We start from the raw sequence: 140,545 nt of genomic DNA on the forward strand, positions 1-140,545 counted from the left end.
CAGAGTATTGTGTCAGGCATTGTTTAAATGCTTCATGTAGTGCTCACAACAACCCTAGGAGGTAGGAACAGCTATCATCCCTGTATTAACAAAGGACACCAGGAGTTGCCCAAGGTCACACCACAAGTGATAGAGCAGGGGTTGAACCCACCCAGGCAAGCTGATTTCCTGTTTCATCCTGTGTTGGATTACAGTGAAGAATAAGGATGGATCTAGGCCTTGGCGGCTGCTGAGCTCAAAAAACGAGCGGAGCACCCTGAGAAGTCACCTGCTTCATAGGTCCACACAATGCCTTGCACACAAATGTTCATAGAAGCTTTATTTGTCATAGCCCCAGACTAGAAACAACCCAAATGTCCATCGACAGATGAATGGATAAACTGATGTAGGTCAAATAATAGAATACTATCAGCAGTAAGAAGGAAAACTAGTGGGGATGCCTGGGTGGCTCAGTTGGTTAAGCGTCTGCCTTCAGCTCAGGTCATGATCTCAGGGTCCTGGGATCGAGCCCCACATCGGGCTTCCTGCTCAGCGGGGAGTCTGCTTCTCCCTCTCCCTCTGCTGCTCCCCCTGCTTGTACTCTCTCTCTCTCTCTCTCTGACAAATAAATAAATAAAATCTTAAAAAGAAAAAAAGGAAAACTACCAATGGTACAGCATGGATGAACCTCAAAATAATTATGCTGAGTGAAAGAAGCCAGACCTGGGCCCGGGGGGTGGTGAGGGTGCAGAGAGGAGGGAGGCAGGGGCAGTAAACAGAGCAGGGAGCAGCAGAGGAGGGATTACTAATAAGCACCAAGAAATTTGGGGGGTGGTGGATGGATCTATTATCTTGATAGTGGTGTTGGTTCCACGGCTGTGTATACATCTTTCAGAAATAATCAAATCGAGCACATAGACTATGTGCAGTTTATTATATATTAATTATAACTCAACAAACTTTTTTTTAAAAGGTAACTTGCTCCAACTTCTTTGCTCCAACAGGGGTGCAGAGCAGCTGGTAACTGTTCCTGGGTCCTCGGAACAGTGAACTGCAGTCCTGGCCACCTAAGGGCAGTTGAGCCCTGTGCCCTGCCTCAGGTGGCCTGTGGGCTCATGGAGGGTCCCCTCTCCCCCAGAAGGGACAGGGGTGGGGAATTAGCAGACACAAAAGGAACAAGCAGGGAGCCAAGCAGGGAAAGCAAAAGAGAGGGGAAAAAAAGAGATGATGCCAAGGAAGGAGGAAGGAAAGGGGCAGAACCCCCAGCCCCAAACGTGGTGGTCAGGAGGGGGCCTCCGAGGCAGTCCTAGCCAGGAACCCAGAGAAGCCACGTCCCCTTGCTTCAGATGCCACCCTGGTAAGCCCCTTCCCTCTGATTAAGTTGACAAGTAAGCCCCACCACCCTCATTATAGTAAGTTAGACATAAAATTGCTGTTTTATAGACAAAAGAGATAGAATATCAGCAATTTCAAATGATTCAATCTAATACACGTGACTTAGCAGTTGACGTGGTGTGCTGTCATGCATTCACCCTCCCTCCCTCCCCTTCTCATCTCTCCCTTTCTCCCCTCCTTCCTTCCTCCCTTCCTTCCTTTGCCCCTTGCTGGGGATACAAACTTGATAAAGAAACTCACTGTCCTTGAGGAACTCTCAGTAGAAAAAACAAACTTTAAACTCCTAGTTACACTACAGGGTAATAAATGCCGTAATAATAGTTATCACACAACACAAGAGCACTAAGGAAGAGGCAACAGAGTGTACCCAGGCCGTCGGGGAAGACGGAGGTCGATCACGGAGGCATTTGCTGGGTGCAGAAAGGCACCGCGAGTGGGGGCTTGTGAGTGGGGCCTGGGCCAGGAGGGGCTGCGTTGAGGGTGGGGCCCACTTGGCAGGGTGCGGGAAGGGTCTTGGGCCAGGTAAGCCGGGGACAAGGTGGGGGTTGGGGGGCATTGTCGGGGGGATCCTCACAACAATGCAAGAAGTCAGCAGCTCAAGAAGAGTGTCCAGTGGTCTCCCAGAACCCTGCTATAGCCAGAGATCAATAAAGAAGGGAGACCAGGAAAAAAAAAAAAAAAAAGAGTGTCCAGGCTCTTGTCTGGCCCCTAGTGTCACTATTTCTTGGCCAAGTGACTCTGGGTAATTCACTGAGTGTTTCCGAAGGTGTGTTTCCATCGCAGAATGGGATTCACAAGGACGCCTAGTTCACGGACGGTGCTGAAAGACTGAATGAGATGTCGCCGGCCGGGCACTTAGTGAACTGGGCTCCCTGAATACCAGATCTTACTGTTCTACAGATGAGGAAACCGACATTTCACTGGCCTTTCTGAAGTTCGACGGAGGCCGAGGTCTCCTCCTGGCTCCTGCCACTGACGTGGACAGTTGGGTGTCTATGGCTCTTTCCTTCTCTGGGGCTTGGTTTGCTTTCGCTGCATGGAAGAGTCACCTGGCCCCATCAGCTGTCAGCCCCACGGCAGGAATGACATGTTATTGGGATCAGATGCCAGAAAAATGGGGGTCAAGGTCAGCTCTGGGTTGGCGGTGCCTTCCACAGTGGTTTCTCCGGGAGCAGGGACTGGCCTCTCCATCCACGGGCTGTCCTGGGAGCAGGCAGGGCTGTGGGGGACGCGGTCTGATGCAGAGATTCCCTGGGCTGACAGTCACATTGCCCGGCTTTCCCTAAGAGGCCCAGGACGTCCCCTGAGCTCAGTGTCCTCCCAGCTTAAGGGTCTGGCTCTCTCACTAGCCAGCATTGGACAGAATCAAAGCAACAGCTTCTTACCAAGGGCTGGGTCTTTACATGGTCACCGTCACACCTTTCAACACCCTGGAGGCAGGAACTAGTCCCCCATTTTATGGAAGGAGGAGCAGAAGCTTAAGAGGATTGTGTGAACTGCCTGACATCACAGCATGGAGTAGGTGACTGGGATTCAGGTGTAAATGGGTCTGGCTTCCAAGTCTATGCTCTGAAACCCGTTGCAGAGAGTAGCCATATGTTTCCTTTAAGAATCACTCAGCCCCATCGAGAGCAGGGCCTACACATGCACCGAGACCAGAGCCAGGGAGCTCCTCCCTACTCTGAAGATAGTCTGGAACTGGGCCCACCCTCACTGGTTTTCCAGAGACCGTCCATCTGAGCTTCACACCTGCCAGATGGGAGGGCTCTTCTAGTCTCCACGGCCGGCATGAGGCTTTGTGCCCATTCCCTCCCACCAGCGGCACCCCCGCCCCTTTTGGCAGACCCCGCACCCAGCAGCTGGGCCCCAAGTCTGCAGGGAATCAACAAGGAGAAGATAGGGGTCCAGCAGACACTGCCTCTGGCCTGTGTCCCCTGGCGACAGAAGGTGGCCCCCCCCAGCCCCTCCGGGTACACCGTCTCTGTCTGACAGTCCCGCTGAGCAGAGGGGACTGTCTCTCCCCGCACACCGGCCTGCTCCCCTCTGCTCCCACCTCCGCCCTCCTCCTTCCACACTGTTCCTTTCAGGCTTTATGGGAGCAGCCTGGCAGCTAGGTGTGCGTAGGGCTGAGGTGAAGTCCAGCTTGTTACCCCCTAGAGGCAGAGCCCCTCCTCCCTGCCTTCCCTGCACCTGGACAGATGGCCAGTGTGGCTGCAGAACCCAGGCAGGTGACACGGGGCAGGGAGCCTCTGGAGGGAAGGGTCCGCGCTGCTCACCCTCGTCCTGCATTTATTAACAGTTACGGAGCCACTGGTCTGGGTTGACAAGCGCTCAGCTTTGGGGGGATAACTTCGAATAAAGTGGACGTGCTCCTGAGTTCGTGAAGCTAGCCTCTGGCTAGGGTAACAATAAACAAGCAGTTATGATCCCCACTGTACTGGGGGAGGGAGGGCGCCGTGTTTCTGGGTCAGGCTTCAGAGGGTTGTTCAGGGAAAGCTTTCTGCAGGAAGCCATAGCAAAGCTGAGAATTGAAAGATGACTAGGGAGGGATCCGTGGGCTGAGAGTTCTGGCGGCAGGAGAGGGGGAGACCAGGCCCTGTGTGAGGGCCAGGCCTGGGGGGGCGGGGGGGAGACGTGTAAGCAGAGGCAAGGGTTTGCATGACATTCTGAGGATTTGGGGGTGCCTTTAAGGCTTTTAAGCAAAGGAATAAGACAACAGGCTTCTCCTTTCAGAAAGATCAGAGACAGACTGGGGGGAAGAGAAGAGAGGAGGCCAGGAGGGCAGGCCAGAGGCTCTTGCAATAGAAGAAGCGTGAAACGGGGCTGCCTGGGTGGCTCCGTCGTTAAGCGTCTGCCTTCAGCTCAGGTCATGATCCCAGGGTCCTGGGATCGAGCCCCACATTGGGCTCCTTGCTCAGCGGGGAGCCTGCTTCTCCCTCTCCCTCCATCCCTTTCCCTCCACCCCCACCCCACTTGTGCTCTCTCTCTCAAATAAATAAATAAAGATGTTAAAGAAAAAAGAAGAGGCATGAAACGTTGATTGAACATATCAGGAAAGTCACTGTGGACACAAAGACAAGCTTGGGAACTGCTTAGGAGGATGAGTCTGTGGGGGCAAGGTGGGAGCCCAGGACAACACCCAGACTTCTGGTTTGAACAGCGGGTGGGTTTCCTTGAGACCAGCAACATCGGAGTAGCAGCCGTCTATGGGGAAAGGACAGCAAGGCTGAATTTGGACACGATGTGCTTTGGGCACTGGTAGGACATACGTGAGTTGTCATAGAGATGTGGAGTTCGCTCTAGCCATATGGAATTGGGAATTATCAACACAGACACAGCTGAGATGTGAGTGGCTGAGAGCGTCCAGAGATACTTCCCAAGTGGAAAGAGGGATCAAGGACACAGACCCCTGAGGAATCAGTCCCCCACTGGAGAGGTAGCTGGGCCAGGCGAGAGCTCACAGGGAACGGAGGGGTTGGAGCACTTGAAAGGTAGGAGGAAATTCGGGAGAACCAGGGGTGCAGGCATGTCAGGAAGGAGAGAGAGGTAAGTCGTTCCTAATGCTGCCTAGAAATCAAGGAAGGTAAGGACTTGGGGTCCGCTAGATTGGCAACAAGATCGTGGGAGATACTGGTGAATGATGGGCAGAAGGCAGGCTGCATGGGGATGAGAAATGGGAACTAAGAACGAAAATGTGGATGAGGAGACAACCCAGGGAAGAAGTTTGGTCTTCAGGAATGCACTAGACAGACAGACAGAGAGATAGACAGACCGACCTCATGTAGGTAGACAGGACGGCTGCAAGGACATGTTGTTAAGAGGGAAACACCTCAAACGTGACCTACAGACAGAGGGAGAGGGGGCGAGGGGGAGACAGGAGACTGGCTGGGGAAGAATCCGAGGAGGGGTCAGGAGGGAGGGAGGAGAGCAAGAGACAAAGGGGGCGAGTTCCTCGGTTTGGTAAGAGGAGCTGAGGGAGGGACCCTGTGGCCGAACAGCAAGCTGTTGAAGGGGGGCGTGGGGGAAGCCGCTGGTGCTGCGGCTTGAGGAGAGGACAGAGCCGGGGACCACAGCTCTGCAGCCAGTGGGCGTCTCCCTGCCCTCAGTCTGGGGCCGGCCGCCGAGCCAGCGGACCCCACCTGGGGCTTTGCCGGGGGGCTGTGGGGCGGCCCGGCGGTCACCGCGGCCACGGCCAGCGCCCGACAAGCTCGCCACGCCACCTCTCGGGGCCGCCACTGCCGCATCCTTAAAACCCTTTAACTGCTTAGAGAAGACCTGCTTCGCGAGGCTGGGATAAGAACGAGATGGACATGGTGTGGAAATGCTTTGTACACAGAATGTGCGACTGCCCCGGGCACAGGGGAGCGTGGGGCGCCGGCGGATGGGAGCCACTTGGTAAATCGTGGCCACGGGTACCCAGTACCGCTTGGTGCGGGTAAGAGGAGCCGCGGAAACTGTAGATCTTTGATATCCGAGGGTACAAACACTCGAGGGACCCGAGGCCTATGTCAGCAACGGGCTCTGGCCACAGAGACATGGTCATAGCTTTAAAGAAGGTTGGCCTTGGCGTGACCCGGGATGTGGGGCCGTGACTTGTAAGGCCACCGGTCCTTCCTGGGGCTACAGGGCCCCAGTGAGTGGAACTGGAGGCAGACTTCCAGGAGAATCCACATTCTCCACAATGGGCCCCTCTTGGCCGCATGCGGGATAACAATCCAGATGGCCCTTCGGTCCTCCCAGGCCCAGGCTCCCCAGCCCATGAGCAGGAAATGGAATGGGGAAGAGGGAAGAGTGAGGAGAAGAAGAGTAGGAAACGTTTCCAAAAAAGGAGACAAGCAGGGGCCAGGTGCCAATGTCATACGCCTGGAGCCTTTAACGTCCTGCTGGTGGGAGTGGCCTTCTGCCAGCCAGACGATGGCACGGACGGGCCGATTTGCAAGACGTTAGAGGCTCCATCCAACCGTGCTTCTTGCTGGTGAGGAGAGGGGCCTGTCAATCTACTTCTTTTTTTTTTTTATAAGATTTTATTTATTTATTTGACAGAGAGAGAGACAGCGAGAACAGGAACACAAGCAGGGGGAGTGGGAGAGGGAGAAGCAGGCCTCCCGCTGAGCAGGGAGCCTGATGCGGGGCTCGATCCCGGGACCCTGGGATCATGACCTGAGCCGAAGGCAGACGCTTAACGACTGAGCCAACCAGGCGCCCCATGTCAATCTACTTCTTCCCGACTTTTTGCAGTGGTTCTTGACTGCCCCTACTCAGCCCATCCATTGAGCTGGGGAGAGAGCGTGGGGCCACCATGGTGGGCTAACCCTTCTCTGCCCCAGCAACCCCTCCCTCGCCGTGGGGCTTGCTAGGTCTAAGCCCACGCTGCTGCTGGGCGGGCCTTCACAGCCTGGCAGGGATCAGGGTCTCCTGGGAGCCCTGATGCAGGTCCAGGCTGCCCAGCGAGGACCTGAGGCTCCAGCGTCCAAGGGCACTGGCCGGACCCTCTGGGAACCCTTGTCTTTTCAGTAGCTCTGTGGCTGCCACCTCCACTTCCTCTGGTGCCATCTGGCAGGCATCTGCCAGGGCCTGGCCGGTCGCCAGGACAAAGTCAGCATCAGCCGCCAAGGTGTCCAGGCCCCCTCGAACCAGAGCCTGCAGGGAGGACAGAGGCTGGGTGGGCTCTCCTGCGGAGCTGCCTCAGGGGTCTGCCTCTACCTGCCCACCCAGGCCAGCCCAGGGCCAGCCCTGAATGCCGCCCACGGCTCTGTCCCCACCCCCACCTCACCTCTTGAATCAGCTGGGCTGTCGCTGGAGTCTGGCACCGAGGACTGCTCTCCTTGGTCCTACGGCTGTGGGTTGCTTCCTCAGGCAGAGACCCTGGGGTGGGGCTCCTCCTCTCCTCAGGCAGGGGAGACTCAGCCCTGGCACGCTGTTCCAAATGCACAAAAGTGAAGACCCCAACAGGGATGCTGGAGCCCACTGGGATCCAGTGAAACTCCAGCTCTTCAGAGGGAGCCTCTGCCAAGACCCACAGAGAGGGGAGGACCCAGGAGTCCGGCCCTTTCTGTTATTAACGGGCAAATTACGGTGGCCCCCTTCCTCTGTATAGAGTTCCTTCCCAGGCTTCTGCCCCATTACCTGGCAGGGGGCAGGAAATGCCTGGGATCTGGGCATTTCTCTCTGGGTCAGCTGTCCTTTTAGCTTTTCCACACAGGATTTGCTGTGGAGTCCTGTGGGCAATACAGAGCAAGGGCAAGAGGGGCTGCTGAGTCCTGCCAGGGCCCCTGTGAGCTGAGAGCCTCAGGGCTGTGGAAGGCATCCTAGAGGGGGTGCACATGCTCACACCCAACCAAGTCCAGGCCAGGCAGGACCCTGTGTGTCCCCTTGCCCCTCTACTTGCCCTGGTCTCTGTCCCTGTGGCTCGGGCAGCGGGGTTGGCGGGGGAGGGATCAGGGCCAGAGTTTGACCAGATCTGGTCAAGCTCTTCTTCAGTGTGTCCATGTGTGCTTGCGTGCAGAAGTGTGCGTGCATGTATTGTGTGTGTGTTGTGTGTGTTATGTGCACGCGCATACTCTGGGGAGGGGGGCGAGTGCCCTCGAACTCGGGCATCCTCAGGACTCCTGCTGTCACACACAGCGGTCTAGGACCTGCTGGGAGATGGCCAGACCATCTGCTGAAGGGCCCCAGGGCCAAGGGGTCAGTGCGGCCAGGGGCTGTCCTTCGGAGGGGGGGTGCGCAGCAGGTGGGAGTTTCCTGGCACACCCCCTTCCCACCTCACTCAGTTACCTAGATGGCTCCCTTCTCCTCTGCCTGGATGAGGAGCTGGCCCTGACAACTCTTCCATCCCAGGCCCAGCTGACTCCCATTGTGACAGGCTCCCAAGCCAGATTCCCCAAGGGTAAGGGGAGAGCCAGGCTCCCCAGGCCGCTCTGGGAGGCTCAGCTTCTAGGGCGCACAGAGAAGACTGACCCAGGACCCTTCGGGGTTGGCCAAAGGCTTCTCCTCTGGCAGCAGGCGTCTCTGTCTCTCCAGGGAACTCCCTTTCGTAGTGGATGCTGAAACGGAAGCAAGGCTGGTGAGCCAGAGCATGCTGCTGGTCCTCCCGCCATCCTGCCCCTCTGTGGCCCCTCAGGGTCTGGCCCCATCATTGGTGTCGTCTTGACTCCAGGGCTGGTGCTCAGCCCGCTCTCTGCCCAGCCAGTCCTGGCCCTCTAAGAGAAAGAAGCCAAATTCGTCCCCTCCTCCTCTCCTTTGCCCAGTGGATGTCCTTCCCTCACCCTTTCCACATTCTGTTCATCTTCCGAGGCCCAGCCCCAGCCTCACACCCTCTAGGACACTGGTTTTCAACCTTGGCAGCACACTGGGTCACCTGGGGGGCTTTAAAAACTAGTAGTGGCCGTGTCCCATCCCCAGAATCTGCGGTGAGGCCCCGGGCACTGCAATTTTGGAAGCTCTCTAGATGCTTCTAATGCTCAGCGGAGGCTGAGAACCATTGCTTAGCTCCGTTCTAGGCCTTTCCAGCCCTTGGCAATCAGGACGCCTGCAGTCTCAGGGCACCTGCTCTTTGTGATTATTCGGTCACAGTCACGTCACAGGATACATGTCCCAAGATGACTACAGTCCTTTCAGGGCAGGGCCCAGGTCTGGCACTTCTGTGTCCCCACCATGGTGACCCAGGGCACAGGGACCCTTCTGGGCCTGGGGGTCTCTGAAAGGAAGGGGGTGTAGGCAGCCCTGGCCCCGGGGGAGTATCTGCTCATGGGGCATCTGCCCTGTCCTGCCCATTTCTGACGGTGTGTGACAGCCATTCCAGGTCCTCCTATCTAGAACGGAAGCTCTGCTGGGACCTCAGCCCACAGGTGCTGATTTCCGAGAAGCTCTCCCCCCATCCTGTTGTTTTTCATGATACTTATGCAACCGCAGATTATATTTAGTCTACAGCTCAGCATGGGAGAGAGAGGACCCACTCAGCAGTGAGATCTCCCTGGAACCCAAATCCAACAGTTAAACTTTAATTTCCCACAGTTTTTTGTAGTAACTCTTCTTGTAGTAACTCTCTCTTCCTAACCTACTACGTTCAATAGGTCCCAGCTCCTAGACCTGCTGCAGAGAGAGGAACCACAGAGCATTTGTGCCAATGCTGCCCTCTGCTGGCCAAAGGAGTCTCTGCAGTCCAGGCCCGCATCTTGCATTAAGGTGGAGGATGGATCCCAAAGGACACAAAGGCAAGCAAAAGGCAATCTATACATTTCAGAATGTCCCCCTCCCAAGAGCCTGGAACCCACTAACCATGTCTTCCCAGCCCTACCCCAGGGCCCCTACATCCAAAGCTGGCAGTTGCTGCCACTACCTGGAAAACACCTGCCTGTTGCTATGGTTGCTGTTGCCATAGGCGATGTTGGCGTTGGCATTGTTGGTATTGGCATGAGCAAGAGGGTTGGTGCTTGGATCTTGAGGGAAATCCTCCAAGAAGACAGGTGATTCCAGCTCTTCCATCTCTATCTCAGCAAACTGGAGGGGTCTCTGGTTGGCCATGACAGGGGGCAGGGAGTTGGCCCTTTCCAGGAAGTTGTCCACCTGGCCAAAGAGGCCTCCAGTCCTCTAGGGGCAAGGAGGAGAGAGTAAGGGCTGAGAGCAGTGACGGGGGGATGGGAACTGAGAGTGCCTGGGGACTGCCATCCTGGCATGACGTACTGGGAACAAGTGATATATTAGAAGACAAATCCTGTAAGGCCAGAGGAGAATGGACTGGGCTATAAGGTCAGAGAAGAGATCACGATCTCCCTCTTCAGAGAGTTCTCAATTGAATAGGGTAGACAGGACGCAACTAAGGAACTACATCGGAGACACAGACATCCAGATAGAGAAATACGTTGTCATGGAAAGAGCACCAGATCGGGAGTCTGGAGAACTGGTTCTAGTCCCACGTCTAAAACTAACTTGCTAAGTGATATTGGATCTCTCCTATCATCTCTTTGGGTCACCGTTTCCTCAGGGAAAACCCAAAGGCATTCACCACTAGGTGGTCATTAAGGACCCTTTAGTTTTACAGTGTCATAAAAAACACTAGACAGAGCTAAAGATTGAGGACCAGTTAACTGGAAGCAGGCGGGGCATTTGGTATTGAAGGGATTCCAGGAGATGAATGTCAACTAGGGCTTTGGGGGAGATGAGGACAGGAGTGAGGCTTGGTAGAGGAAGGGAAGAGAGTATGTGTCGTATTTGACAACTCCAGCAGCTTGGGTCCAGTAGGATTCTGAGTCCCAAGAGATGTGGGTTGTGGGTATCTTCAGTTTCCAAATTCCCCTCCTGTATGGCTGGGCTCCTGGCCCTTGTATCTATGGGATGTTGCTGCTCCCCGTGCCTAGAACACACGAGGTGGTCACAGTCTTCACTTACCCGGAATATCCCTTCCTCCATCGCAGCCTCCACCATGGCTCTCTCCAGCTCCTCTTCCGCTGTCAGGTCTCCTGAGATGGTGCGGCGGATCTCTGGGGCTGCCTCTTCCTCAATGGTCCGCAGTCCGGCCTGGGGACAGAAGCGCAGTGACCCCTCCAGTCTAGTGGGGGAGACCAGACTGCTTCCCATGGCCTCACTCATTTTTAGCCCCAGCTCCAGCCCCACTCTCTCCTGGACATTCAATGACCCAGGGCTCCATGAGGTCCTGCTCTGACCTCTGGGATGGTCCAAACCCTAATGGCTCCCAAGGAATCTTCTCTCAACCTCATGGGTCATCTCACACCCTCCCAGGCCTCCAGGTGGAAAAATCTTTTTACTCAGTACAGTCTTCTAGACAAATGATCTCTTTTGATTGAACATGTCATTCATATAATTTTTTGAGTTGATCAAAGCAATGGGACGACCGCATCATTTCTGTGGCATTCCTGTCCAAGATGTGTACCCTAAATCTATCATGAAGAAACAGCACATGAACTCAAACTGAAGGATATCCTGGCAATCTTCAAAAGTGTCAAGGTCATGTCAAGGAAAGACTGGGGAACTGTTCTGGATGGAAGAGTCAAAAGAGATATAGAAACTAACTATGTGTGATTCTGGATTGGATCCTTTTACTATAAAGGACATTATTGGGACAACTGGTGAAATTGACATGAAGCCTGAGGATCTGATGGTAATAAAGTCTCAATGTTTTTTTGTTTTTTAAAGATTTTATTTATTCATTTGACAGAGAGAGAGCACAAGTATGCAGAGTGGCAGGCAGAGGTAGAGGGAGAAGCAGGCTCTCCGCTGAGCAGGGAGCCGGACGTGGGGCTCAATCCCAGGACCCCAGGATCATGACTTGAGCCAAAGGCAGCCACTTAACCGACTAAGCCACCCAGGCACCCCTAGAAGTCTCAATGTTAATTTCCTGATTCTGGTGGTTGCATTGTGATTATGTAGGAGCATTATGGAGGAGAATGCCCTTGTTGCCTATGAAAATGTTCTGGGTTGATGGAACATTATGTTGGGAATTACTCTTAAATGGTTCAGAAAAAAAGGTGTTTGTATTATACATGCAACTTTTAAAATTGTGAGATTGTTTTAAAGTAAAAATTGCAATTGAAATAAGTTTTTGAGCACACAGCTCAAATGCATGTATATTTTTGAATTTGTAAATTGTGTGCATTATGATTAACACCAAAAAATAGAAATAAAAAACAGATGAGATGAAACAAAGTTTTAAATTTCTTTGTGTACCAGTGGATCATTTTAATCACTCAAATCTCTCTTTTGAACAAATCCCATTTCTTTTGGTCCTATCATCCAGAGATGGAGGAGCTCCTGGCTCTTCTCCTCACTCACCCTGGTTCCCTCCTTCCCTCTGTGCCTCCGTCACTGGCCTTCAAAGCCATGAAGAGGGAGCTGGAGCCTGGAGACCTGGCTCAGTGGAGTCCCTTGGAGTTCAGGTTGAGCTTACCTGGATCTGTATAGTGTCCTTCTTGGGCCGATACCCATAATACTCTTCCTGGCGCTTCATGAACTTCCGGAAGTGCTCCTGGATGAGAAACGTGGCGTAGAACTTCCCTACAGTCACCTCATCATCTGCAGAGGAGCCAACAAGGGATGTCCTGAAGGTGGGTAAAAATCTGAACTGGGTTCATAGTGGGAGCCAGGGGTAGCCAGGACCGGGCCATTCAGGACATTCCTCTCCTTGCTGACTTGGACAGTGGGCAGTTTCCATCCTAAGTCTAGTGCCTGCCCTGATGGCCACCATGGGGTCTATCCAAGGTATTTACAAAGGGTCTGGGCTATTCTCAGATTCTCATAGGGCTTCCTGGAGAAGTTCCTTGTCGCCTCTCCTCAGCTGCTTCTGGACTCTGGTCTCCCAAAGCAGCACCCACCTCCTATTGGAGGAATGACCTGGTCCAGGAGCTTCATGCTGGTTCTCTTCCAGATCTTCTTGATGATGGCCCTCAGCTCCTCATTGGCCTGCTCAAAGTTACCTGGGGGCAAGGGACAGGCAGAGGCGGTCTAAAGTCACCCAGCCCAAGTCAATGGCACTTGACAAAGCCACCTAGGATTCTCTGAACACCTCACTCAACAAATGTTGGCTGAGGTTTTGTTTGTTTGTTTGTTTTGTTGGTTGGTTTTGGCAGCTGCTGTGCTGAGCACTGACCATGGGGGGAGGGCATCACCATCTCCCTGGGGCAGCCCAACCTTTGGGTCATGTATTCACGTCCCACAAGCCTTGACGTGTTCAGAGTGGCTGGTTTTGAAGGCTGTCTGTCATCTCCTGCTCTTCTCCCTTTCCCCTCAAAAGCCCTCAAATCCCCATGCCCTATGGTCTTCCCAAGGACCCCCAGGCGGCCTTCCTGCTGCCCTAACTTGGTTTCTCGAATTCTTGACTCTTGGCCTTCCTCTCCTTGCCTTCCCAAGAAAACCTTCCCTGGGGCTGTCTCAGATGCTGGCAGAGGTCCTGATGGCCTTCGGGGATGGCTCTGGTAGAGCTGAGCCCTAAGTGAGGGCTCAGGAACAATACCAAGACCCCCACCGTAACTCCTTTCCCTGCTCCCACCATGTCTGCCTTCCTGGCAGGGGGGGACCTGCAGGGTTAGTGGAACTGAGTGTGGACTGCCTGCCCAGTGCAACCTGAGGAGCTTCTCTGCTCCCGCCCAGAGCCAGACCTCAGGTGGCCCTCCCCTCTGTGCTAACGCTGCCATTTCTCTGGCCCCATTCAGACATAGCTGTGTGGGAATAGATCCTTAGTGACCTTTGCCCTGTAGAGAATTTTCCAGCTCTCTCGAAGCCCTGAAAGGCATGAGAATGTTGTGGTGATGGTCTGGGGTCCTCCTTCTACTTTTCCCCATGGCTATTGGTTCCAACCTTTAGCTCTGAGAATCTGGTAGAATCTGTACCAGAAAACTCATCCTCTGAGAGAAGGGAGGGGGCTGCACACCAGAAAACCCTCACCTTCCGTCTTGATCTTGAGTGCCGTGCGGACCAGAGCGAAGAGTGTGGCATTGAAGGTGACCGTGCCATCGCTGTTCAAGGGCATGTTCATACCCACCAGCCGCTGTGAGGGGAGGGGCAGGGGCTGGCTGCTGAGTTGGGACCAGGCCAGGCTTGGCAGGTCATCCCAGCCTGGTCTGTGGACCGGGAGGGGATGGGACATGAAGGCTGGGGGTGTGGGTGATTCAGGACACCCTTCACGAGAGAATGGAAAGATGAGTTGGGGGGACACTGTTGAGACTTGAGGTCCTCAGGGAGGGCCTTGGGGACCCAAGAGATGACTGCTCTAAAATGACTCATCCAATCAGGCCCTCCCTCACCAGCTTCCCTGTCCCAAGGTACCTGAGCCTCTCCTTTCCCAAAAGCCTCTCCTCCCTGGCAGCACTGGTTACCTTACATGCCACACGGTGGGGGCAGAACTTCCCGAAGCCCAGAGGGGGCTGGATCCGTCTCAGCAGAGTCACCACATCCAAGTGTTTGATTCTGCCCCTGCAGGAGGACACATAGACTTGTATCCCTGCAACCCCACCCAGAACCACCCTCCCTGCTCAGAGAACAGGCCAAGGAGAAGAGAGCCAGGCCACGGGGGAACACTTCCTATTTTCCAAGGAGGTAAAAGCTGAGCTCACTCTTTAAAGAAGAAACAATGTTTGGGTTCACTATTGCCCACCACCAGGAATGGGCTGTTCTTTTTTGGGCAAATGTCCTTTTGAGAGCAGAATTCCCTCAGATGTGGGATCTCCAGGTCTAGAATCTGGACTTCATTTTCCCCATGGCAGAGCCTTCCTTGGGTTCTGTTTGAGCTGACTGGGGGGCTCTTGGGTTATATTAACAGAAGTAGAGGGTGTGGATCATTGGAGGTAGAAGCTCACTTCCAGGGACTGGTAGAGAGCTGGAGAGCTGCATCATAGATTGTTGTAAGGATTAAATGAGATAATGTATGCAGTGGCTAGCACAGTGCCTGACGCCTGGGCAACATTCATCAAATATGAGCTTATTACCTTTTTAGAAAGAATGTAAAGCAGTAGTGCTTCTCAAGGTTTAACATGCATACAAATGCCCTGAGGATGAGGCTAATAAGCAACGCAGTTTCTGATTCAGTCAGTCTGGGGTGGGGCGGGGGGCTCTGCATTTTAATCAAGCTAGCGCGCTGTTGGTCAGTGGACTACAACTCTGACTAGCCAGGGCCTGCTGAGGTACTGAGTTCCCTGCTCCTGGATGTGTCCAAGCAAAAGCTGGATGATCATTTCCCAATGAAGTCAAGGGGTTTTCTGCCCTGGGAGGCTGTGGGATCCCTCCAACCCTAAGAAACTCCAATTTTCTGATCTGGAACCTCAGATAATGGAGGGAGAAGAAGCCCACTCATTCTTATGAAACTGGAGAGTGACTACATATAGGACACCAGGATGGGGTCTGGGATGGAAGGGGGGACAGTTGAGGGACGGCCCCGCACAGAGCCTACAGACTGGACTCACTTCGCCTCTGGGTCATACTCTGCCCAAATGGCCTTGAACTCATCCAGGTGATGAGGGCCCAGGATGGACCAGTCCCGTGTGAGGTAGTCAAAGTTGTCCATGATGACAGCAACAAAGAGGTTGATGATCTATAAGAGGAGAACCGAGGGCTCCCAGCATGGAAAAGTGGGTGATAATGGGGATAGGGATGGGGCTGGGAGGTGTCCACTGGGTAAGGGGGCCAGAGCTCCTTCCTCCCTGGGCCCTTCCTTACAGCCCTTCTGAATGACCTACACCCCCCACACAAGTGACCTGTGTCACACCTTTCACTCCTGCATGGGCAGTATCCTCTGATGGGGATCTTAGGGCTCATCCCTGAAAACCCAGCTCAAGCTCTTCCAATCTCAGCCTCTTGCCCCCAGCCGAGAGTGATCGCCCTCAGTGTCCTCACGGGACCATGCCCCATCACTGCTCTTGCCTTGTCTGTGTATAGCGGGTGTCCCTTTGAACGGCAAGATTTGCTTACACATGGATTCCCCAGGTACCCAGTGAGCTCCTTCAGGGCCAGACTGGGTGTTGGCATGTTTCTGCCCTCTGCACTGGGCCCAGGGGCACACAGATGCTCACACAACAGTTTTGACCAAATATAGGAAAGAAGAAAGAGTGAAGGAGCGACAGTCCCATGGACACCGCTGGCTCTTTGCCTTCCACATGTAACAGACAGCAACCCCGGAGTCTGGGAACAATCTGCGCTCTGCTTCTAACCCCATTAGGGACCTCCTCTGGGACCCTGTTTCCAGAGCCTCATCCCCCTCATGGTGGGGCAACTTTCTCTTCAGAGGAATAGGAAGGGGCAAGTGGCTTTATTGGGAGCCCCTATCTATTTAGGACAGAGCCCCATTAAATTCTTCTGATTACTAATTGCAAATCAAAAAAGGTAAAACTTTTTAGCAACCCCTCCAGAGCATGATAAAGCCCTCAGAAAATCAAGTCACACCCAGGATATGCGGAACAAGGGGCCGTCTAACCAGAGTCTCCTGGGTCCTGGGTCCCCGAGGCCAACCCCTGAGGGACAGAAGCTGACTGGCGGGGCAGGCCCCTCTCCTGGCGCCTCACCAGGAAAGCACAGAGCATGTAGAAGCTGATGAAGTAGTAGTAGGCAAAGTTGGTGCCGCACGTGGACTCCTCACCCGGGGCGTAATCTGACTCAGGGTCACACAACTTGCCGTAGCTGCAGGCCAGCAGGATCTCCTGCCATGCCTCTCCTGTCGCACACCTGGAAGAGACAGGATCCTACTGGTGAGGCAAGGTCGCAGGCCACGGAGGCCCCACCGCTCCTGTGAAGGGACCTTTGGCCCCGTCTCCTGCTTCGGCGGGATGACAGCCGGGGGGCTGGGCCATACTCCACTCAGGACCAGCTACGTCATTTCTGGGGCCCAGCGCAAAATGAAGATGTGGGGCCACTTGTCCAAAACGGATTTAAAAAACGGCATGGGTTGTGCAGTGGGGAGCTTAGCTGACTTCTAAAAGCGATTAAACATTTCAAGACGGGGACAGCAGAGCCTCAGCGGGTCAGGGCGCAGGGCGCTCTGTAGCTATACGGGCCCCGGGGCCAGGAAGCCGGGGACTTGCCTCTGGGGCAGAGTAGAGCAAAGCAAAGGCCAAGGGCAGGGGGTGGGGATGGGGTGGGGGCAGCAGGAGCCTCGCACCTGAAAAGCAGCAGCACAGCTTGTGGAAAGGTCTGGAAGTTGTTGTTGCGGTTTATTTGGGTCCCGTCCACCATGGCGATCTTACCAAACATCTGCAAATCACAAAAGGCTCCCACCTTGCGACCTAGATCACAGCCTCCCCTCAGTCCAGGCCCCGCTATCCTCTCCCACCTCACCTACTCCCCTCTTTCACCCCTACCTCCTCCAAGTCCCCTTTACTGCAGGCCACAGCAGACCGGGAGTCAAATTAATCGGATTATTTTCAAGGTTGGGTGAAGTTCTTTCCATCAAGCCAAGGGGAAGCAGGAGGGCAGACGGCTTTTCCCAGCTCAAGCCAACTTAGGGACTCCATGTGGGGAACGGGGGGAGACGGCTCGCCGGAGGGTAGACTGAGGCCACCTGAGGCCCTTGTCATGTGGCCCCTGCTGTCCACCCGCATGCCAAGGCTCCCCTGGGTGGCTCCCAGCCCACCAGCCCTGCGGCCGCTGGGGATAAGGTGCCCAGCGTCCTTCCTCAGTCCTGTGTCTGACACCTTGGTGGCCAGGATGGAAGAGGCAGGGAGGGTGGATTGTCCAGCCTCCGTGATGATTAGGCCTCTCTTGAGGGCCCCCAGATGCCCCCTGTCACGTGGCCAAGATCCCTCCTTTGACCTGGCCCCCCTCTGTCTCTCACCTGCATGCCGATGACCGCGTAGATGAAGAAGAGCATGACGATGAGCAGAGCCACATAGGGCAGGGCCTGGCGGCGAGGAGGGAGGGTCAGTGCGCAGGGCTCGGCGCACCTGCTTGGCAGCCGGTCCCCTCCCTGAGCTCACTGTGCACCCCGTGGCCACCCCGGGGCTCTACCCTGGGCTAACCGGACGTCCCCGACAGCCTCTCTGGGTCCTCCGTGCCGACCTGGCCTGGACCCTGGTCAGGAGGGCTGGGCAGGCACACCTGGAAGGACTTGATGAAGGTCCATAGTAGAGTGCGCACTCCCTCCGCCCGGCTCAGCAGCTTGATCAGCCTCATGACCCGGAACAGGCGAAAGAAGGCGCTGGAGATGCGGGCACTCTCGTCTGGGTCCTGCGGGCCAGCAGCCCCAGAGGTCAGTCTGGAGGTGGCACCTCAGAGGGGTAAGGAGCAGGCGGGGTGGGAGGGACAATGTGTGTGTGCTGGTGAGATGTCCATGGTGGAGAGGAGCTCCAGCCCCACCTCATGGCCCCTGCTGGGCACTAAGTGCCCGATCCTCCTCAGGCTCAGGGCTCTGGGCTTGTTGGGCCAAAAGGAGGGACGTGGGCCAAGCAGTACTCTAAGCCCGTTCTCAGGACAGGCAGCAGGGACTGGGCCCCGGGCCCAGTGAGGCTGCAGCCAGGCCCAATGCCTGTCCTTCTGGGGCCTCCTGCCTCATCTCACCTCGTCCTCAAGCTGCCACTGAGTGGAGGACACTTTCAGTGCAGTTTCCCTAGAGCGTGGGTGCTCTGTCCCTGTCAATTCAACACGGCCACTCCACCACCCCACCCAGCACATGGCTGTCCTAAGCCAGGCAAGCCTAGCCTCAGACACCGGGATAACTCTGGAAGGGGAGAGCCCTGCCAGGCTTCCTGTGTCCCCAGAGACCTTGCGCCAGCGAGCTGTCACTAAGGTCCTGCACCAGCTAGCAGTCACAGTCCTCTCTGGATGCTCCCATCTGGACGGAGGGTGCCAGAGTGACCCCTCACCCCGTCTCCCAGGGCTCTGAGAAAGCCACTGCATCCATGCACGTTCTGCCGCAGGGCCCGCGCCCCCACCCTCACCCGAACCCTCCAGGGCGCCTGCTCTAGGGAAGGAAGCCCTCGGGCCGGATCCACCCCATGCAAAGCCATGGCCAGGCCTGAGCATGCAAGCTGCAGGGCGGAGAGCTGGCGGGCGTGCGGGGCAGGCTCATGCAGCCCGGAATTACAACGTTCCCGCAGCCTCCACCCAGGCAATACAGTCCTCCGCTGGAGGCCAGGAAAGTCTGTGGAGAGAAGAGACCAGGGGAGGGGCAGGGGAGGAGAGAGAGGAGGAGGGACACGGGGGGAGGGGGCAGGTGAGGAGAGGCGTCAGAAAGGACACACAGAAGAGTTAAAGAGAGAAAAAGAGCGGCAGGGGATGAAGACCCCAGGTGGCTGCCAATCAGGGGCAGGGGTGGGTGGGTGTGAGGACCAAGCTGTGGGGACAGTGAGGCAACAGGCTGGGGACAAGGGAGCAAGAAGGGGAGGGAAGACCAGACGGGGACAGGTCCCGTCCTGTCTCTGGGACGTGCCTACAGCTGACAAGGGGCCCAGGTTCTTCCTGTGTGTCTGGGTTATGAGATGCTGGGGACACATCCCTGAGGGGACACATTACAGTGCCGGCCCATCACTCTGAGTGGGCTCACACCTCTGCATCTCCCTGGGTCCAAGGAGGCTGCCAGCTCCCTTGTGGAAGGGCCGCCCAGGCCCTTATGGAAGTCCCATCCTGCAGGGGCAAAGGCCCTCCGCGGGAGTCTGAGCCGCCCACTGTGGACGTCTCTCTGCCCCTGGCCCGCGAGCACGACCAAGGCTTGCGTCCCAGTGGCCAGGTTCTTAAGAACAGGAGCTGCACGTGTGCGAGCAGCAACTCAGCTTCTCTCTTTCTCTCCTTTCAGGAGAAACCCTTGTCCTGGAGTCACGGGACAGGGGAAGTCATTGTTTTATCTTCCCATTATTTGTGGGTGAACTGGTTCCCAGTACACCGGTTTCCCCACCAAGCAACATTCTCTTTCCCCCGGGCCACTGGTTCTCAAGCCTGCCGGCATATCGGAATCCCACGGAGAACTTCAATAGATGCCTTTGCTGGGTTCCCCACCCAAGCCAATTTAGTCAGCTTCTAGGGGATGGGCCTGGCTTCAGACGTTTCAATGCATCCCAGGGCATTTTAATATGCAGCCAAGGATGACCACCAGTGTTCTAGACCTGCGCTGCCCGTATGGCAGCTTCCAGTCACATGTGGCTCTCTGAGTTACAGTGAAAATTAAATCAAATGAGAAATTCATTTGTTAATTTGCACTCGCCACATTTCAAGTGACCAAAAGACACGAGTGCCCCGCGGCTACTGTACCAGATGGAGCAGAAGATTTCCATCATTGTCGAAAGTTCTAACAGACAGTGTTGCCCTAGTCTGCTCCCTGGTTTGTATGTCAGGAATAGAAATCAAGATCTAAATTTAAAGCCTTAACATGACTTCAAGGAAACATTACTGGTATCTCCGCTCCTAAAAATCAAATAATGACCGACACCCTCTGGGTCCTCCATCCCCAAAGAATTGTTTTGATTTATCCAGGTTTCCTCTACACGGACCCCAAACCTCAAGAAGTAATTACCTTTAATTTGGGCTGTTTATTTTGGCTCTTTAGAGTTCTCCTAACTTTGCTTTCAAACCCTGGGGCCTTTGGGATGCTATTCCCTCCCCAGTGGAAACTGAACATAGATGGAAATATACAACACCCACACACCCACGCACACACATGTGCACCCTGGTTTTGCCCAGGACCCACCCTGCCCTTCATCTGCCCCACCCTCTCGGGATCTGAGCAGACCGAGTTCTGTCATTGTCTTTCTGTACATGGGGGTGAACAGGATTCGCAGGCCAAGCCCTCCCCGAGACGGTCTGTGAGGCAGCCAAGTCCCCAGAAGTTGCTGCTGCTGCCAGGGCTGAGCCTAAAGGAATCGCAGGCCGAGGGCTTCTTCCTCACGGGCTCCAGACTTTTCCTGAGCTGTCCACCCCCCACCCTGACCCCTCTCAGGTGCCTCTAATGCCAATCCTCTTCACCTCCCCACCCACCATAGGGTTCACCCCTGGGCTGGCAGAGTCTGAAGTGCTTATCATCGGGCCAGCAGGAAGTTCAGAAGGAAGCCCTCTACATGGGGGAGGCTCTGGCTCTGGGGCTAGTCCCCAGCCACCCCTGAACAGAAGCCCACCATGGCCATGGTTAGGGTGCCTCAGAAGGCTGAGTGCTCTTCTCCACGCCCTTCCCGGGATACAGCTCAGCAGGCACTCTGCCCAGAGGGCAGCCGTCTTTTGATTTCAGCCTCTGATTCTTGGATCTCTTCTTCCCTGCCCCCTGCTCCCCTCTTTCACCCTGCAGTGACCCCGCCCCCCACCCAAGCTTCAAATCTGCAGGGAAGCCAGCCTGGAGAGTCCGGCTTCGAAGATCTCAAACACAGACCTCTCTGGCTGAAACCTCCTGCCTGCCCCAGCGCTGTTTCTCACTCCACCCCCGGGGGCCTCATCCCCTCCACCCCACTTCTCTTGGTCCAGCTCCTGGGGCCATATGCCTCCCCGCTCAGCCTGGACCCTTGTCCTGCCATTTCGACAACGCCCTTGCTTGCACTAAGATGCTCCATGCAACGTGCCGCCCTCAAGACCACACCTGGTGTCTGGTCCCTTTCCCCAAGCTCCCGGGCCGCCGAGCATGACTCCAGGGTGAAACTGAGCTCACTAGGCCCACCCCAGCCCCATCATTCTTCCTGCAGATGGATTCATCACATCGGCTAGTCCTCAAGAGTCAGTTCCCACCCTCATGCCCACTGTCCTGTCCTCCCTTCCAGTGGAAGATTCTGCCTGCTGCCTCGGACACTCCCGTGGCTGCCCAGGGTGAACACCCTCTTCCCTCCTCCCCACACCCCTGCTCCCTTGCACCCTTCACACTTCTTACGACCTCTGCTCACGCTCTTCCTCTTCCAGTGGTCTGACTTGTGTCCTTTGCTGTCACCCCTGAAAATAATCCCTTCCTCAACAATCTGTTCTCACATTGTGGATTTCTCCTCTGCAGGGGCTCGCCTGTCGTCTCCCTTTCCCTGAATTAATCAACACCCCGCCACTTTGCAGCAACTCTCTCTATTGAACTCCTTGCAAAAGCTGTTTCCTGTGCGCTTGGCCATTTTTTCTCACTTTCTGGTCACTGACTGCTCCATCCTTATCATTGGCTTCGACGCCACAGTCTACCCTGCTCAATGGATGGCTTCCTCATCGAAGACCAAGTGGCTTTGCTGGCTTGAACTCCGCGGGAACCTCAACTCCGCAGCTGGCTGGTCCCAGCCGAGGCTTCGACCATCACTTCTGTGCATCAGACACCAGCCCCTGTGGTTGGAGCTGCTCCCCTGATGGATGCAGAGCGACACTCAGCCCCTCTCCTGCATTTCCAACCACTCGCTACCCATTTCCACTTGTGTATCCAGCACCCAAACCCACAGCACCGGAACAGAATCATGGTGAGTGCTCCCTCCAAGTCTTTCTTTTTGGGAGGTACTGAGTCACCCTGACTCCTTCCTTCCTGTGGCTCCAGGTCACCAAATCCTCTTGCCTCTGAGATTTTCTGTTCCTCGCCTGCCATCTGAGCCCCAACTCTCATTGCTTCATGCCCATTTGTTTTGCATCCCCTCTTGCTACCATGGATGAACTGTGGCTTTCTTAAATCCAGCTTCTCCCCTGGGACACTGGGTCTTAAACATTTTCATTTATTCAAAGGCTTTGCTCCTATAGTTACGTCCTCACAACCAGATATTTGCAGAGCCTGAGGATATGCTGTCATTTCTCCCATTTTCTTTTCTTTTCTTTTTTTTTTTAAGATTTTATTTATTTATTTGACAGAGAGAGAGATAGCGAGAGAGGGAACACAAGCAAGGGGGAGTGTGAGAGGGAGAAGCAGGCCTCCCGTCGAGCAGGGAGCCCGATGCGGGGCCCGATCCCAGGACCCTGAGATCATGACCTGAGCCAAAGGCAGACGCTTAACGACTGAGCCACCCAGGCACCCCTATTTCTCCCATTTTCAAGGAAACCCTCCTTGGCTCCACATTCTCCCCCAGCCTCTATCCTATTTCTCTCTGTAGAGAGAAACACCCTAAAGGAATTGCCCCTCTTTGCATTCTTTGCTCTCCCTCCCTGGTCCACTGCAACCAGGCATTCTTCCCCATAATTCCAATGAAACTGCTCTTGCCAAGGTCCCCCTTGATCTTCCCATTGCCAAAATCAAATCAATGCTCGGCTCTCATCTTCCTCGACTCTTCTGTTCTCCTTTATCTCAGGACACCACTCTCTTTTGGTTCGCCTGCCTCAGCAGCGGCCAGTGCTTCCTCAGTCTGTTCGCTGGTTCCTCCTCGTCTCTCCAATCACTAAACATGGGAGCATTCCAGGGCTCAGCCTTCGGACCCTTTCTCTCTAGATACCTTCTCCCTTCTCAGCAGATGTCGTCCTTCCCCCACGACTTTAAATACCATCTTCAAATTTAGACACCCCCAACCTGCCCTAACCTCTAAGCTCAACTCATAAATCCCAGCCTACTTGGTGTCTCTATCCAGATGCCTTGTAAGCAGCCTAAATTACCATGTCTAAAATAGAAATCTTGGTTTCTGCCCCACACCTGCTTTTCTAGCAGTTTCCATATCTCAGTAAACAGAAGCTCAATTCCTTGGACAAAAATCCTTGCAGTCACCTTCAGTTTGTTTTTTCTCTCTCACTCTAAATCAAGGCCATGTGCAAATTCTGTCAGCGCAACCTCCCAAACAGATTGCCACAATTCTTGCTACATCCACAGCTAGCTGCCAAGTCACCATCACCTCTCATGGACAATCACAACAGCCTCCTGACTGCCCTCCCTGGGCCAGCCCCGTGTCCCCAACAGCTTGCTCTCAACACAGCAGCCAGGGGATCCTTTTAGGACTAAAGTCAGACCAGGTTTAAGCCCTCCAAACGGCTCTCATCTCTCTCAGAATAAAATGCAAGATCGTAACCATGGCCTTCAAGGGACTAAGCCATCTGGCCCCTGGCCTTCTGTCTCTGAACTCATGTCCAGCATTCTCCACGCCAGCCACGAGGGTTTCCTGCAATCCCTCAAACTCAGGGCCTTTGCACTCACTCGTTTTTCTGTCCCAACTATCCCAACACCTACATGGCTCACTCCTTTGCTTTATTCACGTCGTCACTCAAATATCTTCCTGACACCAACGCTTCATTCCCTTCCCTTCTAAGCTTTTATCCTGCTTTATTTTTCTTTGGAATACACACTGGGCCTACCCGCCATGTTAGAGATTTTTAATTGTCTGCTTGCCCCCATGTTCTTGTTCATTGCTGTATCTCTAGCATGGGTAGGAGGTACTCGACAAATATTATGTAATAAGTAAATAAATGACCTACTCCCTAACTGGGCGCTCTCATTTTAGTCATTCTTACCTCTTGCCCCTTGCCTCTAGATTAATTTTTTAGAAGAATAGCTTTAATCCTTCTACTGCTCGGTTCAAACACCTCCTGTGACTTCCCATTGCCTGCTACATAAAATTCAAGGCCCCCTTGCCACCCCTTCCCTCTCTAGTCGTACCCCCTCTCCCTTCCTCCGCATGCTCACATGCTTCTGCTAAACAGGACCTCTCAGTGCCCTGAATCTTCCATCATTCATCTCCTACTCCGTGCCCCTCCTACAGCAGCCTGCCTGTGGTGCTTGCTCTTCCCTCCGCCTCCAATCACCAGCGCCCCTTCCTTCAGGACCCACTTCAGTTTGTGCCACCTCCATGAAGCCTTCTCTGACCACTCCATCCAGAGAAGACCTTTCCCTTCCACAACAGCTCTTGCCTTGGGCAGCCTGGCACATGGGTTATGTCCGCCTGGAATCTGAGTTATCTGTCCGTTCTGTAGGCTTGTGGCTCCTGGCATTTCCATCTTTGTAAGTCCCCAGGGTGCCATGCTGCACACACAGTGGGGGACTGAACACATTTCTGGGGACCGAACAAGTGCCTGCACCCCACCCCGGTGATGGCTCTGTTTGCCTGATACTCACGTCGATTTCACTGAGGATGACGTCGATGATGCTGCCGATGACAATCAAGAAGTCAAACACATTCCAGGGGTCTCCAAAATAGCCCTGGAAGGACAGTGATGGGAGAATCAGGGGGTGAGCTTTAGGGGGGAAGGAGTTTGGGTGGCCAGCAGGTGGTGGTGGCCCCCAGTGGAGGTAATGCAGAATGGCCAAGCCGGGCCAAGGTGGGGTGCACGTGGCTCTACTTTCTACCAGGGCTCCCTCATGCCCCCACACCCCGCTACCTCCTCTCCCTTGGGCTCTGTATTTCTCTCCCTCCAGAGCATGATGTGGTTGGAGGGGAGGGAGAGAATGGTTGAGAACTCAGGATTCGGGGTCCTGGTCCGGATGGGGAACTCTTTTTCATCCTCCCCAGCTCGAAGCCCTGTCTGGGGCTCGATGGTATGGACCTGCCAGGGGCTGGCCAGGTGGGCTGGGTGCAGTGGGAGTGGACTGGGGAACCAAAGACACAGCAAAATACTCCCCCAGCCCTGGGCCTCTTCTTCAGAAGCTGAAGGGGAGGCAGGGCACATAAGACACGCTCAACAGAGGGCGCAGGAAAGAGGCAGCCAACACCTGTTATCATCACCAGTTCTGGCAGCCTGAATATCTTGCGTGCCCTGTGTTTGGAGGTGGAAACGGGCCAAGGAGTAAGCAGAGTGGGAGCAGAAGTGCTGGACGAAGGAGCCCTTCAGTAGAACAAGACTGGGGTGGGGGTGCTCCATGAGAAGACCCCCATCCCACCAGGCTCCACCTGCTCATCTTGTCCTGTATCCCAGGGCTCACCCTGGCCTTGAACGCCATGAGCTTGAGGACCATCTCCAGGGTGAAGATGATGGTGAAGGCCACATTGAGGATGTCCGAGATGTGGTTCATCTCCTCTGACTGGTTGTAGTGCTGTGGAGAGGCACAGAGAGGGGGCTGCAAGGACCCGGCTTCCCCGCCCTGCGGGCTGCATCCCAGAGCTCCATGCTCTTCCCAGGCCGCCCCCGATCCTCTTCCTCGGGCTTCCTGCCCAATTTCTTTTAAATCTCAGAATACTAGGTGCCTGCTTTAGCCATCCCCTGAACTCCACCAAGTCTGATGGATCCCCTTCTCCCCCGAAGAGATGGTGCAAGGAGGAGGCGAGAGTCCTGGGAGGAGGCGAGAGTCCTGCTGAGCAGGCTGGTCCACACGTGGGCTACAAGGCCAGAGCTCACTTCCAGATCTGTTACGGGACGGCCAGGAGGAGAGGTCCCCCAGCAGGGCTCTGGGACAGGTTCCATCTAGTCATCCGAGCACAGGACCAGGAGAGAAGATCGCTGGTTCTAGAGCTGGTATTATCAGCAACTGCTGGAATACTGGTGGGTCGCTGAGCTCACCAGGCTGACTATCTGCACACTGCCCCCCGCCCCCTGCCCCCTGCCCCGTGACGGCGAGGCAGTCGAAGCAAGGACCTCAGCCCCCATGCCCCACCACTGTGATCCTCCTTCAATCTATTTCCTTATAACAGTTGCCAGAAACCTCTTACTCTTTTTGGAAAGTTGACAAAATCCCACTTTTCCCACAAAACCTTCCCAGGTAGTTCAGAAGGATCTGGTGGCTGCCCCCACCCTACCGTGTCTCGGCAGGACTGCCTAAGTCTGTGCCCGGTTCAGACCCAAACTTGAGCCACTGCTCACGATCCTCTGTAGGACCTGGGCCTGCTGGCTCCGTGATTCCTTTTCCATGTCCTCATCACAGGGCAATGCGGAGTCCTGCGGCCGGGTGTGTCTCAGGGAGCCTAGCTGCACAATTCTATTTATACAGGCCTGACGGGATCCGATGCTTAATTAAGGTTTGCTAACGATGCTGCTGATTATGATATTGTCTATAAAGTATGCTCAACTCCTAGGAGACACCTGTTCTGTGAATATTAAATCCATTTTTCTGGAGACCGGAGCCAAAATGCCAACCAACTCCATCGTCCACATTTGCAGCAGCAGAACATAGACCGAGAAGGCACTCTCTACTTCCTACGCTGCCTTGTCCTTCTGCTTAGCCATCTCCTGTTTACAGAACTGTGTAGCTATTTGTATGTGTGAATTCCTTCTTAATAAACTGGTGGGTGCCTGGCAACAAGGCCTGGGCCCAGGGCGCTTCTCTGTCCCCCACGGCACCTCGGAGGTGCCAGGAAAAGTATCTTGGGGGGCGGGGGGGGGCAAGAGAGAGGAACCCTGCCCTAGCCACCTGCCCTGCCCCGGTGCCGGTCCATCAGACCCTTGTCTGCCGGGGGCGGGGGGCCCTTACCTGCATGCCCAGGCAGATGGTGTTGAGCATGATGAGGGCAAACATCAGGTATTCGAAGTAGGAGGAGGTGACGACGTACCACACCTGGTACTGCCATGGGTTTTTGGGGATATAGCACCTCAGCGGGCGGGCCTTCAGGGCGTACTGCACACACTGCCGCTGAGACACAACACAGGGCGGGTCAGCACGGAGGGCCCCTCCTCGCTCTCACACTCACGTGCATGGGCTGGAGGGCCCCCTGCATTCTGGTCAGCCAGGAGCAGCTGTGGCCAGGAGCTCGTGGCTGATGGGCTCTGCTGGCCTGTTTAGGGGAAGAGTCCCAGTGGGCCCGTGGGCTCCCCCTGTGTTCCCCCAGCCTATTTCAAACATGGCCCTAGCCCCAGTCAGGGCTCTGAAGGGCCTCCTCGGGGCACGATGAGGGTTTCATGAGCGGACTCCCACACCACCAACTTGTGTTGCTTCATGTTGGGGATGGGTCAGAGATGGGGTAGTGTGTGGAGGCTGGGTCTGGGCATGAAATGGAAGTTCTGGGGTCATCCTTGGCCCCAGGACTTTCACAGTCCAGAGCCTAGGGCTCAGGCTGGCAGAAGGTCTGCTGGAGCTCTGCTCTCCACCTCAGCCCAGGCACCTGGTTCTTGTTCAGCTCACAGTTCTTGTACTCAGTCTCCCCCTGCTCCTGGAAGGTGACGATGACGAAGCCCACAAAGATGTTCATCATGAAGAAGGCAATGAGGATGATGTAGATGATGAAGAAGATGGCCATCTCCACCCGGTTGTTGTAGACGGGACCCATGTCCTCCTTGTATGAGTCTATGGCCTGGTAAAGTAGCCTTGGGATGGGCAGAGAAAAGTCTGGGCTGGACTGGGGTGATGAGGCAGAGTGTCAGGCCAGGAAGGTTGGGTTTTACCCCACTGGCCATGGGGAGCCAAGGGAGCTTTCTGAACCATCAAGCAAAAGGAGGGAAATTAGGACCATGCCAGAAAATGCTGGAAGAGGTCCTGGAAAGGGACCGCTTTTCAGTGGGATGCCCCATCTATCCTAATCAACGAGTAGGGCTCCCCATGCAGGCAGAGAGGCCTACACCTGTTGGGGGACGAGGGACATTTTGTCAGCACCGCCAGGTCAGGATGTCTTTGGGGTGGCCAGTCAACATATAGTCTTCCAAACCCTCCAAGCTGGTGGGTCTGTTGAGCGCTTACCACAGGCCTGGCATCACAGAGCAGAGAGGGCTGCAGAAGGGCAAGATGGCTCCCTGGCACTGCCCGCACCGTGCCCATGTGGGACCCAGGCCCCAGCCCTCACTCACTGAGGCCATCCCTCAAAGGTGGACACCGTGAAGAGTGACATCATGGCCGAAAGCACATTGTCAAAGTGGAAATCGCTGTGTATCCACTGGCGCGGACGCAGCTCCATCTGTGTGGGGTCCCCATCCTTGTACACGTAGTAGTAGCCCCTGAGGTAGGGAGGCTCAGTCACTCCACTGTGCAAGGCCGGGCCGCTTCCTCCCCTCCCACATCCTCTGGGCCTGGGCAGTGAGCACGCAGGAGAAATGAAGGCCAAGACCGGGGACCAGAGGAGACACTGCTGGGCACTCCCTCACCGCAGTTACCCAAGGAAAGACACTTTAGGACACCCCTGCTGGGCCTAGGGGCTCAGGTTCCCCAGGTCCCCCTCACACAAGGTCCCCCATCCGGTGGCCGTCCCACCATGTGCCCTCAGCCAGCAGCGCTCAGCCCACCTGCACTCCTTCTCCGTCATCTTGGATAAGTCATTGCAGCTGAAGAACTTCCCCTGTGTCCCAAGAAGGAGGGAGGGAGGGAGGGACACACATGGTCACAGAAACATCATTCCACGGGCTACAGGGGTGACTAGTGGAAGGGAGAGGGGAAGGCAGGGCATGTGGAAGGAGGAGCCTTTTTCTTTCAGAGGGGGCAGGGCCCCAGAATGGTCTTTCTCCTTCCCCATCATCCGTCATCCGTTCCCTCAGCTACCCTGTGGGCTTCCCCACCAGGCCTGAGGCTGCCAAGGCTGGGAAGCCAGTTCCTTAGCAGGAGCCTTGGCTGCGAGCCCCAGGCTGGGCCTGAGGGGAAGGGAATATGAATACAGCTTGGCCCTGATCCTCCCTCAGGCAGACCCCTGTCCCCCACTGTTTAGGACGCCCTCTTGGGGTCTCCCCATTACAGACCAAAAAGAAGGGTTGCCCCACCTCCCACCTTCCCTCTCCTGCCAGTGGGGTGGCCACAGGGCTGCTGTGGGAATGAGAGCTACAGGGATGGAGCCCATTGGGCTGTGATGGTGCAAAGTGGAACAGGGGTCCCAGCACGCCCCTGCCCGAGGGCCTGAACAGACCCCAGCGCTGTGCCCCCCTATACTGATTTCAGGCAGAGCGGTTTCTTTTTTTATCTACATCACAGGCTGGGCACCCACAGTGCCCAGTTTGTTTGAAGAAAACAAGTTGATTGCTAGGTCTTCATGTGGCTAAATGAAGTTTGAAATCCATGGAATCTGGTCGGGTTCCCTCAGAGGCCCCCCGAGGGAAGTGCTTCGGTCGAGGACATGGGACTAGTCGAAGTCACAGCTGTCCTACCCGCCGCAGGTGCCTACTCTTCCCACCCCCTTTCCAGTCGCCGGAGCAGAGGGGCCAGCACAGGGGAGGCAGGTGACACTGGGGGAGAAGCAGGGAGAGGACATACCTGCCACCGGGCAGGTTTGAGGGGACTTGAAACCAAACACTCAATTTCATATAGAAAGCAAACTCTTGATGTGATGGGGAATGCATGCGACAAGGGTCTGCGGGGGGAAACGGGAGGTAAAATGCCACTTGGAACTGATGTCTGACCATTACCGGAATGGGCAGTAGCTGGGGGTCTTTTGAGAAGAGACTAAAACACAGGGGGTGTTTGTGGGTTTGCAGGACAGCTGCTCTTGCTTGGAAGGGACACAGGAGCCAAAGGAAGGGGTTGCTTATTCATTCCTTAAGGGAGTGTATCCTGTGGGCTGTCTACAGGCCAGGCCCAGGCTGGGTGCCCGGGTCAGGGATGAGTCAGACAGACTCTGCCCTCAGGAGGACCCAGGGCCCCTGGCCTGGCAGTGGAGGGGGCAGGAGGGTGAGGGAAGGGGGCAGCCCTCTGCTGGAGCTAGGAGAAGGTCCCACGCAGGTCACAGTAGGCACTGTTTTGAGGCTCAGCTATCTCAATCTCGATGCGGTTTCCTGGGTGATGCCCCCTCCACCGCTCCAGGACAGTAACCCACAGGACCCATCTCCCTTCAGGTCATCTGGGAACCCCACCCTGACTGCTCTCCCCAAAGCCTGCTCCCTGCCCACAGGGAGAGACTTGTGGGGTTTGCTTCATGACCCCTGGCCCCTTCTCAGCCTTAGCAGAGGCCCTGGCCCAGAGAAAAGGCTCCGTAAATGTTGTTGAATGAGTGAATGATTGTAAGAGGATGACATTGCCTAAGTCTGACTGAGGTGACATCATCGTGATTATCACGCTCCGGGGGGCAGGAGGAGATCGGGGCAGGAGGAGATCGGGGCAGGAGGAGATCGGGGCAGGAGAAGATCGGGGCAGGAGGAGATCGGGGCAGGAGAAGATCGGGGCAGGAGGAGATCGGGGCAGGAGAAGATCGGGGCAGGAGAAGATCGCGTCGCGAGAGACAGTGGCAAGGGTGTTGGGAAATGTACTCAGATACCAATTTCTGTGGGAAAGTCGGAGGCATCCGGAAATCAGCTGGGTGGGAGGGGACACCCTTGCAGGGCTGATTCCTAGAGAGGAACTGCAGGGCTGTGTCCTCCCAGGAAGGTGAGAACAGAATGAGGCAGCTCCCAGACTAGAATGATGGCCTCCCTCCCTCAGAGGCTGCTGGTAGGTAGGAATGATGCCAGACACAGCAGCCGGGAGAATGGGGTGCAGAAGCCCAGCTGACTGAAGAAAGTGGAGGGGACGGGGCTGGAGTGAGGAGCATGTTTAGACAAGCTTGGCAGGATGGGAGGGGTGGCAGGGGTGCTCACAGGGCCCGGCAGGTAGGGGAGGGGCCTCCATCCTCAAGGAGAAGCCACGGAGAGCCAGGAAGACAGCAGGTGCAATGGCCATGGCGGCCAGCAGAGCCACGGGGGCCAGGGAGGGGTATCACCCGGGAAACCGCATCCAGACTCCAGATGGCTTAGCCTCACAACCCTGTGCACTCAAGGACATCTGTTTGCACAGTTTGGGGCTCCCTTTGCTTAGAGGCAGGGAACAGACCAGCTCTGGCCTTGGCCTGACAGCTGGCCCCAGAGCTGGGGAAGGGAGGCAGGCTTCCCCGCGCGGGCGGGGCTCACCTTGAAGAGCTGGACGCCAATGCAGGCGAACATGAACTGCAGGAGGGTGGTGACCAGGACGATGTTCCCGATGGTGCGGATGGCCACAAACACGCACTGCACCACGTGCTGCGGAGGGAGACCAGGTCGGCACCCTCCCACCCTTGCTATCCCTTGCTCCCTCTCAGCCAGGTGGAGGCAGAGAGACGTTCCTGGGGGACACAGGGCTGCCCAGCCTCATCCTCCTCCCCCCTACTCCCGTTTGGCAAAGGGGATGGAACACACGCTGGGCTGAGGTTTCTAGAGTCAGGCCCTTGCAGCCCCTCTTTCCTGCTCCTGGGGTCCTGCACACGCCCTCTCACCTTCAGGCCTTTGGCTCTGTTGATGGCCCGGAGGGGTCTGAGCACCCTCAGCACCCTCAGGATTTTCACCACGGAGATGGCGCTGGACCTGGGGGAGGGCAGCCGAGGGGTGGGGGCTGAGGGCAGCTAGCTCTGGCCTGGCATAGCCCCCCCTCATTGAAATCCATGGAATCTGGTCGGGTTCCCTCAGAGGCCCTCCCTCAGAGGGCCTCTCCACCTGAAAGCCCTCCCACCATTCCCCACCCTCCCGTAGGCTGCCCGTGTGCTCTGCCCCAGGGTAAAGCCGCCTCCTGCTAACAGTAAGGGACTCCTCCCCCGCTGGCTACAGGCTCTGTTTCTCCCAGCAGACTGGGGTCCCCCCAAAGGTAGGGGCTGTGCTCTCCGCAGTTGCTGGAGGACTGCCTTCTCCTCGCCGCATCCCCTCCTACTTTCCAGGACACTGCTCTGCCCGCTGAGCACGGTCCCTTCAGTCCAGTTGGTGACACCCCTGGGGGCCCTGGACCCCCATCCCCAGCCCTGAGAATCCCTCCCCTTGCAGCTTGGGGCCCACCAGCATGCAGTGGGTGGGGCTCCACTCCAAGGAGGGGACCCCCCTCCCCAGGCCGGCCCCTGCCCCTGGCTCACTCGAGTCCCATTGAGATGAGTGACACGGCCACCACCAGCAGGTCCAGGATGTTGAAGTAGTTGCGGCAGAAGGAGCCCTTGTGCAGGAAGGCGCCGTAGGTCGTCATCTGGGGGCAGAGGCAGCATCCTGGGTGGGTGGGGGGCTTGGGAACAGGCCTGTCCCCACAAAGAAGGGCTTCTCGAGGCAAGAGCCACCTGTCTGCTCACAAGGCACTCGCTGAGGCAAATAGCTGCCAGGGGTCTCTGTCCTTCACTCCACTCCTTGCTGCGTCCTCAGGGCTGTTTCTCCCATTCTCTGCTCCCAGTTCTGGAAACAGGACTTCTCACAGGCAGCTATGCCACGCTTGGCTCTCTGAGCTCATCTCTCTGCTCAGAGGCCATAGGGCGCCCCAGTCTCCTGTCCCCTGGGGCCACAGAATGGGGAAGCCCCGGCCCCTCTTTTCCCCTGCACAACATGATGAAATGCCTATTCCTCCTCCCCAGAAGGCTTCTTCAGAAGTCGCCTCTGCCCTGAGGATTGCTGAGTCGGGCTGAACAACCCGGCGAGGACCGGAAGACCTTCACCAGGTCCCTGACCCCTCCTGTCCCCGTTGTCCCACTTTCTCGCTGGTCTCTCAGCTTCTTTCCTGTGCTCTGTGATAATCTCCCAGGCCCTTTGCACCAACACATTTATATCCTTGAAGTCTGATGAGCTCAAAGCCTTTCTAGGCATTGAAGGCGATTTCATCTCAACTTGCCTTCCTGACTTCTGAAGCCAGGCCTCCCGTGTGTTCTGTGCTATGTCCCAGCCCAAAGGGACCACTTTCTCCTCTCTGAGCATATCCCAAACACCTTTTCACAATGCATGTGCTGTTGTTCTGTCCTCCCGGACTAGCCCTGCTATCTCTCCCTAATGAAGTCCTGTCCAACCTCAAGGTCTAACTCTAATGCCACCACCTCCAGGAAGCCCTCTGGGACCTCAGGGAAGGCACCATCCCTCTGCTCAACTCCTTTAGTATTCAAGGGCCCTGATGTAAGGAACTATTCTGAATTCATATTGCAGCTGCTCTGGGCTATTCTTCCTGCAAAGCCCCCCTCTCCCCTCTTCAGTCATGAAGGTGAAGGCTGGGGCTACTGGGTCTGTCACAGATGGGCCCTCCCTCTGCCTCCCACACCCTCTACGGTGGTGAGGGTAACGGTGTGAACTCCGTGTGTCCGCCTGAGAATGGGAGAGCAGTGATGTGCTATGGGTAAGGAAGGGGAGGGCCATGATAGGGCAGAGCTGCCAGAAACCCACCCAGGGTGGAGGTCACTTCTCTGGGGACTCCTGGAGAGGTCATGTGTCACAAAGGTCTAGGAACAAATCACAGCTCCCTGGGTCTATTCTTAGGCTAACTGTGCCTTCCCTCTGGGGGAAAAATGCCCAAGGCTTCATAGAGACGGGTTGTGCTCACTGAGAGGTGCTGAGAGGTGCACAGGCTGCAGGTTGGTTGTACTTCATGTCCCCACCTGGTCACCTGCTCACCTGCTTGCCCAGCTTACGAGCAACAACCCCATCTGCTCTCCTGGGTCTGGTGAGTCCTTCCCTGATGTTTTCCGCTTTCCTCTTGCTTTTCCCTGCAACCCGGCCTCTGAGTGAGGGCAGCGTGTGTAAGTTGGAGCCACGTCAGGTCTGTTTCCTGGCCTGTAGACACCGCTCACCCAGGCTATCCTACAGCCTTCACTCACCTTGAGGACAATCTCCACAGTGAAGACAGAGGTGAACGCGATGTCAAAATACCCAAGGATCTGGTGACAGCGTAGGGGGGACAGAAGTCAATGAGAGGAAGGGCCAAACAATGATATCATTATTATCTTCAACACCGTCACCACCACCACCACCATCATTGCCATTATCATCACCACCATTACCACAGTCATCATCACTATCACTATCACCACCACCACTACCACCATCACCATCACCACCACCATCACCATCATCATCACCACCACCATCATCATCACCACTACCATCATCATCGCTATCACCATCACCACCACCAACACTACCATCATTGCCATTACCATCACCACCATTACCACAGTCATCACCACTATCACCATCACCACCACCACCACCATCATCATCACCACCACCATCATCATCTCTGTCACCATCACCACCATCACCATCACCACCACCACCACTACCATCATTGCCATTACCATTACCACCATCATCATCAGCACTATCACCATCACCACCACCACCATCACCACCACCATCACCATCATCACCACCACCATCATCACCACCACCATCATCGCTGTCACCATCACCACCACCACTACTACCATCATTGCCATTACCATCACCACCATTACCACAGTCATCACCACTATCACCATCACCACCACCACCACCATCATCATCACCACGACCATCATCATCACTGTCACCACCACCACCATCACCACCATCATCATCGCTGTCACCATCATCATCGCTGTCACCATCACCATCATCATCACCACCACCACCATCACTACCATCATCACCATCACCATCACCACTACCACCACGACTACCACCATTACCACCATCACCATCATCATTAAAACTCGGCATCAAGAGCCTGTCTGTGCTGCATGCTGTGACAACACTGTTCAGAAGGAGTGGTTTGGGCAGTCTTGGCCCTCCAGGGACTTAAACTCTAAGAGACTCTGATGGCCTACGGCCGTGTAGAACATACATTGAACTCTGAGCACCAGAGTGAAGTGTGCAGGTGGCTGAGGCCTGGGGTGGGGAGGGGTGCCGTGCTGGCAGAAAGCAGGGGTCCACCATCACCTGATTCCTCACAGACTCGGCCCGGATGGGGTCCTCAGCGGCCAGTGCAGCACTGCTGAGCAGGATGAAGAGCAGGATGAAGTTGGTGAACCAGGTAGCATTGACAATACGATGACACAAGACACGGATCCTGTTGGGGGGACGGCGAGGGGATCAGGAGAGCTGTGAGCTCTCAGGCACTCAGGCCTCTCCAGCCTCTGTCTGGCAGAGAGACACTGGAACCCTCCGTCCCGGGTCAGTGGAGAAGGATGGCCTACATCTGAACAGTCCTCTGGCTGGACACGCGGGACCCCCGCCCCTCATTCGGTTCCTGCAGCCTCAGTCCCCTCTCCCAACCAAACCCCGTCCCCCACCCACCCCAGTACTCCTCCGCCACCCTGTGGTTTCCAGCCAAATGAATGGGGCAGGCGGATCTCCATCCATGAAGCAGACAGATGAAACTCTGTGACGACTATAGTCTATGCATATTTTAAAGGTGTAAAACTGTGAAGCCAATAAGAACTACAGCTTCACCTGGTTCTCATTCCCTTGTCCTGTCTAAATTTGCCCTCAGAAAGGAACCAAAATATACAAAATATACACCGCTTAGGTGTAAGTAACTGCTAAGGTTTCAAGCACTACTTCTCCCAGAGATACTAGCATTTTAAACAGGGCGCAAGATCTTAGTTAAGGGAGTCAGTTTCTCACGGTGTAATTGTAAGCCCAGAGAATCAGGAGAAAGGGGTCTTTTCAGAGCAGAAACCAGCCCTTTTTGAGAGCCCCATCAGTCACCCGACACAGCAGCCGTGGGGCCACCCACTTGTTGGTGGGGCTGAAGATGAAGAAGGAGCTGGCTTCTGGAATGGGTACTGCCTTCTCTTTCAGCTGCAGCTCAGCCAGGGGGCGTGGTCGGGGGCTCACGGGGATCTCAGGCTCATCTTCTTCATCATCACCTGTGGGGAGGGGAGAGAGAGAAATCAGGGGCATCTTTACATACTTTACTGCTCCCCAGGCTTCTGTGCTCTGAATGCAACCATGAACCCCCAGCAACCAGAAAGTGAGGGTGGTAGCAGGTCAATGCTGGCCACGAGGATGTCAGCAGAGTCCAGCCCAGGCATCTCCCTTTCCCCTCAGGGAATAGGTGTGAACTGTCAGGGAAAACTGTCGGTCCCAGAACCCTCCTGAAGTGGGGCCAGGAGCAAAGTCAAGGAGACTTGCTGTTTCATCTTCTGTCTCAGGGCTGGACTCACACCATCTCAAATGCTCGCAGCTGGGAAGTAGAGAGGGGACCCTGCTTCAGTTGAGACCTGAGGTGTGGTCCAGGCTCTGCCCCTAACTTGCTGAGCCAACTAGGCAAGTCACTGTCCTTCTTGGGCTTCAGCTTCCCAATTTGTGAAATTGATTAGGGGCAGGAGGCTTGTTGAAATAAATAGACTCTGAGTTCCTCTCCTGGGCTAGGATTCTAAAAATAATCATTTCAGAGAGGAACTGCCAGCATGAAAAAAAAAAATCAATATTCCTTGAGCTTCAGCCAGTCGCCAGTACGGAGGCAGATACCAGGGTGGGAGGGGTAGAGGAGGAAGAGATGGACCCTCTAGGTTTATTGGTAGGTCTCATGGCCTTATGAGACAGCTCCTCAGGGAGAAGGGGGAGGCGAGGATCCAGTGATCAAACTGCAGGGCGCTGTCAAAAGTCGGGGTGCCCCTCATTGTGCAGGTCTTGCCCAGTCTCTTGTTGCCCTCACCCCATAGTCACCTCATCTCTACCTCTACTGGCCCCCTGACAGAGCCCCTGGGGGAAGCCCAGAAAGAGCCACTATATTCTGCTCTCTGCACTCGATTCTGCTCTCCGCACAGGCTCTCAGCTTCACCACCCTTTCTCCTTCCTCACAACCAGTGTCCTCATGTGACCCTTCCCATCTTGCCCTGGCTGCCAAGGACCCCGAAACACATCTTATGCTTAATGGAAGAAACTGTTAATTCTTAGAGTTAGTATATTTGCTTTCTTTTTTCCCTTGTCTATGCCCGTTTTGTTAATTTCATTGTCCATATATTTTGTCCTAAGCTTAAGCCATTTCAAATGGTCTTTGGAAAGAAGCAGGATAAACATATTCAACCTCCTTGGTGAGAACTCTCTTCCAACTGCCCACCCCACATCCCCTCGACCCTCTACCCTCCCCCTTCTTTCTAACCCTTTTCCCTTTCCTTAACCTCCCATTTCCTGGGTCAGCCATTTTCCCCGGCACACCAGCCATGCTCATCTGCTAGGTCATGGTCCTTAGATGAAACAGCTTGAGATGAATTATTTTAAAACCCAAATATTCATTGCTAGCAGACATTTGAAGAAATATTATTAGTCCTGTCTCTATCAGCTCCATGCTCCCCACACATTCACTTTGCAAAATCCTTTCATGTGTTCATTCATTCTATTTATTGAGTGCCTATGCGGGTGCCATTTGGAGCACAAAAAGTCCCCCTGGAGCTTAAGAGTCACTGGGGCAAACAGATGCTAATCAGCCAATTTCACAAATAGCCGTGAAATTGCACCAGTGACCCTGTGCTCCGAGGACCCGTGAGTGAGCTAAGAGAGAACCTCAGAGCTCTGGGGCTTTCAGGCCTCTTCCACGTGGCTCTTTCACATGAACCCAGCCTGGTTCTGCTCTTCCCAAGGTGTTCTCTCCTTGGCACAGATGAATGGTTTTCTGTGGCAGCCACGGTTATCTGCATTTGGGAGATGTTCATCGTTCATCTGTGGCTGTGTATTACCCTCCTGCCCACCCTACCCTTGTCTCCTTCATTTTGATTTTCCCACAGTGCAAGTCAAGATTCTATTTATTCATGTGTCAGTCTAGCCCCCAGCACTGCCGGACACTTTGGGGGCGAGGAACCTGTCCATCTCCTACCCCATATAGACAGACATGTCCTCATCTGTGGTCTGCTCCGTGTGGCCAGAATGGAAAACTTGAAAATGGAGTCCTCAGCACTGAAGTACATAATGCGCACTCAACAAATACTAGCTGAATTAAATGAAAATAGAATGTGTGGGGTTTTCAATCGTGTGTATTGTAGAGAGAGGCAGGCTGGCAGATGGCTTACATGTGTGACTAGGTCAGAAGGGATGTCTCTGTGTCGTGATCCCCTCATGGAAGTGTCCAGGTAGGGGACACACAAGAGATTGCCCCTGGAGAGAAATCAGCCCCAGGATACACCCCCGACAGTCCCAGGATCCTCACCTGGGAAGTCAGCTGAAGGGTAGGGATCCTTCACTTCATTGACATTAGATTCAAATTCATCGATTTTCAGCTGTCGGAAGGAATACAATGAAGATGACGAAAGCAAACCTGCAGTTTCCGCTTACTGAGCATTTACTGGAGGGTCAGCGTGGGCGGTAGCTCAATCCTCCCTACAGCCTGGGGAGTAGGGAATATTAGGATCATTCCCTCTTTACAAATGAGAAGCCAGGCCCAGAATGGTCAGATGAGTTGCCAAGACCTCAGCCTGTCTGAGCCTGTGCATGGCACTCCCGGTTTAGTTCTCTGGGGCCCATCTCCCCAACCCTCTGACCTCTGCTTCCTCAGCTTCCAGAAGGGTTGAGTAGAGCGAGGCTGGAGCAAGCAGGAAGTGGTGGGAATCCTGTCTGGGTCTCACAATGGAACAGGGGGTGTCAAGTGGGGCAGGAGACACCCTGACTGGGGTGGGAAGCTGGGACTCTGAGGAATTCTGGTTCCCAGACTGGGGCATCTGTGCCTTTCAGTACAAAGGATTCCTTGTGGGAGTGTAGCCATTGACTTTCTCTCCAGTAGAGTGGAGACAGATGCCCTCACCTGGCTGATAACCAAGCAGATAGCCCCTCTCCACCTCCCTACCCACCCACCAGCACCCTAAGTCATGGGGGTGACCCAGAGGACTTGCAGAGTTCCTCCCCATCCTGCCTCTGAAAATACCCCACATGATATGCTCACCTTGGCAGTGGTAGGGATGCCCTCACCCTTGGGTTTCTGTTCCAGCTTCTTGGCCATCACTGATTTCTCCTCCTCTGACTTGTCTGGGAGACCCCTGAGTTAAAAAACCGAGGAAGCCCACAGTGGAAGCCCAACCAGACAGTTCTCGGGGATTTGCTTAGTCTGATGGCATCCTCAGGGGGATCCTGCACCAAGGGCTCAGGGGGCTCTGTGGAGGATGGAGCAGTGTAGGCTGCCAAAAGGGAAAGGTTACAGGCCTGGGCAAGTCTGTGATGAGAGGGCATGATGCCCAGCTTGGGCCCGTGGCTAAATATGGCTCACTGGTCAGCCACACTCAGTGTTCATTGATGGGTAAATGGGTGGAAAGTGGCTTTGCACCTTTTTCATAAAGAATTCAGTGTGGGAGCATGGTTTGGTCCAAGGTGGGGCTCAACCATTGCTGGTCTTTCTCTCTTTCTCTTCCCAGCCTGCCTCCCAGGAATGGGCATACCATTCCTGCAGGCATGGACACTGGAGGAAGCAGGCCTTTGTCTAGAACCACTCAGTATGGTTCTCCAGCCCGCAGCATCCACGCCACTTGGGAGCTTGTTAGAAATGCACACCATCAACCCCACCCCAGGCTTCCTGAATCAGAATCAGTATTTTAACAAGATCCCCAGGTGATTCATTTGCAATTAGAGTTTGAGAAACACTGTCTGGGAGACCTGTCTCCTCCTAGAGGAGAGTCTCAGGCTCCGGAGAGTTACACAACAAACTCACAGAGGGAGAGAATTGTAACAGACCCGAGAAGCCAACCACCACTTCACATTTGACACGCCCCTGGCTCAGCAGAGGGAAAGCAAGAAGCACGGTGACTCAGTGGCAGGGCCGGCTGAATTCCTAGAACTCCCCACCAGGGTCCCCTGGTCCAACCCACCTGGCTCTGCCGTCACATTTCCTGAGGCCACCTCCAATTCTGCGCCCAGGGACACCTCATAGGACATCAGCCATCCCTAGACGTGCTGGTTGCAGAAGGCTGCCCCCTGGGGCAGGGGTCACCAGGCACAACCCCTGTTCATCAGGCTCCAAGGAGCCGCCTGCACAGAGCTGGGAGACCACCACCAAGCACGCCACGTCCCTCCCTGCTGGGGATGTAGCACTCACTTGGACATCTTCCTGCGCTTTCTCTCCTCAGCCTTGGCCTTCTGGGCAGAAGTCAGGCTCTCAGCCTCAGCCAGGTTGTCCACAGCGATGGCCAGGAAGACATTGAGCAGGATATCTGAGGGCATCCCGCTAAGGAGTCTTGGGTTGTGGATGAAAGGGAAACCTCTGGGGCCAGGATCCCACCCTGCCCAGGGGTTGGCAGGACTTAACCCCACTCCCTTGGTGGGCTTGTCAGAGAACCTCTTGCCAGAATTACCACATGGGATGGCATGGGCATGAGGACATGGACGAGCATCCTCAGGGAAGCCTGGCTGCACAGGGGTGCCCATGATGAGCCTTGAGGGCCCCCCATTTCCCATCCAGGACTGATCCCCGCTCCCACACGGGGCTGTGTGGGGAGTCAATGAGGCATTGTCCGTGAGTGTCATGCTCAGCACACATGAGCTCAAGGAACACTGGTTCCCTCCCCACCCCCTCTACTCATAATACCAAATTCCATGTGCAGACGTCAGAACCCCCAGGGAACTGCTGGCTCTTTCTGCCCCATCCACCTCACCTCCCATCTGCTTGCCTCATTCTCGGTCTCCTCTTCGCTCATTCCTCCCTCCCTGCCTCCCAAACCTTTGGACCAGGCTGCCCACCATCTTCATGGCCCCACAGCCAAAACTTGTCCTTCCTCCTGCTTGCTCCAGGCTCACCAGCCTCTCTGGGATGAAATCCTCCCGCCTATAACCAGTCACCTCTGTAGTCCTTGAACTTTCCCAGTGGAAGGAATTATCCTGCACTTGCTATATGCTATGTCCTAGCCCCCTGCCCCGCACCATGAGTCTGGGGGCGCCCCTCCAGCCGGAGGGCCTGCTGCCTGGCATGTGCGTGCCCTTGACCCCCCGTTTTCAGACCATCTCTCCCACCCCCTCCCTCAGCTCTTTTCTGTGCCCTCTTCCTCCCAAGGGGATACAATTGCCACAGACGAAAAGGATGATGAAATAAACACACACTAGCACCCCCGGGTAGGACGGTCCACCATAGGCCATGATCCCGTTGTACATCATGGAGTTCCAGTCTTCACCTGTCAGGACCTAGGGGGAGAGGGAACACAGTGGGGGGTGGCGCAGAGGGACTCGAGGGTCTTCTCTCGGGACCACATGGCCCAAAAGGCCCCTAGACCTTTCCTCTCTTCATCCACGGCCAGGATGAAAGGTCCTGGCTCTCCTCCTGGAACCTCTTCCAATGGTCAGAAATATTACTGCTGCCTCTCCAGGGCCAAGGAGTTTGACTGTGGGGTCACCACCTCCCTGTCTCCGTTCCTAATGCCCAGGCTTAACTGTACTGAGCCCACCCAGGCCTCCTGGCCTCCCAGCCTCCAGAACTAGTGTGAAATGTCAAGTGCCTTGTCAGACGTGATGCCCAACCAGCCATGGGGTGAATGGAAGAGAGGGCGAGGTCATCTATAAGACCAGCTGATGGACACACACTGCCCTTCTCACTGGTGCCAACAAGCTGATGTTCCTCATGAGTGCCGGCTCCAACACAGGGGAGCGTTTCTCTGCCCTACACTGAGGAAGCTCCTCCAGGAGGCCCATGGCTCTGGAGGCCTCAGGTAAGTCACAGCCACGCTCCTTTGGTGGCTTCTAGAGAACATTAGCTGAGCCATGTCCTCGCAGTGAGAAACGGTTGGTATTTCTCTGGGGCTTTTTCAGTCTTGTTGGGGAATAGCTCACTGTCTGACTCTACGCTCAGAGAGAGGAGTAGTGCATGGGAGAGAAACAGGCCCCTGGACGCCATTCAGTCAGCATCAGTGACCCTGCTATGGGCCAGAACTCTGCTAGGTACCAGGGACAGAGACAAATAGGACAAATGGGCGCAGCTCCTAGGCTCCGGAGGGTGGAGGAGACAAATAGCAACTACTGCAATGGAGAGGAGCACAGGGGAAGATGGAGCCTGGATAGGGACCTTGAACTCAAACCAGCAGATCCGAGAAGGCTTCCTGGAGGAGGTGATGCCCACCCTGCTCCTGAAGGACAGAAGTGCAATTCAGCACCCGCAGCACCGCCTACCTGGAAGACACTGATGAGGGCCTGCGGGAAGTTGTCAAAGTTGCTGCGCCGCACCTCCATGTCCTCGAAGTCATACCTGCCCCCGAAGAGCTGCATGCCCAGCAGGGCAAAGATGATGATGAAGAGGAAGAGCAGCAGCAGTAAGGAGGCGATAGAGCGGATGGAGTTGAGGAGGGACGCCACCAGGTTGCTCAGAGACGTCCAATACCTGAAGGCAGAGGGTCACAGGTGGAGAGGAGCAGCGCCCCCCTCCAGTGTCCCCTCTGCGGACTGCCTGAGGTCTGGCCAGGCTAGGGCAAAGGCTCAGGCCTGAGGGGACGCAGAGGGAGAAGGGGCGTCACACCACCAGACTGCAGACCCCATGAGAGTAAGGACCACGTCTCTCCCATGCACCCCTGCACCCCCTGTGCCTAGCACAGTCCCCAGCTCAGGAGGGTGCCCAATAAACCCTGGGAAACCGATGAGCACGTCTCTGCTCCCTCACCACGCTCCCTCCCTCCTTATTCATTCCGCCTCCTCATTTCCATCGCCTTTCCCTATTTCTCCTTTCCTCTCATCTTCCTCTCCTTCCTCCCTCTTCCACGCTCTTCTTATCCTCTTTCCTCCCTCCTCTCCACGCCCCCCAGCATCCCTGCCCTGCCACAAGATGGTAAGAGGTAAGGAGGAAAAAATAAAGGAATGAGGTCAAAAGGGGAAAGTCATTTCTTTCAAGGAGGGAGGGAAGTCCTGGGCAAGAGGCCACATGTGAACTTGCCCAGACCCGAGACCACAGGGAATGAGCCCGTGAGGACCAGACCAGGCATGCTGTCCTCTTGGGTCCCCCCGGGAGCCGCGCCTGCCCGCCGCCCGGCGCTCACTTGGTGATCTTGAAGATCCTAAGGAGGCGGATGCAGCGCAGCACGGAGATGCCCAGGGGGCTCATGGCGCCCCATTCCACGAGCAGGATCTCCAGGATGCCGCTGCACACCACGAAGCAGTCGAAGCGGTTGAAGATGGACATGAAGTACTGGCGCAGTCCCAGCCCGTATATCTTCATCAGCATCTCGATGGTGAAGAGGGCCAGCAGCACCCGGTTGGCCGCGTCTGCAGGGTGGGCGACCCAGCCTCAGCGCCGCTCTCTCCCTCCCTCCCTCCCCGCCCTGCCTCCAGGCCTCTGCCCTGGCCGAGCCCTCCGCCCCAAGCACCCTCACCATGTTTCCAAAACATCATCCCTTTTCCACTCTCCAAATCCGTAAAACCTGGCGAATGTTTGCCCATTGAAGGAACGCTGATGTAAATTTCTCAAACGCTAAACCATACCACGTTTAACTCAAGTGAGTCTTATTACTTTTAATTTCACTTAAGTTAATTAAGCTCTGCCACTCTCTCATTACTGTACACGTCCTTCTCTCCTGCTGGAGGAGGGGGTCCTCCACCTATCCAAAGCCAACCTGTCCACCTATGCTTTGCCCACCCCCCAACCCCCACCTCACAAAATCCACTGTCAATGATCCCTTTTCTTTCCTGTGTGTTTAACTTCTTTCAACTGGATTCTCCCATCACCATTTTTAAATGCCCAAGTCCCCATTTTCCCTGTAGCTGCTGCCCTAGCTCTCTCCTCCCTATCACAGCCAAACTTCCAGAGAGTTATCTACTTGGATCCCTTCACTTCTGCCCACCCTGCCCTGCCCTATTTGCTCTCTAACTCATACCTAACTGGGTCCACCTGATTACACCACCAACAAACTCTCTCAGGCTTACCAATGACTTCCAGGTCACTAAATCCAATGGGCATTTTAACCCTCATTTTTTCCTGACCTCCCAGAAGCCCTGGGCACAGTTGACCAGCCTCGCTTTTTCAAATATTCTCTTTCCTTAGCTTCTGTGACCCCATATCCCTCTGGATTTCTTCTGCTTCTCCTGCTTTTCCCAAGCTTCCTCTGCAGATGCAATTCTTTACCTAATCTTTGGATGCTGACCTTGAGCTGTACATTTAGCATATGCTATCCTCTGCTGGTCTGGTGCTATCTTCTAAGACTGTAGCTTCAATGGCCATCCCTGCCAACGACTCCTGAATTTGAATTCTTCAACTCAGACCTCTCCATTGAGTTCCAGACCTGTTTTTCCATCTGCCTTCTTGACATTTCCATTGGGATATCTCAAAGGTACCTCAAACTCAACATGCCCAAGACTAAGTTGCTGAGTACTGCCCATCCTCCCCCACCCCCAAACACACCCACCCATTGATTGCCTTCCCCATCTCAGTAAGTGGCGCTACCACCCATTTATCTGCATAGGTCAGGAACCTCAAATCTCTGACTCCTTTTGGTGGACAGTATTCACATCTTGTCCACATTTGGGCATTGACAATGCATTGGCAATGCTTGGCAAAGTCAAGGGGATCTCGAGAAGATTGGTGGCAATGAATGCATGCATGCATGCATCTCATCTAGTGCATTTTTTCCTAGCTCCTTCCCATAGGAAAAGACAGTCTTCTTTTCTCGTTATATCCCTTCTTTTATCTTTTTCATCACTTTAAGCATAGTGTCTTTTGTACTTTAGGCTCCTGGGGTTGCTAACTCCTGTTGGTTGTGCTTGATAATTCTTCCTCAGGGTGGCCCTCTTCCTAATTTGGTTTGCGATTGTTTTGTTGTGAGCTCTTCTTTGGGAAACATTTTCCCTGCAGGAATTCTGTATGCCTTGGGTTGAGAAGCATCCCTAAGGGGTGGCTTGTGTTTGCTTCTGCTGGGTACCACAGGGGTTTCACTTGCCTGTGACTAGTTTTTTATGTTACTATCTTAGCTTAGGGTCCCTATACCATATGGAACAGTGCAAATTGGACCCCATACTTATACAGGGCACAGATTGGGTTTCAATTTTTCACCTGAGACATATTTCCTTATTCCCAGAGCCTCCAGCACGGATAAACTTCCACCTTCTTTCCCTGGCCCAATGAGGTGAAATTTTTGCTTCCCTCACATAGGGGCAGCCCTAGGCTCTGGCTCTATGCAGGGGGTCAGTTCTGTTCCTCACCTCACCCAGGCTGTGGGACCAGTCTCCTGTCCCTGCATGCGCATTAAGAATCTAACCGCCACCCTTTAGAGTTTAGCTCTAGGTCTAGAATGTTCCTGGAAATCAACTCATGAGCTCACTGCTCTGGCTTTCAGTGGTTTCTTCATTTCTGCCATCCAGAGACTTCCTTGCCTTTCTTTGAAATATTGTTATTATGACTTAGGCAGCATTGCTATGTGTCTACAGTGGGGAGCGCGCTTAGTTGGTCCACCATGTTGGGACTGGTCTCCCAGTTCTCTTAGTCTCTGCCTTTCGCAGTCCAGAGCTCCACATGCAGAGGCACATCTATCATGGGGATGAGGCTGACTTGGCTTCCACCAAAGCTGATCTTTCAGAAACTCCAGTCTGATCGTGTTCTATTCCTGCTGACAACTTTTCATTAGCTTCCCATCGCCTGAGGCTTAAAGTCCCCACATTTTACTCAAGTATTTAAGGGCCTCTATGAGCAAACACCCCTCCTGCTGCTCTCAGTCACATATGAAGTTCTTACAGCTCCCTGAATTCTCCATACTGTTCTATATCTGCACATCTTTGCACATGCTGTTCCTTCTGTGGGAATCCTCCCCTCCCTTTGACTGCTGGGGGGCTCATCTACTTATTCTTTAAGATCCTTGGAGCTCCAACATTCCTCCCCTGTAATCCTTCTCTTGCTACCTCATATTTGCCTCTATTGTTGCTGTCCCTATATGGACTTGACATTATTCGTGAGCATCTATCTTCTCCTCTGGCTAAGAACGCTCCTGGAAGGCAAAAGCAGTATATTAATTCTCTTCATGTCTGAGTTCTTTTTCTATGCCTTACATATAGTATGCATACAATAAATAGTTGGTGAAAGATTGCTGTTTTGGGAGTAGAATTTGAACTTGGATGCTTGGAGATCTAGATTGCTCATAATCCTTATGTTCGGTATCCGAAATTGTGATCCTCTACCCAGACGCCTGGGCTTCCCAAAGAGTTGCTCTTATTGCCCCCTGGTAACGCCACGAGGAAAGAAGTACTACCAGCCTGTAATTTCTAGAAAACAATGTCAATATCTGCCTGACGTCTTCTGCCAAACCTGAGCTGCTACGGGCTGGCTTTGGCCATTGGCCTCATCTGTCCTCTTCCCGGCTTCACTCTGTTGTGTCTCACCTTGCAAGTGGGTCAGCCACAGAGGCTGGTTGTGGTGCTCGGAGGCAATTGACAGGGTGTTGAGGGCAACGACCAGGATCACCAGCCAATAGAAGACCTTGGACTTGATCACGTCATGGCACTTCCAGCGAAAGATGCGGTTCCACTGCCTCCAGTGGCGACTGGGAGAGGAGACACGGGAGGCTGGAGGCAAAGAGCGGCCTCACTCCGTGCACCCGCCTTTCTGGGAGCGCCTCCAGATGGACTCCAGCCACACTTGGTCCAGTGGTCCCACACAGGAGACTCTGCGGGCAGGAGCCGCAGGGCCAGACCGATTTAAAGTCTTGCCTCTTACTAGTGAAGTTCTTCCTCTTGCAAAGGAGAACGATAGCGATGCCAGCCTCGGGGGGAGTTAGAGATAAGGCAAGCGCCATGCTTAGCACAGTGCCTGCCAAACAGCAGGGGCCCCACACACTTCCATTTTAATTAAAGCCCACGGGGGGGCGGGGGGGGCGTGTTGCTCATGATAAAAGCAATTCTGTAATGGATTAATCATATCTGGTGTTGGTGAGGGTGTGTGGAAAGGGCACTGTCATAGTCATTGCAGCCTTTTTGGAGAACAATTTGGCAGCGTTGACCAAGGTTTAAAATTATATACGCTCTGACCCAGCAATTCCATTTCTAGGAATCTGCCTGGTGGAAATGTTCATACTTATGCACGACTGTTCCTGAGGTGCTGTTGGGGTTGCCAAAACCTGCAACGATTAATATTTTATGGCACATTCATAGTGTGGAATACTTCACATCCGAGCATACACCAAACAAAGGTGTGTGAGCCATCCAGCCATGGAAAAGTCATGGGGGAAACTTAAAGGTCAGTCACTGAGTGAAAGAAGCCAGTCTGAAAAGGCTACATACTGTATGATTCCAAATATATGACATTCTGGAAAAGGCAAAACTATGGAAACGAGACCAAGATCAGTTGTTAGTTGCTGGGTGGGGGGAGGAGGGATGAGTAGGCGGAGCACAGAGGATTTTTAGGGCAGTGAAAATACTCTGAATGATGTTAGAATGATGAATTCATGTCATTATACATTTGTCATATGTATATAGAGAGCGTACGACACCAGGAGGGAGCCCCAAGGTAAACCACGGCTTTCTGGTGGGGGGTGTTGGTTAATGCGCTGCGCATGTGTGGTGGCTGGGGGACATGAGAAATCTCTGTACCTTCTGTTCAATTTTGCCGTGAACCTAAAACTGCTCTCAAAAAAAAGGCTTAAAAAAAAAAGACGCATGTGTATGTATAAAGTTGCCCCAAATAGATAATTTTAAGTTAAAAATAAGTTACTAGCTACTATGTATATCATATTCATTTATTCATCAAATACTTGGCAGTAGCTCCCGAATGCTGGGCACTGTTCTAGGCTCTGTAGTGACCATAGTTAACATAAAGAACCCTAGCATGTAGGGCGCCTGGGGGGCTCCGTCGTTAAGCGTCTGCCTTCGGCTCAGGTCATGATCCCAGGGTCCTGGGATCGAGTCCCACATCAGGCTCCCTCCTCAAGGGGAAGCCTGCTTCTCCTTCTCCCACTCCTGCTGCTTATGTTCCTGCTCCCGCTATCTCTGTCTCTGTCAAATAAATAAATAAAATCTTTAAAAAAAAAAAGAACCCTATCATGTAAAAAACCAAGCAAAACAAAAAACCTGGTGTGTGTGTGTGAGAGAGAGAGAGAGAGAGAAAAGCATAGCAAAGGTCTTGGAGGGATACACATCTGTTACCATGGTTACCCCTTTGAAGGGCAGTGGGGACCTTCATCCTTTCTTTGATGTATTTCTCTATTGTTTGATCTTTCAAAATCACAAGTATGTATGAATTTGTGAGAGGAAGCAGCCAACCAGACAAACACATCTTCCTCTTGAGACAAAGGCGCTTGAGCCTGGAGCCAGACTCCTGGCGGGGGTGGGGGGGGTGGGGGAGGAGGGGGGAGCCTCCTCCCTGCAAAGCTCCCCGTGCTACCTCTTCACAGCACACACCTTCCCTCTTCCCAAGCAGAGCTTTCCAGGACTAATTACCCTGCCAACGCCACTCTGATCAGAGGGTAGCGGCCAAATTCTCTCCTTGCCCTCTGGCAGGCTCCCACTTTCTTCCTGAGGTAGTATATAATTAGGTCATCTGCTGAGTGCCCTCTGGTTGCACTAAGGGACAGGAATGTGACTCTAAAGCCCAGTAAATGGGGAATAGTAAATGGGTTCTAACTCCACATCTCCAGGAGATCTGAGGCTGGGAAGACTCTGAGGAGAAGGGTGAATACTCACACGAACTGGATGATTTTGTTCAAGCCCTCGATTTCATACAGGCTCTCTGTGTCGGAGCCTCCTTCATCCAAAGACAGCTTCCCTGGGAACAAGAGAGAAAGAGTGGACCAGTCTTCTGGGCCCCTCTGGGCTGGACACACCTAGGCTGGGCACACTGGGGAAGGGACCATTGACTGGAGACACCTGTGACAATGGGCCCTAGGTGGGCCTGAATCCCCGTGCACTCCCGGCCCTAGAAAGAGCCCACACCTGCAGGGGGTTGGTTATGGATAGGTGGCATGGTTCTTTGTACTCCAGGAAGAAACCCGGGCACCGCTGGATGCTATCATTTCCAGGTGTAAGGCTTTAGGCAAGTCACTCACCCTCTAAGGGCCTGAGTTTTCTTACCCGCAAGATGGCAACGTTATTATACCTGCTCCGTGGGCCTCCCAGGCTTGCAGGAGGTTACCTGACGCAGTGCTCCCTGTGGGTCCTGACTGCGAGGGGGTGGGGAGGGCATGCTGACCATGCCTTTGGGCCCGAACCTTCTCTCAAGTCCTCAACGTCCATGACCTCGCCCTGCGTGATCCAGCTCATGTAGCCCCGGAGGTCCTCCTCCAGCTGCTGCTTCTCCCGGAGCTTTTGGAAGGTTCCCCTGGACTTGGCCTTCTCCCGCTCCTTAGTGAATTCCCTGAAATGGAACAGGGGAGACAGGGGAAGGAGGAGAAAAAAGAAAGGAGGTGAAGGAGGATTGAGCTTCCTAAAGACAGAGAGAGCACATTCTGTGGCTGGGTGTGTTTCTGCCTTCTGGTCCAGGGGGTCATCTGGGGTCCAGGTGCCCTTCCAGGTGATGGAGGGGCAGGCTCTCTCATGCCTCCTCACCATCCCCTCCCATGCAGCCTGCCTTTCTCATTGCTTTCTGCTCCTCCCATCTGATATTTCACCCTACCTTGTCTTGGGGTTACCTTGGATATTAGGGGTTAACGACATGACAGCCCATTGCTCTCACAGAATCAGCCACGGATCCTCATATTTTCCATGCTGCCCTGACCTTGAAGCTACCTTAGAAATGTAGTTGTGCTTACAGACCTAAGGCCTGGAGGGAAATCTCCTGAGTCTAGAAGAAACCAGGTGGCAGCACTAGAAGGAAGGGACCTGAGGGCCAGCGAGGGGTCTTCAGACTGGTAGAGGCAGCCCTCGACCACTAAGCAGGGTGGAGAGAGAGGGAGGCTGGAGCACAGTGATGGGCTTGTGACATGAGCACCTCGGCTCTCTGCACTGGCCCCCCGGGGGGCAGGCCCGGGCAGGGCCTCTGTACCTTTTCGTGCTGTGGATCGTTGGGTAGTCCCATGAAACCTATGGGTCCCTCCTCAGAATAATGTTGTAAAATACACAAAGTAAAACTATCTCATTACAAAGGAATCGATTATATTAAAATACAGTTATTGAAATATAAAGAAATTGTGATAAAGTACCACGTATGTTTCTTTATTAATTCATTAACTAGCAACATCTAGTTGCCGATCTAACAACTATTTTAGTTTCAAAGTAGTAATGAGTGTAGGCACTAGTTGCAACATTTGTAATGTGACGTGTGGTTTCTACTGGGACAAGTCACAGTCAGCGCTAAAACCACTACTGTGGCATGTTGTCTCCATGCCTGATGAAAGGCAACATTAAACTTCAAAGAGAGTTACTAAAAAAGAAAGACAAGTTTTTCTTATTCAAGTTCACAGAACCCCCTGAATTCTGCCTACACAATGCCTGGAGGGGAGCTTCTGGAGGGGGGTGATGGCAGTGGGGAAGGCGGCGGACGGTCACTTCTAGACTGTCCGCTGTGGGTGGGTGGAGCCGTCGTGGAGAGAACCTCTCTCATTATTAACGACCATTAGTACTTAGCCCTCATTATGTGTTGGACTCTGTTCTAAGTACTTCATATGTATTAACTCATTTAATCCTCCCAACAACGCTATGAGATTATTCCCATTTGATAGATGTGGACTCTGAGGCACAGAGAAGTTAGGTAATTAGGCCAAGGTCACACAGCCACCAAGCAGTAGTGTAAGGATTTAAGCTTGGACGGTCTAGCTCCAGAGTCAGGTGCCTCACCTGAAGGCTACACTGACTCCTAATGCCAAGCATCAGCTCAGGCACATCCAGGGGCAGGAGGCTGGGATCTTAGGGGCTTCACTCAGAGGGAGTGTGGGTGCAGAGGGACAGAGGAGGAAAGGATGGGAGAAGGCTTGAGGAGAAGGAAGAAAAATTAAAAATGAAGGAGCTCTTACCTTTATCTTCTATATCTCCCTTGCTAACCCAGGAGCGTGCTCTTGGCAGAAGGGATAAGCGGAGGTTCTAATCCACATCTCCCTGCCCTCCTCCTCCTCTTCTCGCTCCTCTTCCTTCTCTACCCACTACTCTCCTTCTCCCTCTGGCTCTTTTCCTTCTTCTCTCCCCTCCTCTCCACCCCCCCCATCCCAGCTGCCCCTTCTCCCTCCCACCCTCTATCCCTCTTCTCCTCTCCTCTTCTTCCCTCTCCTCCCAGCTCCCTGTGAGCTTCCTTACCCGCTCAGGACACCCAGCACCAGGTTGAGAATGAAGAAGGATCCCAGCAGAATGAGGGTGACAAAATAGATCCAGGGCCACTCGTTCCCGATGGCATCATTGACCTGGTCCAGAGAGAGGTGTGAGTCCCGTCCACTGACCCGAGGGCTTAGGTCCCCTTCCAGACTCAGGGCGCTCATGCTCCACCTGACCCTGGGGGAGAAGGAGAGAGGCCATCTGGGCCCAGTGAGGGGACTTTCCTCCCTCTCCAAAGACCTAGGACCTGGAGTTAGAAGGACTTCTCAAAAAGGAGCCTTGCTGACTGTCCACTTGGCCCAGACATGACTGACCCATATCTCCCTCCAGCCATGCACATCCCTGGCTGGAGTCTCTCATACACTCTCTCTCCAAGTGGTTTCTTTACAGCTAAGATTTTTCAAAGCAGAAGAAACACTAAAAAGTCTTGGCCTAAGCTTGGCCAACTTCTTCACGAACAAGCTCTGTGACCCTAGACAAGTCACCTAACATCTCTGAATATCATCCCATCTGTCCATGGGGATGGTGATATGCGCTTGCCCCCACAGACTTGTAGTAGAAGCGAAATAACACATGTGACAGGCCCTTGAAATGTTTGATAATTTGCTCCCATAATATGAGCTTACAAGAACTATTCGCACCAATCCTTTCTGTTTGCAAGCATCTGACAGTTGGATAACCTTCCCTCAAAAGACAGTGTCACGTTGTGTTTAAGAGTTCTGGGATCGGAGCCACATGGATGAGGGTTCAATTCTTGGATCTATTGCTCACTGGCTCCATAAGTGCGGGCAAGTTACTGAACCTCTCTGAGCCTCAGTTTACTCATCTATAAAGTGGGAACAATGGCTTCCATGGTTGGAGGATTAAATAAGAAATGCAACCTATCTCCGGATAACACCAAATAAATAATACACTCCAACAAGAAAACTAATATAGCACTGCATGTTGCTGGCACTGTTGTAATTCAATTAATCGGCCTAGTAACCATCGTAACTACCCTATGATGTAGGTAGTATTCTTATTTTATAGACAAGGAAACTGATATCTAATAATATTTATATCGGAAAGCAGTCTTGCCCTGGGGCAAAAAGAGACTCAGAGGGCCCTTCATCCCTCAGGAAATCTGAGATTCTAGGTCATTCAGGAAATCTGAGATTCTAGGTCATCAGGAATGAGTCACTCTTGGGCAGGCTTCGGAAAAAGTTAGAAGTTGAGACCAGAACCCATGGATTCCTTGTTTTCATTCCTCACCCACCTCTTAGGTCCTGCACAGACAGGCTGTACCATGGGGACTGCCCAGAGGATGCTGGGACACACACTGGGGACAAGAAGGGGGCCATGCACCCTGTGTAGGTTTCCCAAGGAGGGGTGAGAAGCAGCAACGGACCCTAGAGTCAGTGACCATCAGGCCCCACCTCCTCCCCCGCCAGGTGAGCCTGTGGATGAAAGGAGGGGGCTCTGCAGCCGCGGGGCCAGACCCACCCAGTAGAGGACGTCGGTCCAGCCCTCCATGGTGATGCACTGGTACACGGTGAGCATGGAGAAGCCAAAATTGTCGAAGTGGGTGATGCCGTGGTTGGGCCCCGGCCAGCCGCCCCGACACTCGCTGCCATTGATCGTGCATGGGCGCCCCGAGCCCGTCCTGGCGCAGGGTGAGGGCTTCTCGTTCTCCACTGTGGCCACGATATCTGGAGGCAGAAGGCAGCGTGAGTGTCAGATAAGAGGCGCAGGTGGACAAGAATGGGAGAAGAGTAGTCTGCAATCACTGAGGACTAGGTCTAGAACACACTCAGCTGGAAACACAAAGGAGTGCTCCCTGGGAGCATATGGTGCTAGAGAAGAGGACTGCTTGGGGCCACGGCCCAGCCATGGGCATCTACAGGCAGCAGTGATCATATCTCGGGCCCCAGGGCCTCATCGGAGGGTCGGCTTCATGCCCGCTATGTAGCAGGTGTAACCTGAATGTCATGTCTACCCACAGAGCTTTTAAAAATGAGGCACCTGTGTGGCTGGGGCGGAGGTGTGGGGTGGGGCCACCCGCGTTCTGACTTGAGTTCTTTCTGGGAGCTGACATTGAGATGTCCCAGCGGGACAGAGATGAGCTGCACGAGATGTGAAGCTTTAGGGGCGGGGGTCTGCTCTTAGCAGGCATTCCCAACAGGCTGCAGTCCCCTCCGTGTCCCTGGATGGTGCTCTTTGGATGACATCCTGGATCCCCTTTTATCTCAGGATGTTTTAGTCTCCTATTGTGTTCAGAGATTCGATTAGCTCATCAGAGCTGGCATGCCCTACCTTACCCATATTTACCATATTGGTTCAGTCTTCTGGCGATGGGAGAGGAGAACATCGATGAGTTCTGAGCTCTGAGTGGGTCCCTGACCCTTCAAGTCAGGTAACTCCCATCCCAGAAAGGTTCTTGAGCACTGCTGGCCGGCACTGGTCAAGAACGCATGAGAACACCAGAGGAGACCTCCAGATTTGGTTTGAAGGCTGTGATAGAAAGCCTCCTCCTCTCTGTCTGGATAATGCTAATTATAGGACATAGATTATTGCAGGAACATGAAGAGGCTGAGCTGGGAGGGGACTAGGAATGGAACCAGCAAAAGCTCTATCAGAGTTCACTGTCTTGACTTGGATTTGGACCTTGTGTTGCCTGTCCCCTTGTCAGTGGGCCTGGGGAGTGAGGAGTCTCCTGAGATACTGCAGATCTTGGCAGCCTTGTCCATCCTGGGTTATTCTGGTGAGTTAGATTCTGGGCTTTTGGTGGGAGGGATTGTCCTAATAGAAGTCACTTCTTTCTTGTGCCGTGTCCAATTCCCGTAGACCCTGGTAGAAGCTAGGCTCCGAATGAGACAGACTGACACAGCGGGCTGGCAGCACTGAATCTTGGAGTGGGGGACCCATACCCTTTCAGGGCACCCACCTGGTCCAAATTATTTTTTTTAATTTTTTAAAAAAGATTTTATGTATTTATTTAACAGAGAGAGAGAGAACACAAGCAGGGGGAGTGGCAGGCAGAGGGAGAGGGAGAGGCAGACTCCCTGCTGAGCAGACAGCCAGATGTGGGGCTCAATCCCAGGACCCTGGGATCATGACCTGAGACGAAGGCAGATGCTTCACCGACTGAGCCACCCAGGTGCCCCTGGTCAGAATTATTCTTATAAGAATGCCAAGACATTATTTCATCTCCCAATCTTTCAATGAATGCAGAGTGGAGTTTTCTAGAGCCTTCATGACATGTGATTTCACAACAGACTGAACACAGAAGTAGCTGTGAGAATCCAGCAGATTCTATTAAGCTAAGTCATTAAAGAGATTTAGATAAAATGTAAGACAGTACCATTCTCACTAAATGTTCTTGGTTTGGGAAAATATAGTTATTTTTAATAAGATATTTATGTTCCTAAGTAATGGGCTAATCACTGTTCTTTTAAAATGAATTAATAAATTAATATTATGACATTTTCCTCAGTTTTCCTATTTATGAATATCAATGAATATCAATAAGTAAAATCCATATCAACAAAAGCTCTTTTGTTGGGGTCCTTAAGAATTTTTAAGAGCGTGAAGAGTCATGGGGCAAACAGTTTGAGAACGGCTGGTTTGGAAGGCTTGGCTCAAGTTCATTTGGGCCTCAAGATATGTTATCTCTGATAACCCTACAAATGACACTTTGGCTCTTGGGTGCTTTCTTGAGATCCCCTTTAGACCCCGCTCTGTGGGCCCCTGCTCTGAGGGGTTGCTTAGATTAAAGCTAAAAGGATGGCTGCAAAGAAAAGTACAAATAGAAATTCAGGCTTGTCCTGAGCCTGCATCTCAATCCACAGCTGGCCCAGAAAGCCCAAAGATACCACACTGATCTAGGGTGGGAGTACTTCAAAGCAGGCTGTGGCCCAGCCCTCAGCCCTCTTCCCTTGATCACTGACCCTGGCAGACCCGTCCTTCCTCCAGTTTCCCATGACCAAGAGAGACCCATTCCTCAGGGTAACAGGTGTGGGAGGAAATGACCTAGTTCTGGGGGTTCTTCATGGCTGAGGTGGCTGTCCCTTTGAGTTGCCCTAGGGCCACTCCCACCTCCCCAGTCCCCTGGGAGCTCACCTGTCCCAATGAAATAGCAGGTCTTGTGCATCTTGCCCTTGAAGAGCTCCAGCCCGATGATGGCATAGATGATGACCATAAAGAGGACAAGCAGGGCGATGTGGAACAGGGGCAGCATAGCCTTGAAGATGGAGTTGAGGACCACCTGCAGGCCTGCAGAGGAGCAGGGAGGAGGAAAGGGAAGTCTTCTTCCCTCTTGGACTCCTGGCCCTCCCTCTCTCTATATCCTGGGAAGCCTTGGGACAGCAAAGTGGGAGGGGGACCCAGAGCCCGGCAAGGGAAAGGGTTGGGAGAGGAGGAAGGGCGTCTGCAGGGCCACTGGCACCCACTCGGCACCCCGGACACCAGCCGGAGGGGTCTGAGCACGCGGAAGGCTCTCAGGGCCTTGACGTCCAGACCAGCCCCTTTGCTGCTCATTGGGGCTGTGTTGCTTTGGATGACGTTAACCTGTTCCAGAATCACGGTGAAAACCCTAGAGTGGAGAAGAGGGAGAGAAGAGGGCCCCATGGTCAGATAAGCCCCTGTTCTGTGGCTCTGGGACCCCGTGTCCCATCTGTGCTCAGGGGACCTGTGGAAAGGCCTAGTGGAGAGGTGACAACTCTCATCAACGGCTAACTCGGATTTGGTGATGTCTGTCTGGAAAATTTTATTAGAAAAGATTCCGAGGCAAGTTCAGACTCAGGGAAAAGAGTACAGGATCCATCTGAGATGTCTACTCTGGGAGCTGAAGGGAGTTGAGGTCCATGTGCCACAGGCATTCACGGTCCCCAGCCTGCAAGTTGAGCGTACCCCACGGTGGGAGGTGCCCTCCGTGGGGACCCAGAGGAGAAAGCCCGGAGCTAGGTCTCCCCATGAGTGTTCCTCATGCTGCACTTCCCGACAATGCCCTTTTATTTTCTTCCCTGCTCATCTGCTCCTCCTCTCAATTTACTCAAAGTCCCATTATCCTTTGAAGTCCATCTCCAACCCTTCCTTATGAATCCTCCCTTTGACAACCGAACCCCTGGGACACTCTGCCGTGGCAATGATGCACTGGGTGGTACTGTTTTCCGATACTCCCGTTATTCTGTATACATTGGTCCTGGCCTCCCAGCAAGGCAGCTCATTAAGAGTGGAGGCTGATTCGCAGAATTCTGTTTTCCCCAGGGTGCCTAAAGCAGCACAGCATAATGAGTAAATAATCAACATCACGTTTATTGAACCGAAGGGCAGCGTCGTGGTTAAACAGCAGCCTCTGGAGCTAAGATCGCCTTTGTTTGAATCGTGGCACTGACGCTGGCTAGCTCTGTGACCGTGGGCCGGTTGCTTGACCTCTCTGAGCCTCAGCCTCCTTAAATGGGAAAACTGAGAGTGTTGAAGAACCTAAATGAGATGTTACATGTAAAACACATAGTCAGTGCTTAATAAATGCTCCTGTTACAATGGGGGTTATTATGTTATGGACTGAATTGTGTGCCCCTCAAATTCATATGTTGAAGCCCTAACCCTCAGTACCTCACAATGTGGCTGTATTTGGAGACAGGGCCTTTTGAAAGAGTTAAGTTAAATGAGGCCGTGAGGGTCGACCCCAATCCAGTCTGACTGGTGTCATCGGAAGAAGAGGAGATTTGGACACGCAAAGAGGCCTCCGGGGGAGCGTGGGCACAGAGGAAAGACCACGTGCTCACAGGGAGGAGGGAGCCACCCACAGTCCCAGGCCACAGGAGAAACCAAACCTGGTAACACCTTGATCTCGGACCTCCAGCCTCCAGAACGCTGAGAAAACAAAGTGCTATTGTTGGAGCCCCCCTGTCTGTGGGACTTTGTTATGGCAGCCCCAGCCAACACATACAGGTTCCTAAATGTCTATCTTTGTGAACCCAAATAACAGGTACTTAGTATAGGTCCATGGAAGAAATAATAGATGATAAAGGTTGAGAAATTTATAAACGTCCAGAAACTGCTGGCCACTGAAACCACGTATATCATTTCCAATTGTGTGTGATGGGAGAAGAATAAAGGAACACGGAGTGCCTAGCTGGGGAAGGGCTGTGTGAGCTGGCAATGCTGCGCTCTCCCCCAACCCTGGCCGCATCTCTGCAGGGGCTGGCCCTTCCAGAGGCTGCCCCCTGGCACAATGCTTGGGGTTCCATCCTGCCTCTGGGATGCTGGAGGGAGTGGTGGGCACAGTAGCCTCAGAGGGTCCCTCTGACCTCAAACCCCACCCCCCACACGGGGGCCTCACCCCAGGAAGACAATGATGAAGTCTAGCACATTCCAGCCACTGCGCAGGTAGGCATCCTGGTGGAAGAGGAAGCCGTAGGCAATGATCTTCATGGCGGCTTCAATCGAGAACACAATGAGGAAGAAATACTCCAGTTTCTCCTGTGGAAGCAAACACAGTCACACCACTCTTCTGTGCATCCTGAGTGCACCCTTGAGCCACCCTGACTTCCCCTCCAGGCATGCAGTTCCTCCGATGCGCCTGCTTCAGGACATTTGCACTGGCTGTTGCCTCTGCCTGGAATTCCTCTACCCCCATCCCCCACATCTCCACCACACATCCCCACGTTGCCAGCTCCCTCCCTTCCTACAGGTCTTTACTCAAGATTCATCCCTCACCCAGGCCTTCCCTGGCCCCACAAGTATAATTTGAGGGACCTCTGACATTTTCTGTTCCTCTTGTCTGTTTTAGTTTGTCTTCTTAGCACTTATTCCTAGCTAAAAATACCATATATATATATTTTTATCTCGTTCATTTCCTATCTCACCCCCTTGAAAACAAACTCCATAAAGTGTGCGGATTTTTGTTCATTTCTTTCATTATGCTTCTTCCTGGGCCTAGAATCGGATGAATAAACGAATGGTCTGGGCAGCCCTCAAAGGGAAGGTCCCCAGGTGGTTTCCGGTTTGGGCATCCTTCTTCTCTCACCATCCTGGGGACTGACGGTGGGCACGGCGGCGGAGACGGGGAGCGTTTCTCAGAACCCCAGATGGCCCTCTCCTGGCTGATCTTACCAGGGTCTGACCTTTAACTGAGTTTTCTGTAACCTCCCCTGCGTGTCCTACGGCCCCACACCAGCTGTCTGCAGACAGCCACACGCTATCACTCAGGGTGAGGGGAATCGCGGCTTGTGGGTGCGGAGGAGGCCCCGCAGGTAAGAGGCGGGGCTTCAGCTCAGCCCCGCCCTGCGGAAGGCCTCGCTACCCCTCCAGGTTCTGCCCCTGGAGCCCGATCTTCTGATCCTCTCAGTTACCCCATCCTGGGCCCAGTCACCCTTCCCCCTCCTCGGGGCCCAGGAGAGCTATTTGTAAACGAGAAGGCAGAGTCCCGTCTGCCAAGACTCCAGGCTGGAACTGCTCTCCTTGCAGCCGTCGGAACCCTGGCTTGGGGGCTTCCAAGAGCCCTGCGTCCCATCCCTCCAGGTCTCCCCAAACAAGCACAGTCTCCCGAGGGGGTGTCTGCCCAGCCTGCTGCTGGTGGGACCGGCAGCACTGCAGGACCCCGGGAGGCATGTAGAGAGAAGCTGGCTGGCCCTCCGGAGCTGACCAACAAGGCGGGCTGTGCTTCACCCCAAGCCCGCTCTTACCATTCGTCACCAACACCCACAGCCAGGAAAGCACTCCCCCCAACCAGAGCCTCTCTATCAGCACACTAGGGAGGCCTAACTCATACTATGAATTCATAGTTCCTTCATTCTGGACGGAGCCAGATCAGGAGACAGACCACCTTATTAATGATTTGGAAGAGAATTTATTTTTACTTCCAAGTGGTAAGTGTGGGAAGCAAGGGAAGAGGTCGCCAAATGGCCCATTGATATGGATATGGTCCTAGAAACCTCCCAACTTGTCATTCAGAGAAATTTCCTGACAGCCTAATTTCCCCTTCTCTATAGAAAACTGAGGCACAATGGACTGAGCCTACCTTCCTTAACCTCACCCCTAATTCCTCCCACCAGTTTGTAATACCAAAGCTTCCTTTCTCTTCCATTCTTTTTCTGGAATGCCATTCTACTAACGGGCCTGTTTCGCTTTGTTTGTTTGCTTTAAGATTTATTTATTTATTTGAGAGAGAGAAAGAGAAAGAGAGCATGAGCAGGAGGAGGGGCAGAGGGAGAGAATCCTCAAGCAGACTCCCCGCTGAGCGAGGAGCCTGCCACGGGGCTCCATCCCAAGACCCCAGGATCATGGCCTGAGCAGAAACCAAGAACTGGACACAACGACTGAGCCACCCAGGCGCCCCTAACGGGCCTGTTTATAGGAATTGTGCTTAACTGAACATGAGGTGGGAATCATGGGGCACCTCGCTCCAGGAAGAGCTGCAAAGGGCAGTCTGGGCAGCTCCCTGCTGAGGTGGAGTGGGGGGCAACCATGGAGGGTCCTCTTGGAATGGGCTGGGTCCTTCCGTTCCTGGGCAGGGCAGGCTTCCTGGGAGTCAGGCACACTAGTGAGGAAAACTCCTGGGAAGGGGCTGAAGTCAAGTCAGCATTTACATATTTAAGTGGCTGCAACCCCAGGGGCAAGACGGTTGAAGTGGGGTTGAGGGGAGGGAAAACAGAGCCCAAAATAGTCATGGTGCTCACAGGCTGGGCGGCCAGCCACGTCCACGGGAGAGCTGCCCGCACCTGCCAGTGGTTGTCCGGCGGCCGCCAGGCCCTGAGGACGCTTGTCGACCGCGGGCCACACCTGGGGTCGCTGGGCTTCCACAGCCTGTTAGCTCCGAGGCCCAGCTCTCCCTACAGCACTCCCCCGGCCCGATCCCGGAGCGCCTGGCACTCCCCCGGGTGTGCACGTAACATGGGCCCTCACCCGATATGCCCCTTGTTGAGTTTTGGGACAGCGTTGTCCATATCTCCCTGGGTTGCCCCGTGGCCCCGCCAGCCAGGGCTCAGTCTTCCACAGAGGGATGAGGCACATTCATGCCACAGATATTTATTAAATGCTGGACTGGAGACAGCAGGCAAGCCCCGGCTCTCTTTCCCTAAGATCAAAGTTATCGACCTTCCCTAAACCACCCCAGCTCCCTCCGGCGCCCCCTCGAGGCCGCCATCAGCAGGTGGGAGGCCGCAGGTATGCCGCTCGCGGTTTCTCATCAGCTCCGCGCCTTTGGACAAGCTCCTAACCTCTGAATCTCGCCTTCCTCAACTGAGATAAGCCCACTCCCCGCAAGAGTCCTTTTAAGGAATAAATGGCATCCAGCAAGGAAGTGCCTACTTGTGCCTGGCAGGTTCCAAAAGCTCAGTACATCACAGCTATTCTGATGAGAGACCTGGGCCCCTCGTGGAAGTCTGTTCCCTGCTTGCGCCCTGTTCTCTCGGTTTCTGCAGACCTGTTGTCTGAGGTCACGTCTGCGGGTGGCTCACCAGGTCTTGGCTCTGTCCTACCTTGAATTCAACATGCTTAAAACTGAACTCCTCTTGCCCCTGAACTTGCTCTCCCTGCTTTGTCCCTGTCTCAGTCAATGGCACCGAGGTGCCCATGCCAGGAACCCAGGGTCCTCCTGGGCGCTTGCCATCACTCTCCGCTGGGTCCCACCGCCCACCAAGTCCAGACCTTTTTATTCCGGCGGTTCCTGAATCCACCTCCTGCCCTGCTTCTGCACTGCCCTGGCCTTGCCCGCTCTCATGCTTACCCACCCTGCTGCCCTCACTGCCACCCTGGTGCCCTCTCTATAGAGATCTGACCATCCACTGGCCTGCATTCTCCAACGGCTCCATACTGCTTACCAGAAAAAATCCAATGCCTTCCCATGGCATGCAAGGCCCTCTCTGACCCGAACCCTGCCAACCCCCTGGCTTCCCCGTGGCCTGCTCCCTCCCCACCAGTCACGTGCAAGCACGTTCAGGTCCCCTAGCTCTCCCCAGCTTCTGTGCCTTCGCTCACGGCGGCCCCTCTGCCCAGAACCTACCTGCGGCCCGTCACCCAAGCAAGACCTGTCATCTAAGAAGGTCTTTCTAATCCCGCACAAGGAGAGTGAGTTCTGGATGTCCTCACTTTCCCCTGTAATACTATGCTGTTCTTCACCGCCTTTCACCAAGCTGCAGCCTTCTTGAGACCATGTGTATTCTCAATCGTGGATTCTCCATGGTTTTTCTGCCACGTGGACGGGAGAGATGTACCTTTCCCCCTCAGGAGTGGTATTTGGGTAGGGGGGGCAAGGGTCTCCCTGTACAGAAGGCTGCTCAGAGTCTCTGGTGGTGGTGGGTGGGGGAGGTTTTGTGGTTGGACCCCCACCCCCACCGATGATTCTGATTCCCTGCCCCTACAAGTGTGTGCTCTCCCCATGTGCAGCTGAAATGAGCTCAGGGCTTTTGCCCCTGCTCTTCCCTCTGCCTGGAATGTTCTTCCCAGATAACCTCTTGGCTCACTGTCTTCTTTCTTTTGGATCCATGTGAATGCCACCTTATCACTGAGACGCACCTGACGCCCCTCGCCCCCTCGCCCCCGTCTATCTCCTTACCCTGCTTTGTTTTCCTTTTTAGCAGTGATCACCACATAGTACACCATGTAATTCTTTTTTTCTTTTAACTCTTTCCCTTGGCCTGAATATAAGGTCCATGAGAGCAGAGCCTTGGCTTTCTCTACTGCTGTGTCACCTGCATCTAGAACAGTAGCCGCCACACCAATCTTTGTGATCAGAGGAATGAGCCGGTGTCCTTAGTGCCCTGCTTCTCCAGATCCAGGCTGGAGACCGGGGCTGTCCACAAACCATTGTTACCGCTCTGAGACAAGTGCAGCCATGGAGAACAAGCATCTGGAAATCGTTATAGCAATTCACCACAACTTCCCAGCACATGGGTGGACTACAGGCTCAGTTTGGGCCCAGTGAGTCTCACAGGGTGCGTGCTGTGAAGCGGTCCCACGGAGCAGGACCCCCTCCCAGTCCACAGTGGGCTGCAAATTGGAAGCAACAAATTGGTCTTTCCCCACAAATCATCTGAGAATCTCTGCTCTAGAGCATTCCATGCTGCCCGGCACAGAGCAAGTGCTCAAGAAATGTTTGTTGAATGAATGAAAAAAAAAAGTCAAAAATCATCATCTCTCCTGCAGCAAAATTTAAAGGGAGGTGCTGATATTGCATTTATAATGTGAAATACATATTTGGTCTTCATCCTTGTTAATGGCACAGAGTTCCTAAAACACTTGGAATTTTCTAAGTGATGAGAGTGACAAAAGTGTCTTTTGTTATGTTAATAGGGTAATGACTTGTGGAACTCACCTAAGGTTGGGGACTGGCCACCAGAGGAACCAACCATGTAATTAGAAGGTTGGAACTTTCAGTCCCACCCCCTTAACCTCCAGGGAGGGGAAAGGGGAGAAAGGTTGAATCCATCACCAATGGGCAATGATTTAATCCATCATGCCTATGTAACAAAGCCTCCATGAAAACCCAAAAGGACAGGGTTCAGAGAGTTTCTGGGTTGGTGAACAGTGGAGATGCAGGGAGAGTGGAACACTCAGAAAGCATGGAAGCTTTGTGCCCTTTTCCCCCATACCTTGAGGCCACGGTATACATCTCTTCCATCTGGCTGTTCCTGAGTTACATCCTTTTATAATGAGTCAGTGATCGAGTAGGTAAAATGTTTCTCTGAGTTCTGTGAGCCACTCTAGCGCATGAATCAAACCCAAGGGGAGGGTCATTGGAACCTCCCATCCATAGCCTGTCCGTCAGAAGCACACATAACAACTTTGACTTGCTATTGGCTTCTGAAGTTGGGGGTGGTGGTGTCCATCTTGTAGGACTGAGCCCTTAAGCTGTGAGATCTGGTGTTCCGTCCAGGTAGACAGTGTCAGAATTTATTCACATTGTCGGACACCCAGCTGGTGTGAGAGCGTTGCTTGGTGGGCAAACCCCCCATATACGCATTGGAATTGGGTGCAGAATCAATACAGGCTTAGCCGTGGGGTCTCTATTCCTAAGAAGGGACACTACACCCCAGGCTCTGAAACGAGGAGATAACTCTGATCCCCTGACCCTCCTGACCTCGTGGGAGGACCGTGAGCCCGTCTGACTTTGTGAGATGAGCTTTGCTATCAGCTTCCTTCAAGGGCCTTCATTGCCACATGTCCCTTTCAAGGAGTTCTGGTCTCTCCATGGACAGACCTCTAACCGGGGCTTTCGGGGGCCCCTCTTGGCCGGAGGTAGGCCTGGTGTATGGCCCTGACCCACAGGCCTTGCACCTGCTCCTGGGGCTGTTAGAGCTGGACGCTCCCGAAGTCCTGGGCGGGCTGAAAAAGGCAGGGCTCAGACGGCACTCCCCTCACCCTCCTACCGCCTCTATTTTCAGGCTGTCTTCCAGCCATAAGGATCAGCCAGTCCTGCCACGGGGACTGCTCCTCCCCCTGGCTTGTACTGGGCGCCGAGGGAAGGTGGCAGGAGCTGGCTCGTCCCTGTCTGAGACCACAGAGACAGCTGTTACCGCACCCTCTTCCTCCTCATCCCCACCCCAACTCTGTGGCCGGCAGGAAGACTGGACTGGACTCCAGGCCCCCAGGCCCCCAGCGGCCCCCTTGGAGGGCTCAGAGAGAGCCATAGCAGCCTAGAGCAGGGCTGACAGAGGAGTCAGAATGGCTCAGTCAAAGGGCTGCCTGGGAAGGAGGCCTGCCCCCACATGCCCTCCCCATCACCTGGGCCTGGGTCTCCTTCCTTAGGGTCAACCCCTTGTGATCTATTAGGATACAAATCCTCCTGGCGGGAGGGCGTTCTTTCATATTTGTTGTTAACTCTTTAAGGCACATTTGCTTCAAGGAGCTGAAGTGGGTTTGGCCGAGGGAGAGGGAACCCGGTGCTTGGAGAGGGCTCGGGCTGGGTGGGGCGGGGCTCCGGATGGGCGTCCGCACCCAGCCCTTCGTGCTTGCGGGCCTCCCAGCAAGTGTTCGAAGCAGGCTGGCTGGGTGCTGCTATTATAAGATACTTTCATGGGGCGCCTGGGTGGCTCAGTCGTTAAGCGTCTGCCTTCGGCTCAGGTCACGATCCCAGGGTCCTGGGATCGAGCCCCGCATTGGGCTCCCTGCTCGGCAGGAAGCCTACTTCTCCCTCTCCTGCTCCCCCTGCTTGTGTTCCCTCTCTCGCTGTGTCTCTCTCTGTCAAATAAATAAATAAAATCTTTAAAAAAAAAAAAAAAAAAAAAATAAGATACTTTCATAACATTAATGATCGTTTTCCTCCTGGATTCGTCCCCTTTCTTGCTCCCTTAAGCAGACAGCAATGGTGGGCCTCCTGCCTCAGGAGAGGTTTGTGCCAGGGCCCCAGGCCTTTGCCTTCTAAAGGCTGAACCCACCATGTGGAAAAGGGTTGAGGGGACAGAGCCATCTCACAGGGAAAACAGAGACTCCCCCTAGGGTTGAGAAGCCTCTAGGGTAGATTTGGTCTGCGGTCTGCTTCCTCATCATGCCCTAAAGATGTAGCAGGGTCTGGGAGGAGGCCCCAGGGCCCCCCAAGAAAGCGGGGTCTCACCTTGCCAAGGATTCCCGCCCCTTCAACTTTGCATGGAGACAGTGGGGGGCGGACCGGAGGGGACCAGGGGCCTGGAACAATATGGCCTCCTCTGGGGTGGACAGAGCACCTGTAACCTGGGACCCTTAGCACTGCCTGAGACGCAGAGCCTGGCCCAAGCCCAGGGCAGGCAGGCTAACAGAGAGCACCGAGAATAACTGAGGTTGAGGTTCTCCCCATCCAGAGGGATGCAGGCTCAGAATCAAGAGAACGTTGATTTCTAGGAAAAAGGATGACATTTCCTGAGCACCTCAATTGTAGAGGAAGGTTCAGCCCTGTTACACTGTTTTTCCTACTTCCCAGATGAGGAGAATGGGGCTTAGAGAGGGAAGCGGGCTGCCCGAGGCCAAGAGGGCTTGTCCCACCTGCCGTGACTGAGTCAACGACTTTTCTACTAAGCCAGCCTGGTGTCCGGTGGCCACGCTATTCACGGGGTGACCAGGGTCCTGGCGTCTATCTCCATGACCACCTCAGCCTCCAGGTTTGGAAAATGACCCGTTCAGGAGTGAGGAATGTGGCTATATTTAGCCTGATGGACTCTTACCCAAATAGATGTGATCTGAGTGGGTCTCTCCTGCCATCCTACTTCCCCTTCACTTCCCACGCGGGAGAACCAGACTCTCCAAGGTCCTGGTGGGTCAGACATGTCAGGGCTTTCTACCCAAGCAAGACCGTGGAGCCGAGAGTATCAGGAGGAGTCTGCATGCTTGCGGTGGTGGTGACAGGTGGGATGAGGGGAAAGCGGGGTGCCCAAGCTGGGAGGAGTTGGGAGACCAGTCCTGTCTTAGGTAATCATAATGATAGCTAAGATTTATTAAGCACCCACTTATGTACCAAGCTTTATGCTAGCCACATACATACATTTAATCCTCACAGAACCGTATAAGGGAGGTACTCCTACCCTCATTTTACAGATGAGGAAACTGAAGCCCAGAGGGGTTAAGTGATTTCTCCGGGATCACACAACTACTACGTGATAGAACCATAGTGTGAAGCTAGACAGTTTGATTCCAGGGTCAGTGGTCTCAGCCAGCAGGCCACGCTGGGGAGGGAGAGAAACAGCATGCCTGGGACACCTGGAGGGGTTTGTCAGGTCCTGCCCCCCCAACCCCGCCCAGGTCTGCCATGGCCCCATGCTTGTGGTCTGGGAGGGCTGGTCGGGCAAAGAAGGAAAAGAATGAAAACCGCACAACCCCTGTGTGCCACGTGGGACGTGGCGTCATGGCCCTCATCGATGTACGAGTTCTGCAAAGGTTACTATCATGGTCCCCTGTGAGGTGACTGGGGCACAGAGAGTTTAGGAAGCTGCCAGAAGTCCAGGTTGGAGGCAGGTTTGTCTGATGTGAAAGGCCTCTGTCCCCCCTAACTCCCCCAAAGTCTGCACAACTTGGACAGGGCGCCCAGGGTTTCTTCCAGGCTTCCATTGTTCACTACCTCCCCGTCCACAGCCCTGCTCTGTGCGAGGGGTGCAGATTAGGGTGGGGAATGCTAAGCCCCCAGAAGGGGAGCTGAGTCCCTGAAGTGGGAGAGGGCAGGCTCTGAGGTGAGGCCGAAAGGCAGGCTTTCATTTTACTTTGCCAGACCCTGTACGGTGACCCAGGCTTGATCACCTGGGCCCGGCAGGTTCGGATCTCCGAAGAGCAAGGCCAGAGCTGGGGTCCATCTGAGGCCAGAGCCTCCCCAGATAGTGAGGTGGAGTGGGCTGCCGGCCGCAGGAGTTGGCAGGCACATTCCAGACCCTATAAAAAGACAAGTGCCCTGGATGCCAGAGGCTTAGGCTGCAGCCTTGTGCAGAGAACTGCACAGGAACCTGAACCCCAGGAATGTACTGGGGCCTGGCCGAGAGTCTGCTGACACAGGAGGGCTGGCAGGGGTGGGCCCACTGCTCTCTGAGGGCCGGGGATGGGGAGGCCAGGGATGCGGAGGCCAAGGACAAGCTGAAAGGCTGAATCCCGCTAAGCCTGGCCCTGCCCCGGGCACCACCAAGGCCCACCTGACTGGTGCACCAAAAATCAGCCAGAACTTAGAAATTAGGCAAAGGGAGGTCGCCATGTCCTTGTAATGTCATGTTGGAGCATTTTATAACAGGCCTGGCCAAGGACTATTTCACGATCTAGGACAAAGTTTATCAGCCCCGGCCTTATTCACATTGCAAGCCGGAGAATTCTTTCTTGGTGGGAGGGGGCCATCCTGGACATGGTGGGATGTTCAGCAGCATCCCCGGCCTCTACCTGCTAGAGCCAGTAGTGTGGGCACGGTCCTCACCGGTTTCCCAACATTGCCTAATATCCTTCCCCTCGCCTGCCCTTGTAACCCACTGAGCTGAGGGAAGGTACCTGTTCAACTCTCACAGTTCGGTCCTGTAGAGATGCAAATGATTTCTGCCTGCCAGAAAAGATAACCCCAATGGGTTACTGCTTCACTGCCCTGTGGGACATCAGCCAGCTTGGTGTCTAACCTGGTAATCTTATTCCATCATTTCTTTCTCCAGTATCATATACTTCTGTTCCTCTAATTCTCTTTGAATCAGCTTTACCCTCCTGTTTGTTCTCTTCTACGTTGAATTGATCTTTGACATGTGTTCCTTCTTTATTTTAATCGGTCATGTTTGCATGGTTTGAAAAGCGTACTTGGACACAGGATTGCTTTGAGGATGAAGTAAGATAATGTAGCAAAAGCAATCGATTCCCAGTCTGTGCCCAATAATTAGTAACTCTGATCCTTGTTGCTTTTCCACATGGGTTCCCTCAGGCTGCTCAAGGCTGAAATGGTGACCCTTCCAAAGAGGACTTTAACTCAGTCAGGGGTACCCCCTAGGAGCAGCATTCCTTCAGACCTCAGGGAGCAAGTGGGGCTTCAAGGAGCAGAGCTGGCTTGGGAGGGTCTTGGTCTGGGTTGGGGGCTGGGGCCCTGAGCTCTGGTCTTGGCTTCCAACTGCCCTTGGACATCTCACTGCCCTTTTGCTGGCCCCCGTGGTGACTCAGTGTCTAGTCCATCCTCCTGCTTCCCTGACAAATGGTGTCCCTTTGTGACCTGCATCCCCAGCCTTCACTCTCCTGGGAGAATTCTGGGACAGGGCTGTGTTCGACACAGGCTTCCCAAGCCTAAGGCAGGCTTCTCTCTTGGGCAAGTGGAGTCCGGCCCAGGGAGAGGCTGAGGCTGGATGCTCTGAGCGTCCATTCTGGCCTGGGCAGGCAGCAGCTTCACAATCAGGAGAAAACAGGGTTACAGCGAGGGGCTGGGCTCTGCTCTCGTGGACTCCTTCCTGTGCCACTCGCCAGGGAAGCAGGGATGGTCATCTCTCCTGATACCAAGAAAGCCACATCAAGATGCCCAACACAGCCTGCCCACATAACCAGCTGGGCATGTGCGGTGCTTTAACCTCTCTGTGCCTCAGTTTACTCTTCTGTAAAGATGAGAAAAATAATACAACCTGCCTTGTGGGGCTGTTGTGGGCAATAAACGAGATCATGTATATAAAGCATTAGAATAGATCCTGCACATTTGTGAGTGCTCAACAAATACTGGGTGCTGTTGAGGAGGAGGAGGAGGAGGATAATTTGCTGGAGGAGGGGGTTGGGGTGGCCAGGAAAGCCATTCAGATAAGTTGGATGTTTCAAGGAGTGAAAATGAAAAATCTAAGAGAAATCCGGGACAGATAGCGGGTAGGATGAAGAGGAATTTTTTTATTTGGAATAATCCTTTGGTCATAGCCTTTGAATCTAGAACAACCCAAGGGTCTCTGTGACCAGGGCTTTGTGACTGGGGAACCTACTCTGAGGCACTGTGGTTCCTGCATAATAAAATTCCTTATGTTGAGAGAAAGGGCGCTCCAACACACGAGGTCTTGACTCATCCAGTAACTTCTCTCAAGTATATGATGTTACCCCCATGTTACAAATGAGGGGACTGAGGGCACAGAGAAGTTAAATACATGTCCAAGATCACGCAGCTAGTATATGAATGGTCCTGGATTCAAAAGTATACATTGGTAGCTCCAGAACCCACTCTGCTTCCCCAACCTGGCTGATTTCAGAGCCCCTTTCCCCCTCCGCCATGATGCTACACGGCTGGCCAGGACCTCAGCATCCCCGATCCTCTTCTTGCCGTCCTCTGACCCACCGTGTCTCTCCAGAACTCCCCTGCCCTCTCTGAGCCTCAGTGTCCTCTTCTGTTCAGGGAAGACCCAGGTTTCCCCACTGACACAGACCAGGCAGAGTTGGGGGGTAGCTCATCACCTGCAGCAAAAGCTGGGGGGAGGGGGAAGGAGATGGAGAGCAGGAGAAAGCTCCTGGAGGGGCACCCAGACCTTGCAGGGGAGTCTGCTCCACAGACAGGGGTTGGGGTTTCTTTCCCACAATGGAGGGTGCCAACTGCCTCCCGACTCTGTTCTGCACACAAGGCGCCTGTGGGAAGCCTTTCTCGCCCCCCTGACCAGCCCTGCCCCCTACCTCTCACCCCCATCAAATGCTCAGACCTGCAAAGCCAATTGCCCAGTGAACCCTGGCACCTGTATCTCAACACGATTGAAACCGAAAATCACTGTCTCCCTCCTCCCACCTCAGCCTGCTCCTCCCCCGGTGCTGCCTGTCTGGGTAAAGCGATACCGCCACCCACCCTGTCACCTACTCTGAAACCCAAGTGTCATCCTTGCCTCTTCTTCCCCTCCCCCACGCCTCCATCCCCACATCCATCAGGCACCAAGTCCCACCGAGCCATCTCCTCACTATCTCTCAACGTCATCCTCTTACCCGTCATGCCTCAGTTCCAGTCTCCCCCATTTCCTGCCTGGAGCACTTCACGGCCTCCTCCCTCCCCTCCCTGCTTCCTTTCTCATCCCACCCGAGTCCACCCTCTACATGGTGGCCCGAGAGATTTTTCTAAGTCCCAAACTCATCTCTCAACCTCTTGCCTCCAGCATTTTGCTCATGGGGCTCCCTGCTGAGGCTTCTACAGCCTTTCCCCTGGTGTCCCCAGCCCTCCTCCGGGACCAGCTACATAATCGATGGGCCCAGTATAAAATGAAAAATTGTTCAAAAAGTAGGAAATAAATGCCATGAAAGGTGTTAAAATATAAAGCCTTTTCCTTCCTTCCACAGTTTCCTTTTCCTTCCCACATGTTTTTTTACTGCCTATTTACTGTTGTGGGGGGCAAGTGCAGACCCTCACAGGCACTCCCCGACCTCCTTCATGACCCACTGCATGCTCAGTCCGCCACCATCCAGCAGCCAGACATCCTGTCCCTTGGCTAGAGGTGGGGAAGTGGAGGCAGGCATCTCCCTTCCCACAGCCTTGCTGCCTCCACCCAAGGTGGACAGCCAGCACACAAGGGTATGGTTACCTCTGCTCCAGGAGACACTAAGTATCTGGTTGGGGGATACCATAGGCTCCACCCAGCAGTCGTCCACTGAGTGGGCTATGATCCTGTCAGCCCAGGGTGGGGAGACACCCAGAGTCTTGAGACACCCAAGACCCACGTGTACCCAACCCTGAGCCCAGCTCAGGACACCAGTGGGGAGAGACTAAGCAGTGTCTGTCTGTTGAGGTGGGAAGCTGGTAGGAGGTGGCAGGCGGCGAACTGTGAGGGGGCCATGGCTCCAAGCTACTGGGGCACGTCCCATTGTCCCATTGGTCTTCACTCACAAAATAAGGATTCAAAGATGAAATCATTTAAATTTTCTGCACTGTAACCACAGATCATTAAACTCCAAGCATGGGGCCCTTCTGAGTGTGGGCCCCAGAGTGACTGTATAGGCCACATGCCCATGAAGTTGACCCCGTCCTCATCCTTCACATCTCAGGGTAAGCATCTCATCCTCTGGGAAGGACTAGGTCCTCCTCCAATATAATATCAGAGTGTCCCAAATCTTATACATTTCCCATCTCATTTTAACTACTTGTGTAATTGGTTTAATTATAATTATTTGTTTAATTGACTTAATTAATTAAGCCCTGTGAAGATTGGAACTATGTCTACTTGGTTCCCAATTATAGGCCCAGCATGTGCCAGGGATATAATAGGCACTAAATAAATATTTGTTAAATGAATGAGAAAGTTAATGAAGAACTGGTCCTTGGGCCTTCCTTCTTAAAAACTATGGGTTATTTTGGATGACCTAAAAGTCCCTAACTTTTCTCAGAAACCTACAAAGCAGCCAATAGGTTAAGAGAGAGATAAATGTCTGATTTCCCTTCCTTCTGGTCTAATTCCTCTCATTTCCCTCCTGCTGGATTGTACAGAGATGAACATATAATTGACATGTGGGAATAAAGAGGTCACAGCTAGAAACTGGCTCTGTGACTCTGAGTATCACCTACCCTCTCTGGGCTTCACCCCAAAGGGATCAGATTAGGATCCCTCACTGACTGTTAATAGTCTGTCCAACTTTGATATTTGAAGCGATATTCACTGCTTTGGAAAGGTTTCTGGTCAGGTTTTCCTCTTCCAGGAAACTCTCCTGTGCCTGTGAGCTCTAGACCTTACCCAAAGCTTTGTAACTCCAACCCACAAACAAAAGGAAAGCTCACAGGGCCAGGCAAAATTTTTAGGGCAGCCATTTTGTTTCAAGATGGAAGACGACAGTGTAATTTAACACCCCCCAGAGGGCAATTTCTTTTGAAAGTAGTCAACTTCTTAAGGAGTTGAAATGGAACGAAGGCCCAAAAATATGAAATCACGAAGAGTGGGTTGGACCCAGAGCCCTCCTGGATTCAGGGACATGGAATATGAGGCCTGTCTTGTGGAAGGCTCAGCTCCCCCTCCCGGCCCTGGTTGTATGGGCCCTGCCCACAGTTCATCTCACTCTCCTTCCACACTCAGGAGCTCAGAGTTTTTTCTGTTTATAGCCAAGCACACACTTAAAAATCCCAGCTTCTTACCAGCTCAAGATAGATTCCCATGGAAACCGGCAAAAAGGAGGAGAGGCAAAGATAAATACCTTTCTTTCAGGCCCCGGATGCATGTTAATGGGCCTCCTCCCTCCCACCCCTGTGGTACAAATGCAGGAAAAAGCCTGTTGAGATGGTGGGTCCATTGTCTTGTCTCCTCGGGGGCCTAGACAGTAAATGCCTGAGAGCCCTGTTTCTATGACGGCTTCCCCTAGAAGTTCTCATGCTGTCACCACGTGGGCAACACAGGGCTCATAAGACCAGGTCCTAAAGTCAGAGAGGCCTGAGTTCTGTGGCAGGACTTGCATGTGGGGTGACCCTGGGCAAGGTACCCAAACTCTCTGAGCCTCAGTTTCCTTGTCTTTTACATGGATTTAATGGTGTTGCCTCACGGGGCGTAGTTAAGAGAATTAAGAAAGACAATAATGTAAAATATTTAGCACAGAACCTGGCATCCAATAAGCACATCGTAAATGGTAACCATGTTTACTATTATCTAGCCGTTAGGTCAAGTCAGCCCTTTACCTCCACAGGGCTCGGTTTCCTCATCGGTAAACCAGTGAGGTGGGGAGGAGCGAGGACAATTCGATCCTGGAAAATCCCTTCCAGATCTGGCATTTTATGGTTCTGTGTCCATGTTATTGGTGAAGGAGCGAGGAGAACGTGGTATAGAGCTCTAAAACATGTGCTCTTTTGGAATTCCTAGATCCCACTCTCCCAGGAGACAAGTTCCTTCTGGATGAGATCCAGGAAAGGGAAAGTAGCACTAGGCCTCCATTGCTCAGTAGCTGACTTTACTAAGCCTCAGTTCTCATAACTGTCAGATGGCACCACTTTATAGGGTTGTTGTGAGGATTTTCGGAGCTTCCTCTCCTCAGGGGCTTAGCACAGTGCCTGGGCACAGTGAGTAGTCGCTCAGCGCTGGATGGTAACATTACGGAATCCAGAATTAGCAGGTTTACCCTGCAAAGCTGTTGAGTCACCCCGTCAGCCCCGCAGGTGGCTGGGAGGGTGGGGTCTGTATCCTCAGGAGACCATCCACCAGCTCCAGCACCATCCAGGAGCATGCAGTCCACCAAGGGGGCCTCCCCCAGCCTGGGGCTGCAGGCCCGCGGGAGCGGGGGAGGAGGACCTCTCTTACCAGGCCAAGGTTCAGAGTGTTGTTGTCATCTTCTGGCATGGGCAGGTACACGGCCAGGGCCACACAGTTGGCAAAGATGGTGAGCAAGATGATTGTCTCAAAGGGTCTGGTGTCAGGGTTAAGGAGAGCCCTTGAGTGAGGGATTGTGGGATTGGCCCCTTTAAGGGGAGTGGTACAATACAGGCTGATGGGCACCATATTGCTCCTTCCCTGCTCCCCTGCAGGTTATAGAAATGGCCAGGTTCTCCTCGGGAACAGGTAACTTCCACTTAGATGTGATGGGAGCTCGAGGCTCTGGCTTCTGGCTGAGGGCTACTCAGCTTCAAGGGCCAGGAAGACCTAAGGCTCCACAGCAAGCACCTGCCCATCCCCCAGCCCTACCTGCCTGGCTCCTGAGGAGCCATGACTTTCTGAGATTCTCGCCAGACAACTTGAGGGGCTCCCTCAGAGAACTGGCAAGGGACGCTGGGGGCTGAGTATCCGCAGGACAGGACGGGGAAAGGGGAAACTGCAGAGGTGGTACCTGAACACCCCCCTAACCGGAGGAAGGAATGGATAAGCCGACTGAGACAGCAGCCCACCCCGCCCCCTCCCCAGCCACGCTCACACGCCGGCGTGCGCATCCCACACCCACTCACGCCTCGCTCCCAGGCACACCCACCCCCTTCACAGGCATTTCCCAGGGGGCACCCCCAGGCCCATTCCTTTACGGGTGAGCAGCCCAACCCACCCCATAGGCTGAGCCACAGGAAAGCTGGTGGTAGAGGTGGGGCCAGGTTGGGGTGGGACGCCCACGATGCAGAAAGTCTGGACTGACTACCCCCTTCTCTTCCTGCCGGGGTTTGAGAAGAGGTGGGCCCCAGCAGCAGAGGCCTGCAGAGGAGAAGGCGCAGAGGTGCCGAGGATGGAGGAGAGAGAACCCCCCCCCACCGGGGAAACCCGATCCCCCAGGAGACAGGCCAGGAGGAAGAGGCACGGGGCACTCCCTGTCACCAGGTGCAGCTGTGGGCTGCAGGGCCGACTCTGACCCCAGCCATTCCAATTGGTCCCATGTTTTTCTTATCCTTCTGATTAGCCCTTAGTCCCCTTTTTTCTAGGGAACAGCTGGTGGGAGCCCAGTCTTCCAGAACCCTACAGAAATATTTCAAATATTCCTGACCTCTCTCTGAGAAGGCACTTGACAGCCGCTCCCCCCAATCTCCTTCCTCCTTCCCCAAATAACCCAGATATTTTCATCATTCTTCCCCTCAGAGCTAATGCAAACAGAGAGAGGGATTGCAAGTCCCTGTCCCCAGGGTGGTGTGTCTGAGCTAAAACTGCCAGGCATCTCGCCTGCCCCCAGAGCCCCTCACAGCAGCCCTTTGTTCAAGGCCATTTCTCCCTCGACTCCATCCTCAGCTGGACTCCCCTCACTCGGCAATCTCTTTGCCTTCACACCCTCCCACCAAGGGGGGGAGTTTTCTTGCAGAGGCCCCTGCTTTTTTCTCTCCCATCCTGTACCAAAATGAGACTGTCGCCTCAAACCCCTCAGTGAAGCCCCACGATAATGGGATTTGGGCACACCTGCAAACCGCCCCCGTGAGCCATCCGGGCCCCTTCCGCAGATGGTTGTCACCAGGCCTTGGGCCGAGCACTCAGGCCGCAGCGGCCCCGCCAGCTACTCTTTCCTCTCAGCTGAGGCCTTCCTTCCCAAAGGCTCCTTACACCCTCCTAGGGCAGTTCACCCCGTCTCCAAGTCCCCAGTCCCCTCGGGCCCCAAAGTCTGTGATCTGTGACCGCGCCCTGCCTCCCTCTCCCATATCACACGGGCTCTGCCTGACACGCTGGAGGTCCCAAAGGATACTTCCATTCCACGATGCTGATGCAGGCCTTCCTCAGAGGGTTCTGGAGGGTCAAGCAGAACAAGGCCCGGGGTGGCCTTGGCAGAATCTCAGGAACGGGCTTCTTGGGCTGTTTCTTCCTCAGGCCCTCATCCTGGGGTGAGGACGGCTCCATGGCTTTCCTGGTGGTCTCGCTGTCTCCTGCTCCCCCGCCCCGCCGCTCTCTCCTCCCTGCGTCCCCAGTGCCCCCCGCCTTGGGGACTGGACCGGCTGAGCCTGCTGGGCCAAGCGTGCCCTGCTGAGCCAGCCAGGGGGCGGGGGCAGGAGGATTACTCTCCCTGCTCCCAGCAAGTAAAATTAGCCTCCACTGGCTCCCTGCTTGCCTGGCCTGAGCTCCTGAGGCCAGGCAGCTGTCATTCCTTCCCAGCCCAGCCAGTGACATCCCAATATGTCCCTGAGGAGGTTGGTAGGGGGTGGCGGAAGGAACTTTCACACAGGCCTGGGATGGGCTCAGTGGGAGACAGGATGCAAGCCTTCGAGGCTGGGGCAACAGAGCGCTCAGGAAGGGGGTAACCTACGATATGGAGCCCCAAACTGCGGCCGGGCTCCCTTGTGCCAGGATGAGCTTCCCCCTGCTCCCAATCCCACGGCACCCTCCGTAAAGGTGCTGGGTGGCCTAGTCCGGCACATCTACACCACAGCCCCGTCCATCTCAGAACCTGTGGCTAGCTGTCAGGCCAGACCTCGCCACCGCGTGCACACCCCCGTCGGGGAAGGCTAACTCCTCCACACGGGGTGACAGGCTCCCTCAGAAGAACCTCGAACGCGCGCACTTCAGGCACCGCGTGTAGTCACTGTGCTTTGTACCCTCCTCCCTCCACCCCTCCAGCGCCTAACTGTACAAGGGTTGTGTCTCCTGCCTGGGACTCTGGCCCCTCCCTGACGCTGTCCCTGGGATACACTGAGCTCTCTGTAAATACAGTTAGTTGAATGCAGAGCTAACAGAACAGCCCCGACACGGCACCCAGTAAGTGTTCCGAGCTGCAGGTGCGAGTGACAAAGGGGCACCAGCGAAGTGAGGGAGACAACGATCTGCAATCACACAACTCAACAAATCTTTTATTTAGCTTCTTGGTACAAACACAGCGCCATATGGTCCCATTGCCCACAGAGGGATACAGTCTGAGGGGGGAAAACGCAGTCCTCAAGCAACCTGGGGGAAAAAGGATGAAAAGGCCACCCTGGGGGCCAGGGGTGGGGGTGGGTAATCGCCCTCCATGGAGGAAGCCGGAGTGCGCCACCAAGGCACGCACATGGCCTCTTCCCAAGTCTGATCTGGGCGGAGTGCAAGCCGCAGTCTGGCCTCCTTTCCTCCGGGGGGGGGTGGGGGTGGGGGTGGGGTGGGAGGCGGGGTGGGGTGGGGTGGGGGTGGGGTGGGGTGGGGTGGGGTGGGGTGGGAGGCGGGGTGGCAAGCAAGCTCCCAAAGTGGACGCTAGGATTTGAGGCCATCTCGTGGACAGCAAGGGCATGGCTCATCCCAACCAAAGCCCGGCCGGCCTCCTGGGGAGTCGCAGACACAGGGCTGCACCTGTGGCGACGGAGGTCGAGGTCGGAGAGGGCCACCACAGCGGGTGGTGCACAACCGGGAGCTGAGCTCCGACTTTCCGCAGCGCGGGGCTGAAGCCGAGCGGGAGGCCGACCCAAGGGAGGGCCGTGCTGGGTTACCCTCCTGCGGCCTGGAGCGGGCGCGGCGCGCACCCGAACTTCCCCAGGCCCTGCGCCCTCACTGCACCGACGAGGCTCCTCCGGTCTCTGCGGTGCCCCTCTCTCCCCCTCCCTGCACCTCTGCCCCAAGCTGGAAGGAATGAGGTCGGTGGTGGCGGTGGCGGAGGGACGGCGTCGCAGACACCCGAGGGCCGCGGACCCGCAAACGCCAGGGGCCTGAGCCGCACCGCGGGTGACCCGGCAGTCCCCGGGCTGCTGTCGGGAGTGGGACGGCCCTGGCGGGTCCCCCCCCTCCCACCACCACCACCACCACCAGCCCCGGTCCCGATCAGTGGCTGGATTCTTCCGACTCAAAGAACGGCGAGGAGGAGAAGCAGGAGGACTCGGACGAGTCGGGCACCAGGGAGGCGGGCGCCCGTGGCCCGCAGTCGCCGCGGCAGCCGGGCGGGGAGGCGGCGGGCGGCGCGCCGTCGGGGGCCGCGCTCAGCAGCTCCTGCAGGTGCTTGATGTAGCGGATGGCGGCGCGCAGGGTCTCCACCTTGCTGAGCCGCTTCTCGGCCAGCGCGCCCGGGAGGTGGCCGCGGAGGCGCGCGTAGCCCTCGTTGACGCACTTGACCCGCTGCCGCTCGCGCTCGTTGCGCTTCTGGATGAAGGCGGGCTCGAAGGGGTAGTCGTACACCCCGAAGGCACCGGCGAAGGGCACGTAGGGGAACACGCCCGCGTAGGCATCGTAGTACTGCGGCTCGGCCGGGCCCGGGTACAGCAGCAGGGGCACGTCGCGCAGGGGCTCGGCGGGGGGCAAGGGCGCCCGGCGCGGAGCGGGCACGACGCCCAGCTGCATGCAGCTGGGGGGCGCCAGGGGCCGCCGGTCCACCAGGGCCCGGCAGAAGTTATTGTTCATGGTGCCGCGTGGAGCTGCACCCAGAGGCAGACCCTCCCCGAATCGGCCCTGCCTGGGCTCTGCGCGGTCCCGACCACAGGGACGAGTCACATCGCCAGCAGCGGCCCCGGGGTACCAGGATGGGTTAGGGCTCCTCTTGGCCCTCTGGGGTGGCCTCCGAGATCTCCCTGACAGGAGTCATTGCTGTGGCCTTAGTGTGGCTCCTGGCAGAGGCTCAGCGGTTCCCTCTCCGATCCAGCCGTGGCGCCGCAGAACTCCGGGGACCCCTGCCTTCTTCCGTGGCGCCCATGGGCAGGGCAGCAGGCCTCGGCACCCCGGCTCCTCCTGAGCCCAGCATGGGCACCTCCCACGGGCACTAACCCTGGGACTTCATACTTGGGGCCACGGGTGCCCGGTTATTCTTCCTCACGGCCTTGGGGATCCCCCCGCCGCCCGGGGCCTCACAACGGCGGCTGCTGTGAGAAGTGTGCCCGCTCAGCTCAGGGAAATGTTTCTAAAGAAGAGGAGAGTGAACATATCAATTAGGAATTGTATTATGGGCTCTTCTGTGTCACCCCCACCCCCACCCTCCAGGGGGATCATAAGCATCCCCAGCCGAGGCAGTGTGGCTGCTGAGGAGGAGGAGGATAGGGGCAGAGCTGGGTTCAAACCTGTGTTCATCCTTTCATGGTTGGGGGCCTCTCTGCATCCTGGTTTCCACATATGGAGATAATTCAACATCCCTCACAGGAGATTAATAATAATATGTGAGAATCAAATGAGAAAAAATATGCCAAAAAACACCTCCTGGGCCTGGCTTATAAAAAGCGCCCAATGACCCTATGATTTAGCAATTGCACTACTAGCTATTTACCTAAATGACACAAAAATACGAATTCAAAGGGATTCATGCACCCCGATGTTTATAGCAGCATTCTCTACAGTAGCCAAATTATGGAAAGTGTCATTGATAGATGAATGGATTAAGAAGACATGATGTGTGTATATATATATACACACACACACATATATAATGGAGTATTACTCAGCCATAAAAAAGAATGAAGTCTTGCCATTTGCAACAACACAGATGGAGCTAGAGAGTATAACGCTAAGCAAACTAAGTCAGAGAAAGACAAATACCATATGATTTCACTCATGTAGAATTTAAGAAACAAAACAAATGAGCAAAGGGGAAAAAAGAGAGAGAGAGGCAAACCAAGAAAGAGACTCTTAACTACAGAGAACGAACTGCTGGTTACCAGAGGGAAGGGGGTGGGGCGATGGGGGAAACAGGTGATGGGGATTAAGGAGAGCACTTGTGATGAGCACCTTGCATTGTATGGAAGTGTCGAATTACTATATTGTACACCTGCAACTAGCATTAAACTGTATGTTAACTAACTGGAATTTAAATTAAAACTTTAAAAAAGGGGGGACCTGATGATGTCATTTCCTTTGAGAGTGGGGATCAGGTCTTGGGAGGGATACCTTCCAGGGCCTTCCATCTAAGGGCTCAAAGACTGCTTATTGAACTAGCACAGTGGCCACCACAAGTCCACCAAGGGGGGTAACTCTTTCCTGAAGGAAGTGAATCCGATTCCGAGAGACTTGGGTGTTGCTGGGACTTTCACAGCCCTCTGCCCAGTGGAGCGGCAACACCAAAGCCTTCTGTGCCCCGTGCCCGTGGATCCAGGCTGCACCCTCCCACCCCGTCCTGGGCTTCTCCTTGCGGCACTTAACGGAAGTGTCTATTCTCTCACCTCTGTGTGCCCAGAGCCCGGCCAGCTCCTGGCCTGTAGCAGACGCAGCACAAATGCTCGTTGAATAACCAGCCGGAGGGCTAGGCAGCAAGTTGGGCTTGTCAGGGTTGGGCTCGGTTACACTCAGCCTTTCCCAGGCTCTAGGAAGCTGCTACCTCAGAAATAAGTGGCCCGCGTCGAATTTACAACCCTCATCCCATGTGGTTAGGGGATTCAGCCTGAGTGTCATTTCCTCCAGGAATTCTCTCAGGCCCTGTTCTCCCCACTTGTGTGTGTCCCCAGTGTCCTACAAATGCCATCTTAGCCCCTGTCACACTACTCTATCATCGTCCTCCTCATGGAAGATGGAGTGACTGAGCGAGCTGCACCCACACGGGGAGAGATGGGGCAGCAGGAGGTCTTGGACCAGGCCTTTCCATGAGACAGAAAGGGGCTAGCTCTCTCCCTGACAGGGGGAGGTTGGTGACTCAGATTCCTGGGGGAGTCTCCTTCTGCACTTTCTCATCTTAGTCCTTAATTGGGTCCCAACTCTGTCGCCAGCTAGCTCTGCCCTTGCTGAATGAAAACTGGGAACAATGAACAGCGATTCTAAGCGTCATGGAGACTTGCATCTGCTCTCAAGAGTGGAAGCAAATGCGCCAGACATCAGGACAAATTCACACATCCCTCCCCTGCTCAGCATTTCAGGGCTCCCTGCTGCCTTCGAGGGAAGGTTCTAGAAAATCTCTTTCCAACAGTCTCTCAGCTCCATCAGGACCAGTCTCCTCCTGTCACTCTCTGCTCACTCCTGACCTCTCTCCTTGGCTTCTACTGACAGGCCTTGGGACCCTTTTCATAGCTTTCTTGATTTTCCCCATTCCTGCCAACCTTTGAGGGAGCTCCCGCCCATGCTGACTGCCTGAGCTCGGCAGCTCCCAGCAGGGACTCTCAGGGTTGTGCCTTCTGAGTCTTCAGCCAGACCGTAAGCCACCAGAGGGCAGGGGCTTGGCCCTTCATTCTTAGCTAATGCTCTCTGCCCCTTGCCCAGTGTTCGGTACATAACACTGCTGAAAATTATTTGCTAGCAGTGCCCTGTTTTGGTAAAAACATGAGATCCAGACTGTACCCTCCCACGTGACCCCTGTCTATTCAAATTTGATTTAATTATTCAAATTTAATTTGATAGAGGTCAGAAATTTATTTATATCTAGTGACAATTTTACAAATATAGCTTAATATCTATTTGTGTTGACTCAATATTCAATACTTATTTACGTTCCAGACATACTGTTTCCATTTTTTTCATAAAACCATTCAGACAAGTGACAAACAAGAAAGCTCCCAGCCTTACGGCCCCTGAGGCACTTCTCTCTACCGTCAGGAAAGAGCTCGTAACCTGGCCGGGAGCCCAGGTGAGGACACACCCGCCACTGCATTGTGTTCTTCTTCTTCTGCCATCGAACCCCCCACCCCAGACCAGAAGCCGAGGACACAGTGTGGTAGGTTATCCCCGAGAGGCAGGAGAACCGTTCACTCAGCACTTATTTACTGGGGCCCTTGTGTACACGAGGGGTCGCTCTGGGCGCTGGGATAGAGCGGTGAACAAAACACCGTAGTGAAATAACAGTAATGATAATTCTAGCTGTTATTTATTATTTGTGATGTGCGAGGCACTGTGTTACGTGCTTTCCATGGACCGTCCCATTTAACTCCTACACCATTCTTGTGAGGTCAGTGCTAAGATCACCCAGTTTTAAAGGTGAGGAACCTGAGGCTCATAAAGGTTAAGGTACTGGTCCAAGTTTCCACAGTTGGTAATTTCATAAACTAACAAATCTAAATGACCATACCCTTCTTCACCCCTCTCCCAGGATGTCTCCCCACGGCTTCACATTTGAACCAAAAGATCAGAGGAGCTTGTTTTGACCTAACACAAGTATCTTATTAAATTATGATTCCTGTTGGAGGGGATGTCCCCCTGCAGATCCGAGTAATCGTGCTGTGATTGAGCATCTGCTCTGGTGACAGAGGTTCCACAGGTCACCTTGGTCAACCTTGGGAAGGGAGCGCCCCCTTGAGGATATTCTCAGGAGGGTGGCCGTGGAGCTCTGCTGGTGGAAAGGCAGGTAACTGGGATGTAATCAGACTGAGTCAAGCCCCAGGAGCTGTACCCCAGGGAACCTGATAAAGAGCCCCCTTGCCTGAGCTCAGACACCCTGCATAGTGGGATGGTGCACACTCAATGATCTGCAGCCTGGTCAGGATCTGGTCAGCAGCCAAGAACTGCTAACCCTTCCGCTCAGGCCGCCGGACTGGGCAGAACCATTTGCTAACAGTGCCACCGTGTGGCGAAGACAAGCAATGGCAGTAGCTGATCGATGAAATTCCAGGTCAGGATCTCCTGACTGTGGAAGTTTTAACCAACTTCCTGTTATGACTCCCTTTGGGAACTGTGTTTCCAGATCTTTTGGAAATCTAGGGGGACAGGAAGACGCTCCCCAATGAAGAGTCACTCAGTCTTCTGTTAACATGCACGAATTCTCTTCCTGAGTTTGTGGATCAATTCGCATCCCTTAAACTTTCATTATATACAGATACATAAAGTACGTATAATCAAGCATATTTTGTGATTTGTTTTGAACAGAAATTAGCACATTGTGTTAGTATTAGGCAACTCACTAGAGAGAAGTGTGGTTCAGAAGTCAGTGTAGGAAATCCCCCCACCCCCACCCCCACCCCCTCACCTCCCCCACCACGCCCCCCATTCCCGCACAGCTTAGCAGTGGTGGTGACTATTGACTGGGTCAAGTTCAACCAACCCATAGCCTGCTTTAAGTAGCCACAAAATAGCACCCATGGGCAACACTGTCCGTGTTTCAAAGGGGCCCTGGCTCCTCTCTGGGACTGAGGGCATTCCTTGCCTGTGGCATTCCCCCCCCCCACAGTTCTGCCCCACTCCAGTTTAATTTCACCCTGGCATGGCAGAGCAGATGTGCTTGGCGAGAGGCCACCTGATATTCTTCCATGAAGCTCACTTCATGACGCAAGACACTGAGCTTCCCCTTTTAGGACCTCGATATGTTCACACCATACAGCTGCTTTGTTAAGGGCCGACTGTCATCAAGTTATTATACAAAGGACTCCATCACCCCCAATCCAACTTGTAACAGAGAGAGTCAGTTGCCAGAGGGGGTGTCCTGGGCTTCCTCCCCAAAGCCTTGCTCTTCCTAATTGTGCAGCATGTAGCATTAGCCCCACCAGTCTTAGCTACTTGTCACAACCCCCCGGGATGGCACATTATTATAACTCCTTGCTGATGGTGTCGTGAGCACTGCCTGCCGACCCCTGTCCCAGCCCTGCCCCAAGTGTCCAGTGGCTACTCAGCCCCATCTCCCCACTTTGCCTCCCGCTGTACTCTTGGTGGCCCACGGGCAGCCAGCGGGCGCTCTCCCCAGAGCACCTCCTGACACCGCTTCCCGACCAGGTTGTCAACTGGAAGCGAAAGAATGCCTGTCTTATACTTCTAAGACAATAGTATGTGCTCAATAAATGTTTGTTGATTGACACTGGGAATCCCTGGGGAGGGCTGAACCATCATTTATCAAACAAAGGGAGATGTGAACTTCCAAAAGGCTGGACCACTTAAGGAGCAGGTAACCTACTTTTCTACCTTTGTAGCTTCTCTCACTGTCTTCACTGGGACTGGAGCCAGAGTGGGGAGTCTGAGGTCAGAAACTGGCTGGACATGGAACGCATGGCTTCAGCAGTGGGTTTGGGGGAAGTGAGTTCATGGTCCTCTGCTTCTCCTAACACTCTGAGAGATTCCTGCAGTTGACAGATCCAAGATGGTGCTTTTCAACACCTGAATCGAGACTTCTTCCAGAGCCCTGCCACCCCCTGCTGCCAAAACCTGGGAGGATTTATAAGGAAAGCAAGCACTCAAAATGACAGAGTGGGGGGCCTGGCTGACTCAGTCGGTGGAGCATGCAACTCCTGATCTCAGGGTCGTGAGTTTGAGCCCCACACTGGGTGTAGAGATTAGTTAATTAAAAAAAATGTTTTTAAGGACAGAACTCATTGGCTTTGTGCTGTCGTCTTGCACATCCCCCGGCCTCTAGCAAGGTGGTCAATAAAACTTTTCCCCAAAAGCTCCATGGTCAAATACCTGGAGAAATGCAGCCCCCTTTATTCCCTTTCCAGGAGATTCACAGAGTCCATTAGCATCCCAGAGAAAGCCCTGCAGTAAAGAAAGCTGTTTTTGGTTAACTCAGAAATTCCCAAATGGACCTCAGAACACTTCTTTTTCCCTCAAGCCTGCTAACATCAAATAGAATACATTTCAGGGAATTGTACTTTAAATCTCCAGGATAAATATGTACTTTGTCTTTTTTAAGTAAGAAATGTCACAACCTTCCTTGGGAGTCTGTCTTATAGCCTCTAACTCTTTCTAGAAGGATAACCTCACCACTCCCACCATATTCATATGCAACACCCCCAAATATATGTATAACATACATAATCATTTCAGAATCTCAATGATATGACACTGGATCTGACCAAGGAGAAGGGGCAGCCAGGCCCAGTGACCACACGCCCACACTGTGCCTTTGGAAGGTTAGAAACTGCCTTGTCCTCTGGGCAGAAGCAGAGCTTGTGCAGGCTGATTTCAGCCCCTCTGCCCCCACCCCTGCACGGGACGAGGCAGCACTGCAGTGGCCTCAGCCCCAGAGCTGCCTAGCCTCCCACGGCCCGCCACGCCATCCTTCCTGCCTCAGGTTCTGGAAAGCTCTGGTTGCTCCTGAGCAACCTGTGTGCACCACTTCCAGCGAGAGAACAGCACTGCAGACCTTTGGCGTGGGCTGACGGAGACCTGTGCTCAAGCATGGTGTCACCCCGCTGAGCATCTCCAAGGAGAGGAAAGGAGTGGGGAAAGGAAGCCTGATGGGGATTAGGTGCCTTCTGATGTCGGATACTTTGCTTGCTGCTCTGCTCTCCCTGGCTTGTGTGACCCTCACCCGCTCACACTTCTACTTCCAGAAGAGGAAACGGAGGCTCAGAGAGGTGAAGAGAGCTGCTCAGTGTCACACAGCTTGGGTGCCATTTACCAGAGTTGGGTCAGGTTGCTACAGCATGTGTCCTACTGTCTGTCAATTCACCCACCGAACACCTCCTGAGCTCCTTCCAGGAAGCTGCTGTGGGATGGGGCCCAGCACAGGACAGCCGCAACTGCTGTCCCCAGTTTGGCAGAGGAAGGAAAGACTGCATGTTGGTAACAGTGCCCATCCATACCTAGCGCTCTCCTATGTGCCAGACACGGTTCTCAGTGTGCTCTCCTCACAGCCCCAGGAGGCCAGCACGGACAGTATCCTGTGTTACGGGCGAGGACGAGAAGGCTCAGAGAGGTTAAGCGTCTTGCCCAAGGTAACACAGCTGTACAGGACAGAGCTGAGATTCATATCCAGGTATTTGGGCTCCTGAGTAAGCACCACTCACCATAGTACTTATAGGGAGAAATCCCACCAGAGACGCAAAAGCAAACAGAGTTGAGAGGAGAAGGTAAAGACAGCCAGCACGACGTGAAGGAAAATCACTGTGCTACTCTCTCAGCTCAGCTCCTGACTTCCCAGAACTGGGACGTGGGGGCAGGAACGTATGCCTGATCTGTTTGGTGATCAAATGGGTAAGCTTGTAAAATCACTCTGTGAACTACAAAGTTCCAGACAAATGGAAAAGGATTTTAATTATTAATTATGTGATTGCCATTTTAAAAGAAGCGGCCACCAATCGGGTGCCATCTCTCTCTACATGTTGGAAGGGTGAGAGCTAAGGGGTCGGGAAGATTCTCAAATATCCTTTCAAGCCTGCGATGAACATTCTTGCATTTACCACCAAGGGACCCGCTAGATCTACCTTCAGAAACAGTGACCTGCTGGCTCAGGAGCCATTGAGAGCTTGGAATTCAGAGCACGGCTGGACAATAGCTAACTTATAAGATTTCCTCCATCTTGGCCACTATGGTAAATGACACAGATAGGTGTGCTTGCACACACACACACACACACACGCACGCACGCACGGCCAGTGATTTAATCCTCACTACAAGGTAGGTACTCTTATTATCCTTATGTTGCAGATAGGAAACTGAAGCACAGAGAGGTAAGGTAACTTTCCTAAGGTCACACAGCTGATAAATATTAAACTTGGCACTTAAGAGAAACTGGCATACACCTTGAGACTGGCTAGGCATCATCCTTTTGTCCGGGGGTGTCATTTTTAACAGCCTAAGAGAATGAGTAAAACGAAATTCAAAAGAAGAAAGACCATTCCAGTCATTGCTCTGTCTACCCACACTCCCACCCTTGTCCCCTGCTGTCAGTGACACCCAAAACGGGGAGGAAAGACGCTACAGTCTAGAAGCCAGGACATCTGGAGTCCTCTGGATCCAAAGCTACCAATAAGTACTAATGTGACTTGGTGGACAAATCTTACCATCAGACAAAACTGCTCCTTCCCTAGCCTTCAGAGAGGGTGTGAGTAGAAAGAGCTCAAAGGAGCCCAACAACCTCATGGTGGGGGTAGGGGTGGTGTTAGGGTTGCAGGAGGGCAGGTGCAGAATGAAAGGCAAAGGGAAGGGACCCTGGTCAAAATTTTGAGGGGAGCCCGGTGTTTAAGCTGATTCCCCTGGCTGAAGGAATACCAACTGCTTCCAAATGCAAGTTACTCTGATTCCTGCTCGGACCATTACCTAATTTCAAAGACAAAAACAAGGAAGGAAAATCATCCTATGGATGCCTTAAAGGCGTGGGGAGCATCAACCAGGCAATTCTGCAGGAAAGCTCGGACCGAGAAACTGGAGCTGGGCCTGAGCTTCCCCCAATGGGGAACAGTCGGTTGCAGGCTAGGCACACGGGCCGAGAGGGCACCATGGAAGATGCCCCCGAGGGTGCTGCTCTCCAGAACCACCCCCTCAGCCATGAGCGTGGCAGTGGCCTCCCTGGGCCTCCTGCCCTGGGCCCAGCACCCACCTCAGGCAGAGACCTGGGCTTTAGGGCCCATATCATTGCCGACTCAGGGAACAGAGGAAAAAGAGACTCTCACCCCCTCTGCCACAGAAGAAAGTTGCCCTCGTAGGCGATGGCTATTTCATGGGTAAAAAGTCCCTTTGGGTCCCCGAACAAAAGTCTGAGATTCCAACCTGAGGCCCCTCCCAGCCAACTGTGCCTTGGGATCCTGGCTTTGCCACTTCCCAGCTCGAGCAGCCCGAGCCACCCTGTTTTATTTTCTCTTCTGTAGGTGAGGGACAGTGGTGGCACTCACTCCCTAGGGTCACTGTGCAGGTCCCAGAGGCCCTGGGTGAGAGCATCGTTGGGTGCCGCCGGACTGGCCAGCTGCTGCCACTGTGGGTGGGAACTGCTCTCCAGGCTCTGGTCCCGCCCCTGCAAATCCTCCAGATGCACGGAACCAGTTTATCCCCTAAAACGTTACTTCGATTGTGTTGCCCCCCGCCTAGACAATTTATAACTCTTACAAGCGTACACCCTCTTGCCCGGCACTGAAGGTCCTCAGCGGTATGCCGTCCTCCTCATCCTCCGATCTTCTGTCTCAGCACATCACCAAATCAGCCCTCGCCTCCAGTATGACCCATTTTGCCACACCAGCTACCTTCTCCCCACGACGCCCAGGTCACTCCCCTCCTGAAGCTTCAGCCCCTGCCTTTCTACCCATCCAAACTCAACTCCTCCTCTGGAACCAGTTGGAGTCTGTCCTTGTCTGTGGAGACTTCTCTGCCCCTCCCATTCTGTTCTATTCTTTCTCTTTCTCCCCTGAATCCTAAAGCCCTTGCATGTTGGTCCCTCACTGGCCATCATAGGCTTGGGGACCTCTCTCTCTGCTTGCTGATGACCTTGCTGATGACCTTGCTACAGGTTTGCATCTTGGTCTCTCAAGGAGCAAGGCAGGATGGTGTCTCATGAACCTCAGCATCCTGCAGGGCCAGTGCTGCTCCTGACACCGGGAGATGCCCCAGAAGGAGCCTAAATGTGGAGGGGCGATTCAGCGGCCAAGCGCATGGTCATATGTGAGCGCCGCCCACGTGATCCACAGAGCATTGCGGGGACGCAGGCGCTCACGAGCCACATCTAGTGTGTCTCGCGGGGGGTGGAGCAGCTATACAGACCTTCCGCGCCTGAAAATACAGGACTTTTCAGTCCAAACTGCTTCCTCTGGCAGCAGGATAAAAAGCACAGGAACCGAAGGGAGGAAAGACAGTGTTTTAACGAGGACAGAATCTTGGCTCACTTCACAGGGAAGGGGTCTGCAATTTATTGGGCACCTACCATGTGCTAGCAACGTATTTAATCCCCTTGTGCTAACTTTTCTTCCCTGTGTTGCAGACGGGGAAACTGAGGCTCGGAGAGCTTCAGTGAGACCACGTTTCTAGGAAATAGCAGGATTAAAAAAAAAAAACTTATGTAGAACTTACTCTGTGCTAAGCACTGGTCTAAGCACTTCTCTCGTTTGATTCTCACAGCAGCGCTGTGAGGTAGATATTACTGACCCATTTCACAGGTGATGGGACAGAGACCCAGATAAGCAAATGGCCTGTGGTCACACAGCTACTAAGTGATGGAGCTGGGATTTGACCCAGACCGTCTGCTCCAGAGGCCGTGCCCCTAGCCACTGCCCTGTACCACCTCCAGCCTGCTCCCACGTTCAGGCACAGGCTCAAGCTCTCCCCTGTCCAGACCCTTCCCATTTTAGCTGCTTTCCAGGAGACATTACCCCCAGCTGATTTCCACCCAGAAAAGCCATGCTTTAGTCTCTGGACACTGGCAGGCATCAGGCATTGGGCTAAACCCAGTAGCAATGGACTCTCCCAAGATCAAGTCCACGGAAAAATTCCCAGTTGGTGGCAAAGCCCCTGGCAGCACAGCTAATCTCGCCTTGCTCCCCTCAGAGATGGGTGCTGTTACGCCAGCCAGCAGGTGGCTCAGCTCTGCTTTCCTTTCCTTTGGGGAGGAAAGCCATCGGGGGTGACTAAGCCCTGAGTAAACTGTTCCCAGCCTCACTCCCCCAGGCCGGGTGGGGCCGGCACTGTTTCGGCACAAAACTCAGCCCCATCCCTCAGCCCCGACCTTTGCACAGTTACCTCTCCGGGGAGCACTCCGTCAGCACGGCTGCTGTCGCTCCCAGGGATCTGTGGCTCGCGGGCCTTCAGGGGGACAGAGGGATCTCCGGGGCTGCCCCCCTGCCCTGCGGTGCCGTCGGCAGCCTCTGGGCCGGCTTCCCTGCCACAGCATCAGGAGCCAGGTACACTTTCCTGATTAAGCTTCAAACGGCGACACACCCAGAAGGGGAGGGAGGAGGGCGGTGGGGGTGGGGGGCCCCTCTGATCTGGGATCCACTCCCAAGGAGGAGAGAGGGCCACTCTTGGCCTCCTGTGATTGGCTGCACTGTGTCCAAGCAAGACAAATGCAGCTCCAGCTGGAGCCAAGGGCGAGTGGAGATGCTGTCGTCTCAGGGTCCTGCCCAGCTGAGGGCCAAGGGCGCGGGAGGGTGGGCGGGGGTGGGGGGGAACGGCACACCTGGCCCAGGCTGGCCAGGAGGCTCCAAGCCTCTAAAATGGAAATTGGTTTGGAATTAGAGCTTAGGAAATGCCTCCTGAGTGTGCAGGGCGCAAAGCCCAGGAAGGCGCAGAGAGTCTCTTCTCGTGGGGGCGGTCCTTATGCTTAGGGGAAGACAACCCTCTCTCTGGAGTGGCTTTATGACCCCAGTTTGGGTGTTGGGAGCTGTTGTGATCACTGGGCACTCCTGGGGGTGAATGGGGCACTCAGCGGGGTGCAGTGGCCCTCCAGGGACACGGTTCCAGGGCTGGGCTTACTTGCACTGCCGGGCTGGGGGCTGCCGTGTGCCACTGGGGACTACCGGGCCGCAGAAGGCTATTCCACAAAACTGCCTCGTGCCAGAGCTGGAGGGGCCCCTTGGAGGCCGCCCAGGCCACGGAAACTGGCACCCAGAGAGGCAGGGCTTGCCCTAGCACACAGCCAGCTAGTTTAGCCTTCTGCAAAGCAAGAGCCCAGCTCCGGCCAAGCTTACTGACTTAGACGAGGTAGAGGCGTGGAGACCTGTGTTCTAGCCTCTGCCTCGTCACCCTCACCTCTGCGGTGAATCCCATACTGTTTCCTTGCACGAAGTGCCTGGGGAGCCCACGGGAGCCCTCTCAGCAGCAGGGGAAGACACTCCTTTCCCTCAAGTGGTTACAAACTACACCACGGAGCACTTACTACTCGTCAGGCCCTGTTCCGCTCACACGTGCACACCGACCCCTTCCAATACCCCGCGAGATAAGCTAATATTCCCACTTCTCGGTCGAAGAAACGAAGACAGATTCATTTGCCCAAGTTCATAGGGCTTGGAAGAGGCAGCGCGGGGACTGGGCCCTGGGCGGCCTGGCTCCCGTGTCTATGCCCCTGACCACTGCGCTATAGTGTCCTTTGGTGGGTCCCAGGTCGAGGGTTTCGGGGCGTGGGTCCCCTTGGTGCCTGCTCTGAGCTCCCCTGGCCCTGCTACACCAGTAGAAGCTAGAGAAGACCCTCCTTCGCTACTGACTGGCACCCCCCTTCAACCAGGGGGAGACTGAAATCTAGGGAGATTGGGTGGCCTGCAGATGGCAGGTCTGAAGGTACTTGAGAGAGCGACCACTTCAGGGGTCCCAAACCAGCATCATCAGCACCCAGCCTCTTCCAAATTTCTGCCATTTGTACTGACTGTTTCACTAATATTTTCTTCATATGCACTCGCGTCCCCCCTTCTCACTTGTACCTAGCACCAGTTTCCTCGAAATCATGAAATTTATGTGCTGATTGCGTTTTTTTCCTAATACTCATTAAAATAATTACATAACTACTAGAATGAAAAGTACTCTTTGGGGAACCCCTACAATCACCACGCTCACATGAACTGCTCTTTGGGTAACAATGGGCTGGGTGTCCTCATTCTATCCGGAGACGCTCAGGCTCAGACAGGAGGCCTGCTGTTTGAGGTCACCCAGCAAGGAGCAGCAGAGCCAGGGCGGGACCAGAGCTCCTGACTCCCAGCCTGAAGCCCTGCCCTCCGTGTCCACCCCGATGCAGTAATCAGAGGAGCGGGGGCGCACAGGGTCGGCCTGCCTCTGGCCTTGACTCCGAGCTCAGCTCAAAGCCTAGGGAGCAGAGATGTCACTGGGCAAGAGAGCCACCAAATAATCACCCCCAGGGAGTTCTGAGCAGAACTTCAAGAGTGGGATTTAGCTGAGGAGGTCAGGGTTTCCTGGAGCCCTGGGGGCCCCCATCATGCCAAGTAGGAATTCCCTGTTGAATCTACAGAGCCTTGACTGGATGGGTAGGTTATGCTGTACTAGTAATGACAGTGAAGTGAGTAAGAAGAGCCAATACTCACCGGGTGCTTATTTATGTTCGAGGATTGTTCTAAGTGTTTTATACACATTAACGATTTATTCCTTACAACAACCCAAGGAAGGAGGTAATTACCCCCATTTCACAGTGAGCAAACAAAGGCACGTAAGGCTTTAAAATGTGCTCACAGTTGCCTGGCCAGTAGGTGGCAGAGTTAGCATCTGCACCCAGGCTACTGGCTCAGAGGTCATGCTTTTAACTGCCCCGCTCGCTTTACTAAATGGAGGACTGATCTTAGGGGGAGAGTTTGGGGCAGGCCCTCATAATGGCAGCCATCTCCTGAGGAGCGCTTGCCACGGGCCAGGCCCTGGGCCATGGTACTATTACAGAGGGCGGGGCTGGCTCAGAGGGTGAGGGGCCGGCCAAAGCAGCCAGGTCCTTTCCAGCTTCTAGGCCCACACTCTGACACCCCCACCTGCTGGCTCCCCGGAGCCCGGAGCAGTCCCCTGTGCCTGGAGAGCAAATGGTCAGGAAGAGGAAGCGAAGCAAAGGTCTAGGCACCCCCCCTTCTAGCCCTTCCATCGCTCCAAGCTCTGCTTGGCCTCAACCCCCCCCAGGGCGAGCTAGCGACGGTGGGAGCTCGTGAGAGGCTCGGGCAGCTTCTGCCAACGCCTCCCGCCCAAGACGCTGAGCCTCGCAGGGGGCTTAGGATGAGCTGTGTCCCTGGCAGCTGCAGCCCACATCCCCGAGGTGAGCCCATCTGTGGAGGACACATCAATTTCTCGCTACCAACGGCCCCACCGGGCAACTCCACCAGTTTGCTCTGGAGCTAAAGGCCTAGGTATGGGCAGATCATGGCCGCAAGCCTTAGGAAGTGGGGGAGCCCTTTATGGTTCTGAGGGAGGGAAGTGGCATGATCCTGAGAGAAATGATGAAGGTGTGAACTGGGGAGTGGTAGTAGGGGCAGAGGAAGGGGACAGATTCCTGAACTACAGTTGACTTTTGTGCAATGTGGGAGTTACGGGCGCCGACCCCCCCTCCCCCCGCGCAGTTGAAAATCCACATATAACTTTCGACTCCCCCAAAACTTAGCTACTAATAGCATGCTGTTGATTGGAAGCCTTACTGATAACATAAACAGTCGATTAACACATATTTGGTATATGTACTATGTACTATATTCTTAGAATAAAGTAAGCTAGAGAAAATATTAAGAAAATCATAAGGAAAATACATTTACAGTACTGTGCTGTAAAAAATCCACATATAGGTGGACCAAAGCAGTTCCTGTTGTTCAAGAGTCAGCTGTACTTGAAGGTCAAGTTGGTGGGATTTTGTGAATGACGGGGGCATAGGCATCGCAGAAAAAGGGAAGAATCAAGAATTGAATGACCTCCAGGTTTCTGGCTTGAACAAGTTGGTGGGTGGGGCTACAACCGATTCAGATAATGAATATAAAAGCCAATTAAAGATGAGCTTAATCTTGGACATGCGTATTTTGACAGGCTTGAGGCACCCAGTGGGAGGATCCAGCTGAGAGCCAGGTAGACGAGCCTGGAGCTCGAGGGTCGGGTCTGGGCTAGAGAGAGATTCTAGAGTCAATACCAGAAAATCACAAAGGAGAATAGACTTTCAGGGAGAGTACTTAGACATGAAATATTAGATTGAGTCATGTAAGCTGGGAATGGAAGCCTGAGAAATAGCCAATATTTAGGGAGAAGTGAAGGGATGGTCAGAAAGGGCAAGGAGGACCAAAGAGGCAAGGTCCCAGAAGCCAAGCGAACAATTTCATGAAGGAAGAAGGATCACAGTATCAAATGTAGTGGGGGGCGGGGGCAGAAAGAGAAGAACCAAGGACATCCTCTGGGTCTGGCAATTAGTCATCAATGACTCTTGCCTCTGGAGGGCTTGGGGTGAAGGACCGAAAGGGCAGGAGGTGGATGTGGAGCCCATGGAAATTTCTTTGTAGGGCAGAAGACCTGAACCTGTTAACAGGCTGAGAAGGACCAGGAAATAAGGTGAGGTTGAAGAGATGATAGAGGTCCCAGGAAGAAGGGGATGGGTGAGTTGGCTTTGAACAGGAGGGACATACTATTCCCAAGACCACAGCAAAGGAGGCCAAGATAAGTATGAAGAAAAACTTGCAGAGGGGAGTAAGGAAGTTGAGAGATCACACCCACTGGTCTTGATTTTCTTGAAGTAGCAAGGTAAGATCTTCTAGGGTAGGGAGAAGGGGAAATACAGGAAGGTTGCCTAGTGACCTCCAGAAAGAGTGAACCATGAGAAAGGATTCATACCAAAGGATTAATGCTCTCCCACCCCCGCCCCAAAGGTAGGGAGGAGGTGGGGGGTGGAAACTAGTCTCTCATAAGCAGAGCAGAGCTGCCCAGGGAGGAGCAGAGAAGTCAGGCTGGGTTGTGGATCCATGGTTGGGGTTTTGCTGGTGGATGAGTATGGTGGATACAAGAAAACAAAGAGTACAAGGGAGATGTAGTGGGTGGGTCTGAGTGAGGAATAGAGGAGAATCCACCAGGAAGCGTGCTGGCCTCTCCCTGTCCGTTCCCTGTGTGTCACTTCTCTTTGAACCACATGAGGATAAGTGCTAGCCTTAAACCATGGAGACCGATTCTAAGGCTCTAATCCCCGGGGCCAAACCCAATCAGTGTCTTCCAGGTAGGTCCAATCCATTACAGTATGTCTGGTGGGTTTGATGGGAAACACAGGATTTCTGAGCACGACACTAACATTCATGTCGCACCACATGAGATGGGATAGCGTGTCACTTCGGCTCTTTTCTGTCATCAATGGCAGGGATCCTAATCTCTGTTCCAGGTGACGAGCAAAGCAGTAAACTCTCCTGCTGGGCCCCCTGTTCTTTCATCATCCATAGAAAGATGAGCTACACTCTTCAGTAGTCATCTAAAAATCAATTTTTTGTGCGTGAGGTGAAGCATATTTAGGTATTTTGGCTACTAGGAATTCTTATGTAAAGTGAACAGTCATTCTAATTTTAAATTATTTCCAGATATTTGGCTTATTTATGGTGACAACTGCTTGCTTCATATCAAATCCTTAAAACCACCAAAACCTGGTTGGATCATCTGCAGGACTTAACCAAAACTCAGAGACACACAGGACTCAAGGTTTCCCCTAGGCGGTGTGGTTTAGTGGGGACCCAACAGCATTAGACACCCATTGCTGGATTGGTTATTCTCAACAAGTTAACACACCCATCTGCCCACTTTAGAAAAGACCCAATTTGGTCTGCCCCTTGAAGTGCACACAGCCCCACTGTGAAAGAATCACATTGCCCCCGCCCCACCGGGCTTCGAGAGCAGTGGGTGGCCCTAGTGGGTGCTGCGTCTCTACCAGGCAGACAAACACGGTAGAAACCAGGGCTGGCTCCTCTGCCTGGCCTCCCGTCCGGGGCACATGTAGCTCCTGTCAACCCCACCGTAAACCTTCACGCTGGCTTAGCATATCTGTGCAGGATCCCACAATCATTCTGGTCCCTTCTCAGCTGTGTCCCTCGCTTGCTTCCAAGGCCAACTCCCAAGTCTCTGCTCTTCCCGGAAGCCCCATCCGCATGTTCACCCCCTCCCATCCCTTTTAGTGCTTGTACTGGACTTTGAACTTGGGCAAATCTTGGCAAACTGAGATCCCCACCTCATGTTTATTCTCCTGGCCCCCACCTCTCACCAAGAACCAGCATGGGGCTCTGCACACAAAGCTTCTAAATACCTGTTTGTTCGCACAACCCAAGGGCAAAAACTTCAGTTAGACCCCCCTGGTCCCTCTAGGTGCACTGTTTCTGCGGGGTCTTGGACGCACCCCGCGCTGCACTTGCCAGGAGGGAATGGGGGGCCCCTGACGGTGCGCACACTTGCTGCTCCCAGGCAGTTCTGTTTTCCTGGCTGCCCCAGCCCCTCTGAATAGCTGTGGGTTTTCATCAGGGAAAACGTATGGATTTTGCAGCAAGCACTTTTTACTGTATCTGTAAGATACTGACAGCAGGCCCTGTTCAGAGTTTAAGGGGGAATCTCCCACAAAGATGAAACACAAATCAAATCTCAGGCTAATTCCCCAGGGCCAGTGGATAGAGCTTGTGAGGGGCCGGTCCCCACCCGTCAAGTGAGCAGGAATCCTGGCGAGCCCCGGGCCTCTGCCGGGACCCCCCGTGGGCCCTGCCACAGCCACCGGGACTGTCTAAGCTCTGCTTCTCTGCCCGGACCTAGTAAGGACCACGTTCTCTGTCCCCTCTCTGAGAAGCAGCGTTTATCAGATCACTTGTGAAACACGCCCAGCGCTCTAGACCTCTTGAAATCCAGAAAGTGAGAGAAATCAGACAATTTAATTGGCTTCCTTGGTCTACAGACAACGGAAGGACAAACGTCTCTCTCCATGCACTGGTACAATGAATGAGAGCCGAGCGACAATCCCAGGACAGGCGCCGTGGTATTCAGACCCGCTGCTCGGCCTCCTGGTCACGTGGTCCCACCAACTGTGTGGCTCAGCGACTGCAGACCTGGGGAGGCGGGGGGACGGCCTGGCCCCTGAGGTGGGAGTGAGGGGCCAGCGGCCACAGGGAGCGAGGGTGGGGGGGGGACAAGTGTCTGGGCGTGCCCTGAAGACAGGGCAGCTCAGTGGCATCAGCTGCCCCATCAGAGCCGTCCTGAGGGCTGGAAGCAGGCTGAGCTGGGGCTGAGGTATCAGGGTCGGGAGGAAGGTGGCCAGAAGAACCAGGCAGAGAAGGGGCACATGCTGACTGCTTCCCTCCCACACACTGAGCTCCTGACGACCCGGCTCCATCCTGCAAAGGGTAAGGACACTCCCACGCTTTGGAGCTGAAGGGGTGGCAGGGGTGAAGTAAGGAGGTACGGACTGTTCCAATCCTGAGGCCACCTGAAGCGTCTCCGCTCCGTTCTGGCCTGCCACCCCCTCCCCTCAAGCCCGAAGACTGGAGCAGGCAAACCCGAGATCAGGGACCCCACCACTCTTCCCAGATTCCATCGGCAGACGACACCTTTTCTAAAGAGAGGGAGGAGAAGGAAAAAGGCCATGGGCTTCTAAAGAGAAATCCTGGGACGGGTGGCACCGAGGGCTGGGGAAGGGGCCTCTGGCTCTGCCCAGCCCTGGAAGCTGGCAGCCGTGGCCTCTGGTCCTTGACCCAACCTCGCCGGCCCACCTAGCTGAGCATCTTGTGCCGATCGAAGACTGTCTTGCGCTGCTCCTGCACCTGCAGCTTCCACCGCTGCTGAGCGCCCTCCACGCGCTCCAGGACGGTGTTTGCTCGAGGGCCCCCCAGGGAGGCAGTGGTGGCAGCCACAGAGCGAGCATCCTGCAGGGTAAGAGACAGGAGAGAAGGTTCAGCACGGTGAGCCGGGGCGGGTCTCGGAAACCCGACACGGAAAAAATGCCCCTACAGCAGTCCCAAAGGCTGAGCCCCCCCCACCCGAGACTGGGAGGCTGGCCCTCCTCGACGGCTGGGGGCTGCTCGAGGGCCTCGCCCAGCGCACCAGGCCAGTGGCAGGCTCGGGGTTCGGAGAATGTGTAGGGCGCCCTGGGAAAGGGGGCGCTCTGGGAGGAGCATTATCTAGGGCCCCAGTTACCACACAGCTGTAGTTCAAATTGGGTCCCCAACTGCACCCCACTGGCCAATTTCTAACCCTCAGGAGGAATACTGAGTGTTGGCCTCAGGACCTCACGGGGTCAGCGCAGAAGCCCTGATGCCCTTTGTGGCTTGAGGAAACGCATCGGTGAGCGCCAGGGCGGGCACCAGGCTGCAGAACCCCCCCGCCCTGCCAGCCACCGCCCAGGGACAGCAGGACGACCCGGGCACTAGGGCCTGGCCTCCCGGGGCAGGGAGCACATGGGTACCAGTGGGGAAGATGGGCCCACTGAGGAGTGTGCACGGGCACTGCTCTGCCAGGGGCTGGGACACCCGGCTGACTGCCCCCGGCAAAGAAGGCGTGTCCCTCACTCAGGGAGTGTGGCATGGATGGAAATCCACCCCGGCACTCCCATTCCAGAGCCCGCCTGGCCCACTCTCCTCTGACAGGTTAGGATAGCTCAGCTCCTCCTCTGTGTGCCCGGCTGATCCCCTTCCCCTCTGCTCTCGGAACCGCTTCTGTTGTCAAAGGCAGCAGCTCCCCTAATTACCACCTCTCTGCCTCTGAAGCTCCGGAGCCCATGCATTTCCTGCAGGACCCCAACCTGATCTTTGGGGGGAATTAGAGCCGAGGGCCAGGCCCACACCCCCGTGGGGATTTCCTCCCTCGCTCTCCCTGCCTCTCATCTCCTGCCACACATCTCTTAAGGGATTAGCACACCTCTCTAAGCCCAGAGCCGCCCAGTAAATGCAACTTTGCTTCTAATGCCCTGCGCTGGCACGGCTTCTGTCACCTCGCAGCTGCCAGGCTGGGGAGAAGGGAGGGGTGGGTGAGGCGAGGGGAGGGGAGGCAGAGAGCTGGCAGTTGCAGAGAGGTGGCCGGCTAGGGCTGAGGCTGGCAGGCAGTTCACTGTCGCCGCAGAGCTGAGTCACTGTCTCGTGAGGGACAAGGCCTCCCTGGGGGGTCCGGGTCCAGGACCCTGAGGAAGGCTTCCTGGGCCCGCAGAGCTGCCGATCCCAGCAACACCGAGGACGCAGGTGCTGACAGCCTCAGGCAGGGGGCGCACTGAGCCCAGAGTCAGGACTCCTGGGTTCTAGACTGGGCTCCGAGGGGCCATCTTCTCCCTGTCTCAGGCCCCACGCCCCCCCGGCCCCCAAGGGGGCCCATCTCGGAGGCCTGCAGTGGGAGCTGGGACAGAGGGACAGCCTTAGCCACCTGGCAGCTTTGGGTCCCTGGACAAGTGACTATTTCTCCAAGCTTCAGTTTAATAAAGCCAGTCTTTGCAGACTTCTTTGACTGTCCTGTCAGCAGAAATAACAGGTACCTCACGACCCAGTGTGTGTGCACAAACATATGCATACGCAATAAACAAGTTTTACAAGACACTTAAGTATGAGGCATTCTGATATTCTTTGCTCTGCTCTCCTTCATTTTTTTAAAATGCTGGCTATGACTCACAACTGATTTCATGACCTAATGGCTTGTGACCCATACTCTGAAAAACAAGATTTAGGATGAGGAGATGGGTACGGCAAGGTTAAATAAAATCATATATATAAAGTTCTTAGTACTCTGGCCGTCACGGAGTAGGAGCTCAAGAAACGTTTCGTTTTCTCCTTCCCTGGCAGTTCAGCTCAGGGGTTGAGGACACCGTGGAATCAGACAAACCCGGCTCTGAATCTTGGCTCTGACACCTATCGGAATAGGACCCTGGGCAGGTCAGCTCATTCTTGGAACCTATGTCCCTATCCGTAAGACGGGGACGGCAAGAGATGCCTCTTCATGAGACCAGGAAAGCAAAGCCTTTGGTGGCGCCTGGCAGACAGCAAGCGCTCAATTCACAGCAGACACTAGCTCTGGGGTCTCCGAGGCGGGAGAAAGGGGGAGAGAGTTGGCAGACTGCTGCCAGAGGGAGCTGACTTTGAAAAAGGACCATGGCACCGCACCACTTTTCAATCCCGTCCCTTCCTGGTTCAGCTGCACCAGCCGGCTGCTACCGGGGGCCAAGGCCAAGCCTCCGGGTGGCCGGGTAGGGGCGATGGGCACTGAAGCCCCACCGGGACCTGGCTGCCCTGGCTTCGGGGGCCCAAGGGGCTTCTCTCCCTCCCCACCTCTCATCTTGTCCCTTCCGGGGCCCACGAGGAGTGCCGGGGTGTGAGCCCCGGAGGCAGGCTTGGAGGGATGGGCCAGCCTCAGCCCAGCTTCTCCTTGAGGGCTCTGCAGCTCAGAGAACGTCTTGAGGAGGGGAAGGCAGAGGAAGCCAAGAACAGAGCATTAAGGGAACATGCTGAAATTCACCGCATGACCACAGTATCGTTTGTTTGCCCTTCATGTAAAGTCTTAACAAACAGCTCCTAAGTGGGGGAAAGCTGCTGCTGAGAGGCTCCGTGTTTCCACTGCTAATAGTCTGATTAAAAGGTATTAAAGCTTCCATGTCTGTTCTAGAGATGGCCCAGAGTGGGGCCTCATCCTTGCCTGTTCTGGGGCAGAATGGCAGCTGGAGGCGGGAGAGAAATCACACCATTTCTAGCCCCTTCCCTCTGAGGCAACTCAGGGAGGCAGGAGGGCAGCTACGAGAGGAGGAAGGCGCCTGGGTCCCGACGGGGTGCCAGGGGGTGCCCGGTGCGACCAGACTAGCATGGCGATGACAAGTGTCACTGTGTGCCACGGGCTCTGTTAAGTACTTTACGTGGATTCTCCCCAGGCTTGGGGGTACTGGGTAACATTACTCCCATCTGCAGACAAGGAAACTGAGGCACAGGTCACACAGCCCTGTGGTGGCTGAGTGGGGGCTGGAACCCATGTCTGTGTTCTCCTACCCCAGCACTCTGCTGGCTGCTTCTTTGGCTGGTTGCTCCTAAGAGGGAGCCAATGTGGAAAAAAAAAAAAGCAAGCCGGTATCTTTCCACGAGATCAGAGTAAGGCACCAGGAATCAGGGACCTCAGGCCAGGCTCTCCTCGCCGGGCCTGGGAGGCCCCAAATCCTGGTGTGCACAGGCCAGAGCTGACGACCACCGTCAACGCGGCCCAGAGGAAAGCTGCCCGGCCCGCGGGCTGAGGACAAGAGGACAGAGGAAAAGAATCCCCACTTAGAGCTGCGCTCCCTCCACCCTTCCCCCAGTCCCGGGAGTGGGGGCAGGACAGGCAGTGCTGTCACTTACCCGGTCACGCAGCTCGGAATGGCCCGGGTACAAAGTCCTTCCGGAAGGGGACTACATGGCCGCCCTCAGTTTTCCAAGTTTAACCCAAAGCCTTCCCGCTGTAGCCAAACCCCGCCGCGTCTCTGCTGCAAAGCTCTCCCTGACTCCCACTCGCTGCCAGCCGTGGTCCTAGGACATCCCGTAATGCCATGCTCCCACGCAGACACGCTGCCTGCTGACTCGGCTACCCAGACAGAACGCATGTGGGCAGAGCATCAAGGCCTCTGGGCTGGCTGAGCGCACACTCCCCCACGCCCCCCAGCCCTGCAGCCACCCGGGTCCACGTGGCGGCCCCTCACCGCCCAGCCTTTGCCCGTGCCGCCCCAATAATCACCATGCCACTGATGTGCTCAGACTGCACAGAAAGGTCTCATTCTCAGGAGTGAACAAACACTTGTCAAAGTGGCGCACACATTATCACAGCGATGTTGAGGTTAGAACAATTACAGCCATTCCACATGGAGAAAAGTACACTAAGAGATTAGGCGTCATGGCTAGTAACTGGCAGAGTGGGACTCCGACCCAGAGCTATGGTTCCAAAGCCCGGCTCCTGACAACAGTGCTGGGAGCCTCCCACTGGACGCTCTAGAAATGGTTAGTGGCTGCATCCCACACTCTTCTGTCCGCCCCCAAAGGAGAACTGTCCCCATCAGTGTGTCTTCTTCAAGTTTCTCCGTCAGCCTCCCAGGGCCAGGGCCCTCAGCTGTGTGCTGCCCGACCATCCCTGCACAAGAAGGGCGGCCGTCCCGGGGACCCTGAACCTTCTCATCACTCCGGCTCCTTCACGACCCCAGATGCCCTCATCACCACCATTCTTCGGTTCCCCATACGTCCCTCGCACACCGGGGGCCTAGAACCGTACCCAGCCCCCGCAGGCTGAGATCTCTGAGGACCCCTCAGAGCCCAGGGTGCTCATGCCGCGAGGAGCAGAGACACCCAGAGCCGCATGGAAACCCTTATTTCTCGCTCTTCAAAGAGGGCCAAACCCGTACATCTAAAAAGCTCTGTTTGCCGTTTCTGCCCCAGCAAACATGCTTGCTTCCTCCTTTCAAAGGGTGTCTGAGCCTGGGGATTAGGCCTAATGCTGCCGGAATCCCAGGGGAGGCAGTGCTCAGCAATCAGGGCCCACTGAGGCCTGCCAGCACTTTCAAAGGGAACACGACAGGCTTTCATCTCCCTCCTCGGGGGTGCTGGGGCTGGGGCTGTGGTGGAGGCCTCCCTTCCTCTTCCAGACCTCTCGCCCCAGGGCAGGAGAGCTCCTGGCTACAGGAATTGGGGAAATGGAGCCAAGGGCCCCCAAACCTGGGAAGTGATCCAATCCCCAGATCTCATCTCTGATTGGATCCCAGACTTGGGGTAGGGGGTGGGGCAGGGGCACGGAGCCTGGACAGTTTCCTCCCCAAGGTCACTGAGTTATAGGGGCCTAGGCAAACTTCCAAAGAACCTGAGAGGTCCCGTTCCAACTTTCTTCCTTTTGGAGTGAAAGCTAGATCCCTTACCCCAGGGGAGACCCCATCCTTCTTGCTTCCTTCTTAAGGGAAACACTCTCCAGACCACTAATACCCCAGAGACACAGCTTCAGCCCTGGCTCTGCCGCTGTTTGGCCAGGTGGCCTTGGGACCTGCTCTCCTTGCCCCCCACCCCCCCTCCCTGCCCCATGTGAACTGAGAGAGGTGGGTCAGCAGAGTCCCCCCCACCATCCAAGGCTGGGACACTGGGTCTCTGGAGAGACGAGATCATTGGCGCTGACTCCAGTGTCCCTACAGCAGCTGAGCTGTCACTCTCCCACGCGTCTTCTGAGCTGGCTCGGATGACCCCCTCTGCCAGGAAGCCTTCCTTCCCGAACTAACAGGAAGAGGAGAAGTCCCCAGCCCCTGTCTAATAAAGAGCTTGCCAAAGCACCTAGCTTTCTCCCTGACTGCCATCTCCTAACACCTGATCTCACCCACTGCTTTATGGCTCATTCACTTGGCTTGAGCTCTGTCTTGGGGCTTCAACCCCTGAGGGCAGACATGAGCTCTGTAAATCTACACAGTGCGGCCCGCAGGAGTTGAGAGGCCAGAGGGAAGAAGAGAAGCCCGGTGCATGGGAAAAAAATGGAGCTGCTGAACCCCCAGGAGGGATGACCTGGGAACACCTAAGTTGGGGGCACCACACAGAATCATGAGGGGAGGGGATGGGGAGCCGGGCCAAGTGCCGAGACTAAGGGGCAGTGCGTGCTATGGGTGCTGAGCGCGTGAGCAGACCCCACTCACAGCTGCCCCGAGGTGCTCCCCTAACCACCCTCCAGGTACCGGGGAGCTGCACTCTGTGCACAGATGGCTGTACCTCAGGTCAGGGCATCAGACTGACCACCTTTTATTTCCTTCTAGAACGTCGGGGTAGCAGGTGAGGGGTGTCATCCCTCCCACCGCTCTCTCCCAGGGCAGGAAATCTCCCCTAGAGTGTGTAGCATGGGCTTGCCAGCTTCAGCTTCAGAGCTGCCTAAGGCACCCCACTGCCCCCGCAGGCCCCCAGGGTACGTGGCCAGATAGCACTTCCTCGTAGGGCACTCCTCCTCACTCGGCCAAAATCCGCACCCAGGGAATATACACCCTTGGATCTGGGATCTGCTCTCAGGAACTCGTTGGCCACATCTAACCCCCCTCTCCCCTTAAAGCCCCCCCACACAAAGAGAGGCAGCTCTGACTTACGCCTCAGAGTGGGTAGCGCCCGGGTCTCCTGGGGGAGAGGGGCCTGGGCCTAGACCCAGAGATGGCAAGCTGCCCTCCCCTCTGGCACCACATCCAGGACGGCAGGAGACACAACAAGGCCATGCCCAAGAGCCATGCATTCCAGAGAAATCGCAGCACGGGCTGTGTAATCACGGGGCTGCATCTCTCAATTACTCCCCCAGCCAGGACTGCAATTACCACATTACCCCTAATCACCGACTGTTTATTAGCGATGCCCCTCCCCGTCAGAGCTATTACTGTACACTAATAACCAGGTAGGCACGCAAGGTTTCCTCTTGAACACAGACCACCCAACTGCCAGGGCCGCCACCTCCCAGGCCCCAGCTCCAAGGGGCGAGGCTCATCCTCTCTGCTCCCCCTTTGGCCAAACTCATGTCAGTGGGAGACTAGGGGCAGACTGGGATCGGTCCAGCCACATACCCAGGAGAAGCAAGAGGGCCCGTGGGATGGCCAGGCCTCCCTCTTTCCCCGGCCTCGTCCCTGTGCTTGTGCTGGCCCAGACCCATGACGCCCCATGGCTGCACACGGCGATCTGAGCCCCGGACCCTCTTGGCGGGGGGGGGTGGGGAGGGACCGCCCTTTCCCATCTCCAACCCGGTGCTTGACATGTTCTAAATTGTGACAGCTTGGTGGCAGTTTAGCCAATGCCTAGTGATTTCCAGTGACCCCAAACACACTCGCTTACGAGGGAGCCCACCCAACCCATTATCAACTGTGTCATCTGCAAGAAGACTTCTTAGATCGTGTTAAATCTCCCTCTCCTAACTCCCAACTATGGGTCCTTGTACCCCTGGCTTTACCGGGGGTGAGACTAAGCTCTCTCCCACCAACACTGGAAGGCTGCTATCATGTATCTCCTTGAGTTTGGTTTGGTTTTTTTTTTTCAAGCTCAACACCTCCCAGTTTCTTCAACTTATTCTCCCAGGACATGGCTGAGATGCTTCACCCTACAAGCCCCTTTGTATGTGTGCTCGTTCCCGCACTCCATCCCTCAGTCTGGAGATACGCAGCACTAAGGTCCGAGCTGACAGACTGGTCTGTGCTTTCCACAACTGCCCAGAGCCCACCCCTCAGGGCAGCGCGGCGGCAAGGCCTGCCCTGCCTTCGCATACCACCGCTCTGAGGCTGCCCTGGTGGCTGTGTGGTCCCACAGAGGGCGAGCTCCGGGCATAAGGATGAGGAGCCTCCCTGGGAGAGCACGCTGGCTCACCGCAGCCCTGCTGGGCCAGCCGCACACGCGCACCACCTCTCGCTCCCACCAAGAGCTTCTCACTGCAGCCCACCTCTCTCCCACCCAGGGCTTCCTCTGCAGGGCGCCCGTAACCCCTCAGCATGGGGACAGATGGAGGAGGGTGACAGCGGCTGCTAGCCATGCCAGGCCTGGCCTGAGCCCCGCCAACCCTGACCTGAGGGGTTCGCGGGCTGCCTGGGGTCAGTGGTTCCCTTCGTTATCTAATGGCGTTGAAACTCCTTAGCCTGACATTTGAGGCCAGTGATAATCTGGTCTAAACTTACTGGCCAGCTCTATTTACCACAATTCCTACATGCCTACCTTATCCTTGAAATGCTCCAAATTCCTCAAGCACCTCAGCACCACTATCTACCTTACTACTCATTGGCCCTTAAAATCCTACTTTTCCCTTAAGGGGCCCACGTTGTGCTTTGCGTCGAGCAGGCACTCGGCAGATGTCTACAGAATCACTAAAGAATAAACGTGCTATCTCCAAGTCTACCACCCACTTGACACCTGCTCAGTGTCTGAGCAACCAGGATATGACGTGCGTCTACACGTGACTGGCCCTGGTTGGTCCATTTCCCCTCAGCCCGGAAAGGCAGGACAACGCAACATATGCCCCTGCCCCCACCCCCCCGACTCATGCATCCAGGCCGATGCCAGGCATCAGGAACACTGCAGGGCCACCTCCTGCTTCATGTGTAAGTGCAACGGGCGGTTCCCTGCCGAGGAAAACTCTGGAGTCTGGGTGACGTGTAGGACACTGAACAGGAGAAGAGCAAGTCGGAGCATGGGGGGGGGGAGGGACATGGAGCCCCACCTAGGCCTCCGCGATGCTACTCTGGTTCTGCGCTGGGGACTCACAGGCTCGGAGCCCAGGGCCCTGGCACCCAAAGCCCCAGTTACCTCATTCTCCTCCTCATTGTGCAGATGTTCGGTGTACGCATCCGGCTTTCGAATGAGAGGGTCCACCAGCATCAGGAAGGCCATGTAGAGCAAGAGGGCCCCCACCACTGACAGGTAGATGACAATGATGACCTGAGGGAGAGAGCCGGCCGGCCCCGTGAACCAACACTCTGGTCCAGGACGGCCATGCGCGTGCGGCGGCGACAGGGGCTGCCTCGAGCGCCACACTGGGGGAGGGCCCAGAGGCTGTGGGCTTGCAGGCAAAGACAGAAGGGACAGGGGGGCCCTATTCCACATATTTGCCAGCTCTGCCCTAAACTGAGGGGATCCCACAAGAATAGCGGACATAAAGACAACAGATTATGAAGGAAAGCACCTGGATCCTGACACCCCAAGATGCTCCCAGGGGTGCGGAAGCGGGGCCTACCTGGCTCTCCCCAAGAAAGGGTGGAAAGCAACAGGACACACAGTAAGAGCAGGGAAGAACCGGCTGGTGGAGAGGCCTGAGGCTGAGCCCCAGGGCACGAGGGCTCCCTCCCCACTGCCAAGTGCGGGCGGACAGGTGGGAAGGTCCAGTCCCAAGAGGGCACGCCAACGGGCGGAGGGAGACAGGCTGGCGAGAAGGTGTGCCCTGAAGGCTGGAGGCCACATCTTCCCCTCCCGTCAGTCACCCTGCATGGAGGTGACAGCCAGTGACAGAATGACAAATCTCTTCCGTACACGGAGAGGCTCACAAGCTGCAGTAACTTCCGTTTTACAGAAAAGACAGATTCAGTGAGGCTAACTCAGTGCCTCCCAGTGTGGTGCTCTGGACTCTCCACGCCCCCCAGTAGCCACGGCGGCGTCACTAATACACCTCTGTTACCGGGACGACAGAAGCACCTTCACTGGTGTCCAAATGCCTGCTGGGCAGCCAGCACTCACCTGACTGAGAACCATGAACCGAGGTCCCAAGGTTAGCAAATGGTAGAGGTTTTTAACCTGAACACAGATTTACTGACTCCGGCTCACATGCTTTTTCTTCTTCCACAACGCCTGGCCATCACTGGCTTCTGATCCCAGCCTTGGCCCCAAATGGACTGTGATGAGTGATAAAAGAGAGAAACCTTGGGACGTTCAGGTCAAAGCCCAGCTCAGTCAAAGGTCAAGTTCAACTGGACTAACTTCCTCCCTGACTGGGGCACCAGCGTTCATGCCTCCTTAAACAGGGCCAATGGTCAGACCTCTTGCCTGTACCCCGGGAAGGGCAAGGGGAATGCAGATTGAGTCTCTAGTAGGCTGAAGCTGGGGGGGTGGGGGGAGCCTCCTAGGGAGGAGGACTGGAGGGAAACTTGAGGGATTAGGAAGTGTGTCTGATGAGCGCCCCGTGTCGGGAAGTCCCTTTCTGCCAAATAGGGAGAGGCGACACCTGGCTCAGCACTGGGTCTCAGCCATCTGGTCCCCAGAGGGTGGGGGCCCTGGAGCATGTTCAGAGCAGGAGAAAGACGCTCCAGGAGGGGCTGGCTCAGGCGGGAGGATAAAAGGAGTTGAGTCTGCACAGCCTGATGGGGCGAGGACTGAGAGGTGGGGGACAGACAGCTGCTTCCCATCAGAAAGGTGAGAACACGGGAGGACAGCAGGACTGGGAAGGAGCTGCCAGCTCCCTGGTCTGGGCAAGACAGCAGGGAACATCACCTCCCTTCCTGAGCCTCAGGAGAAACGGGATGGACTAGGCAGTGCCGTTAAACTCCTCAATTCCTTTCTCGATGCTATTTCTAGACTCTCCAGAGGACCAGAAGTAAGCTGAAAATCTAGCCAGGAAGAGCTTAAGTCAGAAATTGGGACGCGGGGCCTGGCTCAGGAGTCAGAACCCGGACTAGGAGACCCCAGGGGAGGCTCCGGGTAGATGAGCCTCTGCTAGTGTGAGCCGTGGTCCTGTGGAGCCCGCCTAGTGATACAGGAAAGGCCAAGGCCCCTGCCTTCACTTGCTCCGGTGGTGGCCGTGTCTCCTGCTTCTCTCCCGAACTCACCCAACAGTCTTTGAGAACGAGGTTCGGGACCAAAGCCCCTCCTGCCCAGGTGCCACCACGCAGACACCCAGCCCTGATGCACAGCTCTCAGGGGGCCTTTCAGGAGTCTGAGGCCACTCTGGAAGCTCAGTCAGACTGGGTATTCTGGGAGGGCGGCCTTACTGTCCTATTAGCAGCACCCTGCGTGTTATCCAGCACATAAAAGGCACCTGAAAGAGGCTTACTGAACGAATGGAAGAAAGAAGAAGGGGGAAATCGGAAAGAACAGGAGGAAAAAAGTGACATGAAGCACCTCGCCCAGGTTCCCTGCCCCCCATGTAATGGGAGCCACTGGACAGATGTCAGAAGACAGAGCTGGCTCCAAGAAGGTGTGGGAAGCAGGCCCCTGTGTCTGTGACCAGGCCAGCCCAGAAGCCAGTCCCACAGCCACTTGGAATGTTCCAGAATACAGCAAAAGATCATGGGTGCCGGGCAGCCAGGGAGCAGGGTGGGCCCGAGCCCCGAGCCCCAGGCTACCTTGATGGTGGTGGTGCTGCGCTCCTCGTACTTGCACTCACACAGCAGGCAGTAGGCCTCCACGTCGTGGCCGGGTACCGGCATGGGCTCCACCACGTGCAGGCAGTTGCTGGAAAGAGACAGACGGGGCTGTGGGAGCAGGGCCCCCGGCAGCAGGCAGCCCGGGAGGGGAGGGCGGGGCAGAGGAGAAGGGGCTCCCAGGGAGTGGGGAGAACAGCCTTCCCAGCCCACCAGCACCTGTCCCCGGCCCACCCGAACCAGCTCTCTAAAGTGCACCTATGGTGCTGGCACCAAAAATGCCAACATTTCCCAAACTGCTGCCCTCAGCTGCCTTCTTATCTCATGCCGTGCACCCCTCCCCGCCGCCCCGACTCCCATGGGCTCGTTCAATCCAAAGATTTCCCAGTCAGAGCTGGGGAGGCCCAGATTGGAGTCTTAGACTAGAATCCCTAGTCAGGACCGCCCCCCGGCACCCTTCCATCAGGCTGCCCGCTAGTCACCACAGGAGCAGCCCACAGGGACGCTCCACGGCCACCCTCCCGTGTCCCTCTGCCCCAGCTCCCTGGGCTGTGTCCCCAACGGCACAGAGCACCCCTACCGTCCCCTCTGCTGACCAGGTCCAAACCTGGCAATCACCTTTGACGCTACCTTTTCCTCTCACCTATGAATCCATCAAATGCCAGTGATTTTTACCTCCTTAAAAATTTCTAAGACCGGGCGCCTGGGTGGCTCAGATGGTTAAGCATCTGCCTTCGGCTCAGGTCATGATCTCAGGGTCCTGGGATCGAGTCCCGCATCAGGCTCCCTGCTCCTTGGGAGCCTGCTTCTCCCTCTGCCTCTCTCTCTCTCTCTCTCTGTCTCTCATGAATAAATAAATAAAATCTTTAAAAAAAAAAAAATTTCTAAGACCCACCTTCTCCATTGGCTCCCACTGCCCTGTCTCAGCTCAAGGTCTCATCACTGTGTCCTCGGACCAGTGCCCCGGGCTCCCATTGCCCTCGCGCCTCTCATCTAGCCCTGTGCCTCTACTACCTTCTCCACCCGGGAGCTCAGTGGTGTTAGCAAAATCAAACTCCTGTCACGTCACCTCCCCCCGCTGAAAGCCTAAAGCTGGTCAAGGCCTCCCACAGGGCCTCTAGGGTGAGGCCAAATGAGCTGCTCCCCCTGGGGTACCCACGGCTCCACCTCACTCCAGGCTGCCTCCCTGTCCAGTCCCATTCCCCTGCCACGCCTCACCCCACTCCCCATCCTCCAGCTCTGCTGATCTTCTAGACTCTTCTCTGAATGAGCCGTGCTCCCCTCCTTGACACATCTCCTGCCTTCTGCCAGGAATACATGGTTTTGCCACCTCCCCTTCCCACGCTTGGAATCCTACACATCCTTCAAGATCCAGCCCAAAGATCTGACCTCTCCCCACGGCAGCCAGCTCCCCACACTCATCTCTATCACAGCACTGACCACACTGTGCTGCATTCCCACTTTTACTTGTACTGTCTCCCCCTGGGGACGCTAAGTTCGTCGAGGACAGAGGCCACCTCCAGCTTCCCAGCACCCAGCGCAGGGCTGGCAGTGCAGGGCTCGGGGAACAAGCTCAGGGAACATTGCTGCCAAATGAGTCCCGTTCTCATGGCGTGCCCACTTAGCCCGCCTTTACCTAACAGTGCTCTCGACCCAGGAGAGCTAAAGATCACAGGCCCCACATTTAAAAAGACGGAAGTGAGCTCAGGAAGGCAAAGTGGCATCGCCACCACAATGAGGTCAGGACCCAAATCCCGATCCTCGGCTCGTCTTCCCATGTGACACTCTGTCTCAGTGGGGCCTGTGCCCGTGCTCAGCTCTTTGCTTGGGCCTCTTGATCGGGCTCAGCCTTCTTCAGATCAGCAGGTTTCAACAGGTTCAGTTCACAGACCACATTAAGCAAGTGCCCTCGAGAATGCACCTTGATCATTACCACTGGGGAAAGTCAACCACTCTCGGAGGTTCGCAGAGGTAAACCAGGCATCCCACTGCAACGGACGGCCAGGTCCGGGGCCCTGGGCCTATGTCCTCCTCTCTGGGATACAGAAGTTGTACCACTTGACAGCCCTCACAGGAATCCTGCAAGAGCCAATGGGGAGAACTTGGAGACAGTTCCATTAAGGGTAGTAGGTGGAAACTGAGGCTGGGCAGGATTCTAGACCCAGTGGCAGCATGGGCGACACCCCGGTAGCGGTGGGGGTGGGGGCTAGACCTGCGGTCAGCAGGTCAAATGTACAGCACGGTGACTACAGTTAACAACACCGTATTATAGGGCTTTCAGGTCTCTGAAAAAACAAGCCTGTTCTGAGCTATCCCAGGGTCCTTCTAGACTCAGGCTGGGCTTCTGGCTGAGGTATCAAAGACGTGGGATATGAAGATCAGGTGTGGAAATAAATATGAGATGTCCTCTAAAAGCCTCTGTTCCCCTTAAAAATCCAGTATGTAGCCTACGTGATTTTCCCTAAACCCCGATGATTCCAGTTTCACCTCTGGGTAACAGCTTCAACACATCACTCCTTGCTGCGTGAGTGGGTCTTCTACGTAACTAACTGCACCATTACCAGACCCTGCACGCTGCCACCTCTGGGAGGAGCCGATGGACAAGGTCAGGTTCATGCACAGTACTGGTCATCACTGCTGGGACCGTCTCTTCTCCAGAAGTCCCTACAAGCCTTCTGAGGACCAGATGCCTCCCTTTCTGAGCCACACGGGGTCCCGGTTTGGAAGGCCACGCCAATGCTGCAGTGCGATGTGTGCACTCCCCGCCAAGGGCAAGCAAGGTGGGGGGACAGGGGCAGCGGGAGGAGCGAACCCAGGTTCTCCAAACTGGAATCCTGTTATGGGAATAGGCTGTAAAGGGGTTAGGGGAACAGTAAATGGAAAGCTGTAATCTTTCTGTTGTCTCTGGCCTCTTGAGAGTCGGTAAAACCCTAAACATGATCTTGCTCTCTAAGGATTTCATTTACCTTCCTGGGGATCGGTGGTATCGAAAGACTCCAAGGACTGGTGAGAGGACATTAAGGGACAGGTTGACGGAGAAAGATAAGCTGGGTTTAATTCTCTGCTCCGCCACATATTCTGTGATTGTAGTAATTTATTTATCCCCTCTGGGTCCCCATTTCCTCAATTATAAATGGAGGCTGAACTCATCAGTGTCTTTCAGGCTTTGTTCTCTTAGGTACCCCAGGAACCACTGGGCAAGAAGGTGGTGGAGGGAGGGGCTGAGAGACGGGTCCCTCTCCGCACCAGGTCTGATTTTGTTTCACATGTTGTGTTTCCAACACAGATTCTGTCTCTAGAAAGGTTCAATTTCTAGAAGTCGGAAAGACACTGAACTAACCTACTTGGTTCCTTCCCACCCTGGGACTGCCTCTGCAACGTATCTCCTCGGCAGACCCACCAACAGAGCATCATTGTTAGGGTTTCTGCCCTCCGACAGGCGTGTGGTTATGAACTCCCACCACTAGATGGCAGAACACCAGCAGCGCAGGAACAGAAATGCGGTGACCTGTGAGGCCCGCAGCTGAGACCATTCTGGCTTTGCTCTGCACAACAAAGGGTGCAAGTATTCCCCCAGCCGTGGACCCAGGGGACAGCAGAGCGGCGACAGTGGCAGAGACCTGAAGATGTAACTGGTCTCCTCTGACCCTCGCCAGAGGGCTGGAAGACCACAGGTCAAGCCCCCCCCCAGTCCCCACCCCTACCGGGGGGTTGCCAATATTGTCGCTGGGTCCTAGAATCCTGCCCAGCCTCAGTTTCCACCTACTACCCTTAATGGAACTGTCTCCAAGTTCTCAACTTAAGATTGTTCATTGCATAATCCCCTAATTCTGACTTCTAAGGAGAAGAAAATAAACTATAGCCTGAGCAGGACTCCTTTCTCTGCGGGCATCCAAGCTTGGGTTTGCAGGCCATCTTATCACCCCAGGCCAGAGACAGGACTACTAAAATCTGCTGTTGCCTGTGGGACGTAGCCTTACTATCTGCTGTGGGGCTCAGTCTATCAATTTATTTACTGATGTTATCTGAGCTATAACCGCAAGATACAGGGAGGTCACAGGGGCTCCTCCCAGGACTTCACGTCTTAGGGCTTTGTGAATCCATCAGGACAGGCGAAACCAGAGGGAAACATTCTGCTGTGTTGTGTGAACCAGAGGAGCTCGTTTTCTGGGGCTGTGCTCTAAGTCTTTCGATGATTACCTATGTGGCCTCTAACAAGGCATGATAATATACATTAATATTAGCTAACATTTATACAGCACTTACTACATGCCAGGCATTGTCCTAAGGGCTCTGACATGGGCATGTACAAGCACGCACACGCACACGCACACACACACACTCAATATTCAATATACTGCCATCCATCTTACAGATGAGGAAACGGAAGTACTCTGGACACGAAGTCACCTGTCACATGATGAACAAGGAGCCAACCTGGATTTGAAGCCAGGCCGGCCAGATCCCGAGTCTGCACATCTAGCGAGCCTGCCTCTCGGAAAATCACTCCGACTATCTCAGAACTGGAGAAGTTCCAAATTCCCAAAGGCCGCTCGTAATCACCTAAGGAACTTTAAGAGAACGTTACTCCTGCTCCCCCTGCTCCCCGATATTTCCTGAATCCGAATCATAGGGGGAGGAGATCGAATGTACAGGAGGCAGACTACAGTTAACAACACCGTATTATATGCTTGAAAGTTGTAAAGAGAGTAGATCTTAAATGTTCTTACCACACACACACAAACGGTAATTATGTGAGGTGACGGAGGTATTCATTAACCTTACTGTGGTAACATTTCACAATATGTATGTGCATCGAACCATCAGGTTGTACACCTTAAACTTACACAAAGTGCTATGTCTAAAGGACCTCAATAAAGCTGGGAAGAAAGAAAACAACAAAACCCCAAATCTTAGGGGTAGGTGGTGCTGGGAATCTATTTTCTCAAAGCCCACCTGATGATACTAACCTACAACCAAGGAGGGGCCCTGACCTGGACACCCCCTCCTTGTGATGCGAATCCCTTCCACAGTGCCCTTAGCAAAGAATCACCCCATCTGTGCTCAGATCCCTCCAAGGATGGGGCTTCCCAGCTCTTAAAATAGCCTGGATTAAAAATGCTTCCTTCGCTCACACTTACATCTGTTTCCCTGAAGCCACCCTTAAAGCTGTTTCTACTGACTCCAATTCTACACCAAAAAACCACATTGAACATAACTGATACCCACTCCCATGTGCCCCACCTCCCAGAGCATGCCTGCCCTGCTCTTGGTCTTTGTCAGCCACCAGATGTCCCCGAGCCCTCTCCTCGTCGAGCCTCCCTTCTAGGAAGCCACTCCTTCTAGGATATGGTGTTGAAACTTCCCTTCACCAAGCTGGTCTCCTTTCTCTGAATGAATCTGTGCTTCTTTTTCTCCTTTTTAAAGGGAAGCATCCAGAAATGAATTCAGGACTCCAGGAGTATAACTGAAATTTCCTCTTTGGGTTTTAGTCTCTGCAATTATAAAAAGGGAACACTACCTATCCCATCTACCTTACAAGGCGTTAATGAGACTGGTACAGAATAACACACGTAACAGAGCTTTGCAAAAGTACACAAAAGGTCCCATCGTATGTGGGCATACTATCTACCTCGCCCAATCTCTCTACTACCATTTTGCATTACTAATAAACACCCAAATCAAAGCAAAATATCAAAATCCACTTCTCTGACCAGAAACCCCTCAGCTAGAATTCAAGACACCTGGGTCCTGTTCCCAACTGGCTGTGTGACCATGGGCAAAACAGTCCTTTGTAGGCTCTAGTGGGAAAGCAGGAGCAAGCTCATCCTCCAGGAATCCAAGAACCCCAGTAAACACTTGTAATTTCAACTAGTTGTAGCAGCCACGAGCCAGGTTGTACAGCGCCTTACCAGTCCTTCTGTGACACATTCTGGTTGTAAATGTGCCCACTGATGTTTCTATATGGTGGACAGATGCATTTGCAACGAATATCTTCAGAGCTCTGGAAGAGAAAGTACACGGTAGGCAGGTAGGCAGGGCCCCTGGCTTCACGTTCCAGCAAGACTTGTTCATATATGAATGCTCTTGACCTTGCGCATCCCCAAGTTCAGTAAGGAATGACTTCTGCAAAAAGGATGCTAATATCACAGGATTCTCAAGACAGAAACTGTCCAGGTGGCAAATGAGACTTACAGAAAACTGCCTAGGGCTGCCATTCCCCAGAAGGATGCCTGGGAGTGGGGGTGTGTGTGGCAAAGTGACAGCCCTCTACTTTGGGCCCCACACTTGCTGTGTGCACCTCTGCCCAGCAACCTTGATGGTGAGCCCCTTCCCGCCCCCAACCCAACTCCAACTTCCTAGGTTAGGAATGGGGGGAGGTAAAGGGCAGGGGTACACAAAAAGTGGATCATTTCCATGGGAATACCGAAGCAATCCCTTAGAAAGTTCCTCCTCCCTGAAATGAGTAAGAGACAAAACCACAAATAATTTTCATTCCAATCAGGAGTTCCCCAGAGGGGCTGGAACCAAACCCTCAGACTCAATCTCACTTCAAGCCTTGATGACCTTCAGAATTTTAAATTCCACAGAGCTACCCAAGCCCAGTTCTGGGTCATTTACCCCTAAAGAATGGAAATTTCTCAGGAGTCCCAGCGCTTAGGTTGGTCACCCTCCGTGTAACAGAAACTTCCAGCTGTGCAAGACTTCACACTTAAGGAGCATTTCCACAAACTATATTACTTGATTCTCCTTAAGTAGAGTAGTAGACATTATAAGCACCCCGATTTTACCCAGGAGCAAAGGAAGGTATGGGGAACTTGGATAACTCCTCCAAACACAAACTCCCCCGCTGGAATCTCACCTAGGTTTCCACTCGGATCCAGAACGTGTGCTCTGTGCTCCACCCCTCTCCCTCACTCCACCCTTACGGAGGAGGCCTGCAGTCTGGCGCCCGCGAGAACACTCCCCAAAACTACGGTCCATTGATGAGTGAGGGGCAGGGCTGGAGCAGCAGCTACCTCGGGGGAGGGGGGGGCGGGGAGCCCTGTCCGCAGGCAGGGTGGTCGCGCACGAGGTGCTGCTGGATCACCTCCCTCACCTTGTTGGCTTGAGCTGGGGGCAACAGCAAGCACCCGACCACGGCCACCAAACATAGGAGCTTCATGCTGATCGGGCTTGGGAGGCCAGCCAGACCGGACACCTGCATAAGAGACAGAAGTAGGGAAGGGGAAGGGGGCCACACCATACCCCGCACTCTCGGCCCTTTAGCCCTCCCGCCAGGACGTAGGAATGAGGTAAGGAGCTGGGTTCAGCATTCCAGGGCCTCCTAAAACCCTGTGGCCAAATACGGCCTTCCCTCTCCAAGTCTCCGGCTCTCCATCGCCCACCTGGAGCGCCCGGGAAGAGGGGGCCTCCCGGGGACTCCGCGGCCGGGGACCTCGAGTTCCTAGGACCAGGCCCCGCTCTGACCCTCGCGGCGCGTTCCACCGCCCTCCGCCATCTCCGCCTCCGCCCGCCCGCCCGGCAGCTCCTCCCCACTCAAGGCCAGATGAAAACTTTCGGTGTACAGGCTGGGAGCCCTGATCCGACCGCCAAGGCCAGTGCCCACCTAATCAGGGGTCTCGGGCCGGCCTCGGACCCCCGGGTGCCCCCAAAGACCCCCGTACCCCTCCCCCAACGCCCGGTCCGCTAACCTGCGAGGCCCGCCACCGTCGCAAAAGACCCAGCTGGTCCCGCCCCCTCCCGGCCTCTATTGGCTGCTGGAGCAGCCTCTCAGCCCAACCTCGTTATCGCCAAGGTAACAAGGCCCACCTTCGCCTGGGCTTAGAGGCTCCCGCGCAAGGGAGAGGAAAGCATTTCTCAGACTCGACCAAACAAGAAAAGGGAGCGTCAACTTTCCAGACAGAAACAGGGAAGGGTCTTGCCTTTGTGTGGCCTGTAAAACTCCCACAGCAGTGCTTCGCCCCTCCTCGTATTACACAACTCGGGGGTCCGGAGAGGGGCTAAGTTTGTTTCATCTTGTAGTTTTATAAAGAGAAAGCACTTTATACACAACAAGCTAGTAACAACAACAATAGCCTTAAAAACCCAGTAAGGGGCTTTGAGCTCACTCCCAGTCTGGAAATGTTAGTTAGGGATGCACATCTTGGCTGCACAGGACTTTACCAGGCCCCACCTCTGCTCTCCCCCGACCCAGCACCCTGAGGAGAAGGAAACCGGCGGGGGCAATGAGGTGGTGGGCTGCGCCTGGGAGGAGAGTGCACAGCCACTCACCCCGTCTCCCTGCCCCCAGCCCTGTCTGGACCTGGCAGACTGGGGCAAGGTGTGCAAGGCCAGCGTGGGGAGTGGGAAGCCGGTGGGGAGGGAGGGAAGTCTGAGGTGCTGAGGGGCAGATGTGAACGTCTTGCAGCTGTGAAGGAAAGAGGAGCCTTTTGAGTCCAGGGTACCAGACGCAGAGTGAGGACACCTAGGCTTTGGCCCTGGCTTTGACACTAAGCAGTTATGTTACCCTGGAAAAGCCACCTCCCCTTTCTGGGCCTCAGTTTCCTTATCTGTAAAATTGGTTGGTTGGATACTAAGGTCCCTTTCAGCTTTGAAATTTTGGGATTCCTGGGAGTGGCCCACACTCGCTGTTGGTGGCTGGAACCAACATATGGGCTGGGTGCAGGCAGAATTAAACGCCTCTCGGGCACTGTGGACTGCGTCAGGCTCCTTTCCTGGAGGTAGTGGGGTTTGTATTTGTTTCTCCTACACGTCTTATGCCTCTTTAATTTCTCACCACCTGGCAGACCACCCTACCCTTGGTGGGTGCTCAGGAAACATGTGCTAAATGGAACTGGGTAGAATTAAATTAAACCTCATTGGACAGCAGGCAGGAGGCACAATGGTGTGACAAAGTCATAGCTCAGTGAGCTCAATGACTAGGGCACAAATCCTGGTCCCCCCCTCCTTCCTAGTTGTGAGGATGTGGGTTGTTGGCTACTCCTCTAGGGGAGCTTCAGTTTCCACATCCATAAAATGGGGCTAATATTACCTACCTTTCAGGGTTGTTATGAGGGTATAATGACTTGGAACAGTGGCTAGTACAAGGTGGGGGAGGGATCTATAAATGGAAATGTTAGCTCATTCTGGGGGTCAGAATGTCTGCTTTGGTGAATAGGCTGGGGCAGAGACAAGATGCCTGCCACATGGGAGCAGAAGGGACAGTTCAGGCCCTAGGAAAAATACCCTCCTTCTCCCAATTCATCTGCTATATGGAGATGAGGATCTTCACGGGGACAAAAGCAATGGGGCTGAGTCTCAGTCACCTCCAAGGCATGCCCTTCTGATACCCCACACGAAAGTTGCCCAGTGCTGAGTTCACCGTCTTGCTCATCTAATGGAAGCCAGGCCTCCATCATCCTGCTTTTCTCAGGCCCCAGATTGTGGTGTCAAATCATCTTTGACTCCACTACGTCCTGTCTCCACATCTGGTCTGTCTAGGTGTCCCTGTGGGACAGCTATCATCCCCCTGCCTATATCCTGCTGCACTTTGCTCCCTGAAATATACTCCCTGTCCTCCTGTTTCCATCCCGTCTTCCTCCAACCCTGTTTTCAGCATAACGCTCATTGCTCAGTAATCCCCGATAGCACCCTGTCGCATCAAATCCAGACCGCTCCACCTGGCATCCAAGCCCTGGCCGCCATTTCTGCCCTCCCCTACTCCATCTCATCTCTGGTTACTACTGCCCCCCAGCTGTCCTTCCCATATTTGACTTGGCTCACACCTCACACCTTCCAACCGCTGCCCCAAGGGCTTCTCTTCCAGAAACTTTTCCTAGGGAGTTCGAGTTGACCCAGGGCGCCTCATCCCCACACATTCCTCCCTGTGCCCTTTGTTTAAGAACCAGACCACTGAGATGAGTCTGAACCTATTTATTCAATTCAATTCCACAAACATGCCCTGAGCACTGTCAGGATGCTCCAGGGGGTACAACAGACAAGCCCCATGTGAACCCTGCTTTCAAGAAGTGTATAGTCTCACAGAGGAGAAATCATATGGCCAGGATGTAACTTAAAATAGAAAGTGAGGTGTCATAGAAGTTTTCCCCCTCAAAATATTGTTGAGCACTGTGTGCCAGGCAGTGTGCTAGTTGCCAGGGTTATGTCAGGAAACAAGACCAACCCTGTCCCTGCTCTCATGGACCTTGAAGCTTATTGCAGGAAAATGACCAATCGACACGTAATTACAATTCCAGGTGATAAGAGCTATGGTGGGGAAGATCTTCAGAAGCTGGTGGGAAACCTAGACCAAGGGCCAGAGGAGCCCAGAATGGTAGAGAGGAGTCTTTGAAGGTAGTGGGGGCTACTTGAGCTGGGCCGGAGTGGAAGGCAGAAGAGTGGCCTTGCCCAAAATGTCCACATCCGAATCCCTAGAACCCATGACTAGGTTACCTCCCATGGGAAGAGGGATTTTGCAGATGTAGTTAAATGAAGGTCGTTGGGCTGGGGAGAGTAGCCTGGATTATCCAGATGAGCCATATCTGGTCAGATGAGTCCTTAAAAGAGGGAAACCTTTTCTGGTTGTGGTCAGAGAAAGAGATGAGACAGTAGAAGCAGAGTTGGAGAAATCGAAGATGGAAGGGGCCGTGAGCCAAGGAATGAGGGTGACATTTAAAAGCTGGTAAGGGCAAGGATCAGATTCCCACCCCCCTCGAGCCTCCAGAAGGAATTTCATTTTAATTCAGGGATATCTGTGTGGACTTCTGACCTACAGAACTGTAAGATAATAAATTTGTGTTGTTTGAATCCACTAAATCCATGGTAATTCCTTACAGCAGCAAGAGAAAACTAATACGGCCAGGAGGATGGGCAAGATTTGGAACAGAATTCAAGAGCATGGTGATGGTGGGAAAGGACATTCTGAGTAGAGGGGGTGTAGGAAGAGCAAAGAGATGGCACTGGGAACACACAGGAGGGGAAGAGCAAATGGCTGTTTGGCTCAAACTCAGGGCAAATGAATGGGAAGGGAGGGCAGAAAGATAAACCAGGACCAGAACCTCATGACAGCGGAGGGTTGATGTGAGCCACAGAATGAGCCCAGGCCCCTGGCTCAGGGGTCTCGGACAGGGCTAGGACCAGGCAACCTCAGGAATGTGCTCCCTCCAGCAGAATGAAGCTGAATGAAGCTCCGAGATTCCTGCTGCTTCCTCCTGGGTCTATTGGTCTCCATCCTGCACCTGGCTCCCTACTCCCAGATTTGGAGCTCTGGGACTTAGACCACAGCCCAGACCCTTGGTTTCCCTCTCTCGTACCTGCCTTTACCCCAACAACCCTAATATCAGTTGGCCTGAAAAGGCTAGGTCTTGGCATCTGTGCCAGAGCTGAAGTTCTGGGGTCCTCCTCACTCCCTGTCCCCACTCTTGGTTCTCCTGGGGAGGGACTGTCATCAACCCCAAACTGTGCCTACTCTCCCTGGCATCAGCTATATGGCCCCGCTCTTCCTCTACTCCCCAGCAAAGCTTATCTATCCAGTGCCTTACAGCCTCCAGCTCCTGTAAGTGGATTAACTTCCCAATTGGTGTACCGGCACCCATGCTTTAGTCCCCCCAGGGAATAGCTACACTAAAGCGTCATCCAACCTAAGCAGAGAATAAAGCTCAAGGGCTAGAATTCAGACACTTGTAACAGGCTTCAAGGGGTGGTGATTGGTGATTTGGAGTACAGAGAAGCCCTACCTAGATCCACCTCTAATGGGAAGTCATCACTCCGCCCCTAGATGGCAGGTCAGGGGCCCAGGGATATCCTTGAGATGGGGTGGGCACCATCCCCAGATACCCTGAGTAGGTCTGCTCTCTGACCACAGCAGGATTCCTCAGGCATCAGGGAGCACAGAGCTGAGGGCAGAGGGTGCCCTGCTGCGTAACACACTCTCCCAGCTCGGCATCGGCCTGAACATGTGTTCTCTCTTTGTCTGGGCCCCCAGAGTTGCCTTTTCACAGACAGGCTGCTCTCCCAAAACCAACCGACTAAGACGACACCAGTCAAAGAAGAATTATATTTAATTGAATAAAACTCTGAATGAAAACATTATTCTATCTAAAGTATAATACATGACATTAACTTTGCCCAGATACACACACACACACACACACACACACACACACGCATATGTATGTAGTACACACACATTAAATTCTGGACCCACTTTATTTTTATTTTATTTTATTTATTTATTTGACAGAGAGATACATAGCGAGAGGAGAACACAAGCAGGGGGAGTGGGAGAGGGAGAAGCAGACTCCCCGTTGAGCAGGGAGCCCGATGTGGGGCTCGATCCCAGGACCCTGGGATCATGACCTGAGCCGAAGGCAGACGCTTAACGACTGAGCCACCCAGGCGCCCCTGGACCCACTTTATGGCAGGCATTCTCCCAGCAATTATTAATAAGGCACCATTCTGTGTGGGATCTTGCACTAAGTGGTCCCTCTCCCTCTGTTGTATCTTTCTTGGCTCAGCATCTGCCACCATGTGTCCTCTTCTGGATTCAGGCTTGACAGCACCGCAGAAGTATAGAACAATAGTTCACTTTGGGTTTCAATTTTCTTTTTTTTCTCAAATATTTAATTTATTTATTTGAGAGAGAGAGAAAGAATGAGAGATAGAGGGGAGAGGGTCAGAGGGAGAAGCAGACTCCCCGCTGAGCAGGGACCCCGATGTGGGACTCAATCCTGGGACTCCAGGATCATGACCTGAGCTGAAGGCAGTCACTTAACCAACTGAGCCACCCAGGCGCCCCAGGTTCCAATTTTCCTAACCACATCAAGTATCTTGGATTCTGTTTGATCAGCTCCCAAAAGGACATGAAGCAGGGTAGGGTTTAGGTAAGTCCCTTGGACCAGAAATCACAAGATCCGGGGTCTAGTTTGAACTCATTCCTGTCCAGGCACTGGCCCGGTGGGGCCTCCAGTTTCTCCCTAAAGGGATTTGTTTGGAACAGCAGCTTTAAATCTTTTTGATCTCATGTCCTGTGAAATAATAAGAAATATATATATTGGTCTCTGCCATGGTTCCTAACACAAAATTCCTCAAATCTTTTAATTTTCTGAATGACAGCAACATCTGGCATATACTCCCAAACCCTTGGGAATTCCTGGCTGATAGGAACATCTTTTGTTCTAATGAAGTGACTCTTGGTGGGCTCCTGGATGAGGGCTGATCACTAGGAAGACCAAGCCAGGATTAGAAGCTTGGAACTTTCGGCCTCCTCTGCAGAGGGAAGAGGGGCTGGAAAAAGTTAGTAATTAAACATGCCTGCATGATGAAGCCTCCATAAAAATCTTGAAGTATAAGGTTCTGAGAGCTTCCGAGTTCCTGAACACATAGAGGTACTGTGAGAGAGGTGTGCCTGAAAAGACCAGAACACTCTGCACGCACATCTCCACACCTTACCCTCTGCATCTCTTCCACCTGGCTGTTCTTCAGTTGTGTCCTTTTATAATAAACTGGCACTCTAATAATGACAGTGCTTTCCTGAGTTCTGGGAGCAAATTATTGAACCTGAGGAGTGGGTCATGGGAACCCCAATTTATAGCTGGCCAGTCAGAAGCACAGGTGACAGCAGGTGACTTGCAACTGGCATCTGAAGTAGGGGAAAAAGGGGCAGTCTTGTGGGACCGAGTCCTCAACCTGTGGGGTCTGCACTAATACCGATTAGTGTCAGAATTGAATGGAATTGTAGGATATCTAGCTGATTTCGGAGAATTGCTGGACATGGGCAAACCCCACACATCTGGTGTCAAAAGTGTTGATGTGTGAGTGTGAGCAGAGAAGGGGAAACAGACTTCCCCTATTTTCATGTCCCCTTTACACTTAATATTATCGAGGACCCCGAAGAGCTTTATGTGATCATATCCATCAATATTTAGTATTAAAATTAAAACAGAGAAAATTTAAAAATAATTTATTTGTTTTAAAATAACAATAATAAACTCATTGGGTACATAAACATCTTTTGATGAAAAAACCCTATATTTTCCAAAAGAAAAAACAGTGAGAAGAGTGGTATTGTTAAAAAAAAAAAGAGAGAGAGAGAGAGAGAGGTATTGTTTTACATTTTTTGCTAAATTTCCTTACTGTCTGGTTTCATAGAAGACAGCTGGATTCTCACATCTGCTTCTGCACTTAGTCAGTTGGGAATTACGAGTCCGCACAAGTCATCTGCCTCCCCCCCCCGCCCCCCACCCCCCACCCCACCCCCGCCATACGCCTGGAAGAAAATTAGAGTGGAAGAGGTGATTAGGAAAATTGTTTGACCTTGTGATTGCTCTGAGTCTTGGGGGCCCACACGGTCCTCAGACTGCATTTTGAAAACTGCTGACCTAGAGACCCTAACATGTCCACCAGATCTGACATTTTGTGGTCTTTCTAAGACGGCTCTGTGGTAGTGTTTTTCAGAATACATTTCAGGGATCCCACTCCCAGGAATAATTTCATGGGATGTTAACTGTCCGTGGGGAACTGTGGTTTCTACGAGTAAATTAGTTTGAGAAGCCTTAGTTTAAAGTAAATTATGTCATGGATTTTACTGCAGGACTTTTTAGATGCTTCGATATGATAATACATGTTATGAATCTCTTTCAAAAATACAACTGTGTATAGGGTTTCCCCATGGTTTCAGCCAGAAATGCTTTTTTTTGAGAAGCATCTTAAAAGACTAGTGTAACAGGGAACATAGTTTGGGAAATGCCGCTCCAGTGACTCCTGGGTATTTGTTCTGAGTATTAACAGATCAGATTCTATCATTTGGAATCCATTTTTCTCAAAGTAAAATTCTGTGTGCACACTTTTTGATTCTTTTAATGCAGAGACTTTATGGTAGTCATGTCGAGGGCTAAGAGAACCTCAAGTTGCTAAAAATTTGGCCTCTAGATAAATTGCTGAAAATTAAATAGGAAGAATATTACCAATTATATTAATAGTAATATATATATATGTTGAGCAAATGAATAAGTAATATTTCTTGAACATCTACTACATGCCAGCAACCTTTTTAAAAGCACAGTAATCAAGACTGTGTGGTATCAGTGGAGGGACAGACACATAGATCAATGGAACAGAATAGAGAACCCAGGAATAGACCCACATAAATATGCTCAACTGATTTTTGACAGAAGTTGGAAAGTAATTCAGTGGAAGAAAGATAGCCTTTTCAACAAACGATGCTGAAACAATTAGACAACCACAAAGCAAAACAATGAATCTTGACTGAAGTCTCACATCTTATTAAAAAATTACTCAGAATGGATCTTGGACTGTGGTGCCTGGTTGGTTCAGTTGATAGAGCATCTGACTCTTGATCTTGGGGTCATGAGTTCGTGCCCCACCATGGGGTGTAGAGATTACTTTAAAAAGGTGGATCATGGACTTAAATGTAAAACCTAAAACTATAACATTTTTAGGAAAAAAAGTTGTAAGGGAGAATTATGAAAATCTAGGGCTAGCAAAAGCATTCTTATACTTGGTCAGAAAGCACAGTTTATAAAAGGAAAAAAATGATAAGTCGGACTTTGTAAAAATTAAAAACATTTGCTCTGCTAAAGACTCTGTTAAGGGGTGCCTGGGTGGCTCAGTTGGTTAAGCGACTGCCTTCGGCTCAGGTCATGATCCTGGGGTCCCAGGATCGAGTCCCGCATCGGGCTCCCTGCTCAGCAGGGAGTCTGCTTCTCCCTCTCCCGCTCCCCCCTCTTGTGCTCTTTCTCTCTCTCTCTCTCTCAAATAAATAAATAAAATCTTTAAAAAAAAAAAAAAGACTCTGTTAAGAGGATGAAGAGAAAATATTTGCAAATCACATATCTGACAAAGGATTAGGATCTAGACTATACAAAAACTTTCAAAACTCAGTAGTAAAAAATAAAATTAGAAAATGGGCAAAAGACATGGAGAGATATTTCATTGAAGAGAACATACAAAGGGCAAATAAAAACATAAAAAGATATTCAGCATCACTAGCCATTTGGGAAATGTAAATTAAAACCACAATACATATCTCTATATACCTATAAGAATGGCTAAATTTAAAAAAATAGTGACACCACCAAATGCTAGTGAGAATGTACAGAAATTGGGTCACTCATACATTGCTGGTGGGAATGTAAAATGATACAGCTCTTTGGAAAAGAGTCTGGCAGTTTCTTTTAAAATTAAATCCAGAGCTCCCATGCGACTCTAGACAATTGTACTCCTGGACATTTAACCTAGAGAAATGAAGGCTTACGTTCACAAAAACCTATGTGTAAATGTTTATAGCATTTTTATTAAAAATAGCCCCACACCGGGAGCAGCCCAGATGTTTCTCAGTGGGTGAATGGTTAACCAACTATCGTACATCCATACCATGGAATACCACCCAGCAGTAAAAAGGAGTGAACTATTGATACATGCAACAACCTGGATGAGTCGCAGGGAATTACATTGAATTAAAAAAGCCAATTCCAAAAGGTTACATATTTTATGATTCCATTTATACGACATTCTTAAAATGGCAAAATTATAAAAATGGGGGAAAGAATTAGTGGTTCCAGGTATTAAGGAGAGGATGTTGGTGGGAGGCACTTGAATGACTCCAAAAGGACAACATGAGGGATTTTTGTGGTGATGGAAACGTTCTGTGTCTTGACTCTATCAATGTTAATATCCTGGCTGTATATTGCACTATTATTTTGTAAGAAGCTACCAATAGGGGGAACTGGGTAATAAGTATAGTGTATTATTTCTTTAATTACCTTTGAATCTATAATTATCTCTAAATAGAAAGTTTAATTTTTAAAAATTACCTGAATTGGTCAAGACACTAACTCAAATTTGCTTAAATTATAGTCTAACCCATGTCATAGGGCTAACCCATGTCACATTGCTAATATTGGACTGGTTTTGACTTAGAAAAATGACAATTTCATATCAGTCAACCTAATACAACAGGAATATATTAGCTCATGTAAGCATTCAAAAAGAAAACCCCATCCTGCCAAATATTTTGCTTTTTCTTTAACTTTCTTTTAATGGAGATATAACAAATCTATAGTAAAGTACATAAAATGTACAGCTCGATCAATTTTTACTATGTCAGACTCAGGCCTGGGGGTCAGGAGTCCTGGTCCTGTCCCCAGCTCTGCTGTTAAATCTCTGCATGATTGAAGGGGGCATGTCCCTTCCTCTGAATTCCAGTTGCCCAACTGTAAGGCAATACTATTAAACTAGATAGGTGTTTCACAAAGTGTGGTGTGTATATGCAAGATGATTTGAAGTATACATGGAAGAATAGTTTTTATGCTTTGATAGGTATGCAGTTTCTTTTTTAAACTTCCATATGGAGTTATACCTCACATACAATAAAATGCACAAATTTTTATTGAATAGTTCAGTTAATTTTTACCTAGGTATACAACAAATAATGCATATAAACCATTTCCAGCTCCTCAGAAAGCTCTTTGTGCCCTACCCCAGTCAGCATGCATCCCCTGGCTCCCCAGGTAACCAGCAGACTGAGATCTATCAATATTAACTGGTTTTTGCCTGTTCTTGAACATCATGTAATTAAATCACATAGTATCTACTCTTCATCTCTGTCTAGCTGTTTTGGTCACCACTATGTCTGTGAAAACCACCCACACTGTTGCATGTAGTGGTAGTTCATTCCTTTGCATTGCCAAACAGTATCCCGTTGGATGAATATACCACAACTTATTTAACCCGTTGCAGCTGGGCATTTGGATTATTTAGTTTGGGGCTATTGTGAACAAAGCTGCTATTATTGTAGATGTCTTTTGGTGGATATATGTACTCATCTCTCTTGGGTATGTTCCTAGGAGTGAAATTGCTGAGTAACAGGGTACTCAGATATTCAACTTTTGTTTTCCGAACTGGATGTACCAATGTCCACTCCATCAGTGTATGAGAGTTTTAGGTGACTGGCATTGTTGCCAACACTCAGTGTTATTACATAATATCTTGTATGAATATAAGGAGGTGCACTGGAGGTGGGAGGAGGTGCACTGGTGGTGGGAGGGAATAGAGACGATCTCAAACATTTTAAGATTTTTGTAGGGATTTTCTGACTCAAAGGGGGTTTTTTAGTGTCCTGGTATACACACTCCTAGAGGGAGGAACTTAGAGGGGACACATTTGGGTAAAGACCTTGGATGAAGAAAGAGCACATGCTTAGCAAATTACAGAGACTCCAAAGCTGTGTGTATGTGTAGAGGTGGAGTGGGGAAGAGGGTCCAAGAAAAGGCAATATTTTGGAGGAGAGAGTCAGGGCCCAAAAGATCTTGTAACACTGTAACGAAGGCTGGATCTGTTTCCCGCTTACACAAATACAGGATGGGAGAGATATGTAATGTAACCAAGGACATGTTAGTGCTTTACACTAAGGCAGTATAAAGTGACTGACTAACTCATTTGACGCAGGCTGAATTCGCGGAAGACCTAAGAAGTCCTTTTGATTAGAACAGAGCATTTTATCTTTGTTCTGCTCTCTTACCAGAAGCCCACTTCCAGGGTGTTCTGTTCCACTGCAGAGCTATATGCTTATGAGGAGCACAGACAGGATGCATTCAGAGCACAGTGGCCGGCACGCTGGAGACCTCGAAACCCTGCCACGCAAGGAACAGCTGTAGGAAATGGGACATTGTTCTGGGAAAGAGAAACCTCAGTGGTATGATAGCTGTCTTTCGCCATCTGAAGGAATGTCATGTGGAAGAGGAATAGAATTCATAATGCATGACTGTAAAAGGTCAACACTAACAGAGAAAGCTTTCAGTTTGGTATCAGGAAGGATGTTTACCAAGGTTGGCTAAAGAAGGAATATATTGCCTGCAGAGACTGTTCTGTTATCACCAAGGATGTTCACATACCTTTTGGTCAGCTACTTGCTGAAGTTACCTCAGAGGGAATTTAAGCATCTGATGAGAAGCTTGACATATGACTCTAGGTTCCCTTTTAGCTCTGAGATCCCATGAGTGGGGCTGTGTGACTTTGGATTTCCTGGAACCTCAGGTCTTTATAAAACAGGGGACGGGTTAAGGATTCTTCAACACCACATTTCGTTGTGAGCTGATTCCCACAGGCGCTGGGTGGTGAATTATGCGCACTCCCCATCATTTGCTAAGACCCTAGCAGCTGGGGCGCTTGTGGTTGTCAGCAACAGAAATTGATTGGCTTACTTAAGGAAAAAAAGGAGTTTGTTGGAAAGAAGGGGAAAATCTATAGAATCTAAGACGGAGCTGATGGCCTAATTAGGTCTTACACCTGCCCCTTGGCAAGAAAACTCTTGGGACACATTGATTGTCAGCCCAAGGTCGTCTCCCAAGATGAAATCAGAAGCTATTATCAGAGGGGGCAAACAACATTGTCCCCTGTGTACATCACCCCTTTCTCTCCTACTCAGGATAGCACATCAGAGCTCAAGAGAGTATTTGACACATTATGAGAAAAACAATCTTCGACCTCTTCAGAACCTTTATCTTTAAAAGGGAAAAATGCACCCATGTGAATGCTTACATTTTTTTTTTACTAGCAGCACATTACAGTGACACATGCTTTAACTGTGTGATGAAAAGCTAGAAGTCTAAGAACCCGACGCTCCCGGGGAGACAGACAGACAAGCCAACGGGCATGTGCATCAACAAACAGGTATCGGATGCCTACGATGTGTCAAGCCCTGTACTAGACACCAACACTCATTAAGCCAGGGCAAAAATGGAAAGGTTAAATATTTGTCCCGTGTCACGCAAAGGGGGAGGAGGGCAGTGCGTTGGGGCCAGAGAGTGTGGGGTTGGCGGCCTTCGGTCCCGAGGTGGCCCGCGCTCGCCCCACCCACGAGGAGGGGCCTCCCGCTCCAGCTGTCCAATCGCCGGGCACCCCGCCGCCGGTCTAGCCGCCCCCCGGGCGTCGGCCGCCCTCGGGAGGAGGGGACGCCCCCAGAGTGAGGACATTTCGGTCCCGGCCAGCAGCTGTCACCTGAGAAAGATTGAGATCCGCCCACCAGGCGACAAGGCTTGTTGTAGCCGAGACGGGCGCAGCTCAGATTCCCTCCCCGAGGTAATTAACCCCGGGGGGAAAAATGTGACAAATCGCTGCGGCATCCGCCCTCCAGCCGGCCGCTCACTCGCTCCAACCTTCCCCAGACAGGGCCCGAGCCTGGAAGCTTTCGGGGAGTAATCTGGTGGGGGGGGAGGGGTGGTCCCCGCTCTTTCTCGGGGTGCGGCCGGGAGGACTCGGGACAAATCCCGCGGGGGGACGTCCGGGGCTCCAGACCCGGGCGCCCGGAGCGGAGGGCGAGCTGGAAGCACGAGGCTGAGGTCAAAGAAAGTGAGCCTGGACCACAGCGGGGGTGAGCTGGCCGCTGGGCCCCGGCGCCAGCCGCGATTTCCTGAGCCGCGAGGTCACGGCTCTGCGCCCTCGCCCAGGACGGGAGCGGGGGCGGGGGAGGCATGGCAGCACGGCAGACACTAATCCGCAGTTTTTACACCTAATCACTTCAGACGGGAAAGATTAAATACCTGTACCTCAAATTGCACTCACAGCTGGAAGGACTGGTGGTTTGAGAGGCTTTCAGCTCGTGTTCCCAGGGAGGCACCAGGGGCCCCGACTCTGATCCCCGAGCTGCCCCTCACTCTAGATCACAGCAATCTCCCCGGACCTCAGTTTTCTCTCCTGTCCAATGGGTTAAACTAAACCTGGTGCATCTTACCTCCTTTTAAGAACAAAAGAGCGGATCCAAAGAATGTTTGAAAGTTAAAACATGACAGAAGTCTATGAATCTCACAGACCTCTCTGGCATGCGTGTTTGGTCACCAAAGAATGCCGATTTTTTTTTTTTTTTTAAGTCTCTAATTGACTTGCAGGAAATCAGCCTGATGGCTTGGTCAGATGGGGATAGGAAGTGGATTGGGGGTGATAGTGTGGGAGGGGCTGCTTTATTTGCAGGGATTCTCTCAGGAATGAAGGAACCAAAGGAAGGCCTGGCTTGTGACTTCTGTAAAGATTCCTGTGATCAGAGCTGTTATTGAGTCGCTGATGAGAGCAGGAGGCCCCGCATTTAACAGATAAAGAAACGGAGGTGCAGACAAAGGGAAGCGACTTGCCCAAGGGCACCCGGGTGTTGACCAGAGTCCCCGGCTCTGGAATTTCTTTGCAGCTTCTTAAAACTAGCTTCCCTGACGCGGACCTCAGTTTTGCCTCCCCCTACCTTCAGGTTTTAGGATTTGGGCCTTTCCCCCTAAGGGTTAGTGGGGTTGTTTCGTGATTCCAAAGCCTCTTAAACTGCCCCGGTAGAGCCGTTTTCTGAACCTGTCTCTCAAACTGGGAGAGGCAGGAGGTGCCAGGGGTTAAAGAGTATTCCCCGATGTGGGATTCAGCAGGGGTGATGTTCACAGGCACTTGCTCAGTTTACAACTTGCTGTTAATAGAGGCCATTAATCACAGCCAACTGCAGCTGGCTTGGCCTGGGGCAGGGACGGCTCACCATCCCTGGGCGGGCGGGCAGGCAGGAGAACACAGGGAAGGGCCTCCTTCACTTACCCCTGAGGCCCAGAAATCTGTCCCGGGAAGGAGGCAGTGGAATAAATGCTCCCACCGTGGTGACCCGGGCACATAGCATCGGTGACTCGCTCCTTCCAGCCGAGTTTCCCAAATGCCCAACCCGAGTCAAATGCCTGACACAGTGTCTGGCACACATTACTTAATGAGTACTTTGAAGGAGTCTGGTATTTGGGAGGCCTTGCCCCAAAAGATCAGGAGAGAGGGAGGGAGAAGTTTGGGTGGTTTCAACTGCCATCTGGGCGGCAGAAACCTGCTGATTAGTCTCCAGGGTGGTAGAAGCTGCTGCTGGGTAGGTAGCTCAGGGACAGAGTTTTCCTTGCAAGGGGGCAGTGGGGCGGTGGGGGCACTAGCCAGGTCAGTGGGCTCAAGATGTGAGCTTCATGTTTCAGAGCTTGCTTCTCTTTCTATGGCCTCTGGTGGGGCCCACACTGCTCTGAGTCTTGGACATCCATAACATCTCTAACTGGAGACTCCCGACCCTCTTGGATTTACTCAGAGTCAAGACCAGAATTCCGGTGAACTAGCCTTCTAGGCAGGCCTCCTAACAGAGTCCTAGGTGCTCAGTGCTGAGGATGTAGAAAGGCTATCATGTTCCAGAATGTTCTATCCCAGTTTCAGACTGTGCCCTGGAGCCAAACACTGCATCATCAGGACCCAACATACTGTTAGGCCTCTTGAGGTCTAAATCAGAGGAAGTATCTGTTGTCTTTTGCCAACTACCTATTTTAATGCTTGAGCCTAGAACAAGAGCGAGTGAACATAAGTGAGGGAAAAGATTTAATAACTTGATTGAGTCTAACAGCCACCATGTATGTGGAACTTACTATTCCTTACATATTATTCAAATATTACCTCACTTAGAACTCCCAACAACCCTTTGAAGCAGGTATGGTTTTATTCCCATTTGGCAAGTGTGGAAACAGAGGGGCAGAGAGATTAAATTATTTGACCAATGTCACAGAGCAAGGAAGTAGCAGAGCTGGGTTTCACACTCAGGCTATCAGGCTCCAGAGTCTATGCTCTTAACCACCTAGAAAGGAGGGACCTGGGAAGAACCTTCCAGTGGTGTGGTTGTCAGACTCAGATGTCATGCACTCGCAAGATTCCCACTCCAGCCCAGTGTGCAGCCCTCCCTGGAGAAAGGGGAGAGCAAGATGACCTCTGGAGGCCCTTTCACACAAACAGGCCTCCAACTCTCCCTGGAGAATTCCTCCCTCTTGGACTTCACTTGCTTCTCTTTCTGTCCGGTCCAACAGGCTGGTCTGGGTCTCCTGATTGAGTTCAGCTGTCGCTGTGGGACCAGGAGACCAGTGTGCAAACCCCTGCAGGATTAGGGGTGCCGATGAGGCAGCCACCAGAGAACAGCATCACTTGACAGGCCTCTCTCCCTCAGCAGTCACAAGGGCCGAGCCTGGAGCCCTTTTCCTGCTCCTCTGGCTGCCCTGGCCTCCCTGTGACCCAGCCCTTCTGGTTGCCATCCCCCCTTCTCTCGCAGCTGCTGTTTTTGTCAGACCCTCAAAACTACCCCTCTGTCATCCAGTCTCAGCTCCCAGAGAAGGCTGGAAGGTTCAGAAGTGCACGTCCTGCTTCTCTGCAGGATATCCCCTCCTCCGTGCCCACCTGAGAGCCCTTCTCCCAAATCTCCATGGGAGGAAATTCTTCATGTTCTTTGTCCGTATGTCTCACCATTGACAAAGTTGCGAGGCCAGGGCATTTGGTGAGATGGAATTTCTGGGGGCAGGCTTCCAGGAATTTGTTGGGGGTACACACAAAGATTTAAAGTATTCAGTTCATCTAGCCCAGGGGTCTGCAAAGGGCCAGGTGGTGAATACTTTAGGCAGGCCCTGCAAGTTCTGTTGCAGCTCCTCGATTTTGCTGTCATAACACAAAAACATCTCGAAGGGTAAGTAAATGAATAGGTGTGGCTGTTTCCAATAAAACTTTATTTACAAAAACAGGGTATGGGCTATGGTTTGCTGATCCCTGACAGAACGCAGCAGTGGGCAGCTTCTGTGTTATCCCTCCCACTGGCTAGGGTGCGCTCTGGACCTGCACGAACAGGGACACCTACCTCACCCACCCCACCAGAGGCCATGAGTAGACAGAGGCCAAGGGGGAGCACTGACCAAGGGTCAGGATGGCTGTCTTGGAAGCACCCCTGGAATGGGGTGCTGGGATACTGTCTTAAGAGTGAGGAGCCCCCCCCAGGCCTTCTGACCACTGTATTCAGTCCTTCTGCCCTGCGCAGACAGCGTTCTTCCTAACGGAGGAGTCCCCACAAGCCTTCCCATTGACTAACACCTCTGTCTTCTGCTGTTGGAGCTAGAGCAGCTCCAGGCGGACGCACTCAGGAGAAAACCCAACTGGGCTGTGCATGGCTGCTGAGATGCTTCCTGTCTGGGACCGGGTGCTCAATAGCCTTGGAGAAGTCCTTGATGCGGATGGGCCTCGAGGAATCATCTCAGACTTAACAATTATTTCACTGCCTCCCAGGCACCTCTCTCTTTTCCACGCCTCTACATGTGCTGTTCTCTCTACCCGGAACACTCTTCGTCCATCTTCTTCACTTAGCCTACTCATCCTGTCACCTTCTCCAGGAAGCCTCCTCAGATTGCCCCTGTTCCTCAAGTCTGGGTTGGGCTCGCCCCCTGTGCTCCCGTTAAACCCCGACAGTCCCCTAGCACAGCCTTTAGTGTGCTTCATTGTGACCATGGGCTTGCCTGAATCCTCTGCTAGAGTGTAGGTTAGCCTGAAAATTCTGTGCGGGCAGGGCCCCCAGCACCTGGCATGAGACCTGCTGCTCAGTCAATGTTTATACAGTAGCTGGTCAATTAACTATTTATCAAAGGAATAATCTTACCCACGTCACGGGGCAGAGCTTTCCCTTAACTATTGTGGGAAGACATGTGTCCATTACATTCTCCATAGACTTCCCAAGAAGTTTGAGGGAGCAGAGGTCCTTTCCTGTGGTCACAGAACCAGTCTTTCCCCTTAAGCTTCTGTTTCCATTAATTAAGTCCGAACACATGTGCATCATATGTTCCAAGAGTTGTATGAACAGAGGCAGACATCTTGTCTTAGTGGGCCTTCGTTTGGGGAGGGAAGTGACAGGAGGAATATTTTCTTGGACTCTGGAAGGGAGACTTCCTGTCTTCCTCTATGCTTGGGTACCCTATTATTTCTCTACGACTTACTTTCCCTTTTGTAAATAAGAAGGTGCCATGTTTGTGGGGGGGAGGGGGGAGTGAGTGAAGGAACCCTTTAGAGAGTGAACGTTTACTTCTAGAGCAGTTTGAGGGGCTTTCTTCAGAACACCAATTGTAATTGGGATTAGGATTTTCACATCACTGAAAACTAACTGCAAAACTCCCCCTCCCCACCAGCTGGGGGAACATGGACCAGGCTTGCAGTCTAAGGTTCTGATAATACCCCTGGGGCCCAGCAACTGTCTCCCAAAGAAGAAGAAGAACGTCCCAGATATCACCATGCCAACCTTCCCAATTTCCCCCAAATGGAAGGAAGAGACAGAGGTGGGTGTTGTAAAGCCAGGGAAACCAGGACACAGGCTGAGGAAGATCAGGTCAGAAAGCCAGTGAGAATTTGAATACAAAGAGCGCCCACCCTCCCTTGCCCACGCCCCTACTCCTCCTGTGGTGGCCCTTGAGGGTTGGTGAGCAGCGGGACTCACTGGTGCAGGTTCCTGTGGTGGGAGAGGCAGACAAGAACTCTGGGGAGAGGCGGAAGAGAGATGTGTTTCCATCCTAATGGTTTTCTCATGTCCATGCCCATCTCTCCCCAACTTTTTGGAAAACCCGTTCTGCTCTTTCCCCCTTTGCTTTGGAGCCAGCTGTGAAGGCCTATAGCCCTGCCAGGCCTGTCACTGCGGAGTTGCTGCCTCTTTTGATTTCAGGATTTTGTGCCTTCGATGGGATAACTTCTGAGGTATTCTTGGGGGGCAACTGGAATGAACCTACCTGGCAGCTTAGCCAGGCCTTGGTTACAAGCAAGTCATGTTTATGTGATATTAAAAATAGATTGCAAACAAATGTATCATTCTCTCTCTACTCTTGGCCCTTCGCCTCTGCCCTCACACCTCTGGGGGGCCCTCGAGACTTGATTTGCCCAGATTCCCTTTGACTCCCTAACTCCTTGCCTTAGGACACCTGCCCTCCCTATTCCAGGTTGTTCTAGGTTCTTCTCACCTTCTCTCCTCACCAGAAAGCGTGTCTCCGGCAGGAAAGCTGACAAAGCAATTAACAGCCTGGGCAGCTCATTAAATGCTAGAGCTGAGAGGTGCTAAATTTTCTCCAACTTGTCAAGGGCAACCGCCTGTAGGTCATTCAATAGGAAAGATCTGAGATTGGCCTTGCTGGGTGGGGAGCTTAGCCCCAGCGCCTGCAGTCCTGAACGAGTCACCCTCTTACCACCATGCCCCCCTACCCTGGCCTCCCCATGCCTCATGTAGTCACTTGTGAACATGCGATATGCTTAGCCTGCTCAGGTCTCTCCTTTAAGGATCCCATCTCCTGGCAGAACACCCAAGGCTGAGTTATTCCTGGGCAGAACCCAGGATGGGGTGGTACGGGGATAACCAGAGGGAAAAGGAGACGAAGTCCTCTCCTTGGGGGTTTCACAGAGACTGTGTTCAAACACGCAGAGGGAGAGAAGGGGGCACAAGAAAGACACACAGGCCCAGTCCTTGGCAAACTTGCTCACGTTTGTGTGATGCTAGGATGGCAGCGGTTGGCAGGGGAGGGCAGGAGGGATGGAGTCAAGAGGAATTAAGCAGGGAAGGTTTCTGGCAGAGAAGGACCTTCAAGCAGCTTTGAACAATGCTTGACAGAAAGAAAGAGGTCCAGATTCAGGGCAGGTTAAGTGACCTCAAAACAAGGCTCAGAGGCAGCAGAGGGGGCCTTTGAGTGGAAGGACTAAAGTCCTTGGAGGTATTGGGGCTAGGATAAAATTACAGCACCACGGAAGTTTTCCTTCTCTAGATCAGACCTAGGAGAAGAATGAGCCAGAAAGGCTTCACATCTCAGGGAAGGACTTAGGATCACAAGACTACCTCACCTGGTGCCCGTTGGCCTAGTTCCCGGGATGTGTGTGTGGGTGTGTGCGCGCACACACACTCATGCGTGTTGGACAATCCAATGTATGGATTCTTCTGTGGGCGAGGCAGTGGAAGAAGCGAGTCAGGTGCACAGCTGCGCTGCAGGTGAGCTGTGTGTGAAGAATGAGGTGAGAGCGAGCCCATGAGCTCGTGGAGATGGCCACGGAGGACAGGGACCAGAAGTGATGACCCTGGCACCACGCGGAAGGATCACTAAATTAAAAGAAGACAGTATGGAATGTCAGACAGGAGAGGGGCAGTGCTGGACCTCTGGGGCCCCTACCCGGCAAACCCCTTTCTTGCCTTCTCCTCCAGATTCCCGCCACGGCTCCCTCCCTGGTTCTTCTGCACCTCTGCATGCTCCTCTCTCCTCCCTCACCTAGCCCCCCCCCACCCCACATCTCCATCCACCCCCATCCCCTTCCACCCTGCCCCGGGGCCACCAGGCTATAGATGGGGCAGACCTTCCACCTTGGCGCCCAGGGAGGAGCACAGCCCCCAGCTCCGTGGCTTGTGGGGTTCCTGCTGTGAAGTCCATCCCCACCTTGCCCCTGACCCCACGTCGCTGGTGGGCTGATCTCAGAGAAGCCATGTGTCCAGCCACGCAACTCTATCGGAAAGGTCCGTCTTTCTCCTTCCTCCTGACTCATTATCCCATCTCCCACTCCTTCTTTTTGGCCTAGTGATTCTTCAGGCTGCTGAGCGCATCCTTCTCCCCCATTCCTTCCCACTGCCTCCATCATCTCCTCCAGTCTCCTCGGCTGGTGCCTGCAACCCCTCCCCGGCCTCAGAAGACTGCTGGGAGGCGCAGGGAGGGTGAGCAAGAGGTCATCTGCTCAGGGGTACCACAGGCAAAGGTTGTCAAGGAGATGCCCCAGTATCCTCCACTCCTCCCTCAAATATTGTTGAACTGGGCTCAACACGGGAAATCCATCAATGAAGAAAATACACATATGATTCATGCTCCATAGAGCCTTCAGTCTAGTGGAACAATGCTTAAAAATAACTGTTCAAAGATATAATGATAAACTGTGACAAGTCAGGAGATCCTGCCGTTGCCACCTGCAGATGCATCCAGCATCTGACCACTGCCCACAGCCCGCCCCCCGCCACAAGAGCTCCAAGGCATCTTCATCTCACTAGCTAATTGTGGGGCCGCTTATCTGGTCTCCCTCCTTCCCCTCTTGTCTCCCTGCAGTCTGTTTCCAACCCAGCAGCCAGAGTGGTCCTTTCAACACATAAGCCAGATCTTGTGATCCCTCTGCCGAGAACACTGCAGAGGCCGCCCATCTGAGGGTAAAAGGCAAGTCATTACCATGGCCAATGGCCCTGTGTGATTGATGACCCCTTGCCTCTCTGATAAAATCTCCCACTTTCCCTCTGCTCAAGCCATTCCAGGCTGACAGCCTCCAGACCATAAAAGTGGTATTTATTTTATTTTATTTTTCTAAGATTTTATTTACTTGACAGAGAGAGACACAGCGAGAGAGGGAACACAAGCAGGGGGAGTGGGAGAGGGAGAAGCAGACTCCCCGCCGAGCAAGGAGCCCGATGCGGGGCTCGATCCCAGGATCCCGGGACCATGACCCGAGCCAAAGGCAGACGCCCAGCGACTGAGCCACCCAGGCGCCCCCGTAAAAGTGGTATTTAAACCTGGGTCTGTCTGATTCAAGAGTCCATGACCCCTCCACTAATAACATTATCATCCGTTTTTTACAAATGAGGAAACAGAGGTTCAATAAGTTTAAGACGAGGCTAGAGTCACATGACTAAGAAATGTGACTATCATTGCAAATTGCATCTGTAATTATCTGCATAATTGCAAATCCAGGATAGACCCCCTACCACTTCTTGTGGGAGATCATAAGTGCCCACCAGTATAGACCAGGAAATAATATCATTGGCAATTCAAGTCACTTCCACCATACCAAATTCCCCTCAATTTTTAGTTCTACGGAGCTGTGGGCTTGGTCCTTCAAGCCTAAAATCATTTTAAACTGATCTCAGAAAGTCAGCCAGGAAATGAAAAGTTTTCTTCCTTTAAATTATCACACTACCCACAATGTAGGGATAATTTTTTATCCCCATAATTTTTGTAAATAAAGAGGAGGGTGGCACCCAGGAAGTCTGAGATCATATCTTCTGCTCCAGAGCCTCCTTTGGAGAGGACCTCAGGGCCAAGTTCAGGAGAAGCCAGTGAAACCCTTCACTGTATGGTCAGTGGAATTGCTGTGTCCATAAGACAAGGGAACCCTGGAAACAACCAAGAGGTTCAGGGCACCATCTCCTACTCATGTGGGTCAGATAGCAACCACGCAAAGAGAAGAAATGGGCAAGAGGGTCCCAGAGAGCTTTCTCCAGGATAGAGATGAAACCCAGCATTACTATCTCCAGGATGGACACAAGACTGGACCAAGAAGGGACCTCAGGTCTTCAGGTTCCTGGTTCCGTGGAGTCACCATGCTGGTGCTCCATCAAGTGGTTCCTGATTGAGTTCCTCCAGGGGCACAAGTCAGTCACCAGGCAATAAATCCCTCTTCCGCTTTAGGCATTACTGAGATCCAGCCGGCTCCTGTCAATCTCCCAGGAGCAAGCATCTAACAACCTAGGCTGACAGGTGGCCCCCTGGGATATGGTCTATAGTGGAGACCAGGGACTTCCCCAGGGCATTTTCCAGAATTAACTGCAGGGAGGGTGGGAGGCATGAGAGCTTCAGGAAAAGGAAAGTGGAGACGTGCGGGGGAGGCACACACTCTGGGTTCTGAAGTCTCCTGAGACAGGCTGGGCTTTTAGAAGGAACAGCACCAAAAGGTGGCACTGAGCTAAACAAACCAAACAGGTTTGTCACCTTTCCTCATGACTGGTATAATAGAATTCCTCTGGCGGAATTCCCTTTTCTTTTTTTCTTTTTCCCTCTTCTCTGTCTTCCTCCTTGCCTCTCTCCTGCCCTCCCTTTCTTTTTGTCCTTTCTGGTTCTACAGGAGGAAGTTCCACAGGGGGAATTGAACAGGGTTGCAGTCAGGCAGATCTGGATCTCTCTTGCTCTATAAATGGAGCGGCCCAAGTTTTGAGGGGCAAAGAGGCTTGTCTGCCTGGCTCCATTCCCAGCCCTGCCACTGTGTTAGTTAAGGCTCACTCTGTGACCTAAACTCACTTTCCCTCTCAATGTCTCAGGTACCCTCTCTGCAAAATGGGGATAAGACCGTTGTGGGGTTAAAGGTGCCTGTAGGTGGAAGAGCCGGGGGTGGGGTCTGGCACTAAGTCCAGGCTCTTGGTTACTAGCCTGGTGAAGGTCTTCATGTCCACCTGATTACTCCATCATTCACTGGACTCCGACAGCAGCTCACACCTCCTGGAATGTCGAATTTAATCTCTGGAAAAGAAATCAAACATGTATCTGGAGCCAAGTTTGAGAAATTAAAAGGGGGGGATCAACTGTGGGGAAAACATCTGGAAGAAGTCAAAGATTCGATGTTTATCTAAAACAATAAGATCTCACTCCACCCTGCCTGGGGACAAATGTCTTGTGTAACAGCAAACAAACAATTTGTGTAAGCTAAGAATTCTTGTTCTCCCTTTATAGTGACTAATGTCCTCCTGCACTCAAAGGTTATTTCCTGTTGCTGTTCTAGTCTTCGAAAACAGTTAAGTATTTGATGGAGTTTTAACACTTTGCATCTCAAATTCCAGTTGGGTAGCTGAGCCCAATTGTTCTTTTTGAACCAAAACCAATAAAGAGAAGTTAGTTCTGTCCGGAATTGGGCAGGAGATTAGCTTTGACGACTGTAAGAGTTTGGTAATGATGCGGGAAGGGCTGAGACAAGGACAAGTCACTCTGTTAATCCTACATCCTGACCCTCAGCGCTCAGCACCTAACCGTGAGGCTATGACCAACCCCGTTCCTAACAACCTGCTCGTACATTGGTGGCGTCATTCCCAGGGAGTCCCATTCCTGTTTTGAATCTCACTGTTCCCATTTTGGTTGGGGCCTCTCCCTTCCCTATCTTCCAGTTTTATTACACAGAACCAGGGTAGGCATCCTCTTCCTGTCTTTTAATCATTTGTTACACAGGAGTCTCCAGATCTGCCCACTTAAAATCAAGTAGTGGTGGGCAGGAGCTTGTCACTCCCCAGCTGGAGTCAGGTAAGTTATTTGTACATTCTCTGGCAGCGCTGGGGGGCATTCATTCAACAACGAATGCCAAGCACTGTTTTCAACTCAGTAAACAAAACAGAATCTCTCTCATGCGGCTTCTATTTCAAATTGAGGAGAGAGCCAAGAAACAAATACATAGATTGGATCAACCCAGTATCAATAAATGTTAGCTTCTTTGCATCGAATAATCAGAGAAGAAGTTCGAACCAGTGACGAGGAGTCAGCTCGGCAGAGACAACAGCCCGCACAAAGGCCTCGCTGCGATCCACAGTGGAAACAGTAAAAGCCATGAGATAATTAAATGACACAGTGACACCAAGCGCCTAGCTCAGTCGCGCATTGTGGCTGCTTCGCTCGGGCTGGTTTCCATCTCTGTCATGGAGAGCTGCGGTCAGAGCCAACCGCAACAACGACAGACGCCATTTATCGGTGACCTGACAGGGGAGACTAGGTCTCCCCAATCAGACGAGAGTCTCTGAGCTGGGCCTGTGCCTCGGCCACCATGGGGGAAGGCAGGATGAGCCCCCTGAGGGCAGGAACGGTGTCCCCTCCAGTCCCCAGGGGAGGGTCCTGTCCTCAGGGTTTCTTAAGCAGGAGACTGACAGGCACCTTTCCTCCCCATGGCTGCATCTTGCAAGGACTTGAAGTACCCAGCAGGTCCCAGCCTAGCTCCCTGCCCAGCCCTCAGCCAGGCCCCTGCCCGTGGTGTTCTGCTTTGGCATGTGGCCCCAGGGCCAAGCCACTGGTCGGGGATGGGGTTTCATCCTGAACTTTACCACGAGCTGCACGTGGCCAGGCTGCTGGGAACTTGGGAAGTTGATGCCAGAGTAAGGACAGCTGATCTCAGGGAAGGCGCCATACTGCCCTTGGAACTTGAGGCAGGGGGATTGTGTCATAGGGTCTCATCCCCATGGTACTGGTCTCAGCTGGCCAGTGGGAGGGGAGGGTCCCGGGGACAAGTCATACCCCACCTGGGCCTCGATTTCCATCTTAGGCAAACCAGTCCACAAGACTGAGCTTTCCCTGGGTATGTATCCAGGCTTAGACACAGGGATTGGGAGTCCTTGTCCCTGTCCCTGTCCTTGGAAGCCCCTAGTCTGATGTGGGAGACACAGCCCCACTCTTAGGGAGTGCCAGGCTAATGGGGGAGATAGGTCCTGGCTTCAGGTTTTTTTCCACTCCAATCTAACCAATACACAACACCCAAGAGCTCTCTCTAAAACACAAATATATTCTTTTTCTGCCTAAAAACCTCTCCTGGCTCCTCATGCACTCCAAAATAAACACCAAACTCCATTGCAAGGCACAAAAAGCACTCTACCACCTCCATGGGTATGAAGCCTGCAGGGCGGGGTGGGCCTTTTGGTGAAGGGCTCTTTCCTGCCCTGTCAAGGAATTTGACCTGTTCCTAAAGGCTCCTTCAAGGGTATGCTAAACTCATGCTTAGCCAGAACTTTCTTCTGCCTAAAGGGAATGTTTCCTTGCAGGGTGGGATGGGGACAGCAAAGGGAGAGCTTCTGACCATCTCCCACCCTCTGAGGCTACGGGTTCAGGAAAAACTGCCCTGCAATCGAGCTGCCCTGGGAGCAGAGCCCTGTCTGGGGGCACAGTGGGTGTGCGGAAAGGTGTCATGGAAGGAGAGACACCCTCTGGCCTATGGGAAATTTCAGGGACTTGGAGGGACACAGAATTTCTGTCCCCAGCACAGGCCTGAGACATGAAAGCTGAGGTGAATTAATGTAGTCACATGCACATGTCACTCAATACGGGTATCACAGGAGGGCAGGAAAGTCACCATTCTAGATGGTGTGGGGGAGAGGGGAGAGAATGGAGGACAGGTGCCAGCGAGTCTGAGTGGGAGAGGACAAGCCAGGAGGTCAGGCGGGAAGGGCTTTGGTTGGTAGAAAAGGCCTTGGACGCCATGAGGAGCTTAGATTTGGTGCAAGCAGGCTCCTTGCACAGCATGGAGTTTCCGCCAGGCCCAGCCCTGATGGAGTCTGCTTCTAGTACAAGAGTCTGATTCAGGCTGTCCTGTGGGGCTTCCAGGGCCAGTTCTAGAACTTGGGGCTTCCAGCCCGTCTACCCTAGGCTGCCTCATGTCCCAGCTCAAGATGGCTGGCTCCTCTACCCTGCTGCTGCTTCCCCAGCTCCTCACTGCCTTCTGGACTCAGTTTCTCCATCTGAGAAGAGGGAGTTCAGCTCTGTGTTCTCAGAGTTGCTCAGGGCAGCAATCCTACAGATAGCTGAGTGAGAATTCCAGGGGCATGCCCAGGTGGGGTCTCCAGTCCTCTCTGTCCCCTCTTCTGCCAGCATAAAGCCGCTTGCTGTGAGGCCCATGATTGTCAGGGGCACGTGGCGTGGACGCCAGGGAGCTCTTGGGAAAGATGGGAGGAGGGTGTCTTCTCCCCAGTCTGCTTGCCACCTCTTCCCACAATGGCTGTCACTGGCTGGGGCTGCCAAGGACACGGAGCTGGGCCGACTTGCTGAGAGCTGGGGGGACTGGTGAAGGGGTGACACAGAGTCCTTTCTGAACCCCACAGATTTTCCTCCCCACCTCCCCCCACCAGCTCCTGCCCTGGGCAGAGCCTACCCCGGGTGGTGGCAGGATGCTTCTTGAAGGGCTCCAACATTATCTCCCAATGAGTTTTCCACACGGTCATGGGAGAAACACTGAGGGGAATGAAAGGGATGCTCCTTTTATATTTTTTAAGCATGGCGTTCATTCCCAGATCATACTACTGGTAGAACACCAAGAATTAGCCGTTTTATCAACCCTGTAATAATTGGTAAAGAGCATGATTATATTGCATGGCACTTTGTGTCTATGGGTTAAATGTATTAAGTGGCTAAATATAAATATTTAAAATATAGTATTCATCTTTTAGCCCTGTTTTATTATTTCTTCCTTTAAGAAAACATACCAGAATTCTTAAAAATTGCAAATTGTTGGGCCCTTCTCAACTTCTGAGAGGCCCTGGTAGATCTTTTAGGAT

The 140,545-nt window shown here is 53.5% G+C and overlaps 3 protein-coding genes across 6 annotated transcripts; all 3 read right to left on the reverse strand.

Annotated features, from left to right (window-relative positions):
- Nucleotides 1-6,249: 6,249 nt before the first annotated feature.
- CACNA1S (calcium voltage-gated channel subunit alpha1 S) lies at nt 6,250-74,969 on the reverse strand. Its single transcript, XM_036086684.2, has 44 exons — nt 74,761-74,969; nt 72,918-73,023; nt 57,638-57,777; nt 55,743-55,885; nt 55,414-55,566; nt 52,798-53,003; nt 51,301-51,404; nt 49,284-49,429; nt 48,760-48,841; nt 46,465-46,625; nt 43,140-43,365; nt 42,283-42,490; nt 41,184-41,304; nt 40,226-40,340; nt 39,083-39,176; nt 38,354-38,423; nt 35,942-36,074; nt 35,143-35,272; nt 34,041-34,100; nt 32,334-32,440; nt 31,710-31,797; nt 31,369-31,476; nt 28,789-28,841; nt 28,357-28,503; nt 27,678-27,879; nt 27,050-27,208; nt 25,568-25,678; nt 24,764-24,847; nt 18,893-18,949; nt 17,908-18,036; nt 17,645-17,710; nt 16,973-17,064; nt 16,380-16,539; nt 15,285-15,412; nt 14,202-14,298; nt 13,771-13,873; nt 12,702-12,803; nt 12,278-12,402; nt 10,762-10,890; nt 9,713-9,963; nt 8,332-8,417; nt 7,501-7,592; nt 7,148-7,291; nt 6,250-7,014 (listed from the first exon to the last, which is right to left on the reverse strand). The coding sequence occupies exons 1-44, from the start codon at nt 74,910-74,912 to the stop codon at nt 6,763-6,765; spliced, it is 5,622 nt and encodes a 1,873-aa protein (XP_035942577.1). The 5' UTR covers nt 74,913-74,969; the 3' UTR covers nt 6,250-6,762.
- Nucleotides 74,970-76,789: 1,820 nt separating this feature from the next.
- On the reverse strand, nt 76,790-88,428 carry ASCL5 (achaete-scute family bHLH transcription factor 5). The gene is made up of 2 exons (XM_036086691.2): nt 88,233-88,428; nt 76,790-77,856 (listed from the first exon to the last, which is right to left on the reverse strand). Exon 2 carries the CDS (start codon nt 77,361-77,363, stop codon nt 76,791-76,793), a length of 573 nt encoding a protein of 190 aa, XP_035942584.1. The 5' UTR covers nt 77,364-77,856; nt 88,233-88,428; the 3' UTR covers nt 76,790.
- Nucleotides 88,429-94,809: 6,381 nt separating this feature from the next.
- Nucleotides 94,810-114,485, reverse strand: TMEM9 (transmembrane protein 9). 4 transcript variants are annotated; one of them, XM_078078253.1, is made up of 7 exons: nt 114,093-114,240; nt 113,804-113,905; nt 112,617-112,708; nt 106,687-106,795; nt 104,162-104,293; nt 95,663-95,815; nt 94,810-95,505 (listed from the first exon to the last, which is right to left on the reverse strand). In XM_078078253.1, exons 2-6 carry the CDS (start codon nt 113,867-113,869, stop codon nt 95,663-95,665), a joined length of 552 nt encoding a protein of 183 aa, XP_077934379.1. In that variant the 5' UTR covers nt 113,870-113,905; nt 114,093-114,240; the 3' UTR covers nt 94,810-95,505. The 4 variants fall into 4 exon arrangements, with proteins under 4 accessions (XP_077934379.1, XP_035942586.1, XP_035942589.1 ...); XM_036086693.2 differs by lacking the exon at nt 114,093-114,240 and adding an exon at nt 114,399-114,485 and having other exon boundaries at nt 94,810-95,815; XM_036086696.2 differs by lacking the exon at nt 114,093-114,240 and adding an exon at nt 114,314-114,358 and having other exon boundaries at nt 94,810-95,815.
- Between the last annotated feature and the right edge of the window lie 26,060 nt (nt 114,486-140,545).

This window comes from Halichoerus grypus, chromosome 7 (genome assembly GCF_964656455.1).
Source record: "Halichoerus grypus chromosome 7, mHalGry1.hap1.1, whole genome shotgun sequence".
Lineage (NCBI taxonomy): Eukaryota > Metazoa > Chordata > Mammalia > Carnivora > Phocidae > Halichoerus > Halichoerus grypus.

What these genes read in the sequence shown, in the direction of transcription:
- CACNA1S (XM_036086684.2), bottom strand. Translation starts at nt 74,912, where the DNA reads ATGGAGCCGTCCTCACCCCAGGATGAGGGCCTGAGGAAGAAACAGCCC. An exon ending in ACATGCTCTGTGCTTTCCTG is followed by an intron (nt 15,413 to 16,379) that starts GTGAGGCGCCAG and finishes CTCCTCTTATAG; the next exon opens with ATCATCAACCTCTTTGTTGC. An exon ending in AACAGGCAGGTGTTTTCCAG is followed by an intron (nt 8,418 to 9,712) that starts GTAGTGGCAGCA and finishes CTTCCGTTTCAG; the next exon opens with CATCCACTACGAAAGGGAGT.
- ASCL5 (XM_036086691.2), bottom strand. Translation starts at nt 77,363, where the DNA reads ATGAACAATAACTTCTGCCGGGCCCTGGTGGACCGGCGGCCCCTGGCG.
- TMEM9 (XM_036086693.2), bottom strand. Translation starts at nt 113,869, where the DNA reads ATGAAGCTCCTATGTTTGGTGGCCGTGGTCGGGTGCTTGCTGTTGCCC. An exon ending in CCCCAGCTCAAGCCAACAAG is followed by an intron (nt 112,709 to 113,803) that starts GTGAGGGAGGTG and finishes TTTCTCTTCCAG; the next exon opens with AGCTCTGAAGATATTCGTTG. An exon ending in GCAGCACCACCACCATCAAG is followed by an intron (nt 104,294 to 106,686) that starts GTAGCCTGGGGC and finishes TCTCTCCCTCAG; the next exon opens with GTCATCATTGTCATCTACCT.